The 144,179-nt window shown below is 46.5% G+C and overlaps 1 protein-coding gene across 2 annotated transcripts; it reads left to right on the top strand.

Moving 5' to 3' along the window:
- Nucleotides 1-32,396: 32,396 nt before the first annotated feature.
- LGALS4 (galectin 4) lies at nucleotides 32,397-76,574 on the top strand. 2 transcript variants are annotated; one of them, XM_069644205.1, is made up of 10 exons: nucleotides 32,397-32,548; nucleotides 49,879-49,967; nucleotides 56,459-56,663; nucleotides 57,405-57,560; nucleotides 63,421-63,474; nucleotides 66,055-66,096; nucleotides 68,477-68,506; nucleotides 69,598-69,686; nucleotides 73,961-74,126; nucleotides 75,471-76,574. In XM_069644205.1, exons 1-10 carry the CDS (start codon nucleotides 32,504-32,506, stop codon nucleotides 75,615-75,617), a joined length of 1,023 nt encoding a protein of 340 aa, XP_069500306.1. In that variant the 5' UTR covers nucleotides 32,397-32,503; the 3' UTR covers nucleotides 75,618-76,574. The 2 variants fall into 2 exon arrangements, with proteins under 2 accessions (XP_069500306.1, XP_069500305.1); XM_069644204.1 differs by having other exon boundaries at nucleotides 32,403-32,548; nucleotides 63,424-63,474.
- Nucleotides 76,575-144,179: the final 67,605 nt, after the last annotated feature.

Here is a 144,179-nt window from a genome sequence, read left to right as displayed (position 1 = left end):
TGCTAACCCTACCACTCAGGGAGCCAACCCGAAGTGGCGATAGGTTTTGTGATGATTTTTCCCAGGTGACATGAGTAGCACGTCATACTACAGTAAAAACGGCCTGCGAGCCCACTAACGACGAGAGCGTCTCCCCAGATGCATACGGGCTGAGAACAATCCCTGCCATTATCCTAATAAACAGCAGTAATTACTTTGCTCTTGTGTGTGCCTCATACTCCTTTTGGGACGTGGGAAGAGTTGGGGCCTCCTGAGTACCCGGAGGTCTGCGGACGGCTCTGCCGGCCCCCGGGAAATCACCCCGACACATGAGCCCAATATTCCTCATACAACTTGAAAACACAAGGCTCACTCTTGTCTGCAACACTCTGTACATTAAGTTATTCAATGAATCTTCTTATGCATTAACAAGCTTCCAGGATGTAACTAGAACACAGAGATAATATCGCACAGGAATCGCCATTATGTTTAGCTTCAGGTAGATCATTTTCAAGGATGAGTGGACGGGCAATCTCAGAAGTCTCTTCAGCATCGTTGACTCAAATTTAGTCAGCTCAGATGGAGTCCCACTAGCCCAAACCACTACACCATACAGAGCAATAGGCAACATTTTTCCTATGGAATAAGTCCCACTCCTGTGAGCAAAAGAACCAATGGTATCTGACAAAGTTTTGTCTTGGTGCGTTCTAAATGTATGGCACCACGTTATTTCGAGTCCAGGTTAATACCGAAATATTTATAGTCTGAGACTACCTTGATTGCTCTCCCATCCATGTGCCAATTCATTCTTTGTACCTTCTTGTTAGTCGGACTAAAGATCATGATTTCTGTTTTCAAAATGTTCACGCTAAGTGAATTTGCTTTGGAATATGTTTTCAATAAGCTTAGCGAAGATTGTAACCCTTCAGGAGTAAGATCAAGGAGCACTAGGTCAACAGCATTGCCCATCCATTGAATAGGGATATCTCCTAGTTCAGGAGGAATAGTGGAGGGGTTAATGATGGCATCTTCAAAGTCTGATAGAGGTTTGTTTGTTTGTTTCTTTCTTTCTTTATTTGTAACGCGCGCCGGACCTGAAGGTATCAGGGCGTGAAGATAAGAATACTTTAGGCTTACAAGTTGCAAGGTTACACAATCACAAAAAACGTACAGATCAATTACAAAAACGTGCAGATCAATGACAATATAGCAGGTAATACATTTACATAGTAGATAGATACAGTGAAAAGGTCGGTTTGGCTATTGGGCAGTTGGTTGGTAGGCTCACCTATGGCTCGTTTTCTTTGAGCCACTTGATGCAGTTTGATCTGAAGTGTGGGTATGTTTGGTCAAGTCTTAAGGTCGGCGGGAGGGAGTTCCACAATTGAGCAGCTTTGACCGGGAAGCTGTTCCCTCCAATTGTAGTCATTTTGAAAGGGGGAACTGCGAGGCAGTTCATATAGGCAGTTCTCATGGGTCTAGATGTGATTCTTCTTTTGAACCTCTCTGAGAGGTAGCTGGGTGCTAAATTGTTGAGACATTTGAATGTTAGGGATGCCGTTTTAACTTTAATTTTGTTTGTCGTGGATAGCCAATTAGATTCTCTGCTGATTATTGAGATACGTTCTCTTTTGGAGATTCCTAGTGCCGCTCTAAGGGCGTGTTTTGCAGTATTTTGATTTTTTGCCTGATGTATTTATTCGCACCTAGATAGATAACGTTGCAATAATCCAGTTTGGACAGCACAAGTGCTCGTGCCAGTGTGGTGCAACTAGTTGTAGCGAGGTGGGGTTTAGCTGACTGGATTAATTTACAAGTGTAGGCTGTGGATGAGGCCATAGCATTCACTTGTTTTGCTAGAGTTAAACTGGCATTGAGGTAAAAACCTAGTGTTTTTACCTCCTTGGCAACTTTGAATATGTGGCCGTCTATGACAAAGGTTGTGTAATCTTGACTGAGTTTCTTGATATTGTGTGTAGACCCCAGTATGATGAGTTCCGTTTTGTCATCATTCAGGCATAGACCATGACGGGCCATCCATGCCTGGATGATGAGGTATATCTTGTTCACCAAGGCCAAATCCTGTTTGTAATCCCCAGAAAGTAGGATGAGAATCTGGGTGTCATCTGCATAGTTAGTGTAGGTGACGGCCAGATGGTCTAAATCATAAACAGGGGCTTAGTAAAAATGTTATACATGGTGGGGGAGACGCAAGATCCCTGGGGCACACTGCATGTGATGGGCACAGGGTCGGCAGCTGCTGAGGTGGAGAAGACCCTCATTGTTCTCTCACTTAAGAATGGTTTAATCCAAGCTATGGCTTGTGGCGAGAAGTGAGCTGCTGATTTTAGATGGTTGCAGAGCACATTGTGATCCACCAGGTTGAATGCTGCTGAGAGATCCAAGAGGAGGAGTAAGGCAGTTCTTCCTTGGTCTGTCAGCTCGTCGACCTGGGCTTTGAGATCGATAAGTGCTTTTTCAGTACCGTGTTGTGGTCTGAATCCAGATTGCCTAGTGTCTAGGAGATGGTGCATCTCCAAGAATATTTGGATCTGTGAATAGGCCACTCTATCTAGAATCTTTAGTAGAAAGGGCACTGTAGTGTTGGGCCTGTAGTTTGTTGATATCGCCGGGTCTAGTGTTTGCTTCTTAAGGAGCGTCAGGACCCAAGATTCCTTATGGTTACTTGGTATAGTGCCTGAAGAGAATGAAGAGTTGATACATTAGTAATGAATGGGGATAGGTCTCTGGTAGCGTCTCAGGCAGTTATCGCCTCGTCAATTTGATGCTTTCAGAGATAGGCTTATTTGTTCGACTTCCAGTATGGAGACTTTAGTGAAGTTAAAGTTATGTTCTGGTTTGGCATTGGTAGGTGAGTTGTTAGTTTGGATGGTTGTCGCGGGTATGTTTAGTTTTTTCTTGTCAATTTTGATTTGGATTGTGGCAATTTTGTCGCTTAGGGCCTTCTGGATGTTAGAGCACCATGTTTTATTTTTGTCACAGTTATTTGGGACTGGGATAGGGTTCTCTAGTTCCTTCAGGATTGTGAAAAGCTCCTTAGTTCCTGATTTGGCTTGCATTATTCTGTTGTCAAAACTTTCTTTTTTGGCTCGCTTTATTTCTGTTTTGTATTTTGTGGAGATGTTAATAAAGGAGGCTTTATTCATTTATGATGGAAGTAGTGTGCATGTGGATTCTCACTTGTGTTTTTCTTTCCTTAGTGTTTTTAGATAAGGGGTAAAGCAGGCATTTAAGTGTGCTCTAAGTTTGCTATTTCTTAGTTTGAATGGGGCAATAGTGTCCAGGGCATTGGTCATGACAGTGTTAAATTCGTTGACTAGAGATATGGGATCCAGTGAGTCCAGCAGCGAGTTTAGGGTTGGGAGAATTGGTGGTAATAGGCTGTCTGTTATATATTTATTTTGTTCCTTGTTAGCGTAGGGGGTGCTAAAGTATTATTTTGAGGTTGAAAGATTTTTACATCTACAGTAAAGGATATGAGGGCATGGTCTGTCCAGGCTTGTGGGTAGACGCAGGTTTTGGTAGTGTTACAATTGTGGTCAGCTACCCAGTCAAGTGTCCGGCCTTTCTCATAGGTCGGCTGTGTCACTTTTGGGTGAAGCCCAGCTCTGACAGGACATTGGTGATATTTGATGCTTGTACTTCTTTTTGATCGTTAAAGCCTAGGTTCATATCGCCTAGTAAGAGGGCTTGTGAGGAGTTTTTCAGGTTATCTGAAAGGATAGTGGAGATGTCCTCCTCGAAAGTCCCAATGGATCCTCGTGGTCTATAGATGAGGTGTAAATTGATTGTTTGTGAGTTAGCTGTTAGGAGCTTGACAGTTAGGGACTCACAGGATTTTGTGTGAATAGGTGTTTCTAAATTATAGATTTGTTTTGGCGATGATGGCTAGGCCTCCTCCGCGGGAGTTAGTTCTGTCTTCCCTGAGAATGGTGTAATTGGTCGGTACCGCAAGCATCAAGGCTGGGCCAGCCGCTTGTTGTAGCCATGTTTCAGTAATGGCTAGATAGTCAAAATTGCCTGACTGAATAATGTCGGCAATTTCTGTAGCATGGGCCATTAATGACCTGGCATTAATAAGTGATCCTGTAAGGGTAGGGCTGGGTGTAGGTAATGTTGCGGTGGCAGGTCTGTTTTGTTTGGCTGGCTTAGTTTGTGATTTATGATCATTATCTCTAGTAGTTGTGATTAGTAGAGTTATTCAGCGAGGAGCGGTTTAGTTTTGTAGTGTCATTCTGAGGACTTCTGGTAAAGGCATTGAGGTGCCTGGCTAGCGGTTTGTGGATTTTAGGTAGTCTCGCACGTAGTTTGGAATTCCTTTGTATGAGGTTGCAAGGAATGTTGGTTATAATGGGATTAGGATATGGTGTTTTTCCTGGGGTGGGCATATCCAGTCTGGAAATGCAGTTGGCGCTTTTAGTAGTAGTCATTTCTTGAAGGGATGGGCTCATAGATGACATTATAGGCCTAAGAGCAGTCAGCTAACGGAGCATGGTGAGCATTATAAACTGGTACTGTGTAAATATCTCAGAACCGATTGGTGATGCTAGGTAGGATAAGACAATAGGAGGTCAAGCTAAATAGGGCGTACACATGGCATTTGCATAGCATAGCATTGATAAGAATAACATGGGTTAGGTATGGTGCTGTTGGAGAATCTCTAAATCACAGGCATAGTACACTTGAAATAGCCTTAATATTCGTTCTACCAAGAATGTGATTAAAAAAAAGTGACAGGCTTGCAATATTGGGCACTCGAATACATGTGCAGTCAATGTGGATCATGGTCAGCAATAGCATTTGTAAGTGATTCATGTGTAATCAGACATTTGTATTACAATAGTGAAAAAATGTTGGTACTGTTAATGGGCAAGGCAGACAATACTAGTTGCTAATGGGATACAGGTACTCTCCCATACCAAGCATGGGCTAAAACAATAGCCAGGACATAACAGGTGTACTCATTTGGCAAAGGAAGGCAGTTTGTACAGTCTTTGGTAATGGCTGCCTTGGGAGGATGTGATCTGCAGCTTCAGGACAGGAATGTTATAGTTTGTATGAGAGTCTAGTAGGGGGTTTGAGCGTGCTCACCTGACAGTAATTCCATGTCTAAGAATTACAGCAGCATAATGGCACCTGGCCCCTGTGGCACTCTGTCAGCTGCATCAGCATAGGCCTTCTTTCCTAGGCCGGCTAGTAGCCTGCCGACTATTGGGTAAAAGTAATAACAAATGCGGCAGCCAATCCAATGCAAGGGGGGCCAGGCACACAGTACTACAAGATCAGGCAAAAGTTCAAATCTGGGCGGCAGCCATCTTGGAAGCTTGAACAGCATAGAAGGTTGAACAGCATAGGGGCTAAAATGCACCCTTCCTTCACCCCTTCCAGGTAGGAAGCCAGCTAGTCAAGCCGCCTAGTTGGTCGAGGCGAACTTTGACTCTAATCTGCTCATTTAAGGAGATGATAATTTTTAACAGGCCAACGGAGATACTTCAAGAGTGCAGCTTCCACCATAGCCTGCCCCTATACACAGTGTCAAAGGCAGCGCTAAAGTCAATGAATGCCACATAAACAGCAGTTTTACGAATTAGTCAGGCCTGTTGGACAATAGACGCCAAGGCTAGGCCATTAGTGGTGGTATTTAGGCCCATCCGAAACCCTATTTGGTTATACGGAATGATGTTTTTTACTGTCAGCCCAGGCTTCTAACTCTTCCGGCAGGACCCTGGCAAAAGTCTTGGCCGGGTCATCCAACATAGTCAACAGTCGATAGTTGCCAGGGTCCATATGGCTCCCTTTTCTATGCACAGGGACAATGATGCTGTCCCACCAAGATGATGGAATGGTCTGGGTTACACTAATCCAATGGAAAGGCCAGTGTAAAGCAGTAGCCCAGGTTTCTGAGTCATTTATTAGTAGTTGCTTACGAATACCATCAGGGCCAGGGGCTCGAGATGATTTACTGGCCAGAATATGTGTGTGTATGTCAATAATACTTTTCGAAAATAGCCAGTCCACAGTGATGTTGCCCGCCTGTATGGGTGGAGTTTTACCCCCGCCCCAAGAGATGATTCAACATAGTTATTGCAGCCCTCTTCCGGAACTCCATTAAGGTGTCTCACCATAGGTTTGTTACCATTAGTGATTTCCCAATAAAGAATAGTGTTATTAGTTTAAGATGCGTGTACCAAATCCCACCATTGAGCACATTGGACCTGGAACTTGTGCCATTTAAGCCATTTACAATAACGACTTTTAATGGCCTTGGCCCTAATGGCATAGCTGGTAGGATGAGATTCGACAATTGCCAATCTGCGGAGATCTTTGCGCACAGCCCTGTCAATTCCCCATCATAACTTATTCTCCCAAACCTCTCGCTCTGCCACGTGATCCCTCACACTGCCAGGTCACAACTCACACTTCCCAGTCCCTGCCCCACTGCCAACCATTCTCCCAACTCACACCTTATGCTCCACAGTTCCTCCTGCAGCCTACAGTCCTTCATTCTTTCTCGATCTTGCTGCATCTTGCATCCTTTCTCCCATTCTATCACACTCTTTCCCCATCCTTACTCCCAATCTGCAGCTCGCTGCCTCTTTCCGGCCAACCGGTGCCTCTCTGCTTTGTGGCCCACCAATTCCCCTCTGGTCCGCTGCTCCCTCTGGTTTCTGGTTTCACCACCCCACATCTGGCCTATTGCTCCCTCTAAACTCTCTTGCCCACTGCCTCCCTGCTCTCCCTCTGCTTTCTTTCCCATAAATTCCCATTTGGCCCATTTCTCCCCCACGCTCTTCATTCCACCTCACATTGTGACAATTTTTATATTTTTAAAAACATGTATATTTTGGGCCAGTTCTTCAGAAAAAGGACCATCTAAAATGAGACCAGAGGATGAGCTGTTTTAGATGCACCATTTTTGGAAATGTGCAGGTCACCTTATTCTCAAAGGAGACCTGCGCATTTCCAGGGGGTTGAGCTGTAGCACAGATAATGTGCTGGCCAGTCACAATGAATACATCAGTGTCGGGAGCGCTCTCCTGCCACTAATGTTCTATAGGCTCCCAGTACCCAAGTAGAGACGTTATTGGACTAGAACAATATTCGATATGTATGCATCCTTTTAGGACCTGTTTTTAATGATTTCCTCTCTTTGAACCGAGGCATGATCTATTGGAATTGGTATTTATTTATTTTTTTGTATTTTTTCGTTTGGGAAATATTTTTTTAATTTGATTCTTAGTGTCTGTATATGTGGTGCACATTGATTTGTTTGAGAAATGATGTGATATTGATCAAATTCATTGTATGTTACACAATTTTAGAACACCATTTGTATTACTAGCATTCATTTATGATGATAAGACATTAAATTATATTTTGGTTACTCCGGCCTAACTCTTTCATTTGAGCTCTGATTAGATTAATTGATTAGCTACATTGTGCAGCAATTTACTTATATATTTAAAATAATTGTACTGCTCACTCCATTTTGTCCCCCCTACACCTGTTTTTGTCATTTGAGTTAAGGCATAGTGCATGGCACTAGTTATGATCATTCAATTTGATATCACACAAGTGTCAGCTCCTATAAAACAAGTTCAGATGTGGAATTCAGATGTGTATTCTGACAGGATGGGTTGAGCCTGTCAAATGTCAGTCCAGGAACATGAGTGACAATTCCTCCTCTTTACTCTCTTTGTGAGGGCAGGTAACACCCTCCACCAGGAACAGCCACACAGCAGGCAGCTGCCCTGAGCCCAGGCATCAAAGAAGCACTCTAATTCAGAGGGAGTAGCCTCACACCAGGGTGCTGTATATCTAAAAAGCGTTGATTCTATTGAGAAGAGCAGGGCAGAGTTAGTGTAGCCAGAGGGAGATCTGTACACGTTTGGGATATGTCTACCATCTTTTTTCTCTCTGGCTCTTTTTCTCTTTCCTGTTCCCTCCTCTTCCTGTAGCACAGAGCACTTTGAGTGTGATGCCTGAAGGGATATCACACCACTTCATTGAATCATCCTTTGAGCTCCCATCCTGAAAGAAGATTTCATTGGACTCTGCTGGGAAAGCAGTCATTTCCATTGTCCTCCGATTGTGAAAGCAGATGTCCAAGGCAGAGGTGAGCTCTGTCCCCTAACCATCCCCATCCCTCGCATGGCAAGCAGCGCTTACAGTCAAAAGTAAACACTTCCTGGCATGCGAGCATGCGTGCATGCCAGGCAGTTTTTACACTTTGCACTGCAGCGTGCAAATGTGAAGGGCAAACACAGCGTACATGCTTTCCATTGCACAACAAGATAATGGGTTTGAGTAACCATGATATAAATGTGAAATAATCAAACCCTGCCAGAAAGTAAAAATGGTGGACAGTTCAGCAGCCTATGTTTTAGGATACGCTGTATATGTATAACGTACAAAATATTGGAATGTGAAGCCGTAGAGTAGCCTTAAAGAGACACTTCCACTTGAGAGAGGAGTCAGAGGTCTTCCTGATGCAAACTTTGCAGGGTCAGAGTGACCGGTTTCAAGTTATGCAACTTTAAGTTAGTCTGGGGCCCAACCTTTTTTTGTCTTGGTATTTTAGTGGTTCCTATCCCACAAGTGTGCACTGGAAACCTCAAATTTGGCCTTTTAGAGCAAGTACAAATCATGATTCCTATATCCATGGGGTTGCCATCTAAAACGTCTTCATATGGGCACTGTTACCCAAAACCAGGCATCTGCCAGTTTAAAGCAAGCAAGCCCTGGATTGTTACCAGTTGAAATCCAGATCAAAGTACTCAACTGACAATTTTTCCCATGCCCGGGACTATCAGTTCCCTCATTAGTCTAGAGCATGCATGTCCTATGTATGTGAATCTAAGGTCATGTCTGTAGCTCTTGTTCTCTATGTAATAACCATTGATCATTATTGCATCATGGTATATTTACTTACGTGCGTCTTTGCTACTGTAGCACATCACTGGCTTGTAAAGTAAAGACATGTTACAAGATACCACGCTGCCTTGCAGGGCTGCACAAATAGGGAGGTCCTAACAGTAGCCTGCCCATGCGCACCAGCCATCTTCTTCTGGCCGCCCTCACAGGATACCTATTATGCCAGCAGCCATTCAACACTGCCCACTACCCACTACCCATTTTTAAGAAACAAAGAGACCTCTACATATCGTAGCTGCCACACAGGGTACTCAGAGTTCTGTTTGTGTTTGCCACATCCGTGTGTGTGTGATGCAGTAAGATAAAATGGTGCTGAGTCCTACCAGGATATCTCCAGAGTTCCCTGTGAGTTATCTGATGAAGTAAACATGTGTTCATCCTAGGACTTGCCACATATACCCCAGCAGGTTATCCTTGCTTCGAGAACGCATCCAGAGAGCACAGACTCCTGCAGAGCACCACCCACTAACACCAGATAACTTACACAGAACTCTGACCCTGATGACACCCAGATTCAGTATCTCTGTTCGGAGTAATACCCGGACGAACTCAGTGTTCTGTAATTGATAACATACATATTCATTGAAAACTTTGCCCAGGGCCATATTTACCCACACCTAGTCCTCTGCTATTGATCATTTAAAAATACATTGTAGGTTTTAGGTATGGATAAAGCGTGCTTCATCTGTCTGAGTAAAAGCTAATGCAAAAGAGAAGATAGCAATGGGTTCATTTGTGTCCATTCTACAAAAACTCACAACCAGCGTTAAGCGGAGTGGTGTATGAGTGGTGCTGTCTGCGGCTGGAGACTCTTTGTGAGGCTGGTTTCTATGTCTATTGCTGAGGGGGGGAGCAATTCTACAAAAACTCACAACCACGGTGGAGCGGAGTGGTGTATGAGTGGTGCTGTCTGTGGCTGTCTGCGCGTTCTGTGCCCCTCAGTTGGCAGCTCCCTCTTATTTCCATGGAACCGGCCGGACAAAGGATTCGAAGGCATGTGCGTTTGTTTGCAAGGGACAAGTCCTCCCTGGACGACCAGGTGAGCGGAAACACTGGGGGGGCGGAGACCATGCCTACGGCCCGATTTGGACATGGTGGGGGAGGGGGAGGAATCTCCAATGGAGCATAGGGCAAACATTTCTGCCAGGACGACGGGAGAGGAAGAGGGAGGCGAAGGTGGAATTCTACCAGCCCTTGAAGCCCTTAAAGCTCCCCCCAGTCAGCTGCCCCCGGCTCCATTGCTTTTGGGTCACCCCATAACCCCGAGAGGGGCTCCAAACACGCAAATGGCTCTACAAAGAGGAATCCATTAAACTCTCCCCTTCTATTTGCGCCCCAGCAATTGACGACAGCAATGGTGCCTCAGACTTGTTTGAAACTTAGCTCCCAACCTCCTGCTGAGATAGCAGACCTGCTACAGGATGTACAAAATGCAGAATCAGGAATCTACGGTGAAATTGAAGAATAACTGACCTCAGAAGCTGTGCAAGCTTCTATACCAGCACTCGTCATTGCACAAGATCTTCCCCCTCCCCCTCCATTTGCTTGGTGCAAAACCAAACGCCCAAGATTTCCCCGACTGCTTCCGACAAAGGAGGGCTATTGGAGGTCAATGAAAGGTTATCAGATCATTTCTTCAATGACCCCCGGGACCGACTTCGCCTTGAGAACGAAATTCTCCTAGAACCGCTGGCTGCCTCACCTGAGGTACCCAGGAGTGGAGCTACTACACTGCTCCTATTAGGGGCCGAGGCCCGATCCTGCTGCCAGGGGGGGAGCAAGTGCAATGGAAATGAGCGGGTGCTAATATCTACCTCAAAGGTGCCCAAAAAAGAATGTAGGTAGAGGACATCAGAAGCCACTCTAGATCAAGAAGTATGGTGGCCGCTCAGCCACCCAAAACAATTGTTATACCAGGGGCTGAGCTGAATTCAGAGAATGTATGTCTAATCAAGGACATTGCCTCAATACCTCTGCTAATAGAAAAAAGTCAACAATGTGTTAAAACCACAGGTCCACTGTAGCTACTATCAACACGGAGGCTTATCAGCCAGCTCCGATGCCGGAGCCATCCAGGGAGCCGGGAATTATGCTTAATAGTGAGAATGCCCAGGTGGGCAGCACCCGCAATGCTTCACTTGAATTGGACTCTGACTCTCCCTCATCGTCAGACCAATGACACTACCCTCGTAATATGGCAAATGGAAAAACAAATTCCCCAAAAAAGAAAGTGAGAAAAGTGGGACCCAACAATAATGCTGACCAAAATAATGTTCAAACGCAATGCATTGACCATCACACTCGCCCCATTTATGAAGCTCTATGAAGCAATCAAGGAGAATTACAAAGACCAAGCTACTCTACTGGCCATGACACACTAGAGATTGATCCATATTGAAACTTCTGTAAACACACTGGAAAGCGGCTGGGCAGAGAGGGAGCATCTGAAAACCTATTGCAAAAACTGCTGTGTGACCATATGGCAGAAGTGGGGGCAAACATAAAACTGCAGCTCGAAGCAGCAAGGGAGAGTTTGAAATGGGGAAAAGACCCTCCTAGGAAACAGATGAAGGGGTCGTCAAAAGAAACACAAACATTAACCTGTGAGTCCATTCAAACCACTCCAGATATTTCAACGGCTCACATGGGCAATATGTTGGAGAGTAACAACAGTCTACACATTGACGGGGATGGAGAGATGACTACTCATGTGGATACCCCGGCCCTTTGCGAAATGCCCAGGGGGATACCTTTGAATCCGTCGTTGGGTTGGGACTAGGGTGACTAATATAATACATTCTCTACCAGAAGTGGAGGAAATTGTGATCGCCACAATGACGGACAGGGATGAGGCTGAAATGCCTGACTTGATGTTGAACAAAGGAAACTGAGTAGAAGGGAAGAACTACGAGATCTTCTTCTCAAAAGAAAAAGCTGCGGGCTAAGGCCAAAGAAACCTCAATCCAAGTCCAACATCAGAAAACATTTAAAGATATGCCAGCTAAGAAATTTGCTAAATCGAATGGTGCTCGTGGCTTCATCAGAAATCTGAGATATCCTGGGGAGGAGTATGACCAGGTAACACTGGAAACGTTACCAAGAAAGAAAACAATAGCAGACCAATCAAGTAATGAGACAGACCAAACAATGCAAATATTATCTCTCCATGAAGTTGCAAGTATAATTCTAAACGCCTCTGATCAAGGTGAAAGAGCGGTGGAAATTGATCAAGAGCTTCTAAATTTATCAGTCTATGAGGTGGAAGACGACACTATGATGTCCCAACCGGCGATTACTGTATCGTCCAGAGGAGTGGCCTTAGAGTTTTCTCAATTGCCACTCGAAGCTGGAAAGGCCACACAACCCAAGCTAATACAAAAGAATGAGTCTGTTGAGCGCTTTATAACTTTGGAGGAGAAATTGAACTATTGTCAGAGAGAGTGGGCATCCGCGGGAAAATCACTCTTTCCCCCAACCCACCCGTCAGTTACATAAGAGACCCAGCATGTGGTCTTAGGATTCGGAGAAACACCTTCCAAGACGCTGTGCTGAGCTAGAGAGGAGACCAACCACGAATATATGGTAATCCCAGAGGGCCCAACATACCGTCACCGGGAAATCCTCCAGAGCAAAGATGCTGTCCTAGAAAGCGAGGCCACAAATAAGGGACAAAAAAAGAGTGGGCTCCCCAACGCATATAGATATCGAGCCTCCCTTGATAGGGGCAAGGAACCACAAGGGTTATATCTGGAGAGAATGTTGCCAGTTAATGACGATCTGAGGATGAACTGCACTAACATTCTGAAACTTCATCACATACCAGCTCTCACGACAATTGAATGAAGTGATATAAGAACAGTGGAATTTCCTATTCCTCTAAAATATGATTTTATTTGTTTACAGATCGAGTCTAAACTGATTTGCAGCTTGTTGATTGATTCACTGAACACTTGTGGCCTTTGGGTTTTGATAAAAGTGATCATTTACCATCCTGTGACAGAACAGAAAACTGTCCGGGAGCCTGTAATAAACCATCTAGCCCTGGTAGAGAAGGCCGGGGAAACATTCTGGGTGTAACAAATGGGAGCGGGGTGAGGTTCCCAGCGAGCTTAGTAGCTCCTAATTGTAAGGAGCTTATACGAATAGAAAAAAGTCCCATTCGTATCACATACAATGTGCAGCAAGACTCAGAAAGATCAATAATGATGCAAAAATATCCGAGAGTATCCACATTCATGGATGAAAGCTGGGGATTGTTGACGGTACTTTAAATGCTAACCAAAACTGCTACAGTGAGGAGCCCCTCGTAAGAGATCAGCTAGTGTTCGGGTCTTGGAACAAGAGAGCCTTCAGTCACTTATTCAGCAAGAATGGAAACAATCTGCAGAAATATGACATTGTATGGCCTTCAGGAGACATGGCTTTCGGTTGCCCCAGGGATTGAGGGTTTTAATCTGTTAATAAATCCAGCGCCAAGGGGAGAGAAAGGAAGACACTCATATGGCCACATTATTGTGATTAAAAGGGATTTGGGAATCAAAATTAGGGCTTCATCAAACCCAAACCCGTGTATACAACTCACAACATTGGAATGACCAAACGGGAGGTTCAATTCCCCCAGCATTATGATCCTCACAAATATTTATTGGAATCTTCAGGCGAGGAAAGAAAAGTGTTTTGTTGAGATGGTTATGAAGGAATTAGATGATTGTTAAAGTGTGGAGATCCGATTATAATAATTTGTGGGGATTTTAACATAAGTTGTTTGAACTTATCGAAGAAATGGGCAATTCCTCATACAATACCTTGCCAGTGGAGGAAATCAAGGGCCGAGGTTTGGATGAAAGAAATGACAGAACGGAATCTCCATATGTTAAACAGGCCTACCCGGGGGATATCCCGGGAGCTCCAATTTGGGGCAGAGGCACCCTTCGCTCGACCATTGACTTCTTCTTTGCTTCAGCCAGTGTTGTGCCCCTGGTTGAAAGATTGGAGGTAATTAGCACGAGGCATAGCGACCATTAATTAGTTGAGATCTCACAGTTTTTTGTGAAGTGTAAGGTGGGAAACCAGTGACAAACCGAAATACAAGTAGCCGCAGGAAGAAATCATCTGCGCCTAAAGTGACGTAATGTGGCCTCATTGTGTGGGTGCTATGCCGCTCCTTTATACATTAAATCTATGGGCTGTAACTACGCACCCCTCTTGAGAGATTATTGGAAGTCTAGGGGGGGAGAGGGCAAATCCCATTTGAAACCCAAAAACAAGTACAATGAAGTAGTGGTGGTAAGTAAACACGAGCTAATAAGGGATATCAAACAGCTTCAGCGTGAAAGCAAACCAGATAATGGGCCTCATTATGGGTCTGGTGGTAACCCTGCAGGTGCTACCGGCTGGTTGTCGCTAGAAACGTACAAAATTAATGGCGCCTGACTACCTATTGCCACTGGGCTATTCCAAGTCCAGCGGCCGGGAAGTCAGGTGCCGGTAATTTTGGTAGTCCCCATTCCCATACAGTCCCATAGCACTCTATGGGAATGGAGACACAGGAGCACCGGCATTGTTGCTAATGGTGCCGGTACTCCAGTGAAAAACAAAGCTTACCAGCACCATTATTTCCGGACTGGCACACTTCTAATGAGGCCCTATGTGTCCCTAATAAGAAATCGCAGGCAAAAATATAAGAACTGGTTGAGGTCCCATAAAGTGATTATGGAGCAAAATGACGCAGAAAGGATGCTCGGAGCACTCTCAAATAAAGATTAACGGGGCTTGTAGTTACTTCTAAATGAAATAAATGCCCCCCAGAAGGCTCTCTTAGTTAGTGCTGTAACTGAGGATGCGTGGGAACTTTTATTTGGGGCTTTGTATGAGAACTCATCAAATCAGGCGCATTGCGCCATCACAACACAAATAAAAGGAGCATTGGACTTAAATATAGCTAAGGATGAAATCATTGATTTGATTAAAAAGGTCAGAATCTTTAGGGCCCCTGGGCCTGACGGCCTGTCAAACGTTATGCTCAAGTTGGTCTCCGAAGAATGGGGGGAGTTCTGCATGAAGCTCTTTAAGTTGATCACAGCTCAGAGAGAGATTCCAGACTCCTGGAGAAAATCAGTAGTAATTCCGATCTTCAAGAAGGGCTCTCGGGCTGATTCCAAGAACTATCGCCCGATTGCCCTTCTTGATGCTTTGGGCAAAATGTTTGTGTCTTTGCTCCTGTCTAGATTGAAGAGATGGGTCGCTGACTCGGGCCAATTTGACACGAGACAAGCTGGATGTGTGAAGGGGGTGGGATGCAGCTTGGATCTATTGAGCGTCCTCAAGGCAAGAGCCTTGAAGGAGGGCCTTGAAGGAGGGCAGGACAATATACATTGCCTTTGTTGATTTTTGCGCAGGCGTTCGACAGTGTAGATTGAAACCTATTAATAGCTCAATGGAAATGCCTTTTGGACATCTTATCCCCTATTATGGCCTTGTATACGGATACTTCAATCCAGGCTAAACTAAATTGCGAGAGACTTCTCTCAAAAAAAAATAGACACCAGGGGAAACCTAAAGCAAGGTTGTCCTTTAGCCCCAGAACTGTTGAATTTGTTTATCTCCGACATCAAAGCTGTATTGAGCGAGGAAAGATCCTTTCCACTGCAGCTAAACGGTGATGCACTAGGGTTGATGTTGTATGCCGATGATTTGATCGTGTTGGATAAGACCCAGATTGGTCTGCCACGCAAACTGAATTCATTATGCAATCACGTGCAGACCAACGGTCTAAAGATCAATGCCTCAAAATCGTCCATTCTCGTCCTCCAGGGTGCAAGAGGGAAAAAAAAGAAAAATAACTTTACCTGGCGCTTGGCTAATGAAGAGATCCGCCAAATAACCAATGTGAGATACTTGGATATTGATATCAATCCAAGTATCTGCGATGAGCAAATATTGGCTGATTTGAAATCAAAAGTGAAGATTTTAAGAGCTCAAGGCAGGGTTATTCATAAATAATTCGGCAAGTTCTCCCTGACTCCAACTCTTAACTTTCATAAGCAAAAGGTTTGCCCAGTATGGACATACGGTGCTGAAGCGTCATTATGCATGCCCTGGGAGATCTGGACGCAGCTAGAGGGCTCCTTCTGGAGAAATATTTTACATCTCTCTCGGGGCGTACTGATATGTATCATTAGGCACGAGCTGGGCCTTCTTTCTCTGTACGCAGTTGTTGTGTGGAATTCTCTAGCTTTGTATCGAAAGCTGATTATTGGAAATTCCCCGGCACAGTTTGACATCCTTAGAGGAAAGGTAGGTTCAAGGATGGACTGGGCTTTGGACTTGTGGTCACGGCGATGCGCCGATATCCTGCAAAATGCAGGCGTATCGGAAGACATGCTAAGGGACAACCCAAAGGCAGCAAAATAAAATGTGGCAGGGTGACTGGATAAGGACCCAATCGGAAAAAAACTAAATTTGGTCTATACTCCTGCCTCGCAGCAGAAACTAAAGCATTAAACATGGTCCCGAATTACCTGACCTAATTTGCAAGTCCAACTCACCGTAACCTCTTCCTGAGATTTAGATTCAACTTGTTTCATACTAAAGTAATCCTTAACGCCGGCAAACAGGTTGGGGGAGACAACCTGGTATACCGCTTGTGCAGGGGGGAGGGGGGCTAAAGAAACGCTGAAGCATGTGACACTACTCTGTCCCTTTGTTGAAGATCTGAGGACAAATTATCTGGGTTCATTTGTGAATGCTTTCCAAACAAGAAATGCTGAGGATTGGTGTTTGGAATTGTGTCAGGGGCAGAATTTGCGATTAATATTTGCCTTAACAAAATTTCTGGGAGAGATCTTTAAATTGCACCTGTGGACTAAAGATAAGTATGGACTTGAATGCGAAGACACCTTCCAAAGAGTAGAGGGTTCGCGACCATAATGGTTGCTGTATATAGGGCCTACAAATGCCTATTAGGTTAATGTTGGTGAATCACATTTTACTGAGGTGGTTATTACCCGCTATACAAAAAATGTGAAATGTTTGACATTTTTTCGAAATGTGTAATTTTCCCTTCTTGGTCACTGGTTCAAGATTATTTTAATTTGACTGTTTCCTCAATGTATAATAACTGTATTGAATTTTAACCCCTTTTTTTATATGCCAAGGTGGCAAAGGTTTGAAATAAACCAGGTGCCGAAATTAAAACAAAAAACAAAAAACAAAAAAAAGAAATGCGTGTCCATGACTGAAAGGACAGATCATGGATGATGTTGGCAGAAGTGGTCAGTGATGTGTAACCGGTTAGTGCTACCCGGTGGTAGAGAATGCCAGTGGGAGGCAGAGTCATGGCAGGGGGGGCACTAATTCATCCCTCCTTGCTCTGTATTTTAAGAGCACTGACATGTGATACCCAAAGGAACATCAGGTTGGAATGTTTATCCCGCATGAAAGGGGAACCTTATAGCTCGCTTTCTGTCCCTAGATATGAGAGATAAAAAAGGAAAGACACTCTCGCTCTGTGACTCACAAAATATTTTTGCAAGAATAGTTCAGATATGAAAATGTCGGCTCGCTATATCTTTTAAATAAGAACAATGAAGGAACGGCTTCCACGCCGAGACGACGCGATGGCATCTCTGGGTTGATAAGCGGTACAAACATACACTGCTTTGAATGTGTTGAACATTTGAAGGTCTACTCTGCATGGAGAACTGATCTGTCTGCACATGAAACACATCTTGGCAAGATGTGTGTATTTAACACATGTGTTGCTAATCCAAAGATTCCAGTCATGGTCCTGTGCTGAATGTGCCCTGTTAATGCGCTTCATGGCTACAGGTTTAAAGCAAGGCACTTCCTCCGCTTTTAGCATTACATTATGAAATTAGAGTCTCTGTTTATATTAGCGAAATAGCAAATCCTTGAGTAATGTAAACACGTGCTGCATTTGCTTGGTTAAGTATCATTTATTTTGTGCATTCTTTATGCATTTATGGAATTATTCAAATCAAGTTTGATTGACTAATTGGTTAATTTACACCCCTCTATTATAGGAATAGGTGAAAGCCTAATTTTGCTTTTTAGTAATAGATAAGTCAATTGCGCACGGAGGAAGAGGCTAGACTGTTAATAGTCAAGTGGGCAATCCTTGTTTACGCTAGCAATGTACATCCTGGCCAAAACGTCAACAATGATTGTTTCCTTTATAAGCCCATTCTAATTTGGGTGTGTAGGTGCTCTACTGATCAGATCATGGGCGGTTTCTTGCATCTAATCCTGAGGTGCGCACTCGCCACCTCAGTGGGCCGATGATTCAAAATGGCGCTGGTTGCCCAGAGGGGGACATGGAAGAAACTCCGTTCTCCAGCTGCACTTGTGGGAGAACCTAAGGGAATTTGGTTGAAGCCACGAAGAGGAGGGACATGGCATGGTTTTGTATGCGCTGCAGTGATCTGACACTGGAACTTTTTCTCCCAACACAGAGAGAGTGGAGAGATCTAAGGGGGGGACACTGAAGAAAGTGACATCAACATCGGAAGGATGGGGAGGTAATGCCTCCCTGGTTCCTGATTGCACTTCCTGGGGCTTCTTTGCTTGCCAGAAGTAACTGAAGCATCCTGTCAGCCTTGAGTGGTGAGTGTTTTAAGCACCCATACCTGGGGTCAGTCTAGTGATGATTTAACCGCTCAAGTCCTCTCTTGCTATGCCTTGACTGATTCTCCTGGTACTGTTGATCACGATTCTTGCTAAAGACAATTAGGGGAAAACACAAGAGAAATACTTTCCTTGAGGCCAGGCTGTCATTAGTCTGAGAGGAGTTTGGGGGGGGGCCAAATAGGGTCATCCACAAGGGATGAAAATGTTCTTTCCATTGAGTCCTCAATGCTGGACACTCTTTGTCAACTGCAGAGGTCTTCCCGCTATACAGAGGCCAGAGTTGCCATGATGGAGACAAAGCTTGAATTTACTACCACCAAAATTGATTCTGATGGTGAGGTCTGCATAGCTTCTAACAAGATTGACAGCATTGCTCCATTGAGGGGACAGTGATAGCCGAATTGGGAGCACTAAGCATAGAGAAGTGATACTGAAAGTGGTGGGTAAAAGAAATGAGTTGCCATTTCATGGTAAAGCATCACCTCCTTCACATAGCTGGGCAGAGAAACTCCCCGGCAGAGGCAGGAATTACAGGACATCACAGGGGATATGCTGGAGGTTCTACGTTATTTCTACGTTATTTCGTTCTACGTTATTTCTAAATAAAAACGGCGATGAAAAAACACGCGATGAAAAATACTGCGGTGAAATGCGTGTATACCATGCTGGAATGGGGAGTCGAAGCATCTATCTGAATCCGAGCAAGTTTGCCAGTGATTCATGGTGGGAAGCCTACATGTGTTTCTCAAGTGGAGGCATCTCGTACCTTTTTAAGACAGAGCTTAGGTTCAAAGGGCACCTAGAGATTTGTTGTGTGTCAATATGAAGATTGGTTGTTTCTTAAAGGTTTAGCTCTCATGCATTGCAGGGATATAGGTGCGGGGGCGCTTCGTGTTGACAATGCCCTCCTCACTGAGTGTGGAAGATAGTATGAAAAATAATGTTCCTATGTCTGAGATGAGTTAGAAGCAAACAAGTTGAGATATAGGCATATTATTATAGTTTTATTCAACGACATCATGGTTTTGAGAAGTACATTGTGTTGTGTCTTCATTTGTTGGGTAAACAGATGCAAAAATGAAATCCTGTGGGCTATGAGTCTGCATTGTAGTTTTTTTCTATTTGTATTCTTGTCCCTATGTTTTTGGGGAACTTGAATTACATTTGTTAATATTTTTATACTTACTATGGTCTTGAACTGAATAGGCAAGTGTGCATGATGTTTTCGTCACTTAAACTCTTAAATGCACACTTGTGCATTTAAAAAAATGCTTTGCTTTGTACTTCTAGTGGCAATTATCTTCATAAATATATTGGTGGATGGGGAAAGGGAATCCAGCGATCGATCGATTAGGTTTCCTCTACTTGTTCATCCATGGGTTACTTTGGTTTTAGGATATAACATTTTAGTGGGTGTCGTTTTTTTTATAGAGCTTAGCCATTCCATTTGGTAGGTTTCAAATGAACATCCCATGACTACTGGCTCACCTATCCTGACAACACACATTTGCGTATATCCTTCCTCTTACTGTGCCATATTTGTGATGGCCATACACATTTTTGCTTGGTTGTAGGCTTAAGGGTCCTAGAAGTGGTTATAATAAGAACAGAATGCTAGGATGATATTCAAGTGCACTATTTCTTACATTGGGACATGTTTCTTGCTCTAATATATTATTTGTAATGGTCATAATTTAGCACGACAAGCATTTAACCATGCATACATGTAAAATAAATATGTGGGAGCATTCTTAATGTGTCCTTTTTTATGTGTGCGAAGAGGCACCATATTGCATGTGTAAATCCTTGTTGTTTTATTGATAGAAATGTTTAGAGATGTTTGATGACATTTAATGCTGCTAATTTGAAAATGGCTCCTAGATGTTCTGTGGGTAGATCCACAACACCTCTGCTGATTAGGCAGACGAGTGGGGTGTTCTCTTTCCATAAAGCACAGGGATCTATCTGTCTGTGGAGCTTTACATTGGGTATGCACAATTATATGCTACGCAACCTGTCACAGCCCCAGGGGGGGCGTCTTAATATCTTTGGGGTGGGGGGTAGGCTGTAGAATGCAGGGTATGATCACACCATGCGAAGATAAATGTTTGACAATGTTTACGTGTTGTTTCATTTCTTGACAACATATGAATTCACAATCACTTCAGATGTACTAACACACCTATATGCATAATCACTCGAGATGTGTAAAAAATGTCTTTTCCTGTGCCTGAGATGACATACGTTGTTGTTTTAAACATTTGTTTTTTTGAGAAATTAATATAGTATTTTTATGTTTTGAAAACAATTCAATTCCCCTTTATTCTTTGAAAGAGCTAATTAACATATCTTTCTTTAGCTCCACTGCCCACCATATGAGGCTATCAGAGCGTTAATGGCAAGGGTAGCATTTGACTCCACTTTCCTTCCTACAATTTTGACCTAACCCTCTGGAGTCAAGCCCCCTTATACAAAAAAGAGGGTTCCCTGCCCGTATTTTACACATGGACATGGGAGGAGGACATAGTGTTGCTTGTGCACCATAACAGTGTGCATACTACCTTCTTAGGAGCACCAGAACAGAGGTCATACTCTGTGCCCACTCAATCTTTGGTCTCCACCGAGGATACAAAATAAACATTGGCACATTGGCACTGCTAGTGAAAGCAAAAGACCTATTGAGAAAGGCTGGTACTTTTGAAGGTAAGGTATAGCTGCCATTCTGGACGTGCCAACTATGCTGTCCAGACAAGTGGTCGACTGTAAATTGGTCGAAAGACAAATGGTCGACGTAATTTGGTCGAAAAACCAAATGGTCGAATTATTTTTTTATTTATATATGTCTTTTTTTGGTTTTCGTTTAGGGAAAAAAGGGTTTTTTAGAAAAAAAAGGGGGTTGGGGGGACCCCCCCCCCAAAAGAAAGGGGTGAAAATAAAAAATAAAAAAAATTCAACCATTTGGCTTTCGACCAAATTGGTTTGACCATTTGTCCAGTCGACCAAATTTTTTCGACCAAATGTCTGGCAACCGCCAACTATAGCATCCCTATTGATGGGTGCTAATGCCTTGTTTACAATAGAGCAGTAGAAGTCTATTCAAAATGTTGAAGCTTGCTGACAAGTGCTCTGGTTACATTTAATATGTATAGCAGCGCTGTCCGGAGGTGTTGTGCTGTCTTAATGAAGGCAAAATCGCCTGCTGGAAGTGCAGGTGTGCTCTATTAAAAGCTTTGCTATTCCAGCACAGCACTCCAGAGAGCCTGTCAGACAATATAGACGTCTATATGTAAGCAATAAGAACGAAAGAGATAGCAGCCCAGCTGAAAATGGTGACAACCGTCTCCTTAAAAAGATATACTAGCCATGCTAAGAGGTGTCAGTACTGTCACTCTAAGGGAATTTCAACTCAGGTTGGAAGTGTGAGGCTAAATCATTTTAGCTTGGCTTCTAGCACGTGACCTGCAGAGCAGGAGTTACACCATCCCCGCCTCCTCCCTGAACACTATGTCACTGGCATCCCATTCTAGGACCTGCAGTTTAACCATTCAACTCTGCAGTGGGTGTTTCAATTGGCCGAGCCATGTGTCTGAATAGGCTAGCACCTCTAGAAGAGCTGTATGGCTAGGGCAATGCCAGCCCCGTGCAATGCCTGCTCAGCTTATAACCTGCCCCATGCCCTCATCTAAATATACTATCATATATGCAAATAAGATCTATAAACTGGTGGGTACCTCTTAAAGGTCAATATCAGTCACTTATCAGGCATGGGAAAGGGAGGTTAATGAAAGGTGCCAGGTTAAGAGCACTATGAATTAGAATTTCTCATCACAATGCAAAGTTCTCACAATGCCCACCCGTGCCCGTCAGACCTGCTCAAGGGGATAAGAAGTAGTGTGGACGTTATGCCCATTTCACCCTTTTCCTTTTTGTTAAGACTGCCAATAGCTGCGGTGCTGTGCCATCAAAAGTAGAGTGGTTTTGATTAGTGTAGATGCTGTCTATTAAGATACAAATGAACTGTGAGATATAATGGTACTCCTGCATTAAAGGTATGTACGTCCATTTAGGCCATCTTTAAACCTGCTTGCCATCTTGCCCACCCAATATAATGTGCTACAGAACATTATAACTAAGAAGCTCTAATTCCACCTGGACACCTTTCGGCCACTTCATCTCACCCGTGCCAGTTTCAGGCCCGCGCACAGGACGCAGACAAATATGCTCAATGAATAGGATGGTATACATATGTCTACCAACTTGGGGGATAAGTACCTGCCATGACTCCTCCACCACTACCCTGGCTTTGGGTACTGTAATGGATTGTATGGCACAGCACACTCCAGCCAGGGACTCTTTCCACTGACACTGAAGGTGGCGCACTAAAACACGGCTTTTTATTTTTATATGAACCCTGTATTCTTGGCTTGAATAGGCACCCAACCTGTCTCACACCCACCTTCACAAACACCTTGTGTCGCAATGGACCATGAACCAGGCCGGTGTGTAACAAAGAAATATTTCTTTTTAGAATTCAAATGAAAAATCAGAGCAAAACAAATTTTAGGGCAGCAATCACCAGTGTGGTGACAATATAATGCTAAATGTTATAACACAATCAATTCAACTTTCTGACATCATCTACATAAACCTTAAATAGAAATGGATGCAAAATCACTTTTTTCACATTCATAGATGGCACATGTGTTATGCACTCCCTCTGCAACACTCCCCCCAAAAACCTGCTAACTATATTCTGTGTGAATGGAAAGCAGTGGCAAGGAGTCAGCAAGAAGAAGGAAAAATCGCTTGTTAAATTCGACCCACCACCCAAAAATGGGAGGCCAAAACGAAAAATGAAAACCTTCAAAATGAACAAACTGGCATACTCGGATTTCACTGGTTACCTAAGGATTAGTTAAACTTGCGGTAGGATAGCTTGGACAGAAATCCGTATGGCTGCACTAAAGAGACAAGGAAGCTGACTGGCTACTGAGCAGGGCACTAAAGCAACGTGAACACATGTGAGAAAATGGATTTTGGGGTTGAAAATAATGCAACAAAAATCACATGCAGCAGAATTGCAATTTCTTATTTCACACAGGCTTTAAACTGGCAAACAGCTAAGAAAATGGGCTTAGCAATCAAAAAATCAGAAATCGGTTTTGGGATGGGAAACAAAGACACAGAACCGATGGGATACTGAGGGGAAGGGATGACTCTTATGGGATGATGATATGGGTTTTATTATGGGAAATGCAAATCGGATTTTTAAAGGAAAGCAAAATACATATGGCAAAATCGGTTTTGTTAGCACAATTATTAGTTCTACTGAAACCATATGTTAAGGCTATCATTAGTAAAAACACTCGACAAAATTATTACTTTCGAAGTGCAATAATAACATGAATTTTCAATGGGGAATTAAGTAATTTATTCCAAATGATACTAGGGACTTACACAGGTAACTGAAGGAAATAGAAAGAAATATGCTAACAAATATAGACTAAACAGATTCTCCTAGGGAAGGGTGAACAGAGGATACTGGCAATTGGGAAATGACTAGGGTTTTAAAGGAATTTTAATAGGATTTGAACAAGAAGCAAGGTAAAAGTGTGGGATAAGCTGTTTATGGGTACTGGATGATGTGATACTTACAAGGTACACTTGAGATGGGCATCTTTTCTTTCAAGTACTTTGGGTGTTTTGGTTTGAAGCAGAATTCTTTTGCTTTTCATGGACTTTACTGATGAAACAATGAAGTTCTGGGAGGGATGGCCTTATTTGATGGTGTTCAACATAAAATACACTGACAGGGCTGTGTTTTAATAGAACAAAACTGTGTGATGTTTGAAATGAAACTAGCACCAGTGCGATGCCACTTTAAATGTAGCTCATTTTCCTGTGCAGCCTTCAATGTTTAAATGACAGAACAGCAATCTAGAGCCATTCTGAATTTGAGTGGTTTTCTCTGGATTCACGTGAATGACAACACAAAGCAGCTATTCTTGGGGTGGCTGTGTTCAACTCTCGCCCCATATGTGCTCAGCAGACCAATGCACAGCCATTTTTGGGTGACGGCTAAAATGCATTTTTTGTTGTAGGGGGTTCTGCCTTAGGCCTTACATGTACCCCATAGTACAATAGACTACACATCATGTTTTGCCATATTTTGGATGGCACAGGTGACCCTTCAGAATTTGTCATTTTGCTGGTTTAGTTCCTTCTTACATGCTAGAATGTTAGGGCTCAGTCTTGGGGTTCTCCAGGGTCAGCAGACTCCCCCCATCCCCCGGAGCCTCTTACTTTCTAGGAATAATGTATTATTCCAACATTTATCAAGTAAAGACTTGGCAAATAGTCCTTTGGGGACCGCACCCCTTTACAATGGAACAGGTTGCCTGTTGAGCCGAGATCAGCCATTTGTTTTTAAGGTAAAGTCTTCAACATCTCATATTCAGAGACACATTTTAGACTTCTCCTACTCTGTTAAATTGTCATCATTCTTTCACTGGGACTGGTCTGGTGGATTGGATGATGCCTGGTGCCTTTAGATGCTTCATTCCATAATGAGCGCCGACTTATAAATGTAGCCACTCTCTCACTATTTAGGGGAAGTGCAAGTCAATAATATGAAGCCACTGTTAACCAACATGGAATGCTATCTTTTTAAAATTGTGTTATGGTTCATTTATTTACATAAAGTGTTTCCTATACAGATACATAAAAAGAAAAATGTAAACAGCTTAAATTCATTAAATTATACAATTACGCATTAATTACATATAATTCTCTTTGTGACAATATTTTCCAAACAACGAATAATGCTCCAAGAGCCATAAAATAATACATACAAATGTTGTCACAGCAATTGTCAACAAAGTATTTTCTCCTCCCAAGATGCGAGGCCATAAATGACCATCTGTATCAAACATCCAGTTATTAATAAAGCGGGAGAGGAACATTGCTCTTTTTAGCTGTAGACCCAGCAGGTGGTTATCATTTTTACTACTTCCACATGTTGGGAGTGAGTCCAGTCATAATCACATAAAAAAAGAGACACCATTTTTTATTAGGAAATGTCATTAAATATGGCAAGATGGTAGCACAGGGTTTCTCGAGGTACATAGTGTGTCTGTATAATTTATGTTTTTTTCCAGCCTAGATAGTCTCAATTCAGTCTTTCCATCGTAACCTAGCTTTTTATCTGTCTGGGATTTTCCGCATTTTACCCATTGATTCAACGCATTGCAGGACCCCTTAATCATACTGTACCTCATTACGACCCTGGCGGTAGGGGGTTAACAGGGCCAGTAGAGCTGCCGGCCCTGTTAGCCCCCTTCCGCCTCATTACGAGGTCTCCTCGCGGGATCCGCTAAGGACGCCTGGTAAAACCAGGCGTCCTTAGCGGGTCCCGCGATCAGACCAGGATGCAAACAACGGGCCCGTCATTAACGGGCCCGTTGTTTGCATCCTCCCCATTCCCATTGTGCCCTATGGGGGCTCAATTGGGAATGGGGATGTACCGGGTCCGGTTTCCCTGAATGGGGAACCACCGGGCCCTCCAAGGTTGGAATGGCCCGGTATTTCCCCATTCAGGGAACCCGGACCCGGTTCCCGGTATGGGGGTAGCTATGCAAGCCGCAAATAGCGGCATGGCTACCTCTATGGTCGTAATGAGGCCCACAGTCTTGCAATGTGCAGAATAATTAATTTGGAGGAGAAGACATTATTTTTGCAAATAGTGATGAAGATTTATCCTCAATGTAAAACTCTAACGTGGCCAAGCCTAATGCGAAACAGACCACCGACATAGGGATGGACATAGGTAGGTGCAGAGCCTTTTCTGGGCCCGGGGACTACACTATCTTCAACTTTATCTTACTAAGTACTCTCCCTCTAGACCACTGTGCTCCTCTGGCTTCAACTCTCCGTGTGTAAAAGGTTTTGCTAAACAGAGGGCAGGGGGTTGTGCGCTTTCCTCAGCTGGCTCCCTCCTATGAAACAGCCTCCCACTCCCTCTGCCCCTTGAGCAGGATCTTCTTAAATTCCAAAAGCTCCTTAAGACTCTCCTCTTTACCTCCTCCTTCCATTCTTCTCTCGCCTGCTAATCCCACAGTTGCTGTGATTGGTGTCCTGTGCCCTTCTGCATCCTTGGGCCCTGACCACCCGCACCCAATCGGCCCTGCTCCAGTCTATCCTCTGCACTTGCGCTTACCCTGTCGCCCTGGAGGCTGGCACTTACACCCCTCACGGCTCCAGGCTGTGTAGCACTCAACATTTCTAGCCCTTCTTCTGTGGCTCACCTATGAGCTCAGACTCCCCAGCACTTACACCCCCCCACCCTCTCCCTTGCTGCACTTGCACGTTCTGAATACTCACAATTTATAGTAGGTTCGTCCTCTTTTCCTTTTCCCTGCACTGCTCTTAATTATTGTGTTTTTATGTATTTCAATGTATTTCCCACTCCTGTTCCCTCCTTTGCCTGTGGGCGCTTTCAAACAGTATTTTCTTACTGTATAAGCACCTAACAAGCAAACAACAAACATAAACAATAAACATTTCCGCTAGACCACCTTCAATTTTTAACCATTGGGTATCGCAGCTACATGATTCCACACCATAGCCTTTGCAGGGAACTATCTTAGCAAAGGAAGCAACGAGAATTGACAATGTTATCAGGTTTACGGAGGCCTTCATACTTCTTTTATTGATGTGACTACTGATGGTCACCTCTAGATATATTAGTGAAGACACGACTTCCAACTAATGGGAGTCCAGGAACCACTTAAAATTCAACTTCTTTCTCCCATACTCCAGAGTCAAGATTTTAGTTTTCTGGAAATAAACTTCCAGATCTAATTCTTTCAGGTAAGATAGTTTGTAATCCCACCGGAGTGGGATCTAATTGATAATGTTGTGTGCATACACCAAGTGTTGTATTGTAGTGTGACCTTTCGGGAGGAAACACGCGTCCCTCTGCCTGCCTCCTTCCCACCTCAAAGACGTAGATATTAAATAACGCTGCCACAAAGACACAACCCTGTCTTAAACCACTAACAGTGGGGATCCCACTCGACATTTCACCCCTCATGTTGAGTTGCACTTTCACTTGGGTGTCTGAATGTAGCTATTGGATGACAGAAATCAGAGACGTCGGACAACCTAATATTTCTAGTGTCTTCCAGAGTTGATCATGGGTGACTTTGTCAAATGCTTGCATCAAGTCAATTGAAGCTAAATATCATGGCCTCTTTTTCTCCTTTGCTTCTTGTTGAAGACAGGATATGACAAAACTATTAAGGGACGTCTCCAGACCTTTCCTGAAACCGGATTCGGAAAGGTCTACACTTCCTGGTATCCCGAGCCAATTCTCCAAATTTATTAAAATGAGCATAAGAAAAATCTTGCTGGAAGTGTCCAGCAAAAATATAGGCGGGTAGTTACTTTGCATGTCAATATTTCTCTTTTTAAAATTTGGCACTAGGTGAGAAACTTTCCAGGATGCCAGGGTGAATTGATTTGTAATAATACTGGAAAAAGGCAAAACAAAATAGCGGCCCACATATGGGATTGTCTGTAAACGTTACCATTGCCAACCTGCCTGGGCAGGGAGCCCTCGAAGGATTGACTCTGCAGATAGCATGTTAAATATCCTCTTTCTTAAACTCAATGTCCCATTTTATTCCTGAATTACTGGAGGAGAGCATGGATCTATCAAGCTCTGGCGAAGAATACATGTCTTCAAGATATGCTTTCCTTGCATGTTCCTCAATGGAGTTACTCTGAGCATAGCCTTGCCACACATACCTCTGTCATGTATTTGGTCCCAAAAAGATTTTCCTCCTTAGCACAGAGAATTTGCAAAAAAGTTTGCGCGTCTCTTTGCGCCAATATCTGCTTAAGCGAAGATAACCATTTGTGGTAGTCCCTTCTTAGTTGTATTTGCTGTTCAAGGGCATCCCAGCAATAGATTTTCCTACGCAGTCTCAACCTAAATCTTAGCGCCCGTTTTCTGACGTGAGCTTCATCATATCTATGCAAACGCAAATGTCTAATATAAGGAGAAGCTTTTTTGTATTCATCAAAATTTCTTTGGTCAATACATTTATAATTTCTTCTAATTGCATAGGTTTATACAGTAAAAAAACACCTTTGTCCCAGATTTTATGCTCTCTTTTAATAGGCCGATTATCCCGCCTATAGTCACTCCCAGCATTTTGTTAGAAGTACAAAGGCCTATTCTTTTTTCCTTAGCGGTATTAAAGCTTGAGTTTTGAATAGGTGAGGAAACGATTGTGCCTTCCTGCGTGTCCCGGCCAGAGACTATATCTATCTGTTCGTCCGAGAATGGAGGCAGGGCGCTTAGATTCAAAATGCTCAGGACATCCTTTTCAGAAGTTGGCAAATTCATGTGATATTTAATGGAGACTTTGTTCTCCGCAGTCAGTTTCATCTTTTCTGCTTTTGCTAGTTCCATAGGTGCACAACCAACCGGTTTATTAGTCTCCCTTTTAAGATGTACATTCTTAGGCAATTCTTTCAGATCTCTCATTGGCTTCCCAAAGAGAGGCTTTCATTTTGCACCAAAGATGTCCTCGGTCCCCCGTTTTTCGGGTTGGAACGTTCTTCATATTTCATACTTGCATCATATCTCTGTATCAGAGTTAAGGGCTGGTACTGCACACCTGGATGTCTGGATAGAATTAGACTCCCCTTCTTTGTTAGGTGTAGTTCCTACTGTACTAGAAAAGTCCAGAATGAGTGGAGGGCATGAGAGCAACTCAAGGGGGATCTTCCTCTATACATGCTTCGCAGTTTGGCACCCTCAAGAGAATTCACCTGGCCATTTATTTCATGCAGAATACCTTGTTAGTCCTTAAACACATTGGCCCTCATTACGACCCAGGCGGTAAGGGGTTTACGCCGGCGTAAACTTCGCCGACCCTTACCGCCTGAGTACGAGTTCCCGTAGCGCCATGGTGATTTTAACGCCTGGTTTTTGCAGGCGTTAAAATCCATGGCGCTAAGGGACCTTGGGCCTCATTACGACCCAGGCGGTAAGGGGTTTACGGCAGCGTTAACAGCGCCGACCCTTACCGCCTGATTACGAGGTCCCCTAGCGCCATGGTGCTTTTAACACCTGCTTTTAGCAGGTGTTAAAATCCATGGCGCTAAGGGACCATGGAGTTAATTACGCCACCGTAATTTACGGTGGCGTAATTAACGCCTTCCCCACTCCCATTATGCCCTATGGGGCAAAAATGGGAATGGGGAAGGGTAAATGGGGATTGGGGACTTACCGCCCCGCCAAGGTCGGAATGGGGCGGTAAGTCCGCCAACCACCATGGCGTAAACGTAGTTTACGCCATGGTGGTAAAGTCACAGCCCAGGCGGTAACTTACCGCCTGGGTCGTAATGAGGCCCCTTGTTGTTAATTACGCCACCGTAATTTACGGTGGCGTAATTAACGCCTTCCCCACTCCCATTATGCCCTATGGGGCAAAAATGGGAATGGGGAAGGGTAAAATGGGGATTGGGGACTTACCGCCCCGCCAAGGTCGGAATGGGGCGGTAAGTCCGCCAACCACCATGGCGGAGTTGGCAACTTAGCGCCATGGACCATGGTGCTAATAGCGCCATGGTCCTCCGCCAAGGTCCTAATGAGGGCCATTGTTTACATTTTTATACAGTTTTACTAATGAGTTAAGGACAAAGTGAAGCGCTGATATAGAGGAGAGCCCACCCCTTCCATATTATCTTAGGGATTCAGAAGGTGCGGGGAGAATTGTCGCATCAGAGTCGGCTCATACGAAAAGGCAGAGGCTTCCATAAACTGGGTGTCATCCGTGCTTGCTAAAGATCCAAGGGGTGCTACCTAGATGGCCCTCTAAGATCACCTGCGTGCTTTGCAGGGGTGGGGCCACCTCTCCTACGTTCGCAGATCCCACATTGGAATGTCCACTGCTGGTGCGGTCGATGCCGCTTGTCGCATAAAGGACCTTCAGACTTACATCCATCATACTCCGACGAACCCGCAATTCCGGGTGGATTTGCTTCGGGAATTTGCCTCGTCGTCAATGGGAATTCTGACATTTTACTTTGCATCTTGGTTTTCACCCCAGAAACTCCTGGCAGGCCTGTAGTCGCCTCTGCTGCATCTGGCCCGGCTTCGGCTACTGGCGACGCTATTGCTGGGCTTTACTGCGGGCACTGGGATGGCCAGGCATCTCATGTATTATTATTTATTTATTTATATAGTCATGAGACTTTTTACAAATTGTTATATAACATAACACTCTAACACATATTCATAGACAATGCCACGCATATACGACAATATCAAATACTAGAGATAAGATCTCTAAATTGCATTAGTTAATTTGCTTTTACACTTAAAGGACATCGCAATTAAAAATAATGTATCTAAAATAAAATAACCCTAATAGTTATCAGTGCACAAGTCGGTGCTTTAAAAAATCTGTAAAACAGGCAATCCCGTTAGACCATTAACTTACAGTTAGAGCATTAACATACCATCTTCTGGTAAATGTGCATGAATACAGCGTGCAAATTCACAATATGAAGACATTGACCTGGCCCCTGGAGCAAAACAAGCCGTCTAAAAGGGGTCTCTCATGTAAGGGACTTTTGCTACGTAGTTGGTACATTGACATATCTGATCCCCCTGCACCAGCTGCCAGTAACGGCACTCTTCGTGTCCCCCGAATGCTGTTTCAAAGCAAAGCAAGTAACACTGCATTTGAAAATAAAGCAGCCCTGTTGATTGGCTTCGGCAGTGTCCCAGTGAATATATCGCCACACTGGTGAGAGCTGGAAGGCTATCTTTGCTCGGCTGGGAGTCTAACCTGTGGCCCACAAGTTAAACACATGTGTTGCAGCAGGTACATTACCCATCCAAGGTGTCATCCAGGAAAGTAAACATAGATGTCTGCGGTAGGTGCGTTAACCAAATGAGCTACCTGTCCCAAGCCACTACTACTGCTTGGAGGCTTGTGGTACTGGGCAAGTGCCCGTTACATATGAAACCTACCTCATGCCTGGCTGTGAAAGGCAGACAGGACTGGGGCAGTGTCTCCCACTTGTAAGGGCAAGGTGAGAAAGGTCAGGCAGTAGGACAATGCGCATCATACTTGTCCAGCGGTGCAGGAGAGTCCAGGCGCTAAGCCCAGCCACTGCTTGGCCTCGCTGCTGAGACTGCTCACAAGTGGTGGCAGTCTGCCAATACAGCGCCTCTGAGAAATGAAGGCACTGCCCCATTAAGTAGTATGACAGTCCAGATGAGAAATGCTGGTACTGCGCTATGCAAAAGAAATGCAGCTGTTCTGAAAAGCCTGGGCACTGCTGACATATTAAAAACATCATAGCATGTTGAGAAGAACCAGCAGTGCCCTGGTAAAAAAAAAAAAAAAAAAAAAAACAGGCGTGTTGCAAATGTGGGTACTGGGCAACTAAAATGATAGGAGCCGTGTAGGAATCGCATGTGATGTGATATAAAATGTATAGGTTCCCTGCCAAGAAGAGATAGAAGCACCTTGCACCCTCTGCCAACGTGCATTATAAAAGTGAGAGTTCAGATTTCACAGGCTGGCCTTTCCCCGTGAAACCAGCGGCTACAGTGGCAGCCCCAGTCCCAGGCCACCGCAACCTGCTGTGATGGAGTGTGACAAAGTGGCGCGCTGAAGTCTGAACTTCCCATCGGCCCCGGGAAGGGCGCGAAGGGGGTGTGTTTGGATCGCAGCATCAGGCGTGAGCTGAAAGCGGTCAAGAGTGGGAAGGCCGAAGAGAAGGCGCCCCACCTCCGCGGGGGTATATAAGAAGGCCGGCATTGCCTGGCAGCCTCTCCCTGCTGCAGACCCAGCCTCGCCCCGCTGCCGAAAGACGCCGAGGTCACAAAGCCGAGATGACTTACATGCCAGCCCCAGGGTACCAGCCCGTCTACAACCCGGTGAGTGCCAGGGCAGCCGGTCTTGCACCGGCTGCCACCCCATCTCCCTCCTTGCTGCCCTCCCGCGCCATCCTTTCCAAGGGTTTCCAGCCAATCACCAGTAGCCAGCGCCCTTTAACCGAAATGATTATTAATATCAACATTCTTAAATGTAATAGTAAAATGCACGAAGTGCTCCCTGCTTCCAAGCTTTGTCCAGCGCTGTGTATCCGAGAAAACTAAAACACTCCCGCAAACGGCAAGTCCATTTAATGTAGATTATAGATTTCCCTGCGAGTTCGTAAGATAACTTTGCAAGTTCAGCTTGAAGTGCCCATCGTTTTAATATTGCATAGATGTCTGCCGCACTCATAACGTCAGGATGAGTGTATCAGTGTTGTGTACTAATCACACCAAACTGATTTCCTGTGCCGTCGCGGTGTTGCACTAGTCCCGTGTGATTTGCGGCGCATTGAAGCTGCCATAGAAAGCGCCAGGCCGAGCCAGCTTGCTGTGTGTATTTAACCTCAGAAATGGCGAGTGTTTTCCACATGCGAGGAGTTGAGGGCGAAATGTACATAGTTGAGGCTACTTCAGTAACAGTGGTCGAAGTGAGCGGGAACGGTCGGAAGCGGAGTTCCACTTTTTTACTGTTAACAGTTCCTCTGCCTTTTGCAACCATTTTCGCTGTCCCTGAACTGTTCTTTGTGAAGTAAAGCACACTTCTCAACTTTACCACCAAATAGCAGTTGCAGCTAAATTGATAGTTGTTTCAAGGCACTTGTCTGTCAACCAGCATGGCTGCGACCCCCCTCCTGCCTACCCCGTCCCCCACTAGGATCACAATACCACATCTTTTTTGGGTGCACCTGTACCACGGTTCAGTAACGACTATAAAGAGAGACTTAAGTTTATGTTATTGCAAATCCATGGACACAGTTATCCAGGGTCAGGCTAGGCATTGGAATTGTCTCGGGCACCAATGAAAAAAGTGTCCCACCCTTGCAAATGGCAACTCGTTCCTTTTGGGACAGACTGTTTGAGTTGTAGGGGGAGTTTTGGATAAACTATGATGGAAATTGTGCATTTTAAAGAATATTTATTGAGCCACAGTGGTCAAAGCCACTAGCCGCATAGCGAAGTAACTCATCAAGCTGGCCCACATTGGGCAAAAAAGTTGCCCAGTTTCACCTTCAAAAAGTGGCCCACATCAGCTTTTTGTGCTTTTGGTTCGCCCATGGCCCTATTGAACTATGGGCCAGTACGAACTGGCAGTTCACTTAAAAATAAGAGAGTGTGACACAGTGACGCAACAAACCCTACATTTCAAGTGGTTTTGGGCTAACCCTTCAAACTTTGGGAAAGGAACTAACTTCAGAGGGTTCCATGTGTTAAAATCACGGCAAAAATGGCTGTGAACACAAAATATCGTGGCAAAAATGCTGTGGTTTTGACGCTGCAATCCATGTAAAGGATGCAGGTACACCCCCACGGCCCCCGGACCCATTATACCATTTATGGGATGGAGGACACCCCCGCAACCCCCACTCCCTTTAAATGGTGTAATGGGGTACACCTTTAACGGGTCAAACCACAGCATTTTTTCTGCGATTTTACAGGTGATATTTTTGCCGCGATTTTATCACTGCATACCCTTCAGAGTGGGTGGGGCGGGGGCACACTTATTTGTGTGGGGGGCATCTAATGTCTTTACCCATTTTAATGAAACTATTCTAGTGCAGCCTCGATGTTACAAGCAGTTAACTCTCTCCTTTAAGTCTGAAAGCACCCACTTGAGGACTGCTGTGAGAATGAGCTGCCTCCTGTCTTCTCTCTACCCTTCCAATCAGTCCCCTGGCATGCAGATACTAAACCCACATCACGATTTCAATTGCTAAAAATGAAATGCAACACGAAGCCAGGCGCCGTTTAACATCTGCGTCCTGTTCTGTCACGGATCTGTATGTCGGCCAGGGCGAGTCAACATAGCCCACGATTTCAGGGGCGGTCGGGGCAGGGGGGGGTATGGGGAGGTTGAAGCCTGGTCAGCTCAATGGCTTGAGCCACTGGTGTGAAAGGTGCTGGAGGGTGCCATCATGAAACATTCATCAGTTCCCAGCTCAGTGGCACACATATGGTGTGCCCGCATTACTAATGCAGCGCCATCAGTGATGCGTACTACTAACCTGCCCTAAATCCTTTGCAGGGCCCGGTAGCCCGGCAAGGCCTGCAGCAGTAGCTCAACGCCACCACTTAGGTTTAGATGTTTGGCTAAACCCGCTGAAAAGTCCTTTGTTTTCAATAGACAAACCACTGCCGACGAAGTGAAATCGGTGACATTTGCATCAAATCTTGCTTTATGGGCAGAGAAATGTTTTGGTCCTGATTCAATTCTTTTTCAGCGAATTGCAGTTTCATGCCTGACATTTCATTTTTGGGAGCTTTGACTAACATTTCAGCCAAACAGGGGCTCATAACATTTTTCAGTCTCCTAATTGACAGATAATGTAGGCAAAACGGCCCACAAAACTACATTTCCGGTGAGAAAATGCCTGAAGTGTCGTCTTTCACCCCGTGGGCAAAATTGGTGAAGTGGACGAATTCCAACGAGAATTCGCCAATCTCCCTGCAGAGCAAATGTCGTCCATTTCACCTACACGTGCTCTCGAAATGACAAAGGAAGCTGAATGCGGACGAGCTCCCCTAATCCGCACAGACCCACTGCTGCAAACCGGGCACCAGCATACTGAAAAGGGCACCGCCTCTTAGAACAAGCAGCCCTCCCTTGCCCCAACAAGCTCCCCAAACGCCACGTCTTTCTCCCTATTTAATCTTGAAGAAATATATGGAGAAATGATGCCGTTTCAGTGCTCAACACCATTTTACTGTCTATTCCAGAGGCATTCAAACTGTTTTATGTTGAACCCCTCCTTGAGTTTAAATATTTCTGTGGAACCCCCTCCTCGAGTAAAACAAAGTGTTGCTGGCCTCCCACATGCCCTATAAGCTTATATTTTCTGTAGAAAGCAGTCACTGTACTCCCCTTTTGACGGGCCTTCGCCCCCCCCTCATCAATTTGGCCCTCTAGAGGGGCAGTCCCACAGTTTGAAGACCACTGATCTATACCGTGAAAATGTAGCCTAGAATATTGATGATATTACGGAATAAGAAATGAAAATTTGATGCAATTGAGAGCAGTTTGTCCAAAGTAAGGGGGTTGAGGGGGGAGGGGACCACAGGCTTCTGTTGAATTGCGGAACGTACCACAAATAAACTCCCGAGACCGCTCCCGAGCGTCCAGTAACCGCCCCCCCTCCACCCCATCAAGAGACCCCAAAACAGGGAACACAGCAAAAATTAAGTTGCAGAAAACAGAGTTTACACCGGCATACCATACTATAATATAACAGCTTTTCAAAGGTCACCCTGTTGGCAAAAAACTAAAATCGAATGGCAAAATATTGGGCAAGGAAATGATCAGCACTGCTTCATAGCGTAAACTTCACGCTATTACTTATGCAGCTGTGCATTTTTGAAAGTGTACATTATGGGGAGGAGATATATCTGTGTGTCCGGGGCGCAAGTCGAAGCACGGTGGTAGCACCAGATGAAACAGGGTCCTGTTGCCGGGGAGATGAGCGAATGATCCGGGTGTGCTTGTGGACTCTTCTCCTGTGTTAAACCTTGTGCTGCAGGGCACAGACACTGACAGTTGCAGGGCAGCTCAGTAGATGTGTTCTCCCCTACTCGTCATTAGGGTCAGTCTAGTGGGCGAGGCGAGACATTCTTCCAGAAGGTGCAATGTTGCAGGGCTTCCATCTTGGCTAGCTCCAGTGGGTTGAGGGAAGAGAGCCAGCCTGTGGTGGTCCCTGAAGGTGTTCCCTACAGCCATGACCAGGACAGGGACTTGCTTGCTGTCAGGAAGGCTGTTGGCAGGTTGCACGCTGAGTCGGGGCCTCCTCATGGTCCGCCTTCAGGTTGGCGTGTTCCTCTCTGCTACGCCACTCGCCCCTGTGGAGGAGACTCTCCACTTTCCAGGGGTATTGTGGTCTGAAATGAGCGGGGGTAGACATAGGCACCTTTACGATGGATGCCAGTCAGCCAACATTCTGGCAGTCACCAAATATGCCGGAGTTGTCACGTTCCCCTTTTGTGCTCTTCTTCACAGGCTTTCTCTCAGGTGTGAATTTAGGAGGAAAATGAAAACAAGGGGTGTATTAGTAACCTCTGCGCCTACCTTAAACGAGTGAATTGGCATTGTATTGTATTTCAAGTGTGTAGACCAGCTTCTGGATCAGCCCGGTGTGGTGGCTATCAAACCAACGTCACTATTTCCTATGCGGACCACGCGGCTGTACTGCGATAAGTTTGCAGAAAATGAATTGGTATTAACTCGCACTTAGTTTCTTCAAAAACCTCGATTTATATAACTAGTGCTTGAGAACCCGATCTATGTTGGCGCACTAGTACATGGTCAACCTTAGCATCATGGCCTAGTCATGAAAAGCCGGCACACGGAATCTGTGCCAGTGGTAGTGTTTCGCCCCAAACGAGGCCTTTTCACGGCTAATGTTTCCAAAAGGGAGTCGCGTATCCAAAGAACGTTCATATATGTGCCAGTTCTAATCACATGTGTCAAACTAAAAGGGAGAAAGAAAAAGGAAGAGAAAAAGAACAAAGTTATAAAAGCAAATTTGAATCCCAAATGTCATCATGTCTACTGCTGTAATCATTACATTCAAGATTCAGCCCCAATGTGCTGTCTCTCTGCACACTCCATATACATTGGTATACACAGCATATTGGAAACGTTTCTACACTATCGGCAATAAAGTACCTAATGGCGGATCTCCCATATGTTGTCCTTTCACTTCATGTATTGGCCTCTCAATGTATGCCCCAATGCGGTCTATCATAATAAATGCGCCTCACAAATCCCAATATCTTAATGGAAATGGCCATTCCCAGATAGCAAACAATGTGGTGAGTACTGCTACTGGCTCTTCAGACTGATCGATGGTATTCGATATCTCTCGGTGCCGATTCAGGAGGCTTGCATCCCAGACCCCATCCCATAGCCCTTGGTCTGGGAAGCAGCCATTCGCCATAACCATGAATGGCGGCATCCATATTCCCCGCACACACTCATAGGGCCAATGGCAGCCTTTGCTCTCAGAACAGCACTACACACAAGGGTTCCCAGCAGAGGCACCAACAGGTGCAGCATGATAACCAACGAAGCTCACACCGTCAGCCGCGCAGGGACGCGCAGGGGAAACAGGGGATTTGGTGTCAAGGGGCAACACGTTATCCATGTCTCATCCGTGGACTCATCAGGGAACAAGCCAGGTAGAGCGGTTGGAACAGTCACACATACAGAGGGACCTTGCCTCAGAGTGACAGGAAGGGTTTTGATCCACACTTTGATTGACATTTTTATTGGATGATAGTGTGAGAAGAACTTGGCTACACATTTCTATAGAGGGAATACGATTTGTCCACAGCTGTTCCTGCGTTGCGCGCCCTTTCAGACGAGCCCGGCTCCGGATCGAATTGGTACTCTTTGTGTATGTCAGTTATGTTTATTTTGCCATCCATGGGCTGGACCGTCCATGTCTTCCTTCCTTAGAACCTTTGTAACTGAGGAAGCCGCACGGTCCTTGGCGGTGGCGTGGGGGACATCTGAAGCAGACGATGCAGCGTTACCCCACCACACAGGTTCCATATAATTCACGGCAGGTGAGACTGAGGTGCTGATGGCAATTGTTCACCTCCAATGTCAACTTCCCTGGCTCACTCACCCTTGCACCACATGCACCTTTTTCTAGCTGAAAGAGGTGGGCGTGGCACCTTTAACTAGGTATAGAAGCCACACATTGATCTCTAGGGCCGGCGAAGAAGGCATGATCCCGCCTTTTGACATTAGTTCGACATATGAGGTCAGCAGAGATTGCATTGGACAGAGGCACTCTCTTTCCAAGACCCTCAAAGACCATAATATCCTAGCAGTCACCAAAGTCACTATAAGCTGGAGATCATATTTTCCCAGCTTCAAAATGTCCAAGTGGGAGGAGTGAAGCGGCATTACCCTCACTCACTGTGCCCTAGGGAATAGGGCATCATGGGCAGGACTGAAATGCCCGGTTTACCACTGGGGACCTTCCTGGGCTTTACAGTTGTGTTTTTAACTGGTGGGCACGAGGGACTCCATACATCAAATGGCTGAGGCAAGAGGAATCCATTTTGACTAGAATTATGGCCGCTGTTTGTAATTCCCAACTATTCCAACACAATACAGAAGTTCAGAACTTATGCCAACGGAGACTTCGCCACTGGAAGCATGGCGGTCTCAGCTCCCACAATGCCCCCCGGTAACAGTCCCCACGCCAGCCCATCCGTCTTCTTTCAAACATAAAATAAGTGGACTGCCAAGACTTCACCAAAGAGCGGGAACGGCCAGAGCTTGAGCGATGTTGCCATGGAGCACGGCAACTCACCAAATACATGAATTAAAATGTAGACATCCCAACGATCAGGGCCTGGTCTTCATTAGAGTGCATTTATCCCATTTGCCATAAAATGGTTGACTGCAGTTGGAGCGGAAAGTCCTCTGCAAAGCTTCCTTGGCACTGCGGGCTGGGGGAGGGGGGGTTTGGGAGGGGCATGCATTGTGTGGAGAGCTAAAGGTCCTGAGCTGCTCACTAGCGCTACTGCCAATAATAAAACGGATCAAAGTTCAAAATGACGTTAATTACCCCCACATAAATGGGTGGCAGAACTATGTGTCAGCAATCAGGCGCAATCATAGACATGCTATTGTTAATGCCTTGCAATGCTGTCAGAATCCAGATTGGGTGTTAATTAATTGAATTTTTATGGTGCATGGTACCCAAAAAGGCAAGTAATTAATATTAACACACTTTTTTTAATGGAAAGGCGTAGGGGACGTAGGTGAAAGGTTTACGGGCGGGGAAAAACAGAGTTATTGGGTGACTACCCTGCCACCCTATAAAGGCAAGTGTGGAATGCGAGGAATAACTGAATTATGGAACCGGAAGCAGTGGTGGAAATGGAAAACATTTATTGGGGGAACTGTCACCTCTTTGGAGGGGTGGGGCTTTGTGCAGCAGGAGGCAGGGCCAAGGGGCGCGGCCCCCGGCCAGGTTGCATAACATAGCATCTCTTCATAGAAGCCAATCCTAGCAATTTGTAGAAAAGCAAAGAGCATTATGGGAATATAATGGCCACAATTTTAAATGTTGAACATGTCTTGTAGTGATTGAGTAAGAAGCCTTTGTTAAGTGAATAATGGACGCTTCTGTTTTGATTGGTCACAATATTCACCCTAATAAAGAGATGTGTGTAGATTGCAGGACATATATACTGGTTTGGACAGCTGCTGCACTGGATGTGAGGATTTGGCAGTTTCTGCCGGCCATGCTGAGTCTTCTAAGCAGGTTGCTTCAGAAGACTCGGTAGCAGCCCTCTGCCGAGTCCTCTGAAAGCAGTCTGCTCGTGGACCTGGGAGAGTCATGTGGTGATCCTTGGGTCTGGGGAACAGAGCATGTCTCTAAGCAGGCTGCTTTCAGAAGACTAGGTAGCAGCCCTCTGCCGAGTCCTCTGAAAGCAGTCTGCTCGTGGACCTGGGAGAGTCATGTGGTGATCCTTGGGTCTGGGGAACAGAGCATGTCTCTAAGCAGGCTGCTTTCAGAAGACTAGGTAGCAGCCCTCTGCCGAGTCCTCTGAAAGCAGTCTGCTCGTGGACCTGGGAGAGTCATGTGGTGATCCTTGGGTCTGGGGAACAGAGCATGTCTCTAAGCAGGCTGCTTTCAGAAGACTAGGTAGCAGCCCTCTGCCGAGTCCTCTGAAAGCAGTCTGCTCGTGGACCTGGGAGAGTCATGTGGTGATCCTTGGGTCTGGGGAACAGAGCATGTCTCTAAGCAGGCTGCTTTCAGAAGACTAGGTAGCAGCCCTCTGCCGAGTCCTCTGAAAGCAGTCTGCTCGTGGACCTGGGAGAGTCATGTGGTGATCCTTGGGTCTGGGGAACAGAGCATGTCTCTAAGCAGGCTGCTTTCAGAAGACTAGGTAGCAGCCCTCTGCCGAGTCCTCTGAAAGCAGTCTGCTCGTGGACCTGGGAGAGTCATGTGGTGATCCTTGGGTCTGGGGAACAGAGCATGTCTCTAAGCAGGCTGCTTTCAGAAGACTAGGTAGCAGCCCTCTGCCGAGTCCTCTGAAAGCAGTCTGCTCGTGGACCTGGGAGAGTCATGTGGTGATCCTTGGGTCTGGGGAACAGAGCATGTCTCTAAGCAGGCTGCTTTCAGAAGACTAGGTAGCAGCCCTCTGCCGAGTCCTCTGAAAGCAGTCTGCTCGTGGACCTGGGAGAGTCATGTGGTGATCCTTGGGTCTGGGGAACAGAGCATGTCTCTAAGCAGGTTGCTTCAGAAGACTAGGTAGCAGCCCTCTGCCGAGTCCTCTGAAAGCAGTCTGCTCGTGGACCTGGGAGAGTCATGTGGTGATCCTTGGGTCTGGGGAACAGAGCATGTCTCTAAGCAGGCTGCTTTCAGAAGACTAGGTAGCAGCCCTCTGCCGAGTCCTCTGAAAGCAGTCTGCTCGTGGACCTGGGAGAGTCATGTGGTGATCCTTGGGTCTGGGGAACAGAGCATGTCTCTAAGCAGGTTGCTTCAGAAGACTAGGTAGCAGCCCTCTGCCGAGTCCTCTGAAAGCAGTCTGCTCGTGGACCTGGGAGAGTCATGTGGTGATCCTTGGGTCTGGGGAACAGAGCATGTCTCTAAGCAGGCTGCTTTCAGAAGACTAGGTAGCAGCCCTCTGCCGAGTCCTCTGAAAGCAGTCTGCTCGTGGACCTGGGAGAGTCATGTGGTGATCCTTGGGTCTGGGGAACAGAGCATGTCTCTAAGCAGGTTGCTTCAGAAGACTAGGTAGCAGCCCTCTGCCGAGTCCTCTGAAAGCAGTCTGCTCGTGGACCTGGGAGAGTCATGTGGTGATCCTTGGGTCTGGGGAACAGAGCATGTCTCTAAGCAGGCTGCTTTCAGAAGACTAGGTAGCAGCCCTCTGCCGAGTCCTCTGAAAGCAGTCTGCTCGTGGACCTGGGAGAGTCATGTGGTGATCCTTGGGTCTGGGGAACAGAGCATGTCTCTAAGCAGGTTGCTTCAGAAGACTAGGTAGCAGCCCTCTGCCGAGTCCTCTGAAAGCAGTCTGCTCGTGGACCTGGGAGAGTCATGTGGTGATCCTTGGGTCTGGGGAACAGAGCATGTCTCTAAGCAGGCTGCTTTCAGAAGACTAGGTAGCAGCCCTCTGCCGAGTCCTCTGAAAGCAGTCTGCTCGTGGACCTGGGAGAGTCATGTGGTGATCCTTGGGTCTGGGGAACAGAGCATGTCTCTAAGCAGGTTGCTTCAGAAGACTAGGTAGCAGCCCTCTGCCGAGTCCTCTGAAAGCAGTCTGCTCGTGGACCTGGGAGAGTCATGTGGTGATCCTTGGGTCTGGGGAACAGAGCATGTCTCTAAGCAGGCTGCTTTCAGAAGACTAGGTAGCAGCCCTCTGCCGAGTCCTCTGAAAGCAGTCTGCTCGTGGACCTGGGAGAGTCATGTGGTGATCCTTGGGTCTGGGGAACAGAGCATGTCTCTAAGCAGGCTGCTTTCAGAAGACTAGGTAGCAGCCCTCTGCCGAGTCCTCTGAAAGCAGTCTGCTCGTGGACCTGGGAGAGTCATGTGGTGATCCTTGGGTCTGGGGAACAGAGCATGTCTCTAAGCAGGTTGCTTCAGAAGACTAGGTAGCAGCCCTCTGCCGAGTCCTCTGAAAGCAGTCTGCTCGTGGACCTGGGAGAGTCATGTGGTGATCCTTGGGTCTGGGGAACAGAGCATGTCTCTAAGCAGGCTGCTTTCAGAAGACTAGGTAGCAGCCCTCTGCCGAGTCCTCTGAAAGCAGTCTGCTCGTGGACCTGGGAGAGTCATGTGGTGATCCTTGGGTCTGGGGAACAGAGCATGTCTCTAAGCAGGTTGCTTCAGAAGACTAGGTAGCAGCCCTCTGCCGAGTCCTCTGAAAGCAGTCTGCTCGTGGACCTGGGAGAGTCATGTGGTGATCCTTGGGTCTGGGGAACAGAGCATGTCTCTAAGCAGGCTGCTTTCAGAAGACTAGGTAGCAGCCCTCTGCCGAGTCCTCTGAAAGCAGTCTGCTCGTGGACCTGGGAGAGTCATGTGGTGATCCTTGGGTCTGGGGAACAGAGCATGTCTCTAAGCAGGCTGCTTTCAGAAGACTAGGTAGCAGCCCTCTGCCGAGTCCTCTGAAAGCAGTCTGCTCGTGGACCTGGGAGAGTCATGTGGTGATCCTTGGGTCTGGGGAACAGAGCATGTCTCTAAGCAGGCTGCTTTCAGAAGACTAGGTAGCAGCCCTCTGCCGAGTCCTCTGAAAGCAGTCTGCTCGTGGACCTGGGAGAGTCATGTGGTGATCCTTGGGTCTGGGGAACAGAGCATGTCTCTAAGCAGGCTGCTTTCAGAAGACTAGGTAGCAGCCCTCTGCCGAGTCCTCTGAAAGCAGTCTGCTCGTGGACCTGGGAGAGTCATGTGGTGATCCTTGGGTCTGGGGAACAGAGCATGTCTCTAAGCAGGCTGCTTTCAGAAGACTAGGTAGCAGCCCTCTGCCGAGTCCTCTGAAAGCAGTCTGCTCGTGGACCTGGGAGAGTCATGTGGTGATCCTTGGGTCTGGGGAACAGAGCATGTCTCTAAGCAGGCTGCTTTCAGAAGACTAGGTAGCAGCCCTCTGCCGAGTCCTCTGAAAGCAGTCTGCTCGTGGACCTGGGAGAGTCATGTGGTGATCCTTGGGTCTGGGGAACAGAGCATGTCTCTAAGCAGGCTGCTTTCAGAAGACTAGGTAGCAGCCCTCTGCCGAGTCCTCTGAAAGCAGTCTGCTCGTGGACCTGGGAGAGTCATGTGGTGATCCTTGGGTCTGGGGAACAGAGCATGTCTCTAAGCAGGCTGCTTTCAGAAGACTAGGTAGCAGCCCTCTGCCGAGTCCTCTGAAAGCAGTCTGCTCGTGGACCTGGGAGAGTCATGTGGTGATCCTTGGGTCTGGGGAACAGAGCATGTCTCTAAGCAGGCTGCTTTCAGAAGACTAGGTAGCAGCCCTCTGCCGAGTCCTCTGAAAGCAGTCTGCTCGTGGACCTGGGAGAGTCATGTGGTGATCCTTGGGTCTGGGGAACAGAGCATGTCTCTAAGCAGGCTGCTTTCAGAAGACTAGGTAGCAGCCCTCTGCCGAGTCCTCTGAAAGCAGTCTGCTCGTGGACCTGGGAGAGTCATGTGGTGATCCTTGGGTCTGGGGAACAGAGCATGTCTCTAAGCAGGCTGCTTTCAGAAGACTAGGTAGCAGCCCTCTGCCGAGTCCTCTGAAAGCAGTCTGCTCGTGGACCTGGGAGAGTCATGTGGTGATCCTTGGGTCTGGGGAACAGAGCATGTTTTGCCATCTTGTTCCAGCCCATTCTCTGCAGTCGATAAACTGTTGGTCGGAAAAGGGGGGCTGTCTGGTGTCCCACATGGAGCCATTGGGTTGCCTAAAGTGTTTTCACCTGAGTTGGCCCATTCAATAATGCCTTTCTATTGGTTTCTTAATGTGGCCTTGTTCAATAACGAGATCCCGAAAACACAAAACATGTAACGACGTGGGCCACTTCCCACATTAAGCAAACACATGATGATGAGGGTCTATATAGTATATAATAACCACCAGGGCTTCAAAGCAAGGAATGTTTAGCTTCTCCACAGACACGCATGCATTGGAAAGAGCCGGGATTGGAGCGATTCAATCTCCCACCGCAGAGGAGTCTAGCAGCACTGTTCGCACCTGTGTCAGTCAATTCAACTATAGAGGGAAATTACGCTATCCTAAATCATTTCATCCTGAAAGAGGGAGGCATGAGAGCGCTTCCGGTCGTTGGAAAACACTTTGTTCTTTCTAACTTCCCTGATCGCTTGATTTTGCCGGGCACAAAGGGATCCATCCCAGAAACATCCTCAGTCAGTCCTATCAAAGATTCCATTCCAACACAGATCCCAGGGACTTATCCCACTGCTTCTTCTAACCTGTGGATGCTCTTCCAAAACATGCGCAAACATGGCCATTACATACGCTTAAGAGTTTGCGCCCACATCATGCCTGAATCCAGGTGTTAATCCCTGTCATTAAAGCCAGCAGGACGACACATGCATCTGTTTACCAATGCAGCACATTGCATCTCTGTCGCATGCATTGACATCCAGTGTGTTTCTGGCTGAAAGCAATTGCACAATAAGAAGCTAGTGCCGGGCACCCTAATGGTATTGTATGGACACATTATCAGAGGCAAAGGGGCCCATCCATTCTCACTGTCTAATGCTGTTCCTTCAAAATCTACTGCATGGCCTGGTAAGAGGTGTTAAAGAAACCCTGGCGAGGTGCTTTGGAGGCTGAGGTTTGATTAACAAAGGCATTGTAGCCTTTAGATCCTTCATATTCCCACTTCTTTGGAATGATGCCAACTGGTGGTTCCACCTGTACGCCGTCTCTAAACATGGAAGAAACCTGCATGCCTACCCATGGGTGGTTCACGATTGAGTAGTGTTCCCAGAAGCAATGTGTTTCATGCTGCACCAGTGAGCGTTGGGCACTCTTACGATTCAATATTTGGCATCCGTGTTGGGGCTGGAGGCCTTGCTTCCTCTTGTGGTCTTCTGCTTTGGCAGATGCTTTGTTCTCCTGATAATATAATGTCACAATGGTTTGTCCTCAAGGGAGGCATGTTTTGAAGGTGGTAGTTTAGGAGGAGAGCCCTCAGAGGCTGAATTATATGATCAGGATGAGAACCTGCACACAGACCTCTAATGCCTGTGGTTTAGAGGGATAGGTTTGTTACCACAGGGGTCGCCTGAGCAAATGCAAAAAACACGGTACATATCCGAAGCAGTGATGGGCGTTGTTCTCAAGTGCTGTAGATTATTAATAGATGAGAGGGACCCAGTGTGTGAGATTGCGGTTAGCGAGGACTAGTGGAACGGCCAGAAGAGGGTAACTTCAGTGTTGTCCTTACTCTTGGATGTTCAGGAAACCATTACTGATCTAGCTTAGTGAGGATAAGCCCCCAGGGTTGATGGAAATGACAAGGTTGATAGGCTGAGTCTCTACTGCTGGACGACCTACGTAAATGTGGTGTCGCCCTCATGTCACCAGTACCGAGGTTGGGCAGTCGGAGCTCTGCAGAACCCATGCACTTGTAGTTGACAAGCTTACTCATCGTCCAGCCATGTCTGTTCCTAGGGATTACAGTACCAGTTTACTTTGGTATGCCAATCTAGGTGAAGGCATGTGCCATGTTTAACGCAAATAGGTAGTGCCCAAAACAAAATGCGTCTAATTGACAAGTACATATAGACTGATGCTGTGCGCATTGTTAAAGGTATACCTAGACGCAGGGGCGTTGCTAGGGGGGGGGGGCTAAAGGGGCTATAGCCCCTGATCTTTTGGTTCTAGCCCCGGATAGAATCTCAGGAGCTACAGCCAAAAGACTAGCTAGCCCCTGGTCCCAACAGTTCCGACATCAGTTTAGCCCCGGGTCTTTTCCAGACCTAGCAACGCTAGACGCAAGCATATCTCCTCTGGTAGACAATCGTCACACTGGCTCCCCATCTCTGTTCGGATTCTCTTCAAGACGGCCTCTCTGGTAAACAAATGCCTTTATGGCAAAGCACCGGCTTACCTAAAAGCACGCATCTCCTTGTATGAACCAAATCGTTCCCTTCGTTCTGCTAACCTTGGACTAATCAACAGCTTTCAGTTCAAAAGGACCAAAGGTCCAGCTAGGGCCTTTCCGGTCCTGGCAGCACAGATATGCAACGCATTGGCAAACACCCTATGTATGGACAAAAATGAAAGGCCTTTTGCTTAACTCTGAAACCCGCCCGTTTACTCAGAATCCTAACTTTCAAAAATAACATCTTGGTTGTTTAATTATGAAGGTCCCAGCTTAGTCATGTTATACATGTTCCCATATCTGTATTTCTGTGCCTGCGGGTCCCCAGCGCGTTATAAGTAGATAAATAAAATACATGAATACAAATAATATTGCATAGTTTATAACAACATAAAGACTTTTTATAACATTGTGGAGCGTTACATAAAAAAAGCATCCCTTATCGTTTCGACCAGCAATTGTTTTCTAGATTGTCCTGATTAAGAGATCTGACACACTCCCATACCTGTCTGAAACAATGTCAATATGTTTGTAGTGTAGATTACTCAGAATTAGGTTTACTATTTTGTAACTGAATATGCAATAAACATTAAGGGCTCAAATCATGGAATTATTTTCGCTGTAAATCGGGACATTGAGCACCAAACCGTGCGCGCACCTCAGTTTTTCGATTAATGGAATCGTCTGTGCGGGAATTTTTGATACTGTGCAGGGACTTTGGGCAGGCTCAGCACGTCTCAGTGAGTGGCTGAGTGCCTTGCGCGAAACACCTTGCGGAGTGGGGGCGCGGCCTGTGCATAGAAAAGGGTTGGGGGAAGAACAAGGGAAAGTGTGCGCGTTATGAGTAGTGATCCACAGGCAGTCCATCGCACGCCCACTATTGCGTGAAATGATACATATTCATGGATCGTACCGCGCAACCTCTCAGCAGGGAAATGGCCACGCAATGCACTCGAACTATCTGACACCCGAAGGCAGGCATACAGACACTTGCACATCGGAATCTCTGTGCGGAGGTAAGATTGGGCAAGAGATTTAGGGGTGTGATCTCACGTTCAGGGTTCCGATCTCACTTGGGGGTGGGGTCGTAAGCAGTGTAGCGGGGTGCAAGAACTGTTTATGGGGGTTTGCACGCAAGTGTACCGGAAAATGACGATTTTTATGATACGAGATATGAATGTTGAGATGGTGCTGGGAATAGTTACAGGGGACCCCATGCACCCCTGCCGGGGTGCTGGCCTGGTTGGGGAGGTACGCAGGCTTTTTTTCAGGGGTGCATTGCTACATGTGTGAGAAGGAAATACAAATAATATAGCATAGATTTTAACAACATAAAGACTTTTTATAACATTGTGGAGCATTACTTCAAAAAGGCACATCTTGTCGTTTCGACCAACGATTGTATTCTAGATTGTCCTGATTAAGATCTGACAAACTACCATACCTGTCTGAAACAATGTCAACATGTTTGTAGTGTAGATTACTCAGAATTAGGTTTACTATTTTGCAACTGAATATGCAATAAACATTAAGGGCCCGATTCATGGAATTATTTGCGCAGTAATTCGGGACATTGAGCACCAAATCGTGCATGCATCTCAGTTTGTCGATTCATGGAATGGTCTGCGTGGGACTTTTTCGTACTGTATGGGGACTCCCGGCCGGCTCGGCACGTGTCTGCGAGCGGCCGAGTGCTTTGCGCGAGACACCTCGCAGTGTGTGGGCGTGGCCTGTGGATAGACCAGAGTTGAGGGTAGAACATGCAAAATGGGGAAGAACAAGGGAAAATGTGGGCGTTATGAGGGACGACCACAGGCAGTCCATCGCGCGCCCACTATTGTGTGGAATGATACGTATTCATGGTTCCAACCGCGCAACCTCTCAGCAGGGAAATGTCCATGCAATGCACTCGAACTATCCACCACACAAAGGCAGGCATACAGACAGACACTTGCGCATAGGAATCTCTGTGACGAGGTAAGATCGGGTGACAGATTTAGGGGTGCGTTCTCGCACGCATGTGTACCGGAAAATGACAATTTTTACTATATGAGATATGCATTTTGAGGGGGGGCTGGGAATAGTTATGGAGGACCCCATGCAGGCTGTTTTTCAGGGGTGCATTGCTACGTGCATCATGAGTGTGTAGCAATGTGGGCGTGGCGTGGGCGTTCCGGCCGTAACTTGCGCCTGTGGTTACTTTGATTGGACAATTCCATGAATACGCATGGCGTGTAGATTTTTTTATGCACATCGGGCCATGCAGGTTCATTTTCGGCACGCAGGCTTTGCGGGATCTATGCACACTTTCCCATGAATTGGGCCCTAAGAGCATAAAAACATCAGTTACCGTGCTACACTACATTGATGTATTGTTTTAGGTATTTAGAAAGTAATCATGCTCACCCTCTCCTTTTCCATCTTCTATCTCTGGAAGTCTTATATTTCACATATACAATAATTATATCCCAACCCTCCTCCTATGTTACTTTGTTCTTAGAAGCTGGACAATCAAGATAAAACTTCTGACTATAGTGACTCTGGTACTCACAGCATGTTAGGACCCTCATAAGGCAACACCGAATTTTGACCTTTTCCAGGAATGGTATGTTATGGCAAGAGGCATCTCAGCGAAGTACTGAGGCCAGGCACAAGGTCTATGGCAAGGCCCACTGTGCAGTCTCGGCTTTGGCTTCAATTGTAAATAGATGGCTTTTATAACAGCACCGAGATTAAGGCAGAAGGAACATAGGCGGGGAAAGGTAGATACATGGAAAAGACATCTGTGCTTAGAGGAAAGGACCGGTAACCGGGCATCCACCTCTCAGGAGAAGCATCCAAATAAGCTGGATGCGTGGCAAGGGTGAACATGGATACCGAGTTCACAGTGTGGGCGGGTATTTATTATACAACTCAGTCTCTTTTTTTCTTCTTAAAATACATGTATTTCTGCTGTTATTTACTATTGAATAGGGTCACAACATTAGTAGCCTTGTGTTATTGCCAAGGGCACACATGCTGAGTTGTCAGAAACTCTCGGCTGAACCCTTGTCCGTCATTGATCTCATGGTTGTTGAGGCTATAATCGCTAGACTGCCCCATTGCATGAGGACGATCACGCGTAAAACTAACCTGCAGACGTTGTAACTGGTCCTGTTTACTGAGAACTCTTCCCCTGGATTGCAAGTGCCTTGCCGACCACCTGGAGATGCCCTCACAGCAGCCAGAGCGCATCTCAAACAAAACCAGATCCTTTCACACAACACAATATTCCAGCCCCACAGTTGTTGAACACATGTCTGAGATGTGCCCGGGCAGTAACACAGGACCAGTTCACATAGAGCAACGTGGGCTGTAACATAGACCGCACCGGATCTATATTGGTCTTTAGTATATGCGTCCATCTATTTCATCAAACTCCATGGAAATAGCATACATGGGCGGCTTGTTCATGTAGTAGCATGTTCTGCTCCTCTCCAGCAGACACCACTGGTCATAGGAGTTACAATGAAATAGTGCATGGGCTGAGAATATCTTGTAGATATGGCAAATGCTGTTTTCACATTGGTTGTGTTGCGCAATGGCTTTGTGTAACCATGCGTTTTTCTTTTCATTTTAGCCTATACCTTTCTCTAACCCCATCTATGGCGGCCTTCAGGCAGGGATGTCCGTCTACATCCAGGGCACAATTCCCCATCACATTAACAGGTAATTTACAGGTATTCTTCTCCTTGGTGTACACGCTGCTTGTTGGGACAGACTTATTGGAGAGTTCTGAAGAGCCATCATGAAAGATGGCTGTACCATTGGTGAGTTCGGAAGATGTGCCGTCCCACTGTCAACATCAAAGTCTGAAGATCTCTTCACAGTAACTCTGCTCACCCATCATGGATACCTGGAGGAGCTCTCTGGTGGCTGTATGTGGTGTTTCTCTGGGCCGGAATCTCTAGAGGTCCACTAGCCAGATGTGCCCTCCTGGTTATTGCATATCCGCTGTTTTTGTTTTAGGTGAAACATCCCTCTCTGTAATGTATTTGTTATACTCACATAGAACCGTTAGTATACTCGTGCCTCATGCTGTTGATGGTGGTTTGTGACCTCACCCACCTTCTGGAAATATCTGTCTCTACTTCAAACTTGAAACTGCCCATGGAGCTATCCTATGAGGCCAGGTAACTCCGCTTTTGCATTTATTGATGTGCTTTCCCACGCAATGGCCCTCATTATAAGTTTGCCGGCCCAGAAAAAAGTGCGTAGTAACAACTGCAAGTCTGCCGATAGGGGCAGTGAACTACCGGCAAACCTGACCTGCCAATAGTTCAGGCCCCTAGCGGCAGAGGTTTCACTGACGCACTGGCACTTTTACTAATGGTGCTGGTGCTTCAGTGTTGCCATTCCCGTGGAGTCCTGTGGGACTCCACGGGAAAAGAAACTTACCGGCCCTCTGCCGCCTGTAATGTACCGGTATTACTGGGATATCGGGCAGTGGAAATGGGAAGGCGAGGTTGCCGATAGGCCGCTGGCAGCTCTGGCGGCCTTCCGGCAACCTTGTAATGAGGGCCAATGGTTCTGTCCCGTTTTCTTCTCTAGCTGATACAGGCGCAGTTTCACCAGCCATGTTTGTGTTACAAACACAGTGGGCCTCATTCTGAGGTGGGCGCAAAGGGATACCGGGAACCGGTAATGACACTGGTGCCGGTAATCCCTTTTCGCCCTATTCCGAGGTCCCTTAGCGGGTCCCTCCCTTAACACCTGGTTTTACCAGGTGTTATGGACGGGACCCGTTAAGGGATACCGGGGTCAATAACGGTACCGCAATTTGCGGTACCGTTATTGACGCCTTCCCATTGAGCACTATGAGGGCTCAAATGGGAATGGGGAATGGCTTTTACAATCGGGATTTACCGGGCTGGCCAAGGTCGGACTGGACCGGTAAGTCCCCATTGAACGAGGGCGGACACAGTCCCGTTTTTGGTGCTAGCCATGGCGCCAATAGCGCCATGACTAGCACTAACCTCGTAATGAGGCCCAGTGTCAGAGCTATTGCCAGAGAGTTGAATTCTGAGTTGTGTAATCACAGGCTCGAATTCCAGTTGGACAAACTTGTACTTCTAATCTTCAGTGATCAATAAAATGATCACATTGAAACTAGTTATTGATGTACCTCTATTGTGGAACAGGTGTGACTGCAAGTCTTTCCCACGGATCAACTATATTGTGTTATATGTGTATTCGAGGACACCTAAATCAAAGACCAAACCAGTCTATGGCTGATTCAGGAAAGGGAATCCAGGAAAGGGAATACATTATTATTTATTTATTAATAAAAACCACAAGGAAAGCAATGCTTTTTTGGCATAAAAACACATACAGAATCTACCATTGATAACAGAGCGGAGGACATGGGTCCTTTGCAACGGGGTATGGAAACATAAACCAGGGCCGAGGACAGAATGACATGGGAACAGGATGGTGGAGGATGTGCTTTATTAAGGATAGATAGGTGACGGAAAAGTGATGTAGGGTTGTCCATGAAGGGAAGGGAGAGTGAAAAACAGGGTAATGCAGTAGCATCGAGTGCTAGGAAACAGGTTCTTCAGAAAGGTGGAGAGCTTTGAGGTTGGATTTAAATAGTGATAGAGTTGGAGTAGAACTTAGATGGAGGGTAAGAGCATTCCAGAGTAGGGAAGCGAGTAGACAGAGGGAGCAGAAACGAGAGGGAGCACAAGGGGCTCCAGTGGAGGCAAGGAGGTGAGCTGAGGATGATCTTAACGAGCAAGGAGGAGCAGATAGGTAGGGTGGGGCGAGTCTATGTATAGTTTTGAAGATGATGAGAAGAAGGTTATACTTAGATGTTTTTTCATAGATAGCCAGCCAGCCAATCCGGTGATGGGCAGAGAAGGTAAAGGTAAAGCGATAAAGGTTGAAAGTGTGTGGACCGCGAATGTGAAGACTTTGTGTTGAGGTGAAAAAGCGTAGTTGGGAAGGCCTTAGAGGAAACTGTCACAATAGTCAGATCTAGAACGGAATACGGAGGACATTAGCTCTTTAGCATTATTGAAAGGAAGGCAATGACAGATGTTTCTGATATTGAGGAGGTTGGGTCTGGCTGCAGAGGCAGATTTGGAGATGGAGAGTGAGACGTTGTTTTATGGGTTGAAGATTACACCAAGATTATGAGCGGAAGGAGAGTAAGGAAACTATTAAGGAGAGAAGAAGAGGAGGAGAGAAAGAGATCGTCTGTTTGGCTAGGAAGAAAAGAACTTCAGTCTTAGTGGCGTTGAACATGAGTAAGTGAGATGCCATCCAATATTTGATAGAGGAGAGACAGTTTGAAATATTTGACAAGAGCTAGTTGGATAAGGAGTAAAAGGAGAAGAAGATATGAGAGTCATCAGCAAAGAGTTGATAGGAGAAGCCATAAGAGGAGACCAGGGTGCCAAGAGCTGAAGTATAGAGAGTGAAGAGAAGTGGACGAAGGACAGACCTGTGGGGAACTCCAACAATAAGGAGGTGAGGTGAGAGGTAAGGCTGTTCCAAGACACCTGAAAGAGTCTGGGGGCAAGGTGTGACGCAAACCAGGCTAGGTTCTTATCTCTGATGCCATGGAGAGATAATCTAGGGAGAAGGTTAGAATGGTCGACAGTATCGAAGGGAGCAGAGAGGTCGGGAAGAATAAGAATAGATGAAAGGTTTGCATGCTGAGCGGAAGAGATGAAGTTGCTGGCATTGAGGAGAGCTGTCTCTGTAGAATGCACATGTCGGAATCCAAATAGAAGGGGGTACAGGAGGTCGTAAGTATCAAGGAAGTCAGTGCGCCAACTGAATGCTACTCACTCTAGGATTTTAAAATATTGCAGTAGAAGAGAGACTGGGCGAAAGTTGGCAGGAGAGGTAGGATCTAGACCAGATTTGGAGAGGGATGACAGTAGCGGTCTTATAGGATGAGGGAAAAGTGGCATTGTCAAGAGAGGAGTTGAGAAAAGTAAAATCTGCAGCAACACTGGGAGCTATGTGCTTCACAATGTGCAGGGACAGTGGGTGGATCACTGGGGGCACAGCAAGGGTCAGCCTTGAGGAGTCTGGCAAAATCTCATCAGGGTTGGTGGAGGCAAAGGAAGACATAGTTGTGGGAGAAGAGGGTAGGCTTTGTGGAGAAAAGTGAGCAGGCAGAGAGGATAAAGGTAATTAGCGAGGGGGTTTTGAATGGTAGAAATGTTTGACGCAAAGTAGAGAGCAAGATCATTTGCAGAAAGAGTAGAGGAGATGGCTTTTGGAGGTGAGAGAGTCGAGTTCAGAGATTTCAGGAGGCACCTAAATTAGGAGGATTGAGACGAAATGACCGAGAGATCGAAGTCACGTTTGGCAGACTCAAGAGTAGAGGAACAGTTTTGAAGAGCAATGAGATACAGTTGGAGATCCGAGGAGTGTCTTGACCTTCGCCCAGTTCAAAACATTTTCTGCATTGTTGTTTTCAGGGTACAGATGGGAGATGTAATCCAGGGCCACGGTGGGGAGGATTTAGGAATGAGTGTAGTAAGAGGGTAGGGAGAGGAAAAGGGAGCAGAAAGGGCAATGTTAAAGTTAGTGAAAGCTTCTTTAGTGGATGGAAAGCTGAGTTCAGTGTAGGAGAAGAGAGATTGGTGTAGGTCAGAGAGGTAGTCGGGGAGTTTGGAGGAGGGAAACCTGCATTTAGTAATATTTGTAGAAGATGGAGAGAGTTAGGAAGATGCAAAACAAAAAGGTTTAGAAATATTCTTAAACCTCTGGCAATTGCTCTGGGCAACCCTACAGGCCATCGTTCTTCACCTTCCAAGCTATTACAGAAAGGGGAAAAACATATGCAAATTAGGCTTGGTCCCACCCTCAAAGGGGCAGTCCAGCCTGAACTGCTATGTCACATCCATTCTGCACAAGACCACAAGTAACCCCTGACATGTTCCTGCCTCATTGGGTGTCATCAGTGAGGAGTAGCTTGGGTCTCTAGGCCCACCAGCCACGGGTCCCATGCCTGGGCAAGCAGAGGACCCACGTCTGGGAATACTCGTCCCACTCAAGGGGACAATGCAAAACAAAGAGGTGATGGCTGGAAGGTTTAGAATTACCCTTTAACCTCTGGAAATTGCTCTGGGCAACCCTCCAGACCATCATTATTCGGCTGCCAAGCCATTACAGAAAGGGAAAAGACCATTTTCAAATCAGGCATGGTCCCACCCCCAAAGGGGCATTCCAGCCTGAACTGCTAGGTCACATCCCCTCTGCACAAGACCACAAGTAATCCCGGACAAGTTTCGGCCTCTTTGGGTGTCATCAGTAAGGAGTAGCTTGGGTCTCTAGGCCTAGCAGGCACAGGACTCACGTCTGGGCATAACCGTCCCACTCGGGGTGACAATGCAAAAAAAAGAGGTGATGGCTAGAATGTGTAGCAAGAGTGAGGAAGAAGCAGGAGTGGATATTGAGGCATAGAATGATCAGAGGGAGAAGGTGCAGTGGAGATATTAGAGGCAGAGAGTTGAGAGGAGATGATGATTTGTTCAATGGAGTTTTCATTTGAATGGGTGGGCAGAGAGTGGACGGACAGAAGAGAGTGAGTGGTTAAGTAAAAGTTATTTAAAGTCAGTGGATACAGCAGCAGAGAGAGCGGTGAGGTTGAAGTGACCAATGACAATGAGGTGGTGATCAGGAGGGAGAGAGCCAATTAGTTTGGAGATGTGGTCTAAGAATTGACCTACCGGGCCAGGTAGCGGGCAGAGAGAGATAATATGTATGCCATAGGGGGCAGTGATTGTGGAGAGCGTATATTCGAATGAGGTAGAATTAGCAGGATATAGGGGAGGAGGGGAGATAGGAAATTTGGAGGATGAAAACAATTCTACACCACCCTCTGGTTGAAGAGTCAGAGGGAGGGACCCAGGTTTCAGTAAGGGTAATGGGGTCAAGAGAATGAGAATGAGAAACGAAGAAGTCAGAGGTAAAGGAGGTTTTATTATGCAGACAGACTGTGCATTCCAAAGAGCAATAGAAAGAGGGTGAGATGTAGAAGCATAGCGAAGTTGAGTCTGAGAAATGGAGAGTTGCTGGTGGTAGATGAGGAGAGAGGATCTGTAAGGAAAGTTAGGTTTGGAGTAGGTTTTGTGAATAGAAAGTAGTGGAGCGAGAAGAAAGGTGACATCGGGGAGAAGTCACCCTTAACTGGGACACCAGTGGCTGGACACCACTATGGCGTTCAGAAGAGATGACACACGCTCTTGTCACCAGATTGTCTAATCTATCAGTGTTTAGTCTCTCTGATATTGTCCATGGTGTTACTGGGAAGAGGCCATTTCTTCCTGATTGGGGTTTCCAGAGGATCCTCTTGTGGCCTTCAGCTGGAAATGCTGTTGATCCAAGAGGGCCACAGATGTGATATCACCAGTCCAAGATGGCCACTGGCAGTAAAGTTAAGCCAAAAACCAGAAGGGAACAGTTGTTGGTCTCACTGATATTGTTCTTGGTGTTGCTGGGATGGGGCAATTTCTTCCTGATTGGTGTTCCCAGAGGAGCCTCTTGTAGCCTTCAGCTAGGGATCGGGTTGACCCATATCTAAAAAAACGAGTTGATCTACTTTCCTGGTGCTTGACACTCTATGTAAATACCACTAAGTACTCCTTTACTTCTACTTTCTACATAAGTTTATTTATTTACTTTAAATACTGATGGCAATTCACCTTAGGGCGACATGTGTTTCGTACTATGTGCTTCATCAAGGATACATATTTGTTGGTGTTTTGTGTCTGCGTAGACTCTATCTCTTAGTCTGCCATTGTACCAAAATAGTGGGCTACCACATGTGCCACACTAATGAGAATTAAAATGATTGTTCAAGCTGAATAAAGAAACTCATATTGAACTACAAATAGAATGTTCTTGACATGGAGTGGTGTCTGCCAGTAAACAAGATCAAACCCTTTTCCATTCATGCATACCACATATGGTGTACATATCATTGCCATATGTTAATATCACATATCCATATTGAAATCTGCACACCCATTACATCTGTGCAGTGTAATATACCGGCCTCTCTAGTGTAAGATGCTGTACATGTCGCTACTCACTAGCCATGCCTATATATTTATGGGGTAAATTTGCATTGACATGGGGACTGTTTGATTTTCATAGAGCAGTCCACGTTTAACCCTTCACCCTTATTCTGTCAGGTTTCATGTGAATTTTGCCTGCGGGTCATACGATGGCGCAGATATCGCCTTCCACTTCAATCCACGATTCGACGGCTGGGACAAAATCGTGTTCAACAGCTTCGAGGGCGGGTCCTGGTGTTCGGAAGAGAAGAAGCACCATATGCCTTTTAGCAAGGGGGAGCACTTTGAGCTGGTTTTCATTATTAACAATGATTTCTACCAGGTAAGACTCTGTCCATCGAGGATATGCCCTTTTGTGTCTTGTTATCTGTACAAGTGACGGTTATCCGAATATGCAGATGAGCAGTTGGGGGTCGAAGGATTATTGGAGGCGGCTGAGTTGATGGGAGGTGATGTGATCTAAGTTGCAGTGATGGAGTCAGAAGACCTGTTTGATCCTGGAATTAAATGCTGTATATAAAAAACCGGGTATTTTTTTATTTGCATTTACTTTGGAGCACATGAATGACTACCCACAGGGAGGGCATGCCACTTAGCCTCATAGCAATCGACTGAAACACAAATGGAGGACTGTGCTAAACCAAGGCTAGCTGTTTGCTACTACAAGGCGGTGCAAGCTCCATGTATCTTTGCATTAAATGACCTTGTAACTCCTTGTTAGATTATGTCAGCTCCCTGTCTGTACCCATGGTGAAGATACCCATTAAGAAATGGGGTAACTTTCCCTATCGATACCCGCATGTCTCCAAATTAAGATCCTAGAATTAAGCTCTTCAAAATCAAGGCCACCTGCATGCCACTCTAGCCATGAATGACAACTCAAAAATGTTTAACCAGTCCCACTGAATGTTCTCTATTACCAAAAAACTTTTCCAGCCCAGATGGTCGGGGTACCTTTGCCCCCTTTAGGGAGCGTCGCCGATTTTACAGCCAGCACAAACCTCACTACTCAATTCATAGATTTTACAGCTTGGTCCAGCTCAGCATATCTCTCTTTTCACAGGTGAACGTGAATGGAGCACCTTTCTACGAGTTCCGGCACAGGATCCCACTTGAGCGTGTGGAGTGCCTACAGGTTGAAGGAGATGTCTCCATCCAGTCCATCAACTTCATCGGGGGAGGTGGAGGGTTTGGAGGCAACATGGGCGGAATTGGCGGGGTAAGTGATTGCAAGAGGAGACTGGGTAGATGGGGGGCGGGGTGTGGGGCAAAGATGAGAAGGGGATGAGTGAATTGAAGGGGGTAACGAAAGAAAGAGGTGTGTGATGTAGAGCGCCTCATGGTAGAAGTGCAACGTTAACCCGGCTAAGAGACGGGGGCATGTTAAGTGAGATGTCTTTGGGCAAAGTGGTGGGAAGAATGGGTTATGCAGAGACACCAGGGATACATTTAGTGAAGGCCAGGTAAGTGATGTGAGGTTGTCTCGGGAGGATAGCTCAGTGGCAACACTCTCGCCTTGGAAGCAAGACGACGCTTCGATTCCCTGGTCCACGCATTATAAATAACCAATTACAATTACAAACTAGACGTGATGTGACTGAAGAGTGAATGATGAATGTGTTGAATGATTGTGTTCCATGCTTGTTAACACATACAGCGGACCAGTCCATTCCTCAAAAGCACACCTTTTTACTTGCCCAAATGCTTGTTTGCTGCCAAGGTCTTTCAGCAGGTTGAACTAGAAAATGACCTAATCAATCCCCCTCCATTGAGTGGGGTTGTCTAATAGCAATAATGTCCTCCCTCTCGTCATTAGCAGGTGGTAAGATCATTTGGCCCTTGTTAAAGGCCCTAGCTTGTGTCAGGGCTATTCACTTGGGCTGAGGTCGGTTACCAAATGGTAATCCCCCTCGGGATGCAGCATTATAGCTTAAGTTCATTTCCGTATCCGGTCATATTTTCCTCTAGAAAATTACTGAAATTCAAAAATATCAATTCAATAACACTGTCAGTGTCGAAGCTTTCTCCCCATAAAGAAAATGTGTTAGGAGGCGTGTTTTAGGTCTGGAGGGGGGTGTTGGTGAATTAAATACCTGGGAAGGGAAGCAGGATGAGGAAGAGGGGTCATGGGAGATCTCCCTGTGTCCATCAGAAGAGGAGAAGGGGACAGAAAATGAATGATGTTGAATATTGATGCTCTGTTCATGTTACCCTAGAAATAATGCATGAATAACTACCTAAGGAGAGGGGGCCATGCTAGGTGGAGAGCCCTTCTTTGGATAACCTTACACAGGCCCTACAGCCGGCCGAGAGGAGGACGGACAGGGTGGTCTTTATATAGAGCCACGTGGATTCCAGTCAGCAACGTTCCGTCTGAATGAAAGGCATTTCTTAAGCATTGACCAAGCATGCAAACTGCTTCAAAACTGCCTTATGTGGTTACTTACTAAGCCCTAACAAGGCGGTGTAGGGAGTGAAAACTGTAAATTAGCTAAACAGTCAGTGAACATTTTCTAAGCAGTTTACTCAATGCTTGTAGAAGAGAAATGTGCATCGCTGTCTGCTATTTAATCATTCCAACCTCTTGATAAGTGCTTTAGAAATGTTAGCAAGTATTTCTCTTTGTTCCTTTATGACGAAGACACGCTTTTGTGGGGGTGACACGGGTTTGGTGTTAGTTCGACTTGACTCACCCATGTCTGTACCGAGTGATTGTAATTGCACACCTTCCCTTTGTGAACCCCATAGCGTTGTTGTTAGTATCTCCTCACCCCCTCTACTCACTCTACTCACAATCATTGCACCTTCCTTTTGCCTTCTGGGGTCCCTGGTCTGAGCCACTTATTCCTCCCCACCCAGCTTGTCGAGGGACTCGCTCTCAGAAGCCCCGTCACTTGAAAATCCCTGCTGGCGCAAATGCCGGAGCAATTCTGTGGCGGAGAAAACGCAAGTTGCATTCCGCCACCTCCTCTCTGCTCTTGGAATGATTTGAAATGGAGCGTGAACTTAATGGAAGGCGCTAAAGCCTTGCTTATGGTTTTTACGCCTTCCATCAACGGTACGAAACTCCCCGTCCCGTGCGTTTCAATGTTTGAGGGTTTTCGTTTTTCTGATTTTTGAACACCGGCTTGTTTCCCTAATAGTTCTAAAATTCACAATAATGGTAGCCAGCAGCATGCGCATGCATGATGGTAGAGCTCACAACAGTTTGAAATAAATTCAGCAGGTAGCCAGTCTGATAGCACAGCGAGTGCTTTGACATGCGTGCAGAGCCTGCTGATGCAGGTTCGAATCTCGTCGGGGCCAAACTCAGCCTTTCATCCTTCCGAGCTCGATAAATGAGCACCACACACCGTGGGTAATAATATGCAGCGCTCAGATACCTGAGGGTTCGTAGCGCTATATAATGCATTATTATTATTAGGTGTTTGCAGTACTTTTGTCACCTGGAAAGGTACCTGGCTTCCACTCATGGGGCGTAATTTTATGGGGGGGGCAAGGGTGTTTGTCCCCCCAATTATGTGGCACCTTATTTTGTCCCATTCCTTTGGAAGGGGCATCTTTTATTTAGATGTCATGTCTCCCCCAACATTTTCAGCAAAGTTACTCCACTGCTCCCACTAAACACATGGAAAGAAACGCAATGCTGTACACGATTTTCAATTTGCTTAACGTTTTTTTTTTTTTATTGTCACAGTTTACATTCACATTCTCATTCCATTATCATGTTATACGTAAATTGCTCCGGTGCAGTGCGGTGACACACGTTTGATCATAAATTGTCCTTTGCATTTGTGTACACTGCAAATGTACACTGCAATTGAAAGCACTCTGCGAGGCATAATTAAACCGAATCCTGGCACAATTCTAGACACATATATCAAAACTGCATTTAAATTATCTATAAAGTTTCATCCATCCTAACCAACGCAATCAAATGTTTCCTAGCAAACAACACCGGTATTTCCTTCAATCGTTCATATGGAGATGTAAACGGTATGCCCCACCCCAAAACAAGCGGGTTTTAGTATCATTCTAAGGCAGTGGTATTCAAACTGTGGGTCACGACCCCCTAGGGGTCCGCGGGTGCATCCCAGGGGGGCCTGAGAGCTCAGCATGAAAAAAGATTTTTTTTTTTTTTAGATTGGAAGAAATGGGCAGGGGTGGCCCACATGGGCGGGCTGAAGCATAAAACTGTCTCAGGCAACAATGAAAAAGTGGCCCACAGTTGTAAATGGATATTCATTCCTTTAGTCACAGACTGGGCCTCATTACTACTATGGCGGACCAGTAACAACGGTGCTGGTAAGCTACCGGCACCGTTGCTACCGTTCCGCCATAGTAAGAGTTGTGCTCGTGGGTGCTTGACAGCCCCCGCCAGGTCTGACCTCAGCTCGTCGGATGCACCAGCACCGTTATTAACGGTGCCGGTGCATCCGAGCTCCCCCTTCCCATTTGAGCCATATGGGGCTCAAATGGGAATGGGGATCTACCGGCACCTTCGAAAGGGCAATTATCATGTCCGCCTAACTCGGCATGACCTAGTAATTGCCCATTCGCGGGTGCCAGACCCGGATGCAACTCCAGTGGCAGCCGTGCCGGTTTTACCGGCACAGCTACCGCCAGAGTAGTTATGAAGCCCACTGTTTCAATAGTACCCAAAGGGGTGCTTTGTGTTAAAATGTAAGTAAATTGTGATATATTCAGCAACAATGGTCAACATTACTAACTGCATAGTGGCCCCTCACCCATTATGGAGGAGCTAAGGAGCCAGCCCAGTGAAACAGTGAGCACTCCCTCAGCTGCTTTATCCAGCTAATGGAGTGCTCCTGGGCTGGCTGAACTGTCAAAGGGAAACACTGTTTCCCTTTGACAGTTCAGTTTAGTTCCCCAGCCGCACATGCTCACTGAGCCATGCAAGTGCTGGGGCGTTTTGCTTCGCCAGCATTGCATAGCTCATTGGAAATGCTGGCTGGGGCACTGCATGTCTGTATGTCCGAGGGGGAGCTCCTGCGCCTCCTCGCACATACGGACAGAGCAGCTGGAGCAGCACCCACACACAGGCCAATGCAGAAGGTACGTTTATGTTCATTGTTTTTATTTAAACATGTGTATGGATGCGTTATGAGTGAGTGTATGGTGATGGATGCTCATGTGAATGATAGAGTGATTGCTGTATGAATGTGCAGCGCCTTGCATATACACATAATCATGTTCATTGTGTTAGGACCAGTGGGGCCCAGGGGACAGGGATGGTATCTTTTTACCGGACATCTATCATTCAAAACCCGCTGCCTTGTCCACAAGGCTTTCTGGGGCCTCGGTCCAAAATACCTTCAGCTATTCCTCCGCAAATACCTCCCCTCTCGAGCTCTTCACTCCTCTACCTCCAACTCCCTCAGGGTCAGTCGTTTATCAAAGAAACGAGCTGGGGGTAGATCTCCGTCTTCGGTTGGGGCCTCCCTCTGGAACAGCGCCCTGCCACTCTAAAACTTGAGGAGAACCATCTTTCTTCCTGCACTTATCAGACCTACCCTGTCTTCTGCCTTAAACGTAGCACTTGCAAATTGCTGGCTGCACTACCACTGATTGTTGCCTTTATTATTTATTTATTGTTATTTATCTGTTTCTCCTCTGCTTCGCACTTTCCACTTCTCCCCCTTCCATGCACTTTTCCCCTCACACTTGCGCGTTCTCAATGTCACTGGGCCTAGTAAGATCGCTGTTTTATTCTCCTCTGTTCCCCTCCCTTGCCTGCCCCCCTTGAGCGCGATAGAAATAAAATATCAATGCCTGCCCCCTGGACTCCCAGCAACAATTGCAAACTGTTTGGCTATTTACCCATTTTTTGTTAAAAGTATGCTCTACAATGCAACATTTTAACCTATTATTTAAAAAAAAATTCACAGGGGGAAACCCCCCCGAACCTCCCCTTAATGCCCCTCCACTTAAAAAAGATTCACCAGCCGCCACTGGCCCTCAGACTGTGTTGGGAACGGGATGGGGGAACCGAGGGACTATGGTGGGAGCACAATGGGCGGGAACCATGGGATAGTGATGGGAGCAGAGTGGGGAGAGCCCTGGGTGTGTGATGGGGTGGGGAGAGACCAGCGACTGGGTAGGAGTGGGATGAGGGAGCCCAGCGACTTTGATGGGAGCAGGTGACGGCGCGCAATATATACTGTCCATTTGGCATTTCTGGGGGGTCCCGACCTGCCCAAATTTTGCTCAGGGGGGCCCTGGCCAAAAAAGTTTGAAGACCACTGTTCTAAGGTGTAGAATGCCACGCCCATAAGTCAGTTAGGGGTTCCACCCACCCTGCCTGACAGTGCGCGGTCCCCTGCCTGTAGTGCAGTAGCACACGGGCTGGAGGAGAGCCCGTTGGATCTGGCACTGCAAGGACAACACAAATAACAGCTCTACTTTTGTTGGCTGAGGTTCTGGCTATTAGGGAAAAACAGCCGCCCACACCGTCTCCGAGCCTCTCTTCCATTGCAAATGAAATAGTTGAAAGGCCCTGACGCTATCCTGACGTTCCCCTGACGCTACTGCTGGCAGTGAGGGTGGGGGCTACGGAGGCTCCGAGGGACCATCTTCAAGTGCATTGCCAGTGTTGACCTTATATGAACATACACGAGTATGTCTGGGTCTCAGCCCAAAGTATCTCTTTCCATTTACCTATGGAAGGCCGGGCCCTGGCTGAGAGGCAGGGGGCTGCAGAAGCCCCTCTCCTCGGTTCTAGGTCCTCGGTTCTAGGCCAGTCCCTCCTACCTCCCAGCGGCCCCCCTGGAGGCCAAACTGTGATGCAAGTAGAGTAGAGTGGCCAAGGAGCCTCGCCCAAAGTGCCTGCTTACCCATCTAGTGAACCATGCAGCCCACTTGGACTAAGGGAGGGGGGCGCTGGCGAGGAATTATTCTGAGGAAACATGTTCTGGATGCAGAATTGTGCCTGTGTGTATGGGGGGGGGTTGGGGGCTATTCTCTGGCCGCAGCTTTACTGAACAGAGAGGTGTGTGGGAAGCAAGTATCCGATGTGCAGTGTGATGCAGTGTTTGCATATCCTCTCTTTGTTTTGGCAGCAGGGGATGATGCAGCCTTCGTACAACCCAGGAGGGATGCCTGGAGGCATGCAGGTAAGTACCAGGGGAGGAACACATGTGTTGGGCCCTTCCTTCCTTCCTTCCTTCCTTCCTTCCTTCCTTCCTTCCTTCCTTCCTTCCTTCCTTCCTTCCTTCCTTCCTTCCTTCCTTCCTTCCTTCCTTCCTTCCTTCCTTCCTTCCTTCCTTCCTTCCTTCCTTCCTTCCTTCCTTCCTTCCTTCCTTCCTTCCTTCCTTCCTTCCTTCCTTCCTTCCTTCCTCCCTCCCTCCCTCCCTCCCTCCCTCCCTCCCTCCCTCCCTCCCTCCCTCCCTCCCTCCCTCCCTCCCTCCCTCCCTCCCTCCCTCCCTCCCTCCCTCCCTCCCTCCCTCCCTCCCTTCCTTCCTTCCTTCCTTCCTTCCTTCCTTCCTTCCTTCCTTCCTTCCTTCCTTCCTTCCTTCCTTCCTTCCTTCCTTCCTTCCTTCCTTCCTTCCTTCCTTCCTTTTCTTTTCCCCTCTTCTGAGGAAACTCCCTGGTACTTCTCTTTTGCACATTCTGACCTCTTTCTCTCCCCTTTTCTTTATTATTCCTCTTTTCCCCATCACTTTAAGATGCGTCTTTTTCGTTTTGTGCACATTTCTGTGAGTTTTTCATTTGTACCAATGTGTGCATATTGTTCGGTGAGACGGTCTTGCATTGAGATGGTCGAGCATTTAGGTGATTGCACTGAAATGGGTTCCAGTAAAATGGGTTTGGTCAAAAGGGGGATGCAAACATATCTGCAAGTAAATGGCCTATTTGCACCTGGGTTCATGCCCCCAAACCTTGAAGTAACAATAACAAGAGGGATATATAATTGGGCCACAGGACTGAAAGGCGGGCCGTCGCAGTCTGTTAAGGCCCTGCTCTCAGTCCTCTCCAAAGACCATCCTGCTGAGTCGTTAAGTCATAACAAATGCAGCAGATATCAGGGATGCCGCCACCAGAAAATAAATACCCCAAACCACCAACAGCAAAGATGGCCGGGGGTGTCTTTAAGAGCCCCTCGCCTGTGACAAATTGCTACTCAAGCCAGTAACTGCTTTGTAGATACAATTCAAGTTACAGTAACAATGTTGCTTTCGTGACAGAAATGAGCACATCCTTGATGTACTGTATCCCCTATTTGCCCTCCCCACCAACCCCCCGCCCAATCAGCTTCATTGAATGCCAGTCAATAACTACATGGTCAATAATCAGAAATTTGGTACTGTATTTGTCTACTATCATTTTTTTCTATAAGACCAGAAGAATGAAGAGGTTTTTCCTGTAACTTTTAACGAGATAGTCTTATATTATAATTTACATTAACCATACATAATGGTACTACGCACGCCCTCAACCGCGTATTTACATTTTCAACAGTACCTTCAAATGTACACAATTGATTTATTGCACTATCAAGCTTTTCTTTTTACTGCGTTCTTCAATTTGGCCAACGAAGGAACTCACTTTTTTCAAAAAATGCACTACTTATAATTCCTTGCTGTAAAATGAAATGCATTTTCTTTTTTTCTTACTCAATTCTGTTAGAGACACTGTTCAATAATCACTCGCTCTGCAGTGCTATTGACTTTGCGAGGGACCAACAACGTCTACACAGTCAATTAAGAAGTATTATTGACTATGTTAAGGTTATGTAAACCGAGCTGGTCCAAGAGCAGCCTAATAGGCAGAATGCATCATAGCAGACACACCCGCACCTCTAATAGAGGTAGACAGTTTGCAGTAAGGAGATCGCAGCTATGAAATATGACCTATAACATTAGTGCATGACGTTAGGACTTCCGGAAGAAGTTTCCATAAACCCATCTCTAATGGGAAAAAACCATGAGGCGTTCCTCTGTTCCTCTCTCCCTCCCGCCCTCCCTCTCTGTCCCTCTCTCCCCCTCTTTCCCTCTCTCTCTGTCTATCTCTCCCTCCCTCTCCCTCCCTCCCTCTCTCTCCATCTCCCTCCCCCTCTCTGCCTCTCCCTCCCTCTCTCCCTCTCCCTCCCTCTCTCTTTCTCTCTCTCCCCCTCCCTTCCTCCCTCTCTCCCCCCCTCTCTCCTTCTACCTCCCTTTCTCTCTCCCTCCCTCTCTCCCCGCTCTCTCCCTCTCTCCTTCTCTCTCTCCTTCTCTCTCCCTCCCTCTCTCCCACCCTCTCTCTCGTGCACTCTCTTTCTCTCTCTCTCTCTCCCTCCCTCTCCCTCCCTCTCTCTCCCTCTCTCTTTCTCTCTCTCCCCCTCCCTTCCTCCCTCTCTCTCTCCCTCCCCCCTCTCTCTCCTTCTACCTCCCTTTCTCTCTCCCTCCCTCTCTCCCCGCTCTCTCCCTCTCTCTCTCCTTCTCTCTCCCTCCCTCTCTCCCACCCTCTCTCTCTCGTGCTCTCTCTCTCTCTCTCTCTCTCTCCCCGTCTCTCTCCCCGTCTCTCTCTCTCCCTGGTAACCATAGAACAGCCACATGTGTAGTACAAGAGCAGCTGCACACAAACAATTCCAAAGCAATCGTATAAAGGACCGGATGCGTATGCTCTAGATGGGGAGAATGGAGGCTGAGGGGCCAGGTAAGGGATCTACGGTGCAGTTTTTTTTAAATGTAATAATATATTGTTTTGTTTCCTAGGGAGGCATGAACATGCCCGGATTCCAACCTGGAAACCTGCCCGTAAGTATTGCCTCACACACTGCAATCCTGAACTGCAAGCCACTGTGCCAGGGAATGGCTGAGACACAGCACTGGTGCTGTCCAGTGTGGTAAACACCACAAGCCAGACCGGGCCACTCCCTTAGCATAGAGATCTAACCTCCTCCATATTATATATAGACCATAGCGACACTAAGTAGTAGTAGCACGGGTAGTATAGCTCAGTGGCAACGCGCTCGCCTTGGAAGCAAGACGACGCATCCCGGGGCCGCGCTTAGAAACCTCTTCGGTATTAAGCACGTTATAAATAACCAATTATGATAATAATTACAATAATATCAATAATTACAATAATACAATAATAAGTGCTGACCCCCTGGGGTACACTTTACTCACGCTGCACCAAGAACTGGCTCATAGTGCATGCAACTACGTAAATCTCACACCAGATGCATGCCGCTGCCTCCTCACATTCTGCCAGGTATTGTCCGAGCGATCACCAGCCATTACCTACTGGCATTACGCAGAGTGCTGGTTGCAGGCGCATGCAGCTGGTCCCACTATGCGGCATACCAACCCACTGCGCACATGCCGAGGATACTCAGATTGCAAGAAGTACTGATCCCCTAGAGTAGGCCGCTACTAACATTACTCCACATGCCTACCATACGCATAGCCCACAACTTGCATTACACTACGGGACACACTAAGCACATATTGATCACTGCTTCGCTGCCACACACCTCATGCCACAGCCAATTATCATGCACAAAAAACATGAGCTCTGAATTCAGATATAGCTAAAATTGTATGAAACATGTATGTCAATATGACATGTTATGTGAAGTAAAATAATTGGCGTTGGTTTATAACAATATTTTCATGCATAATGTGGGTAGTTACTAGCCCTGTTCATCCGCATTTCGTTTTGTAATTTGATTAAATTTTCTGCATGTTCTTCTTTGAGGAAGCCCCAGCATTGCCCTAGTCTACATTTAGACTCCATAGGACATTTGCTCCCCACCGTCTCCCTTCGCCAGGCCCTGTGATGTGTCTGCACCTTATGCCCACTTCCCCGGTGCCCTGTAGGACTTCCCTGTATTGTTCTTTATGATGTGAACTGCACTTTCTGGTGGGAGGAAGCCAATTTTGGGGGGCAAATGTAAATTAAGGAGCACCATCTGGGCACCTACAGCATCCTTGACCCAGCAACTTACAAAAGCAAAGGTCAATCGAGACACTTTGAGGTTCTCTTGGCTCTTCTTTTAAGTAGGACCGTTTTTGGGATAGTTTCTTTTCGGTATACAGTCTTTATAACAAAACTTTTATGTAGGCATGCACATATAATGAAACTTTTATAACGAAAAATATAAGGAAATTGTATGTGGGGGTGGGGTAAAGGGTTAAATCTTGTGGTGACACGTTGGGGTGTTTTTTTTTGGGGGGGGGAGGGAGCGGTGAAACGGGGGTTAGGCCCCCCCCAAAAAATCATTATGTTTTTTTCATTGTAACATTTCCGGTACATGTGTATTCTACATAAAATGTGTCATTATAAAGACATATAACCTTTCTTTTCCTGGTCTTCCCAAGGCAACTGTGTCTTTTCTGTGGAGCCCATTTTTAAACAGAAACTTGAATGTTACTCGACAAAGGGGCAACATATGTGCTCTACGGTGGGCAGCGGCCTGCTCTACTGTGATACCACTAGGTTACGCTATGTTCTGTTGATCTTTAGTGTGCATCGCTGCCATTTGCATGCTCTCCAGGTGTTCTACGTGGCAAACCTATGACTGTGAACCAAGGTCCCTGGATGGTTTACTCAGGACACATATGGGAGTGGCGGAATGATCAATGCTTTGGAAGGTTTTTAAAAAAATGCTTTGTTTCATGTTTATATCACTAGAATTTCTATGAACCTATGATCCCAACCCCAGCATTTTATTTTTATGAGGTCTCATTTTTATAGATGTATTAGACATTTTTGTAAAGGACGCCGGCACACTTGGGGGTTTAAACCTCTTCAGTAATCTCACTTTTGTAAAAAAAGAAAATACATATCTATATTTTCTTAATTTAATGTTTAGGGTGTCTTAGGCATTAGGTTAATGGGAAGGTTACTACAGGCATACAATAACATCACAACATTTAGGGAATACCAATAAACAGCATGCAAGTCTACAAAACAATACAAGCACACATCCAAATGCATGGAACTATAAAGTCCAATTTAAATACAAATGGATGGTGCCTTGGCTTACTGAGAATGACCACTGCATGGCAAGGAAGAGGGGGCGGGCAGGGGTGTTTTGCTCAGCTTGATGTGTGCAGTGGACGCGCCTGCGGAGCCTTCTGAAATAGATTGCAGGGTTCCGTGATCAGCTGTTTTTCTTTCTTCTTGCAGATGATGGGAGGACCTGCTACTTACAATCCGGTAAGATCGCCCGCGCGCGCGCGCGCGTGTTTGTGTCCGGCCCAATTTACAAACCCTTACTTTATGCACATGGTTCTCTGAGTAAAAGGAAGCCCATGATGCCTCAGAGAGAAGCGAGTGGGGCCACATGGTGTCGTGTTATCGACTTGTGCCACACCAGGAGCCCTTCACCACTTCTGTCACCAACGCCAACTGTGTTCTATCACTATCTGATTGTGTATGAATTACCTGGCCTGCGACTGTGCTTTATTTACTGTTGGTATCGATGCCATTCTGAATCAATGATGGTTGCTTTTATGGAATACTTACCAATTCTGAAAAGCGCCCAGATGAGTCTGGGGGCTTCCTGTAACCCCTACATCTTGAGGCATCCGGGGATCCTACTTGGACTCCAGCTTTTCCCTGTCTTCCCACCATCTTCCCATCAAATGTTACTGCCATTTATGCCTTGAAGCCCTTTTGATGTTGTGTTCCTTTGCTACAAACAACCACGCTTCCGCTAATTCTAGAACTTTCTCGAAGATACTAGAAATTGCCATCACTGGAAAATGCTTGTCACCACGAGATGTCTTCTTTTCCTTCTTTCTAGATGAGCATTCCTTTCGATCCACTGCTTACCATTACACGTGCACTCCTACTTATACTATAATTTCCCCTCTACCTCAAACCCATTGTGTCTACATAATTTAATTGATCCCAGCGCCCCTTTCATCTTCATGCTTTTCATTCCCCTTCACCCGTGCCTATTTTCGTTTCTCCTCCACAGACTATGGTCTGGTATTGCCCGGGTGGTTGACCAATGCGCTGAATGTGTCTCCTTCCTTCAGCATCCATACAGGCATTACTAGCAGATCCCTGAATGTGGCACCCCCATTCAGGATCCACCCAGGCATTACTAGCAGAACCCTGAATGTGTCTCCTCCCCTTTAGGATCCATTTATCCGTTACTAGAGGCGCCTTGAGTGGGTCCCTTCTCTCAACATCTCCTTAGATATTGCACGCACTGAGCCTTACAAGTGCCTCGCATCCTCCACAGCCACTCTTGGTATCGCTTTGAGTGCGTCTCTTGACTGTTTGTTACTCTCTTGCAGGCAGTCCCATACAGGAGCAACATTCTTGGAGGAATGACCGCCAAGCGGACTGTTGTGGTGCGAGGGTTTATTCCTCAGGGTGCTAACAGGTACCGTAAATACCAGTCTTCTGCACTCCCAAGACCTCAGACTTTGGTATCAGACCATCCGTCCATTCTCCAGGAAGAATTACCAGATGATATGCCAATATGTGCCCTTGCCAAAATATAAGACATACACAAATCCAAATAGGGCATTCTATATAGTATGTTATGACAAAGAACTGATCCTTCAGGAGGTCTTGTGGCTAAACATTTCATCTTTTAAATGCATATTCTCTTTAGAAAAATAATGGAATGAATGATGAAGCCTGTTATAGGGACATAGTGGGTAAAAGGTGGAGCAACCTGTCTGGCAAGCACACCATAGGCTACTGGGATCCCATGGAGTCTCACCCTGGATAAACGAGTGTGGCTCTAACATGAATGTCTAATGGGCCAAGCATGTGAGAAAGTAATGTAACTGGGCATACTTTAATGTGCTTCTACCCGTGGTGATAGGGCAAACCTCAGGCATCCCCTCCATAGATACCTTAATTCCACCCCGTGGGGATAAAAAAAAAGTCCCTTGATGCACTAATCAAACAGAGATCACAGAGCCTAAACAAACACCAGGACAAAACATACCTGTGTTCTCAGGTGAAGGGTTATATTAAAAGCATGGGGCCAGAGTAACAGTAAAAAGCAATAGTGAGATCGGATAACGCATGTCATGACATTTCTAAAAGGGGGTCCCTTTACCTTCCTCCCCTGAAATGGACAATTTCCCCACCTGCACTCCTGACTCACACGATGGATGTCACAAAAGGGTGGAAAGATGAAGCAGTCACTAGAATAAGTTTGGAAAAGGCATTCGCAGTCTGCTAACAAAAACACTCTGCCAAAGAAAAACGAGTAAAGGGGCCCCAGAGAAACCGGTGCCCGCCTTGCAGTGTTGCTGGGCATTGTCATCACGTGGTGCAGCAACAGTGTGAGGCTGAGCATTTGTTTCAGGAAACGTTCCTGCTTTGGACAGCCTTATGAAGGCAACAATGGACTGGGATGCACGTGTTCTGGGTATGAATAACTATGTAGTCCTGAGGTGCCTGCCTTGAATGAAACCTGCACGCTTCATGTCAGAAGTGTTGACCAAAGTCTGGTATTTGACATATCTTTCGTCTGCAAATTAGAAGTCTGAGATGGAGATCGCAAGTTTGGTAGCTGTCCAGCCTCATCTGCCACATCTGCAAGGGGTCAGGAGTGTCATTTGGCCTACTCTTTCCAGAGGCACTTGTCCTAGTTCCGGCTTTGGACCTCTTGGTTTGAGCATCACGGGTTGCAACGCTGGGCAGGGCTGCTTTCGGTTCTTGCCTATCAGGCCTGACTGTGACTCGTCCCTCCCAGCCACAGCACCTCAGTGGGAGGAAGGATCAGCAACTACTTATTAGGATGGCGGTCAATAGCCTCAGACTAGTGAGTGCTAGAGATCTTGGCTTCGAGCCATGCATGCAATGGAGTTCAAGAGCAGCCTCCCTGCATGACACTGGCTGGCAGTAGGGTGCCAACAAGAAACCCATCTCGTACAGTTTGAAGGAGGAGGAGCAGATATTAAAGAAAGGATATCATCGAGATGGTGCCCAGAAAAGACCCGGAGAGGAACTTTTCTCAGTGCGGACTGGGCCGGGGTGGAATCTTTAGTTGGAACTGTAACTCAGCCAATCAAGTGCTGGTGATCCGTGTGAGTTTCCCTCAATGAGTACTCAAACGCAACGCTCATTCGGGGACCTCGACCGCTGCAGAGAAGTGGAGCAGTGAGCGGATTGTTGCACCCCTCTCCCCACCAGCTGAGGCCACAATGTTCCTTTACCGGGCACTCAAGCATCCTGGCATGTTCGGGCAATGACAGCCTGACTGGAGTTCTGGGGCATTGGCTGTGCCACCCCCACCTGCGACCTATACACATCTGCACCGTGGCTTAGAGTAAAGCACCTGGGACGCTCTAGCAGCACAGATGAGACTGATTAATGGGGAGAAATAGATCTCATAGGGGCCCACCTCTGATGGGTCTCGCTGGCTCAGGTAATGCTGGATCGGAAGAGGGGGATAAACCCACGTTCACCTTCCTCCCAGCCTCGACCCGTCCTCCCGTCCTCCCCTTCCACCCAACAATCCCAACACTGTGTCCTGCAGCAGTAACCAATGCTATCCAAAGAAGGGGGGAGGAAGAGAACCATATGCAGGCTTTGGGGGTGATCCAAAGGGATATCTCGGTAGAGGAAATCGGTGCAAGCATGAGCACACTGCCTTTGGAATAGTGGAACAATGCACACTTTTTACACATTGTCCTCCCAATACAGTGGAGCTTGGAAGTCGGAGGTAACTCCATGTCACGTGTTTACATTTTAACAGAGGAAGCCCTCGAGCATCACAACTCCACAGCTTTCACCTGGCAGTGCCCTGCACAGCTCATGGATGCTGTTATATTTCGGTAACTGTTGTGAACGAGGACACACACCTTGTATTTTCCAGTTGTGCGCTGGAGAAATTCCTCTTTGGTGTTAAAGAATTCTCGTTCTTCCCCAGTGCATCGGTTTCTAAATCTGTCAAGAAACAAATACATTTCCCTGAGAGGTGAGGGGGTCGCGGGGGTGGGGCGGGGGGAACGAGTACCACCCAAAAATGATTGCTCTAAGGCAGTAATACTCTTCTGACGTTTACACCAGTTGTTCAACACAAAACAGTGTAATGAAAAATACATTCAATTTTATTCACAAATCTAAAATGACTGCAAAAGTACCAATTTAAAGCATTTTTGTCATAAAGTAGAACATTCACCTGTGCAGAATGTTAGATCAGAGTTATCTTGCAACGCCTTCTGGAGATTTTATTTACTCATTCATTCATAAATACTTGCACCCTCCATATACTTCTTTCATTCTAACACATAACAAACACCTACGGACACAAATGAGTAAATGAAGAAATAAATGGAAAGGAACAAATTCAACGAATCATCAATTATTTAGATAATTTCATCATGGCTTTATTTCAGCAACCTTAACAGATATTGCAAATAATAATCATATACTTACGGCCAACCGGTTTCGTCAGGTGTTCTATTGCCTTATTTCTAGATTTCAGCTTCATCAGGGCAAATCATAAAACGAAGTGCTAAATTAGTGACATATTTCTGAGTACATGCCCAGTTTTCCAAACCAGGGGGCATACGGCACCGCGTCAGCGAAGTGTGGGTGGAGTGAATATATGCACGAGCAGCTTTCAGTTTCCGCCACTTGTAATTATTTCTAGGGGATTCAGTCAATTTCCCACTGGACTCCTGTATGCCTTTGCAAATCATGAGACCCTAAGGAACAATCAGACCCAATGCAAGTATGCTGCAGAATCCCACTATGCATCGTGGGGTCCACCCAAAAAACGAATTTTGCCATTTTTAAACCAAGTGAATGCATAGACATCGATAAGTGAGGCCTTCCACCTCTCCTATTCTGGGGGCCACATGCTGGCAGATGCTTGTTTCGACATGGAAAGATATGTATTACAATCCAAAAATAAGTCAACCAGGCCAATGTGGATTGTTTGCAATCACACGTAATTCATGCAGGTAGCCCAGTCCTTCAACGGCATCCTTACTGGAGGCGAAGGGCAAAAGGGTAGGAGAAATCATAAAAAGGGAAGTAAAGATTATTGAGTAGCCGGATAAGTACATTTCACTCCCACATAAGTAGGCCAATATCTTGAATGAGAAATCAAACGTGTTAAAAGGCTCCAGGTAGCAAGGCTGTCTTGGCGTGGTCTTCCCATCCTGAAAATGGTCGATACATCACAAAAAGGAGAAACAAAGCTTTGTCTTATATGCTAGTCTTGTATCTCCTCTTAACACCAACAGGGTAACCACAATGCAAATATGGTCCCAAAGTATTACCTCACCCTACTGTGCCCATTTCCGTGCCCATACCTGCAGTTTCTATGATCATGTTAAGAACGGCCGGTCTCATTAAACCACAATTCTGGTTGTATAGGCATGTCTCGTTTTAATACTGAAAATCAACACTGGACTCATTTATTCGGAAGGCGGCTGATCATATGCAAAACCATTCTCGACCCAGCCTCCAAAAGAGCCACCCTCGTGTTACCACTCTACAAAATTCCCAAAATAAAAAATACAAGTAAATGAGTGTCTTCCGCACCAGAGCACAATGTTGGTCAATGTAGGGCTTGCACTTCATCTCATCATATCTAGGAAAGGCAGTTCTGAAGTCCATGTGTAGCATTAACTCTTCAGCAACCCTTTCTCTGTGTATCTCACAAATGTATGCATTTTGCAGGTTCCATGTCAACTTCATGGTGGGGGGCTCCAGGGAAATCGCCCTACACATCAACCCCCGAATAAATGAGAATTGCGTGGTGAGGAACAGTTTCCTGAATGGAGGCTGGGGCAACGAGGAGCGAGAGTGTTCATATAACCCTTTCTCGGCTGGCCAGTACTTTGACGTGAGTATGAAATGTCTTAACTCTTAAGAAAAGAGAACAGAAAACTCTGGCAGGACCTGCGCATAGCACCTGGGAAAGAGTATGCGTTGTGTGTGGGGGGGGGAAGTCAAAGGGCAGTCGAGCTGGTAAAAGGAAGTGGGATTTCAGGACATCTCCCCTTGTAGAGAACACTGCTGACTCAACTCTGAAAATCCTTAGTCAGAAGATGGCAGAGCAGAATGAAGATCTCACACTGACATCTGCTGGCCAGCACTGGGAGTACAAAAGCGGTACCAATACTGTGGAATGGGATGCAAAGTACTAGCGCCCTCTGCTGCTGAAGTCCAGCACAGCAGCTGGGTTTGTCAGAGATCAGAGAGGTATCTTCTTCTCTTGGCTGTAAATGGATAGCCCAGGAATGAATGAAGGATAACTGGTGGGCATTAGGGTTAAAGGCATAGAAGTAGATGAAGGAAACCGATGAGTGGAAGAAAGGAAGGAAGCCTTGAAGGGAAGGTCCGCTATGGTAGTAACATCAATGATATCTGGCGCCTCCTAAGTAATGTAGAAATAGGTGTTGCTATTAGCCACCTTGATGCTCTTCTTCCCTGCAGCCTTCAGTCAGTGGGGAGGACCCTCTCGGACGCTCAGGTTGGAGAGGGAAATGATGGAGGACAATGCACACCCTGTCGCTTGGTCCCTGTTAGACAGGAGATAGACCGTAATGATGTACCGAATCACTTATATATCGAAATATATACCTTGCAAACCTGAATATAAAATTTTTAAAATCTTTTTTAAAAAATGTAAAAACTTTTTGGGCGCCCCCTCAAACCCATGTTTCTGACCCCTGAAAAACCCATCCCGACCATTTCCCAAATCAAATGAACCCCTTTACCCCACCATAAATATATTCGATATAAGGGTGTTCAAGGTATATGTTTAGATGTATACGTCATTCGGTATATCATTTTCGATATAAAGACTTTACACCGAGAATGCCATACCTCTTCTTTTGAAATAAGAATCACAGAGCTTGAAAGGGAATATTGAATATACTTCTGCAAGATCTTAGGATGGGAGAAGTATTTTATCCTCTTATGTTCAAAGGATAAAAGGGTGTGGAAGTGATCATTTCCTTCGGGCTCCAGCGATGGATGCTTAGGAAGAGGGGCGCATGAGGTTCTTCCTTCAGGGGATGAGCAGTGCAGAACTGGTTCAAGATTTATGGGGTCAGAAGCTCATGGTACTTGTGCTCATCATAAAGGCTGCTACTAACCAGAGCTAATGCTGTAGCCTTGCGAGGTCCAGTGAAAGGAGTTTTGCTTTGAAGATACATTTTCCTGATATCTTTCCTTTCCTCAGATCTCTGTGCGTTGTGGAAACTATCGCTTCAAAGTCTACGTGAACGGGCAGCACCTCTTCAATTTCGACCATCGCTACAGGGAGTTCCAGCGAATCGACACCATAGAGATCGAGGGGGATGTCGTCCTCTCTTATGTCCAGTTCTGAGCTATTTCACTCTTACCTCAGCACACAGTCATACTTTTCTCTACAGCGTGCAGGAATCAGAGTGCACGAGGCGTCTGCGTGGACTTGTCTTGATCTTACATTTCATGTCTGAAGAAGCTCTAAAATGTGGAGTTCTGCTTCTTGTGATTCAACATCCCATGAAGGTTGGACCTCAAGAAAGACATTTGCTAACCTCTCTCGATCGACAGGACTCCAATTTTCAGAATGTCTGTGGCTGCTACAGGATAAATAGACCTTTCCCTTGTCTAGTCTTTCTTTCATTTCTCCCTTTTCTGGAACATGTGAGCCTGTTGAAGCCACTCTCTCCTGGGCCTTGGGGTCTTCAATTGGAAAGTGGAATTTTACACTTTGGAGATAAGTTTGGGGGTTAACAGTAGCTTTGACAAGATATTTTAGGCTATTTGCAAACGATTGGTTGTAAAATACTGTTGGAGGTCAGCAAAATGTATGTGGAGCACTGATTGTAATGGGAGGCAACATTTCCAGCTCTAGCCAATCACTCCTCCATCATCTGCCCGTCCTTCACTGCTCCAAGAGTTCTGTCATTCACACCTCAGCTTTGCTACTCACCTCTTCATTAATGTAGCTTTAAATATTGTTCAAATCCCCTACACGATTGATAGATTGGTCGAACACAGTCAAGAAGATTGGAACCTTTAAGGGGGCAGTATGGAATCCAGGGTGCAATGGTTCTGTGATTTCAATTTTGTGTTTGTGACAGCCACTGTCTCTCTGTTCTCTTTTTTCCTGCACTCTCTCACTTCACCCCATAAACTCCCTTCTTCTCCAATCCATGGTAGACCTAAGCAGCACCCCGTAGCTGATGATGTCATCTTGTCAGGCCGTGCAATGCCTTTCACTGTTCTAATGTTACTGAAATGCTAACAGAGACGCTGGGTGGCAGTCCAATGAAAATAAATGTTCTATTTAAAGTGACATTCGGCATTTGTTTGTTTGTTTATTTATTTATAATGCGCTCCTCACCTGAAGGTATCTGGGTGCGACAAGATTATGCAGTTTCTTTATATACAGTACATGGAAATTACAGGTAAGCATGGTATTTACAGTACATGAAGATTACAAGTAGAGCATAGTATAATACAAAATGTGAAAAGTGAAGTTGCAGGGCGATGAAATTGCATTCAGATGTCATTTGAGACCAGGCAGGTTTTTATGTTTTTCCAAAGCTTGGGAAAGTTTGGTCTTTTCGTGGGTGCAAAGGAAGTGAATTCCAGTATAAGGCGGCTTGGGCCGGGAAGCTATTCCCCCTGCTCTTTTCAGGTTAAATCTGGGCATCGTTATACACCAGGTATTAGAGAGCATTGATTTTTTTCTCTTTTTTGATTTCTAGGGGAGCTATGGATTCGATAGCTCGGTTGAGCACATTGGCATAGGTGTTGACCAGAGAGATGGAGTCGTTGCTAAATGGAGGTTTAAGTTCAAGGATATTGAGTAGTAGTGCAAGGTTGATTTTGGTTCGTTTTTTTGTGCTTCTGACTTTGGCGGGTTAGCCGTACAAGGGTAATTTGTGATTAGGAGAGGTGGGAATGGTAAATTGGATGAGGTGATGGCCTGTCCATGGGAGGGCTGAGATTTTGGTGATGAACGATGCGCAGTTGTGATCTGCGATCCAATCTAAGGTTCATCCTTTGCAATGAGTAGGTGCAGTGATTTTATGTGCGAACTCCATATGGGTAAGTTCTTTGGCTAGGGAGGTGGCAGCTTTATCCTTGGGGTCAAGCAAGCCTATGTTAAGGTCACAGAGTAGGATAGTTTTAGTAGAACTTTTTAGATTATTCCCTAAGATTTGGAGGAGGTGTTTTTGGTAGTCTGGTGGTGAGCCAGGTGGCCTGTAAGTGATTAGGAAATGTATGGTGCAATTGGGGGAAATGGAGAGTTTGGCAATGAGGAGGTCAGCATTGTTTTCCCATTGTTGGCTGCCTAGTCTGATGGAGAGGGTGTCTTTGAAGATGAGGGCTACACCTCCACCTTTGGATGTTTTGCGATCCTGTCTCAGAATAGCATAACCTTGAGGGAGGGCAAGGGAAAGGAATGGGCCTGATGTTTCATGCAGCCAAGTTTCAGAGATTGCTGTTAGGTCAAGTTTGAGAGCAATGAGGAGGTCGTTGATCTCCAGTGCATGTGCTGGGAGGGACCGGTGTTGAAAAGCAGACAGTTCAGTTCTGTGTGGGGTAGGATAGGAGATGGAGGTCTCAGAATTAAGGTCAGCTACCCAATCAAGAGTGCTACCTTTCTTGTCGGTAGGTTGATTGACTCTTTGCATAAGGCCTAGTTCGGTTAAGACGTTGGATAATGCCTTAGCTTGTATGCCATTGGGGTCATGAAAACCCAGACTGAAATCACCTAGCAGCAACATTTGCAATGAGGGCTTGGTATTGTCTGGGAGTAATGTCATGACGTCTTCTTCGAAGGACCCAATAGGGCCAGAGGGTCTGTAGATTAAGTGAATGGTTAAGTACCAGTCTTGGACATGGGAAGTTTAACTGTAAGTAGTTCGCAGGACTTAATGTTGGGCAAGGGGATTACTCTGAGCCCTAGGCTAGACTTAGTGATAATGGCAATGCCACCACTTTTTGTTATTATTGTAGGTGTGGAAACCTGGGTTTGTGCAGAAATAACGAACCTGACTTGCAATCATGAAACAATGTACTCTCCTTTTTAAGCAATCCTCACTCCATCCTCCCATAGGTACTTCCATCCTTCGCTTATCCTATCATTCACCAGTTGTACCCAATCCCTTCTAAACATCATAGTGCAGCCCCCCATCTCCGGACCCTGTTTGCCTATAGACTGTACTCGTCCTGTGCCATCTTTCTAACCTCTCTCCACTCTTCACCTGCCCCATTTGTTGTATCTCTTCATTCCCTGCTCTCCTTATCATCCTATCCCCATGACCTGCCACCATAGCTCGTAGTCCATTCTGCCCATCTCCTGTCCCTCTATTCCTGTCCCATCCTGCCAAACCCTACCACATCCCACCCAGCCCTGCTCGTATCCGTCCCACCTCTGTTTGCATCCCTCATGGCTCTCGCAGCGGTCGTGTGGCACTACCAACAGGAGACGTGCAAAGTCTCCTTTGAGGTCATGGATGGAGGAAACTGAATTTGGTTGTTGTTATGAGTGCAAATAAAAGAAAGTAAAGCCAATAAACAGGAGACTAGCTACACATTTCATAGAAATATCAATAAACTACACCATTACGCACCAGTAACCAGTTCATGGGCCTCATTACACGGTAGGTGGTAAGGGTTTACCGGTACCGGTAAGGGCACCGGTACCGGAAAACCCTTACCACCTTACTACGAGGTCCCTTTGCGGGACCCGACCTTAACGGTTGGTGTAGACCAGCCGTTAAATGTGGGACCCGCAAAGGGACCTTGGTGCTAATTATGGTACCGCAATTTGCAGTACCGTAATTAACCCCTTCTCCATTCCCATTGAGCCCTATGGGGCAAAAATGGGAATGGGGAAGGGCCATGGAGAAAGGGGGAATTACCGCCCCGCCAACCTTGGAATGTGGTGGTAATTCCCCTTTCCTCCATGGTGGTACCGGTATGGTACCGGCGGCAACCATGGTGCTAATAGCACCATGGTTTACCGCATTCCGTGTAATGAGGCCCCATGTGTGTAAAAGATGTCAAAAGCTAGCATGGGCGCAGTAAAAACTATTTGCAGCTGGAATTTTCATAAAGACAAAATGAGGACCAGGCTCTAAAATAGAAATTCGTTTGACAGCCATGCGCGTGTGCCTCTATTAGGTTACAAGCCTGTCTCTGATGCCCCCACTGTCTATACGCAGGGCCGTGCACCCTTGCCAAGCATGCAACGCACCTTTCTCTAGAGAGGACAGGTCCTCCTTTGCCACATAAGTGCCAATCATCCTCCTTCACTGGCTGCATCCCAATTGTTGCCCACACCGTCAATGCCATAAAAGGCATGTACCTCCTCTGCATCCAAATGTAAACAATGCCAACACAAAGCCATCCCGATGTTCCCCTGTTAAATTGCCCATGGGGGTGGTCTTTGGCTCCCAGGGAGAAGAGGACCATCCTTCGTGACTCCCAGGAGGTCGTTGCTTCCCGCCCAGACCTACAAGCTCTGACAGTCCAGCACTGCTGTCTCACCCCAATTAAATCCTTTGTTTCACTAGAGTGCTACCTATCTTACTGAGAAGCGGGAATGAGTTGGCAATACGCGTTTTATGGAGCAGGGTTCAAAACTGAAGGGGGCTGGGAGCTATTTAGCTCCTGCATGTAGCCTAGAACCCTGGCCTTGTTAGCAAATCCACGTGGCGCCGAATGATGCCCCTTCTGTGGGTGAACCTTCAATTTCCCTTGCACTTCTTACACACCATACATTCTAATGCTCCCATGGCCACATAGCTGCCTGCAAATGTAGGCATAAGTGCACAGTGGCTCCTCCTTAACTAAACCGCGCACTCTAATTCTTTAGCATAATGTGTTCACCCTACCTCTGTTGTGGGGAGCTGTGAGGTATGAGGGGCGCTGTTTCAAACAGGGAAATACGTGAGCGTAAAGCATGCTCCAATGTTACTTTGTTCTCCGTGCTGCACCCCAACCGTCACCGGACCAGAACACTAAATCGTGCACACACTTATTAGCTAAAAACAAACCAATATCATTCCGCTTGGAGGGTTCAATTCCCCAGCTGTAGGGGATGTCTATAGTCACGCGCTGAAAGGAAAACGCTGTGGCTACATCAAGTGTCAACAAGGAAGTAAACAATGAATTGCGTCAAAGCACGCACGTTGGCGTTAGAACTTCTGCATAAGGATTGCAGAACTTTTTTATTTATTTTTAATAAAAGAAGACAAACCACTAAATGGACAAGTGCAAAACACGAGGCCGGGAAAACAGTTACCTGCAATAAACCAATGCTATAAATACCTGCGTTCAAATTCAGGAAGAAACACAGCGCTCAGAAACCCCCGTTGCCAGAAACCATAAAGCACTTCCTCTTCATGAAGACCTGAGGGGGCACTTTGATTTAGAGCTGACCTCTTCTCAGGTGAGTGCCTGCCTAGAAAACGGGTCACCTTACCCTTCTTCTCTGCTCCCATCTGCCTTCTATCTCCAACATAGCCCTGCCCCCCCACCCCAGCGCCATCATCCAGCTATCCTTACCATACCAAAGCCCCCCCATCCCGATCCAGCCACCGCACAGCTTGGGCTCGGCCGGCTTTGGGCCCCTGGAGCCAGGCCAACCCCCAGGCTCGGCCCTGGCTCTTCCCCACCCCAGTGATCCCTGGCTCTCCCAGCCCTACGTTAAGTAACGCACGGGCCAGACTGATCACAGAGGAACCGATCGAAAATAAAGTAATGTTCATGTAGTTTCTAAGAACAATGAGCTCGTTGGAGGCGTCATCCATACACCCCTCTTTTCAGCAAGCCCAGGGGTCACAGTATACGTCACATCGTCCACGTTTGTTCCCTGTTCTTGATATAGAACACAAAGTGCTGCATCTGTAAAACTGTATCTTCCCCCGTTCACCCTGCTGCCTTCTCTTTCCAGTATGTTTGCTGTCTGTTTCCTTGTTTTGTCTCCCCATTTCTCTACTCATATCTCCATACTAGTTACTCATTACAGATGTGCATTATATTAATCCAGGTTTAATTAGCAATATCTCCAATTTCTACTTCATTCTTGTTCAACTTCACACATCAGACAAATTCAGTGTTTATATATCTTGGATACAGCTAATATCCTCCCATGTTAAAAACTGTTATCTCTGTTTCATTCTGTATGGTTACCAGTTCTACTCAAAATCTGTAATGTGCTAACACATGTAATTATATCGTTATCTTGAACAATAAAAATTATTAAAATAAAAAAAAAAAAGCCTTATACAAGTGAGCCCTGCTCGTGGCCAGTTGCCGCAAATAAACTATTAGCCAGCGGACCATGCATCCTTTGTCTAAAAGATGGCGGCCTCTGTGAGATTGAACAAATAAACATTATTGTGCTCGCACAATTTTACCATCTGGGTGGGGCTCGAATCCCCATCCCTAAGGGTGCCAGCCACATGCACCAACTGATTGTGCCACAGAGACCAAAAACATACTTCAACCTTCACATAGGTAATTATTCTCCAGGCCGAGCCCCTCTATTTCTAAATGGGGTCAGCCCTGCTTGGCTTCGCTACGCGGACAGGGCGAGGCCCTTCAGGCCGGGCGGCCAAGCATACTAGCTGAGAGGAAATCAACCAAACCATGCCAACCCGTGGGGTCTCCATTCCACAGTGAGCTTCTAAGTGAGACAACACACACACACAATCGAATAACTTCTATCATTGCCTTATTAGATCATGTGCACTGTTCCTAATTAAATCCCTTGCTAATGCCCCCATACGTGAAGCAGTGGTACCACATTTGCATGACCCGAACAATCTATATTGACCCTTCCACATCTGGACAATGTCCCATTCAGTAACATTAACTTTGCCCTAACACAACTCGCCAGACGGCAAACGTGCCACACATTTTTCCTGCTAAAACCAGGGTCGGATTGGGGGGGTCGGGCATTCGGACCTCGCCCGAATGACATTACACAACAGTGTGAGGCGGTATTTTTTTTAACAGCATGTGGGCAGGTATTTTGATGGTGCATGAACTGTACGCATACTAAACATGCTCTAGATAATGCCACAGTTGCACTAAAATGAAATCAGTTACTGCATTGTAGCTTCTATTCTCAGCACCAGTGATTGGTGAATACTTCCTTTCTTATGGCCCTACCTGCAGATGCAGCTCATTAATATGCATGCACATGGGTAAAAAGCAGTAGGCACATGTGGGTGCCTTGTGTGTGGAATGCTCAGGCCAGCCTCCAGATTTTTGAAAAAGTCAACTGTGCTGCGTGTCCTTTGGGTGAGTCTTTCTGGAATCAAGAGCAGGGAGAGAAAACATTATTATTATTAGATTTTTTACGGAACACGGACCTAGCTTTGGGAAGCAACTGAGCAATTCATAGTGCCTCATTACAAGTCCGGTAGTAACCCTGCTGGTGCTACCGGCGGATTTCTGCCAAGCTCGCAAGATGTACCGGCACCTGGCTTGCCGGTAACACCGGAAGATTACAACCTCGGCATTCCGGGAAGTCAGGCGCCGGAAAATTGTAAATCCCCATTCCCATTTGAGTCCTATTGGACTCAATGGGAATGGGGACCACGGAAGTACTAGCACCTTTAATAACGGTGCCTCCGTGAAACTCTGCCCCCAGAGTCGTACTGTGCCGGTCCGGTAACAATGGTGCCAGTAGGCTTACCGGCACTGTTGTTGCCAGACTGGCACAGTCCTAATGAGGCCCATAATCACAAGGGGAAGAACGTAGTGAGGCAAGCTGAGAAAAAAGGAGTGAGTGCTAACAAGGGAGGGTGGGCAATTGGCAGCATGGGGGAAAGGAGTGGGGAGCAGATCACTTAGTCTCAGGTAGGGTAGGGAATGCAGGGTGTGTGGTCCTAGGCGTCATGGAGGAGCCATTCCTTAAAGACTGAACTGTAGAAGTGATGGGGTAAGTCTGATGTTGAGAGGGAGGAGGTTCCAGAGTCTTGGAGTGTGGACAGAGAAGGTCTGACTCCTGGTTTTTGACAGCAATCAGTGGATCAGGGTCCTGCACTGCATGCCACAGGAGTGGCACGAGGTCCATGAGAGCACACGGAGTGCAGAAGAGGAGGTCAGACAGGGCAGAGAAGAAACAGCTGCGCAGAGGCAGGTTCAGGCCTTGGGTTATTCATAAGTGGTGCTATCATCACATTGAAGTCTATTCGTACTTTCCAAGAAAGCCATGTAAAAAAGTAATCTGAACAATCGTGGGCTTATTTTCAGACTTTAAACAGGATGCGTTCCTTTCCAAGTAACAGGAAAAGTTTGGGCGAGCTGATAAAAGGAATTCAAAGCGATCCTTCAGGCCAAATTAAAATGGCTTTTTTTTATCAGAAAGGAGAAATTATTATTGTGCATGAAGACCAGGGCCCGAGTTTCACCTGATAAAACACTTGGGGATTCATGTCTACTAAAACCTTACCCTCAGATCCTTTTACTTTGCGAGACAAGGACTGTGCCTCATGCTGAGCTCCACACAAAATAAGAAAAGTGTAATTCCGTGGTTGAGACATTTTTCTTATTTGGTCCATGTATACATGCCAACAGGCACCATTCCATGTTGGGGATGCAAGTCCAGTATTTGTTTTTGCTTTTCATTCTGGGACTTGTAGACTGGATTTCCCCCATTATAATCTCAGGACAACAGGACCTAGAATGTATTGTATGTCTATATTTTGTAGCTATATTTGGATACAGACTACAGAGCAAACAAGAAAAGTGTCCTTTCCTCACAGAATGACACTTTTTAAAAAAATGGTTTTATTGGTTTATAAAAACCTTTAAAAAGACAGGGTAATAGAACAAAACCACAAAGACACTCCACTTTCTCAACGTCAAGTGCCATGGCTTCCCTCATGGCCGTTAAGTGTCCTGGCAGAAACGGAACTAGTCACTCAGCGCATTGTTTGTTAGCTCTTTGTAAGAGGGGTGCTGTTTGACTAGTCAAGTTTTTAGGTCTTTCAGAAAAGTTACTAGTCCGATCATAAGTTTACGATCTAACCCCTCGAACATGAGTTTCCACCAGTCATCAGCACAATAAGTTTGTCGCACCCAGAAGATAGGGCCAAGTAGGCGAGTTCGTAGGCTTCGTAACTTTGGACAAAAAATAATCAGATGTTTAAGAGACTCTAACGATTGATCGCAAAAGCAGCAAATTACATTTTCATTTTCCCTTTTGTTCCAAGTTCTGATGCGGTCTTTGGTGAAAAAGAGGTTGAGTCTGAATTGTATAAAAAGCAATCTCGAATTTTGGTCTGGCGATTGTAGTAGATATGGATGCAGTTCGTCATAGGCTCTTGCTTCAAGAGGAACGTCTTTCATTAGACGGGAACATAATCGTTGTGCACAGGTTTGTTGCCAATCTGCTCTCCATAGCTTTTGTTTAGCCTTCTCAGGATTGTCCAACAAAGTGGTAACCAGAATGTCATTCTCCTCAAGAACTTCAAGACATAGTTTTCCCCACATGGAAAAGACTGTGTAGTCCAGATCTTTATTCGGATTGTGTAGAATTTTGAACTGTGGTGCCGGAGTTGTTCTTACAGTCTTCCTGTAAAGATTTAGTAAATTCCAGCACACTCTGGCGTGGATGGATATCAGTCCAAGTTCATACCTTAAATTCGAGGTTGGACATCCTTTGGGAAGATGTAAGGCTCTAGTCCAGAAGCTGTTCTCCAAAGTGCTCCACAAATCATGTGAGCAGCCAAACATGTTTTCCGCTCCATAGATAAGAGCTGGAATGGCTTTTTGGCAGTAAAAAGCTACTTTTGACTTTATGGAGAATGTTCCCAATTTTTTCTAAATGATAGCAGCTTGACATGCTAGCTGTCGACATTTCCTTTTTGTTGCTTTGACCCAAGATGCGTTGTTTATGCTAGAGCTTATCAGCGTGCCTAAATATTTGATATTAGAAGATGTTCTTAGACTTGTTTTTTCAAGATGCCAGACTTTTTTTTTACATTCACGTTTTTGAGTTGTCAAATTACGAAGGGTCAATATTTCGCATTTCTGTATGTTGATTCGCAGACCATTCCTGATGATGTATGTTTCAAGTGTGTCAAGCTTTCGTTGAAGCCCAACGGGTGTAGCATCTAGAAGAATCAAGTCGTCCGCATAGGTAAGCCAGCTAACGTGCAACCTATGTATCTTAGGAGGAAAAGCGGCCACGTAGTTAAATATTTCTCCAATGTCCGAAATAAACAGGTTGAAAATGATGGCTGCCAAAGGGCAGCCCTGTTTCATGCCTTTAATTATTGCAGATGACAATGTCCCGCCCGATCTAATCTAATTTTGATGTTCGTGTTGTAGTGAAGTTCCTTGATGGCTTCAAATAGGCTTGGTCCAAGCTTTCAGTTTGTTCCACAGGATTTCACGATCTACGCTCTTTAAGGCGTGGGAGAAGTCTATTGCTGCTATGTAGAATTTAGTATTTGTTCTAATAGATTACATTTTCATTAGATTCAGCAGGAGTGTATTAAGACCACATCCCACACCTTTCACAAAGCCTGCTTGCCGAAGGTCTATATGATTGTTTTCGATTGACCATTTAAGCAGCATGTGTTGTAGTTCACTAGTGTAGATTTTTCCCAGAACATCAAGAAGGGCAATGGGTCGGTAGTCTTTTGGATTAGACCGATTGCCTTTTTTAAAAATGGGGACAATAATGGCACTTTTCCACGCCATTGTAGTAGCACATTTGGTAATAATTCTGTCGAATAGCGTCAAACAAAAGTCTGCCCATGCATCTGGATTTAACTTGATGGTATAGTTAGTGAGCCCATCGGGTCCCGGGGCTCTTGATGTATGGGATTTGTTGATTGATTTCATGTCCGCTCTCTCGAATTTTAGATCCCAGTAATCCAGTTCAGGATCGTTCTAGTAATTATCACCTTCGTTTTTTCTAAACATTTCTGTGTAATATTTCACCCAGGATTCTTCAGAAATGGTTGAAGATTGTAACACGTCTTGTGGTACTGATATGTTGTGAATGAGGCTCCAAACCTCAGAGGAGTTTTTGTTTTTAAGCTTCGTCAGCATTTCCTCCGAGTCGTTCTGTAGTAGAACTGAATTGTGTGCCTTACTCCAGCTTTTGTATTTCTGGAAGGCCTGTTTCTTCTTTGCATGCTAATAACCAGGGTCCTCATGAGATAACTTTCTTATCTCGCGGCACAGCAGACGTTTTCGCTGTAGAACTTGGATGTCAAACTTGTGTTTATGACAAAACTTCGACTGTTTGAGGCCCTGTTTGTGTTCGGAGAATTGAGCCAAAAGATGACACTTTTCCCATTTTACATTTACCTCAGAATTGGGCCCTTTGTGTAGTTAAGGTCTTTGCGAATACACACATGAACGCTTTTTAGGACACATTCTGGTTTGAAAACTCTGCGGTGTGGGGGGAGAGTCCATAATGTTTGGCTCAGGCCTGTGCTCTGTTTTGAAATACAATTACAATTGCTTTTATGTGGAGTCTGCTTTTTTGCAGTTAATGACACCAGGCACACATGCCAAGATTTAAATGCCTTAATTTCACAATGCGTGACATCACAGAGAGCTTTTGTTGCATCCGGCAGTGTGCTTTTCGGGCGTGGGTCCGCAGAGACTATAACCCATGGTACACGCTTTAATCAGTCAATTGCCCAGAATCATTTTAAAAAAAGGAGAAAAAACCTCTGTAGTCAGGAATTGAAGGAAAACAAGTTTTATTCCACCCTATCTATATTATTCCTAGCGGTTAATCCTACAGTGCCAGAGCCTGAATGTGGTGTAGAGATACCAGAATAAAAGGTGTACATCTTTTATTAGGGTGTCTCTGTGTTAGATTCCGACTCTTTCACTGTAGAAGTAACTGCTACCAAATAATATGGTGGAATAAAACTTGTATTCAAAGAATAGGTAGAGATTTGCAATTGGCTGCCCAAACAATGCAACTACAGTCAGCGGGGCAATACCACAAAACATGTACCTAGTAGGTTAAAGTCAGGCCACTAAACATGTTAAATTGTGAAGTCTGATACACATGGAAAGGGAGTACCAGCATATTTGTTTCAGTACATAGGAAATTCTATTCTGAGGAGCCACTTCTAGAGATTATTTCAGATGTTATTAATTGTATGACATAGATGTGTTCATTGGGAGCTGCATTTACAATGGGCCTCATTACGAGTCTGGCCGTAACCCTGCCGGTACTACCGGTGGATTGCTGCTGGGCTCACCAAATTTTACTGGAGCTTGACTTCCCGGTGCCAGCGGGAGATGACAAGTCCGGCGGCCCAGGAAGTCAGGCGCCGGTTAAATTAAGTCCCCATTCCCATAGAGTCCGATATGGCAGTGGGGACTCGGAAGCGCCGGCACCATTGTGAACGTGGCGCTTCTTTGAGCAGTCTGCCTACTATGGCCGCTGCGTCCGGCAGAGTCATAACTGTTGGGCATAGTGACCCTGGCAGGCAGTTTCCTCGTTTGCTGATGCTGAAACTAGGATGCCGGTGAGCTTACCGGCACCTTGTTTGTGGACCGGCAAACTTGTAATGAGGCCCAATGTCATGGACCCAGTAGGACACACATGAGGTGGCATAGACATATGGCATCAATCGTCATCTTAACAGGAACTGTGTTTTGCCTACGACAGGCACAGTCTGTCAATGTGTCACTTTGCAATGTAATTATGCTTTTTATATTTGTGTTTTAGAAATGTTCAGTGTTCTCTTGAACCCCAAAAGTTTGGCCTCTTTGGGTGTAGATTCTAAAGTTATTAGGTTTGATTTGCCTTTTTTATCCGTTCATATTTTTGGGGAGGCACAACTATCACGCATATGCGCAATATTAACTGCAGATGTGGCATAACAAAGACAGTTGTAATATGCATGCATGTGGGGCTCTCTGTATTGATCGCACTGCTCATTGCACGCGCAATATCCGTGCATTTGAAGCACGGGGTGGAAGCGGATATTAACCATTAATATTAACCGGTGCTTTCTTTCCCCAATGTTCACTCCTTATGAGCTTTATACGCAATAAGCACAGATGTGTACGGCGCATCCATCTTCCAACACGGAGTCGTAACACGCCGCAATGTTCAGATGCCGCCACTTTTTGTTTTGCTGTGGGTCACTTTTCTTTGACTGCCGGCCTTATTTCTTTTGCCAGTCTGACCTAAAACACATTCAAGGAGCTACATATTCAGGAACTTAAAACCATGAAAGGGTAAACCGTGGTTTTTACTTCCATAACGTTTGCCCACCTCAGGAGTCGAACCGCGTTCGTCAGGTTCGCAGGTCGGACCCTTCAGCATTGAACCAAAGAACTGGCATCATTCCTTTTGCTATTGGCAACATTAGCCACTATCCCGCCTTTGTAGTTACCTGCGCGAGCCTGCGCGCAGGGCCTGCAACTACCCAGCAAACTGTTCGACTCCGCAGGACCCGAACACGTATGCAGGGTATGCACATAACGTATACATATTTCCGCCTGGTACGGTCATCAAAGCCGGGCCGTGCACTTAGAAAGCAAAGAACTCACCCGCGAGCTACTGCAGCACGACAGTGAGCCATCGCCTGCTACAAAACCCATCTAAACTATTTCCCCCCCTACGTTCCATGTGCTCTGCACACCACACCCTACCATTCTCTGAATTCAGTGGCTATGCAACGGCTGCACACCTGGTGATTGGGTGTATGCTGAAGCCGACCTGCCTACGTTTGAACATCAAAAAGCCTGAGCTTTTGGCGGCCTGTGGTGCAGCACTTATAAGTTGTATACGCTCTGCCCTCACCACACTTCTAAGTCACACACAAACGCGCGCCCGCATGCACGCACACACACACTCGCACGCGCCAAATGAGCATTCAGTATTAGGAGTCTGAAAAAAGAACACAACCATAGCAACTTAACACTAGCATCCCCAATTCATTTTGAGCTTTCCCTTTCTTTTTTTCATAATGGTTCTATCTATATTTGGGAGACTGGCTCCTTAGATGCCGCTGTCTCCAGAAAGCAGCTTCCCAAATACAAATGTTACTGTAGCTTCTATTCAGCCTGGGGTTGTCAGTAGTCTTCCATGATGAACACTAGCCTGCGCCGTATCTAGATAGGATTGTGAACGTTAGCATGTGAGAACACTAGCCTGCGCTGTATCTAGATAGGATTGTGAACGTTAGAATCTGCCACACTTAGAATTGAGAACACTAGCCTGCGCCGTATCTAGATAGGATTGTGAACGTTAGAATCTGCCACACTTAGAATTGAGAACACTAGCCTGCGCCATAGCTAGATAGGATTGTGAATGTTAGCACGTGAGAACACTAGCCTGCGCCGTATCTAGATAGGATTGTGAACGTTAGCATGTGAGAACACTAGCCTGCCCCGTATATACATAGGATTGTGAACGTTAGAATCTGCCACACTTAAAAATTGAGAACACTAGCCTGCGCTGTATCTAGATAGGATTGTGAACGTTAGAATCTGCCACACTTAGAATTGAGAACACTAGCCTGCGCCATAGCTAGATAGGATTGTGAATGTTAGCACGTGAGAACACTAGCCTGCCCCGTATCTAGATAGGATTGTGAATGCTAGCCTCTGCCACACTTAGAATTGAGTAAACTAGCCTGTGCCATATATAGATAGGATTGTGAACGTTAGCTTCTGACACACTTAAATGGAACTTGAATGTTAACATCTGCCACACTTAGAATTGAGAACATTATCCTGCGCCGTATCTAGATAGGATTGTGAATGTTAGCATGTGAATACGATTGTGAACATTAGCATCTGCCACACTTAGATGGAACTTGAATGTTAGCATCTGCCGCACTTAGAATTGAGAACATTAGCCTGCGCCGTATCTAGATAGGATTGTGAATGTTAGCATGTGCCACACTTAGACGGAACTATGTAGGTCAGCAAGTGCTACACTTAGACAGAATTGTGAATGTCAGCACGTTAAGTGTCATATAACCCACTAACCAATATAAGCTCAAACTCTCTGCATACTTATATCACTGAAAAAACTCACACAACTATCTTTCGCACAACAAGCTGCACACACTTCACCACACCGCAAAAACACATAAGCCGCACCAACAGCACATGCGGACTGACACCGATCCAATACTCGCACCAAAGCTCAGCACCCGGTGTCCACTGAGTTGAAGCTGCCAACAGTACCCCACTCCTCTCACTATCCTACTCCCTCTTCACCTTACTAACCCTTCCCACCTTCTTGTTTACAGATCCGCCAGAGCGCCTGGGGATCAATTCTGTTGATGACGGTGCGCTATTTAAATACCATTAACATAACATAACATAATTAAAACCAATTATCAGGGAGGCCACCAGGGGGCGCACTGATAATTGGAGTCTCAGCGAGATCCTCCTGTGCTGCAGTGCTGTTAAATGGTTTGAGCTCCCACTTATACCGACCACCCAGCCCTAAAACCAGAACACGCGTGGATGCGAACCCCACTGCCCCCGGAGCAGAAAGAACAGGCGAAATGGGTCCCGTATTATGTGTGTACAGCCAGAGGCCTGACGTAGTAAATTGAAAGTGAGGAACCCCCTTCTGGACCCGTGGGGAGGAGGGACATGGCCCGCGGGCACGTCTGCGACACGGCCACTAACCCGGAGGAGTAGAGACGCCGCCCTGGGGAGTGAGGTGAGGTGAGTCGGTGCCCCCCTCTCCTCCCTGATTAACATGTGAGGCAGACCATATAGGCGGACCACGCCAGCAGAGAATGCAGGGACCGACCCGCTGGGGGAGGGGGAGGACCCCCAGTAAAGACTGCAGCAGGGCCTCCTGGAGAGTGATTCAAGCACAGAGGGGGCCCGAGAAGACACCACAGCCCCCCCGGTGAGTCCAAAAGGAGCTGATCTGCTGGGGGAAGGGAAGGACCCCATAAAGGACTGTAGCAGGACTCCTGGGTGAGTGCCCCAACCACACAGGGGGACCATAAAGACTTTGGTGGGCCCTGTGGTGACCTGAGCAAAGAGGCGTAGAGCAGGGGGAGAAGGGGTTTATGAGCCCATACACGCCCCGGTGGAAACACCACCCTAGGAGAAAGGGGGTGCTGGTGTAGGCCCTGAAGCAGGAAGGGGAGCAGTGGGCGAGTCAACGCTACTGACTCCCAGAGTGGGGATGATCCCACGAGAGGGCCCACAACACAGACTCCTTCAAAGAGGATCCCCCAGGTGTAGAGGTGCAGGCCTAGTGGATTGAGGGCGGTCCCTTCCCCGGCTGAGAAGGTAATAGTCGGCACCCGAGTGGGGGGCAGGAAGGACCCAGAAGCTAAAAGGTACAGGAGTGACACAGTGCTCCCTTAAAAAATACCCCACATGGGGGGTAAGAAACACTGTGGCAACCTGAAGCAGCCCACTGGTAGACGTTCCCCCTAGTAGAGGTACTGTACTTGCGATTGGAGATGGAAGAGGTCTCCCGAAATCTGGACAAGGAGGGGTGGGATGCCATTTCTGGGGCTTGGGCCCACCTACCGTGCCACGGATAGAAGCAACACACTTTGACGTGAGGGTATTTTCAAGGGAAAGACACCCAGAGGGCACCAGCCACCATCTCACGTGGTGTACGGGTGGAGAGAGTCCAAAGGGAGACCCATACTGGACAGCAGGTGTAGGTGCGTCAAGGCAAAACTGAAGTTGGCCACCTACACGTACACATCGACTCACCCTGGACTTGAACCAACATGGACATTGCCCCAGAGGAATCCGCAGCCACCAAAAAAGATGTTGCAGCACTGATGGAAGAAATCAGGAACTTGAGGGCAGACATCGGGAGTAGGGTTGATAAAATGAGCCAGAGAATAGACACTTGGAGGAGAGGCTGGAGGAAGTCGAGCACAACCAAACCTCCCTTGACACCCTAGAGATTCAAATGGAAATGCAGATGTCGGAAATGGAGCGCCGGGAGGAAGAGGTCAGAATGAAAATGGATGATTTGAAAAACTGCAGAAAGCGGAATAACCTACGGCTTTTTGGAATCCCAGATAGGAAGGGTGAGACAGAGCCTTATCTGAAGAGAACTCTACACGAAATCACGAAATTGGTTTTTGAGGACGACACCATTGATGAAGCTAAGATAGAGAAAATTCACAAAGCGGGTGGGGCGATAGGAGGCCCGAAGTCGGTCCTAGCCCGGTTTCGTAACTATTCCGACAAAATGAAAATCCTAGAGAAAGCGAAACAGAAGGGTTTGATCATGTACGGCACGTCCAGAGTAATCATTTTTCACGATTTATCCTCCTTGACCCTAACGAAGAGGAGGTGTGCGCGCCCCTGATGAAGTGGCTCAATGAGAGGGGAGTGAGGTACAGAACAGAATTTACATTCTCCATCGCATTTGAACTAGATGGGCACAAACATAGGCTGACGACGGAGGAGATCATTCGTAGGGCCATGAGTGAGCTGCTCGGAGGAACCGACACCTCGAACAACCAGGGTGAAAAGTTGGATGGCAATAGACAATGACTCATTAAGGGTCCCAGAAGGAGATGGATGCCAGTTTCCAGGAAATACAGGAAGCTGAACACATCGCCCATGGCAGATACCTGACTCATAGTGGAAACACAGCCGGGAGAAGATGTACGAATGATGTCATCTCATATGTAACCTAAGATAGCGGTGTGGGACCAGGTAGACCCCTGTTGGGTTATGTTCTTGTGGTTTGTTTGAAAGAAGACTCGGTGGGCTGCGGAGGCTGCCGGCAGCCTGGAAAGTTGCAGTTCAGTTCTGTTGGTGGGAATGGGGGTCAATGGTAATGAGGTGCTGACGGCACGGGGCCAGAGGGGAATCGGTCCCAGCTGGAGGTCTGATCTCAACCTGGTGATGTCAACCCGGAGGAGTCAGGTGCCCTTGTGGGTCATTGGGGGATGTGGGGTGGGAACCGGGGTGGGGCAAGATACGTGTCTTTTCGAAGTTGTGGTTTTCGGTTGTCCGGAGGTGGAGTTATGGGCATAACCCGCCCGGAGAGTGAACGGGATATATGTGTGGGGGGATAGTAGGATAGCTGTAGTTTCAGATGCACTGGGGGATGTTCACCCGATGGTGGGAACATTGAATGTGAAAGTGATGAACTCACCCATGAAAAGGTCCCTGGTGGCTGGGGAGTTTTGTAGAACTGGCCTTGATGTAATATTCCTCTAGGAGACTAAATGCGCTAGAGAAGAGGAACAGAGGGTCCCAGGCGTGGTGCTGGGGCAGGAATATTGGTGTTCTGGGCGAGGAAAGCGGGGTTGGGAATTCTCATTGGGAAAGGGCTTTGAATGGAGGTTTCTAAGGTATGGGCTGATGAGGAAGGTAGGGGCCCTTCCGGTTGCTGGTACTATAAAAAAAAGTGGGGTTCACATTCACCACACTCTACTTCCCAAACCAGGGTCAGCTGAGGTTTTTGATGAAAACTCTCCTAAAGATAATGCTGGAAGCCTCAGACCACATAATATTGGGGGCAGTTTCAACATGTGGGCTGATGTCAAGCTTGATAGGCAAGTGAGGGGTAAAGGGACACAGGAACTACCTAAAATGGGGTGCGGAAAGGTCCTGGAAATATTGGCGGTCTATCGGCTCCAGGACATATGGCGTTACCAAACAAAAAAAGTTACACCTTTTAATGGGCCCCACATGGCACCTTCACCAGAATAGATTATATGTATATCTCAAGAGGTCTGTGGGAGGAAACATTGGGCTCAGAGATCTCCCTGATCACTTGGTCAGACCACGACATGCTAACAGTGGACTTGAACCGGCTCCCTCTGGTACCTAGAGGGTCCAAATGGAGATGCAATGCATCACTTTAGAAAGATCTGGTGTTCCACCCAGAATTGATTACAGGAATTGGGGAATATTTAAAAATAAATAACGCGGAAGAGGTCTTGAGGAGGGTGGTGTGGGAGGTGCGGAAGACGACATGGAGGGGGATCCTGATCAGGGAAGGGGCAAGGAAAAAAAGGGAGCAGACATTGATCGAAAACAGGCTGAGGTCGGAGATCGCCCAACTCGACAAGAGGGCTCGGGACGCCACCGAGGGGCGGAAGGACATGGTTCTGGAGGCGAGCGGGAAAAGGGAAGAGCTTAGGCTTCTGGGGGAAGGTCAGATAATCAGGAAACTGCAGTTCTTGAAACAAAAGTTTTATAGAAAGGAGATAAGGCGGATTCACTATTGGCTGCCAGGTTGAGGGGACAACGTGCCGAAAGGTGGGTGGATGCCATAGAAGGGTTTGAAAAAACACAGGACTCGGGGGTGGACGGGACTCAAGAAGTCGGAGGCTAACCCAGAGATGGGAGATATAGCGACTTACCTGGTGGGAACTCGGATGCCTAGGCTTTCCCTGGAGGAGGCCGCTGCACTACAGGCTCCAATTATTGCTGAGAAAATGAAGAGGGCAGTGGCACGATTACCATAAGGACGGGCCCCAGGGGAAGATGGTTTCTCAGCTGGCTTTTACAAGTCCTTCATCACCCCCTTCTCCCGTTCATGGTAGAACTATTCAATGAAATCCTGGGGACAGGAGAAGCATCAGAATCCTCCTCTCATGGGCTAATAACTGTGATACACAAGGAGGGTAGGGAACCCCGACTATGTGGATCTTATTACCACATCTCTCGTCTGAATATTGATGCTAAGATTTACACATGAGTTCTGGCAGCGAGACTTGAGGCATACTGCCCCAATTGATCCACCCGGACCAAGTGGGCTTCATAAAGGGATGACAGGGGGCGGACACAATGAGGAAAACCTTACACCTGATTCATGAGGCGCAGGGAATGGCGGGGGAGCCTGCCCTTCTCTCTGTGGATGCAGAGAAGGCTTTTGATAGGGTGGACTGGGGCTTCCTAAGGGAAGTCCTTGGTAAGGTAGGTTTAGGTACTAGTATCAGGAGGGGCATAATGGCACTCTACACATCCCCCAGGGCATGTGTGGCAGATACTGGTGGTTACTCCCACTGGTTTGCCCTAAGTAGGGCTCCAAAACAGGGTTGTCCCCATCCCTGACCCTATTTGCGCTCTCCATGGAGCCCCTAGCTCAGAGAATCAGAGAGGAGCCCTGAGTAGAAGGACTCACGGTGGGAGCGGTGGATTACAAAGTTGCATTATAGGCAGATGATGTGCTTTTGCACACAAGGAACCTCCTAGCCACTATACCCAGGGTAATCAACTTGATTGAACAGTATGTAGATCTCTCTTCCGGCTTTAAGATTAACAGGACTAAGTCGGTCCTTTTCCCTCTGAGTAGGGACAGGGACGGAGATATAATTAGATTTGCCCCACTGGGGTTACTGGTTAACCTGGGCACACTGAGATACCTGGGGATTAACCTCACAAGAGATGTGGGAGACTTATTTGATGCCAACATTCCCTCACTCCTGTCCGGGTTTCGGGCTGACTGGTAAGGTGGGGAAAACTGACCATATCATGACTTGGACTCCTCAATGCCCTGAAGATGATGTGCTTTCCAAGGTTCCTGTATGTGTTCCAGATGCTTCTGATCCAGGTCCCAGAGGCCTTCTTCTGGGAGATAAAGGAGGCCATGTTGAAATTTTTGTGGCAAGGGAAAAAAGCGAGAATTGCCTTTGAGGTTTTCACCTTACTGAAAGAAAGGGGCGGGGTGGAGCTCCCAAATGTGAAACTGTGCTACAAACCAACACAGTTAAGGGTCTTCTGCCACAGTGGGGGAATGGCTGTGGGAACCAAGAGCTAAACTCCCCTGCAAAATTCGGGACCACCTGATTCTGGGAACTATATGGGAGAATTGGCGACACGGCACGGAAATGCAAGGAGTAACGACATGGCCCTCACCCCCTGAGTCACCTGTGGGCGCTTGGTGTTTGAGAAACGATTCCGAACCCTGAAATATTTCAAACATGGTTTGAGGCAAGTCTTGAAAGGGTCGGCCAACTTTGGAGGGGGGGCACCTTTATTACTATTACGCATCTGGAGGGGGAACTTGGCATAGCTACTCTTTCGGTCTTTTCATACCTTCAGTTAAAGCGGGTGCTCACGTGGGAAAAATGGAGGGACAGGATACAGAGAGACCTTACTCCTTTGAGAAGCTCCTGGATAAAAGAACGGAAATGAAGGGCCTGATTTCAGCTATGTATGGTGAACTGGTGGTTGCAGGGAACAGGACCATGGAGAAGTTGAGATGAAGATGGTAAAGTGACATGGAGAGGAAAATAGACCCAGTGCTTTGGTTGAGACTGTTCAAGGAAGTTGAGGGAGAACTGAACAGGTTGACAAGGTTGGCAGCGCCCCTGCTGCTTGCAGCGCAAGCCTACCTAGTTATGAAATGGAAGGTGCCCGAACTCCATGTAAGAGGGACTGGATCAATGTGGCCTTAAATATATGCATCATGGAAAGAATAACTGTGGGGCTCCACAGAAGGGCAGTGCCGCATGAGAACATCTGGTGTGAATTTGTGGCGAAATACTTGAAAAAGTGAAAGAAGAAGATGTTGGCCACAAAGGCTTCTTATAGGAAGGACAATACTGTGTCACCTAGGAGGTAAACAGAGGAGAACCTCACCACCAGGGGCCATGCCCAGTCTGACAGCATCCCATGAAGGGGAAAACCTCTCATGAGGAGGCCAAGGACATCAGTGGAATAGGCATTGTTTATTATGTCTCCCTAAGTTAATGAAGACACCGTTGGTGGGAGGGAGGGGGATAGGAATGGGGGTAGGGGGAGAAAAGTACTGATATAGCAATGGAGGCAAGGGGTGAAAGCGGAAGCCTTAGGGCAGGGTGGGCCGGTGACTGCCAGGGGTGCCATTAGCCCCCCAGTGCCCCCAGTCTTTCAAGGGCTCCCCTGAGCTGCCGTAATGGGAGAAGGTATGGCAGGCACTCCTAGTGTACATCAATTGTCAGAATTACCAGCCCCGGAATTAGCGGTGCCAGTAATTCTGGCATTTTTTGGCCTGTGGGGGCAAGCTCTTGGCTGGAGGTAAATCAGTGCCCCCCCCCCACCGGCAAACTTGTGTTTTGCTGGTGCGGTAAAAGTGCTGTTCCCGATTTACCAGCACTTTACCTGCACCTTTAGAGCACCAGCAAAATTGTAATGACCCCCTATATCTTTATTATCACTTGGATAGATGTTGGAGATTTAGACTTTCCCCAAAATCACTCCAGTGTCTGTTGACTATGTGGGAATGAATTAAATTATTAATTAGTGCTAGGGATCTACTTCTGTATGCCCACCCCATTGATAATGGGAATATATTAAATCAAACAGATCCCCACCAAAGTTTTGTCTTATGTGCTTACTTTAAATCACTCTGGGTTTATAATCAGGAAAACTCACCAGGCCTCTTGGTCATCTCATGCGAAGCATTGGGACCTGGTTAGACTGCGTCTCCAGGCTCAGTTATGGATGGCTTCCAGCATCAATTCCTCTGTTTGCCTCTCATGGTCTCTGGTTATGGATGGCCCAGCTCTTTCCTGGTTTCCTCCAGATTTTTGTCTCATCCACCTCCTTCTGTCTCCCTTGCAATTTGGTTCTCCCCCTTTCCCATTGTGCATCTACTTTTAAAAACTCCTGATCATACCCCAAAATCTCTAAATTATGAGGTGGCAGCTGTGACAAATCCCAGGATGTTGGTACTGATTTCATACGGGAAGCCCCTTCCCATGAGCCAATGGAGGTGAGGCTGCTACCCGATAGTCCCCATAGGGGTGGTACTCAGCGGGTTGATCTCATGGGAGGAGAAGCCCCCTATGGGACGAGTGATGACTTCTGTGGGAGAACGTGGTATCAACTTAACACCCCCACCTCGCCTTCAACCCCATTCTCTTCACCCCTATCCTCCCTTCACATATACTTCTCTAGTATGCAAGAAGTAGAATGGACTGAGATGTGGAAGAATAGGGATGAATATCATGATCCAAAACCAGAAAGGACTGAGACAAGGAAGAGGTGTGGATCCGCTTGGATCACTCAGAGGAATTTACCGGAACATTCTAGCATCCAACTGCAGCCCTTGATAGGAATTGACATAAAAACTGACAACGGACTTACCCAGATGTCAGATGCTCCGGAGAGGAACTGCGAGAGGGACTGATGCTCAAAGACAGAGGCAGCAGGAGCAGACCCAAACACAGAGATGCTGAAGAGGTGGTTTCCACCAGACCCACTGAGAAAACCAGGAGGCTGGCTGCAGGAAGCTCCAGCAGCACAGCACTGCAGGGACATGCGGTCTGGAGAGAAGGAAGATGCAGAAGTGGGTCTGAAGCCACAGAGTCACTGCGGCAAGCTAAGGAGATCCCCAGAGTGCCAGTGAAGCAGAGAATGAGTAATGGAAGCCTGCAACCAACCAGCAGGCTGCAGCCAAGACCCTAAAGGTACATGACTGGCTGAGCCTATGTTTGGGGGTCCACAGAGGGTGCAGGCAGCCCCGAGAAGCACAGTGAATGGAACTCTAACAATATATGGTAACAAGGGGAATAGGATCTGGGACCCCTACTAGAAAAGGACATACCAAGTAGAAATCTGTGGGAGAGATACATATGAAGACAGTACTGTGAGAAACCTGAGGGTATTCTCACTTCTACTCCCTTGGGATCTCCTACACATTTGGCCAGGGAAGGACCATCTCTCATGGATCCCGGCCCTGGAGTTGGAGAAGCGAGTAAGGATCACCTGAGTGGAGGGTCCTTACGCACTGGGAGGGAGATATACTCAGGTGAGATGAGATATTCCCCATTTCCCTTCCAAGAAGAACCATCAATTCCAAATACAGTAATGGTGTATTGCTATACATGTCCCCTTGGCCAAGAAAAGGGAATGAGATGTAATTCACCTAGACGTATCAGAAGGAGAGCAAAAAGGGTTAAATATCCATTGGACGGGACATGTTATCCCCCTTTGCCTAATGACAGCCCGCCCAATCATTGTCCAACCTTTATGGGATAGTGCAAACCAACTTCCCTTATTTTGTCTCAGTCATGCCACTCCAGTACTAAGACAAGGAAGAGGCAACTAGGAGTCATACACACTAACATGCAATTACACCACTCTAATACTGAGATGAGTAAGAAACAATTAGGAGGCATACACACTAACATGCATCTACACCAGTCTAGTACTGAGATGAAGAAGAGAGCCTCAAAGGAATACACTATCAAGATCAGGCATGACTCACTAATAAGCCTAGCTATGGTCAGGCAATTGAAAGAGAGAATTCACACCTGCAGCTCATTCAGAAACCACAGGTGTCTAAAAGCTGGGTAACGAAAAGGAGAGGGAGAGAAGGGCGAGACACTGCTGGGAGCCGTTGCGTGCAGAGCGGCTGTGTAACATTGGTTGGAATACCAGAGTCAGCAAGAGTTCGCGATCTAAACCGGGATGGTGCGAGAACAGGAGTTTTCTGGAGCAACTGCACGGCAAAGAAAGGCGACATGCTGAAGGGACAGTCTTCAACTAAAGAAGCAGAGTGCTCGTGCTTGCGTGGCACCTTAAAAGCACAGGAGTGTCTCGGGGGCAGAGGAAAGAACCCTGGAGACAACCAATTTGAAGCAAGTCCAGCACGGTGTGCGGAAAGCCTGCAATGGAAGCCAGTGAGTTTCATAAGTCTGGAAACCTGGTGTGAAACTGACCGCGAGCAGTATGAGCCATTCTTCAATCATTGTGAATGTATACACTGTAGCAGAGTGGTCGCGTGTGTCTGAATGGAACAGAACACATTCTCGAATGTCTCTGTTTGAGCTGTTCATTGAAATTAACCATTATATAAACTGTTAAAGGCACCATGCACTTTGAAGAAGGAGAAGTTTTGCATGGATCCGCTCTGGGAAAGCAACATTTCAATGGTGAAAGTCTTTATTACTCAACTTTATAAAATACTTAAACCTCTTCAAACCTTAAATTGAATCAAAACAAAGCAGATGACTTTTTCCTAAATATCTGAGTGAAAAAAAGGTGGGGATGGGATCCCCAATGAACACAGTGAAGGCGATAAAGCCAACTCCAACTATAATTGAAGTACTACAGGCAAGGAGTACTTCCATTGTGATCTGTCCTGTGCTTGCAGTGCAAACTATTTTGAACTCTGGGAAGAGAACCCCAATGCTTTTGTTAGGAGCAGCCCCGGGTCATGATTTAAACTATTTTCTATTTCCTATTTCCTTTTTCCATGGTTTTCTACAAGTAAATAGACCAACACTCCCCTTGGCCATTGAAACCGCCCAAAATTATTCTGATGCTAACATATATCTTTACCCCTTACATAAATCTAAGCACAAAAGAGAAAGTAAAGGCCCTCCTAAATCCCCTTTTATCTCTAAAGAGAAAATTGAGTTCCCATATCAGCTTCGAGATTCATATAGTGGGGAGAAATCCAGAACAGAGAAGAAACCCTGTTGACGAGGAGAGGTAATTACTGACGGGCCCATTGGTCAGCACTCACCCTCGAAAACTTGTAATACAAGATAGCTGCACCGTGTGAGGACAGGGTGCAGGACTTAGATACTCCAGCACAAATCAATACTAGGGACTCAGTAAATTGGCAAAGGGAAGTCCGTTTAATGATACATACATCAGTTTATGGAAATCAGCAGCATCGCGAACACCTGTCTCGCCCCGACTTCCTCGAACTTCAGTACAACAGCCTCTTTTATTGGCAAACTTCGTCATCAATGACATACACTTCTATAAAAAATCATCATGCAATATAATTGGTTGGGAAAGGTAACTTAAGTATAGGTGTTATATCTGTATATGAAAATAGGGCATACAGATTGGATAACTCTTATCGGGTGGGCGTCTATGCTCATCCCTCTACACCACACGTGATTGACGTCTCTACAAGTACGACATCTCATTGGTTACAATGTCTATAGGACCCTAGATTACATGGTCCCTTGTGATTGGGAGAGTTACACCCCTAAACATAAATCTCCACTTTTAATTAGCAGCATGCAGAATAGACACCCTGATGCATGGTGCCCAAAGATTCACCCTGCCTCCCTTCCATCAATCAGTGGTTTAGGGCTATGTGTCAATTAGTTGGCTGGGTATGGCCTCGGATCTGTAGTCTCTTATCAGGAAAGGTTATGGCACCCTCTGGTTCTGAATGACATCAGGCGGTGGTACATCTTCGTGCCTGTCTGGTCACGTGTTGGTCCACTGTGAATCTGCTTCAGTTCTCAGTCTTTTCATGCATTTGATTCTGTGCTCGCTTGGCCACCTGCATGGGCCTCTCTTATCTTGACCTTCATGGGCGGGCTGGCGTGCTCTGAAGTTGGAGCCTCGTGAGCTCATGGTCACCTCCCTTTCTCTGGTTGACCTTGATTTCCCCAGCATGAGCCATCCTTTGTTAAGTTTCGATCCCGCTCTTTTCCTCAGCTTGGACCTAGATGTGAAACTCAGCCAGTTGGGTCTGGGCCACCTGGGCTTTCTTCTGCTCAAAAAAAATGGAGTCGCACGTGAACATTGTGCTGTATTGAGGTAGACATATATAGTTGGCGCACGCCGCTCTATTCTTCTACTTAAGCATTGCAGGCGGTGTCGATTACTTAGCATCTTGCGTTTCTAGTTTATTTACATATGTTCAATAAGGCGGTTGCTTCCGTCTTGTCTCATGGCACCATTCTCATACGTTTTCACAGTGTCTCTGCCCTTCGTCCATTACAAGTCTCCTCGCAATTCTCGATACTGCCATGCATAGCTTTCAGTAGCCACTTCTGGTTGTTCTCGGGGCTGCCTAGGCCCGTAGTCTATTTCCATTGGCCTTCCATTAAGGCCTTAAGGGTCTCCTCGTGGACAGTCTGTAAATACTCATCGTTTTGTAACAATGGCAGGTACGGTTGTCTGATTGGGTACTGTGCTGCGCAGGGTTGCCTGGTTATGGGCATTTCAACAGGTATTGATCTTCTAATGTACACAGGGCAGCGGCCCATTGCCGCCCTTTGTTGGCTCAGCTGTTCCTCGTACGTCACATACCACGGCGAGTACCTTACTGGCAACTCGCACTGGGGGGCAGGGGTGCAGGTCATATCTGGGACCTCCTCTACACTCCCCCCTCTGGTCGGTATCATCGACCACTCCTACTTCCTCTTTTATATTCAGTTTCTTTGATTCCTCAGCTTCTTGCTCATCGTCTCCTGGGTTTACACAAGAAGGCGTGAAAGTATGCAATTTTGGTGTCCATATCTTTATCACCCCTTTCAAGCTTCCTGCTGTTTTCACATGCTCATCTTTGTTCCAGGTCATCAACTGGCATTGTCCATTTGGACTGCAGTAAATCAATTTGCCTTCATACCTTCTTCGTTTCTTGGGATAAGTGAATTTTGTTCCCTGTGGTGCAAATTCACTGGCCTTCACGAAGTCCTTTATTTCCTCATCTGTCAGGTCTCTGGGCTTCCAGCCTGGTTCGACGTCGACCATAATTTTCATCCAAAGGGCCTTCTTTGCAGTTTTCTGGCACTGTGTGATGATTATCTTGATAACACAGAATCCTAGCAGCACCATTGCTAGCAAAGCTCCCAGGAACTTGAATATATTTACCATCCATTGCGGGACCCATGATAATAGGTTCCCAAATCAGCTGTCATCATCTACTTCATCTATTTCCTCAGTCATCTGGTTTTTCAGGGTCGTTAACATGCTTATGGCCTCTGTGAGGGTTCCATTTTCTTCGTCGTGCGATGGTATAAATGTGCAACATGAGTCTCCGATTTTTGCACAAACGCCTCCATCCATTGCTGTGATCATGTCAAGCACATATCTGTTCTGGAAGGTCCTCAGTCTAACCGCTCTCAGCTCTTCTTTGATCACATTGAATCCTTTTATTGTGGTGTTGATTGTCTGCAGTAACTCCCATCTGGTTATCTGCAACCATTTAGCATTCACTCCAATTTGGATGTGTGGCAGGAGCATCATGGTGAATACTGTTGAAGTGAGGCTGAACAGCCTGTGTTGGTATGGAATCGCATAGAATGCTTCTTCTGATTTGCCAGAAAAGTAGTTTTCTCTCTTCATTCTGGATATCAGTTCTGCGGATCTCCTCCTTCTCAGATGAGCATCTGCTTTCGGGAAGCTGTCCAGATTCAGATTGTTTTTTGGAATCACCAGTGCGGGGACATGGACAGTGACCAATGTACACATGCCCCCTCAATTTCTTGGCAGTCTTATGGACGCTTTGGATCCACACGGCCAATAGCGGTCCATCAGGACTGCAGTTCCTTGTGCCATTCCTGGTGCCTCATATATTCGTCCACAGTTTTGATTTTCCCCCATTTTCCTTGTACCATTATTTCTGAAGCACAGTTTCGGGTTCTCCAACGGTACTATTTTTAGGGGTCCTCGTCTGTCTTCGACCCATGTTAACAGCTTTGCCAATTTTGGCCATAGAGTTTTACATAACCTGTGTGAATTTTCTACTGCTTCCTTGCAGGCTCCAAGCACCATCCAAGCTCGGCAGATTACTACTCCTTCTTCCCATCCGTCTGGGGAAACCACTGACCCCCAGATCTGCATTTGGCCTCTGTTCTTCCAGATTTGAGCCTCTTCTGCAGGTTTTCCTTGGACGTTCAGTCTTGGGTTTATTTCCCATCTAATTCCTGATCCTTTGACTTCAGGGTTTTCATATCTAATAACGTGATTCTTGGTGTGGGCCCTGTTTCTTGTTTTGATGTCCTGGACAAAACCATCTTCATCTGGGAAGTCTTTTTCATTGGTCCATATCAGTGAGGCGTCTCTTCCCATAAACTGCCCTCTGGTGTTGCACATTGCTACGTGTGACATGCAGTGTGCCGTGGGGACATCAACTTCTACTGCAACAAAGATTATGGACTTGCCCATGCAATATGGCAGGAGTGCACAGATGAAACATTCTCCTTCTGATTGCCTTCGTCCAACTTCCTTCATGTGCTGGTACCATACGTTGTTTCCAAGATGGGCTGTGCTGTCCAGGTAGTCGTTTAGTTCAGTGTCCGTTTCATATGGGCTTCTCTTGATTCTTAACGTTTTTCTGTAGTTGGCAAACACTATGGGCCTCATTACACGGATGGCGGAGAACCATGGCGCTACTAGCGCCATGGTTCATGCCGGTAAAATACCGGCACCGCCTTGGCTGAAAGGGGAATTACCACCCCATTCCAAGGTTGGCGGGGCGGTAATTCCCCCTTCCACCATTGCCCTTCCCCATTCCCATTTTTGCCCCATAGGGCTCGATGGGAATGGGGAAGGCGCTAATTATGGTACCGCAAATTGCGGTACCGTAATTAGCTCCCTGGGTCCCTTTGCGGGTTGGTTTTTAACGCCTGCAAAAAGCAGGTGTTAAATCCCCCAACCCGCAAAGGGACCTCGTAGTAAGGTGGTAAGGATTTACCGGTACCGGTAAATCCTTACCGCCATCCGTGTAATGAGGCCCTTAGTCTTTGAATGCGTCTGTATTGCTCTTTCGTTCAGGCGGTCTCACGGGCGTTATCCTTGGTGGGGCAGGTCTCACTTCCTGCACTGTCATAGTAGAGGAAGGTCTTGTATATTTATTTTCTTTCCCTCGTACACCCTGTTGTAGAACTCTTCCCACCACCATTGGCTCGTTATCTTCCCAACACGTGGTGGCATTGTAGGCCTGTTGCTTATCTCTGGCGTTGGAGCAGACATGCTCGTTATTACAGGTTCTGTGGTTTTCTTGCTCAACTCCTCATGTAGTTTCTTTGCTCTACGTAGGAGCGGGAACACATACTTGGCTACCGCATGCGTTTTCTCAGTGATTTCTTTTGCGGCTTCCTCCGTTTCATTGAGTGATTGTGCTATCTCACTTCGGTCCGGTTTCTCACTTTGCTCCCTTTCAGTTAGTTTGGCCTGCGGTTTTTTAGCCATTGACACTTGCCCTTGTTTGTGTGCACTCAGTGTATGGGTGCGTGCCGTGGACAGTGCTATGTTATCATTCATTCCGTGCTGACCCTGTCTCTGGCCTTTCTCACCATTCATTACTTCAAGTGTGTACGTGTTGCTACTAATTACATTCAACTGTAAATCGTTTGTTTTATCATCAGTTTTTCTTGGAACAGGGATGATAATATAAGGTCTGGGTGCTTTTGTGGGCCCCAGAGGTTCATTACTTGGTGGAAGCACGGACATTGGGATGCTTCGTGCACCAATAAGAAAGGCAGTTCTGACAGTTAGAGACAAAAATACTACAACAATCACTATGCATATACATATGATGGCCTTGAAAGACATCTTACAGCATCTCCTTCCAGGAAACCGTGGGCGCCCCTCCACCGGTGGCACAACTAAATTACTGTTTTGGGCCCCCATCTCGAACAAGTCCATAGTCAACAGTTTATTTATTTTCTTATCTTGATTTTCGTTACTTAAAAGTTCAGCAAACATTAAAATGGCAGGTGCAGTTTAATGTCCCCCCTCTTGCGAGTGATGACAGAAGTCTCTATTTATGGAGTACAGATCCTTTGCTAAACTATGGAAAAAGGTTAGACTACCGTTTTTAACACATCACATTATTCCTGCATTTGTGTATACAAGGCATTTCCAGAGCCCCTTCCCAATTCGTCTTGGCCCTGAGGACATGCAGGAATTTGTTCGCAGTGACACCATAAAAGGATGGCTTTGCTGCGCATCACGCATAGATAAACCATTACAAAAATAAAAATAACAGTGAATATATGAGAAGGTAGGAAAAAATAAGAAAAAGGTTGAAAAAAGTAAACATGGCAGTGAAGTTCGTTGCTCTGCTCCTTTCGCTTGATTCTTCGAGGTCGAGTTGCTGCAAAGTCTCTCTCCCCCCCATTTACTCCATTGCGGGATGATGATGAAAAACAGAGAAAAATAAGAAAAATAGGAGAAGAAGTTCAGGATGTAGTTATCCCCTTTCTATTCGTTCTACGTTGGAAGCATGAAGAACTGTGTCTTTGTTTCCTTGCTTGCTCTGCCCCCGGCTGGGGCTTCTAAAGGGTTTTATCTTGGATCTCTCCTTTCTAAGGCTCTTCTCAGCAGCAGATGTCCATGATTGCTTCTCAGCTGTGATGCAATAGCTCTCAGGAGTCTGTTGAGTTGTGCATTTTTTGCTGGATCACAGAGAAACGTGGGCACGTCGACAGTGATGGGTCTACCCACTAGCTCTGGAAAGTTCTTGATGAGGTGAAAGAAGACTGTGAAGGCAATTCTGCTATCTTCAGGTGATAATGACATTTGCTCTGATTCTCTGTCTCTTAGGTCACCGGTCTTATTTGCAGTGTGATCAGTCCTTGCCTTCTCGGTCGGTCCTTCGCCGACTAATTTCACTGGAATTCTCTCAGAAACTCCCTCTGAAAGCTGGACAGTTCCATTTGTAGCTGTATGCAATAGAAGAGTGTTCCTATCTTTCTCGTGTTGGCAGGGTCTCTGAGGAAGGTGAGGGCGTCAACCACGGCAGGTCTCCCTACCATTTCCGGAAAGTCATTTACTAAGCCGAAGAGGATGTTGTGGCTTATTAGGCTGTCCTCAGGGGACAGGGACATTTATTTGTTTTGCAGAGTCTCAATCACAAGGTCTTTTGCTGTCGTGAACAGTTTTTTTGCTTATCTCCCCAATCTGTCCCACGGCGGAAAGTCTCACTGGAACCTCCTGAGGTATTCTTGCTGAAAGTTAGATAGCTCCACCTGGAGCATGATTCCATGGAGAAGGGTTTTCATGTGTGGGAAATTGACTGGGTCTCTGAGAAACGTTGCAACGTCAACGTCAGCAGGTCTTCCCACCATTTCTGGATAGTCTGCAACCAGACTAATTAGAACATTGTGGGCTAGCTGCATGTCTGCGGGGGACAGTGGCATTTGCTTAGCCTTGCTGGGTCCGATCACACGCCACGCTTTTGCTTTGAGCAGTCTTTGCACTTGCCTGCTGCGTGGATGGCTACCACAGTGTTCAGTTTATTCCATATTTGGTTTAGAAAATTATTGTTTCGGGGATCTCTGATGAACATCAGTGTATCTGTGGTCCTCCTGACAAGTTCTGGGCACTCCTCAATGATTCGAAAGAATAACGTGTAGGTCACTTCGTCAATGACTGCTTGAGGCGGGAGCATTGGTCTTTGAGTCACTGTGCTCAGGCAACTCGGCAAAGACCTCTGCAATGACAGTCAATAGTTGCCTGATTACCTTCTTATTTTGTGGATCTTGGATGAATTCTGTGACACTTGTTTCTCTCCCTACGAGTGATGGATAAGTCAATGTCACTAATTGGAAGTAGGTGAGTACATCCCACTTAAGGCTTCTGCTGGGGTGTACCATACGTTCGTGAACAAAGCCTTTATGCTGGGTCCTTCAGGATAACAGTTTCAGTTCTCAGGAATATCCGGTTCTGTTGCTTACCAGACTCTTTGAGTTCTTTGTCCACTACTCTGTGGCTCTACGTGTTTAAGTTACCAGTGTCACTGCAGGTTCAAAGTATGCAACCTTTTCCTTTGCCCTGCGACTTCAGCTGCACATTGCGTTTGTCTGAAAAGTCTTGTATCTCATTCAGTGCTTAGAGAAAAGTTCAATGTATAGCCACAGTTTTCACAGCGAGCTCTTCAGTTTGTCTTTTCTGCTTGTGCGTCCTTCTTCCTCACCCTAGACCTTGTCTGCATGTGCTGTGGTCCTTCCCCGTTGTCTGTAGCTTCCACGGTGGATGCAGTAGGAGCGCCTTCTCCTATAAAGGGATTGACGTCATTCAGGAAGATCCAGGCTCTTCTTCCTTGGAGCTTGACAGCGGACGGGGTGCAGTCCTCTACGATCAAAGGGCCATTAAATCGAGGTTCATCCCATTTCTTCCTCGTAAAGTTCTTCACTAGAACTCTGTCCCCCGGGAAGACACGGGGTGCGCTTAGGCTGAGAGTTGCGCCTGCATCAACATTGTCTGTTGTGGTTTGTGCTGTGCTGTCCCCTTTCCGCCGTCGCTGCAGCTGGCCTGAAATGACAGATGTACTAGAGGTAAGACAGTCAAGGTAATTCTTCATTTCTGCTCCCAGAACCTCCCTAGCGGGCTGGGCAACACATCTAGCTCTATCTTGGGGGGTAAGAGGGGTTCTCATCCTTCTACCAGTGATAATCTCGGGCCTGGCTGGTTCCGAAGCGCATATAATGCCAGTGGTAGGCAGTGCAGCCATCCTTTCTTTAATGTGAGCTTCATTTTGGCTATCCTCTCTTTCAACAGGCCGTTGAACCGTTCACATATGCCATTTCCTTCTGGGTGATACGCCGACGAGAACTTGTGCTTTATACCAAGCAACAAGCTAATCTGCTCAAATACTGAGTTTACGAAATGGGGCCTGTTGTCTGACCTCATAACCTCACACACCCCCCACCTGGGGAAAACCTCCCTCACCAGGAACTTTGCAGCACAGGCAGCGTCAGGGTGTGTACAGGGCCCCGCTTCTATCCATCTAGAGAATAGACACACCATGACAATTAAATACCTGTACCCATTACAAACCTGAATCATATCGACATAGTCGATATGCAGGTGCTGGAAAGGCCCTTCAGGTCTGGGAATGATTCCTCTCATCACTTTCAATGTGTGCCCAGAGGTGAATTGTTGGCAAATTATGCAATTGACCATAAAGAATGAAACATGCTCTGCTATGCCACTAGTTCTGCAGCCTGTGTCGAATAGTGGGATGGTATTCGTGCACTGACAAGTACTTGGAACTCTCCATTTGCCATGTGTTTGATCACGGCCACGCCTGTGTACCTTTGCCCGTCTTCTTGGTCAATTCTCGATGACCCGTCAATGAAGACGACTTCTCCGCTTGGCAGAGCATTCTCTCTTATTCTGGGGATTTCATCATAAAACTCTTCATAATTGGCAGTGTCATGCACAGGTTCTCCCTCTGTGACCTGCTCAGCAATAAACATAGCAGGGTTCACAGTTTTGCATCGCACTATTTTGATCGATGGATTTGAGATAATCACCTCATCTGTGGATGCTCTCTGTGACGACAATGTGCCCTTTGGCTTCTCCAATAATGCAAATAATGAGTGCTCAACATATAATGTCATGGAGCATCCCATCACAATGGATGATGCTCTCTCGATGGCAAACGCGGCGGCTGCTAAATTTTGCTCGCATGGGAAGTGGCCCCTCATGACCGGGTCCAAGCTCCCACTGTAATATGCTAGGGGCTTGTACCTCAGCAATTGTCGCTGATCACTGCTGTCATAAAATTGCCATCGGTATGAGAGAAGAGATAGCATTACTCTGCATAATTGGGGATCCCGAGAACTGGGGCCTTACAAATTGCCCCCTTTAGTTCTGCAAACCCCTTTTCCATTTCTTCAGTCCACTCAATTTTTCCCTCTGTTGCCTGGGCTTTTTTTAAGGCCTGGAGCAAGGGCTTGGTGTATGAGCTGTAATCGAAGACCCATGCTCTGACATAATTGCATAGGCCTAAGAAGCTCTGCATTTATTTTATCGTGAGCGGCTTAGCCATGTTCATGATAGCTTCAGCCCTCTCTGGTGTTACCTTTTTCCCTTTATGTGATATTAGTTGCCTTATGTATACCACCTCCTGTTGGCAGTATTGCAACTTGTCCTTGTCCACCTTGTATCCCTTCTCAACTAATATGGTCAATAGCTGAACAGAGTCGTGTCGGCATTGCTTTTCAGTGGCGCTGCAGATCAGAATGTCATCTACATACTGCAAAACAACACTGTCTACCGCAATGTTACTTAGGTCCATTTGCAGGACCCGGTTAAAAATGGACAGAGATTCACAATACCCCTGTGGCGCCTGGTACTTTTCAGGCCCATTTGTCTGAAAGTAAATGACGTCAGGTCTTGTGAATCACGGTGCAATGGGATCGAGAAAAATGCATTCTTCAAATCGATCACCATGAAATATTTTGCCTCCGTGGGTATGTTGCACAAAATAGTGGATGGATTAGGGACTAGAGGGAACTCGGCTTCTACTATGTCGTTCAATGCTCGTAAATCCTGGATTAAACGCCAAGACCCTCCCTTCGATTTCTTGACAGGATAGATCACAGTGTTACAAGGTGATTCTGACGTTACCAGAATGCCCTGCTCCATCATGGCAGAGATTGTCTTTGCAATCCCCTCGTCCGCTTCTCTGGACATGGGGTATTGTCACGCTCTTGGTAGAATCGCTCCAGGCTTGAGTTAAATCTTCACCTCTCCTGCCCCCTTCAGGAGCCCTACGTCATAAGGCCCTTTTGTCCATACTGTGACTGGCACCTGGGCCATGTCCTCCGCAAAGTATTCCGGTCGTGCCATCACTAGCATCATTCGCTGTGGCACTTCTCGTTTGATCATTTTGACCCAGAATATGAGACTTCCACCTGTGTCTCCTCTAAGTCAGGGTGCTCTTCGAACAGATCATCATCTGTGACGTCAGTCACTCGATACCCTTCTTCAATGGCGATAACTGTGCACCATTGCCTTCCTTCATCATCGTATCCTTCTACTAAAACCACCTTCCCCTTTACTGCGGCAAACTGTATTACCAAAGGAAATATTTGTCCCTCTTCTTCATGCATGGTTATCCTTGGTCTAAAAAGAACCTCGTCAGGGGTTCTCATGGTTTTGCCTGCGAAGCCCGGCCATTCCGCCATGAGCACTCGCACGCCATATTCGAAGACCTCCGGCTCCAGCGGTAAAGCTCTCATAGCTGTACGTCCCGAGTATGCTCTGATCATTTCGCATATGTTGGAATAGTGCATTCCTGGCGTGGAGCACACTATGCCATCCTCAGTGAATGTGATTGACATATTCAGCTTTGTCATTAGATCTCGACCCATAATGTTTAATGGGGACTGACGTGAGTACAGTAAAGGCAAACTCATTTCATGCTCTCCCACGGAGACCGGGAGAGCGTCTGTGAAGTGAACTCTACTATGCGCTCCAGTGAAACTCTGCATGTCTATTGCCTCGCCGGACAAGGAAAACTTGCCTTCTCTTATGCACGAACGCGTCGCGCCAGTGTCAACTAAGAAGGAATATCCTTTTCCTCCTATGGTGACATTTACCCTTGGTTCCCTATTAGGGTCTGGTGTCACCGATAGGATAGACCACATCCGAGTTTCCTGTGAGCTGTCCTATTTTATGTATAGGTTCGGCACACTATAAGTTTGCAGACACCCCCATTGTTCATCCCTTGTGGTACCGGCGGCAGTGCCTGCTGGGGTTGCCCCTGTTGCAAGTTCCCCAAGTTCGAGGGTTGAAACCCTTGCTGTGCACCTTGCTGCAAGCCAGCTGCCTGCTGCTGCACGGTATAGTTTTGTGCATTGCCCTGTTGTCGGGTAGCCGGTTGATTTACCGTGCCTGCCCCCATCCCTTGATTGTTCTGCCACATGCCTTGGCTTCTGCACATGCGTACCAGATGTCCTGTCACTCCACACAGCCAACACACTGGTGGTGGTCAGGCCATCTATCCATCTGGCATAGCTGGACTGCCCATTGGTGCACTCTGGATACCACTTGGAACATTTTGAAAACCTCCTTGGGTACCTCTACAGCCTCCCTGATTACTCTGCCATCCTCTTCCTCCAAATCCCCTTCCTCTCGGATAATATCCTGCATTACCCTGATTGTTCTGCAGCGGGTTAGTGGCACATTGCGCACTCGAATCGGCTGGGCTTGTTAGCATAGCTCTCTCGAGGGCATACTTCGTGACCTTCCTTTGCACCAGCTTCGCCTCTTCTCCCTTACGCGTTGCCTCTTTCTTTCAATTCTTTTCTTGCAACAGCCTACAATAATGGGCAATTGTCACCTGGATTTCGGCCCATGGTTTAGCTTCTATTCCTACCAATTTTTTTTGTTGTTTTTGCACCGGTTCTGGTAACCCTTGGCACAGTATATGATAGAATACAGAGATAGATTTTGTCCAAGACTCATGCGTTTCAAGCACCCACGCATCTTGAACATTCTGGATATAAAGCAACGGATCCTCTGACTCTTTCATCTTCCGAGTCATAATGGCTCCCATGTCTGATGTGTCAGGGTATAGCGTTCGCAGCGCTTTCCACACTGCGGCTCTACAATTATTAAATGGCGCTCCGTCATGAGAGGTGTTAGTTATGGTTACCCTAGGGTCGCATGCCTTCTTCCACACATCGTCTGCTCTTTCTCCGAGTACAGCAATTAGGAGACCCTTGATGTCCCCTATGGCTAGCGTGACTCCCCCCGTCATTTTTTCTAGCTCATGTATCCACTTCCCGGCTCCCGATGTCAACATTGGAAGCTTATTCTTTAAATTTTCCGGGTCCATGTGTGGCCATGGAATATATTGCGGTCTTACTCCCCCTTTCTCTAGCAGTGGGAATTGGAATGCGCAATAATCCTTTCCCTTTTCTTTACCTCCTCAGTCTCTTGCTGGGGTGGCGTTCCCGCCTTGCTTTCTACCTGGAAGCGCCCTTAACATATCTGTATGGGCAGGTGCCGATGCCCGCCTCTGACCGTGGGGTGTTTCTTTATGTCTTCTGGACTGTCCAGCGGACTTCAAGGTCCTACTTACGGACTCACCAGCCTCTGACCATTGTACCCCTCGGTTCCCTGGGAGCCGCCTTTCGCGCTGTCTCCCTTCGTCATACATTGCTTCTTCCGCGTCCCCATCGGAGTCAGACTCCGAATACTCCAAGTTTGCACCACTTCCTGCATCATCTTCGTTCTGCCTATCTTCTAGTCTATCTAGGGAACGTCCCCTACTCTCACTACTTTGGGTGACATCCTCAGTGTCATATAACTAAGTGCTCTCTAAGCGCTCATCTTCCCTTCCCTCTTGGGAGATTCGTTCCAGTCCCAGTTCATCATATATTTTATCAATCGCTTCCCCGATGCTTCTGGTTTCAAAGTCATCATCAATAATTGTCCTGCTTGTACCTGGTACTGCATCACTTGCTGGAAAGAACTCTTCTATGTCTTCCCAGTCTACAACAGGATTGGGTTTTTTCACTTCCCATTGTAAATATTCTAAGTCTCGCGCCCTTTGTCTATGTTTTCGTTTTATTTTCTCATCTGTTTCCTTGCGTTTCCTTGCATCCTCTCTAATCTTATCTACTTCCCGCATCCTTTCGTCTCTACGTTCCTTTGCCTTTCTAATCTCTTCCTTCCTTTCATGCACCCTATGTTCTTCCTCTAACTTCAACTTATTCAGTCTGTATTTTTCGTAGGCTGCATACTGGGTGCGACTGAGCAGTATTTCTTGCTCTTCGCGATAAAGTTGTTCTCGCCTCAGCCTGTCCTTCTTTCTATTTCTTTCATCCCTTGTCTCCCTATCCTTTTCCCTTCTCTGCTTTTTGTCCGGCCTTCCTCTTGGCGTTGCATCATCACTCCCCTTTCCACATAACTTTAACAATATCTGTCCTCCCATCCATTCGTCCTTTGCGAATGTCATCTCATCACTCTCTCTCCACTTCTTTCCCTCTCTCTCCTTATTGAGAGGTGCACGATTCTGTACCTGATCCTTTCGTCCATCTCCGTGCCTCTCCTTGGCCCTCGGGATGGCGGGGGCTGGAACGGTTTCCTGCTCCTTCTCATTAGTTTCGTCACTACTGCATGCAGGTGACTCATACGCGGGGTTGCTATACCCCGTCGCTGCTTTGAGCTCCCGTAGCGGGTAAAGACCCTCTGACCTGCTTCCGTCAATGACTGGTTCCAGCGGGGCCGGTGGCGCAGTAGGCGTCTCACCCCCCTCTGTACATATGTTTAATATCCAGTCTGCAGGTGGTTCTTCTTCCTTTGTTTGTTCAAACATCTTCCATAACTCGAGAACGGCAAGGCGTTTCTCGAGTTTCTTCCCGCTACATGTGGCATGTAGGAACATGGTCATGTGCTGTAAAACAGCCTTAGACAATGGCCCATTCTGGGGCCACGGCATAAACATTTTATTTGCGGTGCCCTTAACCCACTCCTGGCTGTATTTCTTCAGCTTTGCTGCATGTTTTGGCAATTGCTTACAGAGATGCATAAGCGGGGTGACCTCCTCCATCTTTTCACTTCAATACCCACAATGTTTACACAATAACTTAAGTCTCTCCACCAATGTGAGCGAGCACCACAACCGCAAGCTCCAATCCACTTTTTCCTGCCAAAATGTATACCATCAATTTACTCAACAGAAACCATCAATTTACTGGCGATCCCCTTTCAGTTACAGAATCGCAAAAACCAAAATGCATTTCACTCAAGCATCAACACATTTTTCGCATCAATACATTTATTGCACTTTCACATATAGCAAGACACTTATAACAGACGCTTGACAGACTGGACAGACACCAGCTGGTCAACATATACCTGCCTTCTAATTATTACCCCATCATGGGATTTGAACTACCCCTTTATGACGTCTTTAAATGTCATCGTAGCCTAGCGTCCCCCTCTCTGTGGGCTCTGGGTTCAAGTTCCTTCTGACCACTCTTTAAAGCGCAGGAACAAGGCGAATTAAAAGTTTTCTCTTGGGTGCCCCCCTGGTATTCCTTACTGTTTTTAATCCCGGGTGCCCCCCGGTATTCTTTTACGTTTTTACCTTTACCAGGTGCCCCCCTGGTATTCTACCGTTTTTAATCTCGGGTGCCCCCCCGGGATACTTTTACGTGTTTACCTTTCCCAGGTGCCCCCTGGTATTCTATTACGTTTTATTTCAGGTGCCCCCTGGAATCCTATTATATTTGTCTTCCTTTTATACTTGAGTCATTAATCCACTATATATATACCGTCTTCTCTACCTCTAACTAATTTATCTTTCTCCGCCACCCTCTGTTACCTTTCCCCCACTTGCTTTAATGCCTATGAGTCATTTGCCAAGGTAACGAGTTTCGTTGTTTCACGCACCAATCGTCTCTTTTCCTCTCTGGATCTCCGGGATCACCGCCCCTTCCTCTTCCCGCTTTATGGTTTTCGTCCGATCCGCTTCCCGTGGGAATGAAAAGGGTTATGCTTGGAAAAGCGGGTTCCTTCAGACCCACTGCAGATTTTTTGGGAGTATATACGCTATCACTGTCCACGGGAAGCTTCTCGGCCTACTCAGCCGGAATAGCGAAAGGACTTGCGATGTAACCGAAGATCCAGAGTTACTTTGTGCCGTCGGTTTAAAGGCGTCTTGTGACTATATTAATCGATTATCAATAATCGATGGCCGAAACCATCCTCACGGTACCAAGTGTTGACGAGGAGAGGTAATTACTGATGGGCCCATTGGTCAGCACTCACCATCGAAAAACTGTGATACAAGATAGCTGCACCGTGTGAGGACAGGGTGCAGGACTTACATACTCCAGCACAAATCAATACTAGGGACTCAGTAAGTTGGCAAAGGGAATCTGTTTAATGATACATACATCAGCTTATGGAAATCAGCAGCATCGCGAACACCTGTCTCGCCCCGACTTCCTCGAACTTCAGTACAACAGCCTCTTTTATGGGCAAACTTCGTCATCAATGACGTACACTTCTATAAAAAATCATCATACAATACAATTGGTTGGGAAAGGTAACTTAAGTATAGGTGTTATATCTGTATATGTAAATAAGGCATACGGATTGGATAACTCTTATCGGGTGGGCGTCTATGCCCATCCCTCTACACCACACGTGATTAACGTCACTACAAGTACGACGTCTCAATGGTTACAATGTCTATAGGACCCTAGATTACATGGTCCATTGTGATTGGGCGAGTTACACCCCTAAACATAAATCTCCACTTTTAATTAGCAACATGCAGAATAGACACTCTGGTGCCTGGTGTCCCGAGATTCACCCTACCTCCCTCCCATCAATCAGTGGTTTAGGGCTATGTGTCAATTAGTTGGCTGGTTATGGCCTCGGATCTGTAGTCTCTTATCAGGAAAAGTTATGGCAGCCTCTGGTTCTAAATGACATCAGGCGGTGGTACATCTTCGCGCCTGTCTGGTCACGTGTTGGTCCACCGTGAATCTGCTTCAGTTCTCAGTCTTTTCGTGCATTTGATTCTGTGCTCGCTTGGCCACCTGCATGGGCCTCTCTTATCTTGACCTTCACGGGCGGGCTGGCGTGCTCTGAAGTTGGAGCTCGTGAGCTCATGCTCACCTCCCCTTCTCTGGTTGACCTCGATTTCCCCGGCATGAGCCATCCTTTGTTAAGTTTCGATCCCGCTCTTTTCCTCAGCTTGGACCTAGATGTGAAACTCAGCCAGTTGGGCCTGGGCCGCCTGGGCTTTCTTCTGCTGAAACAAAATGGAGTTGCACGTGAACATTGTGCTGTATTGAGGTAGACATATATAGTTGGCGCATGCCGCTCTATTCTTCTACTTAAGCATTGCAGGCGGTGTCGATTACTTAGCATCTTGCATTTCTAGCTTATTTACATACGTTCAATAAGGCGGTTGCTTCCGTCTTGTCTCATGGCACCATTCTCATATGTTTTCACAGTGTCTCTCCCCTTCGTCCATTACAATTCTCCTCGCAATTGTCGATACTGTCATGCATAGCTTTCAGTAGCCACTTCTGGTTGTTCTCGGGGCTGCCTAGGCCCTTAGTCTATTCCCATTGGCCTTCCATTAAGGCCTTCGGGGTCTCCTCGTGGACAGTCTGTAAATACTTGTCGTTTCATACCAATGGCAGGTACAGTTGTCTGATTGGGTACCGTGCTGCCCAGGGTTGCCTGGTTGTGGGCATTTCAACAGGTATTGATCTTCCAATGTACACAGGACAGTGGCCCATTGCCGCCCTTTGTTGGTTCAGCTGTTCCTCGTACGTCACATACCACGGCAAGTACCTTACTGGCAACTCGCACTGGGGGGCAGGGGTGCAGGTCATATCTGGGACCTCCTCTACAACCCGAACCCAACCCCAAGAAGAATTGAAGAGAGAAGTGTAGAGTAGCAGACATACATACCCGCAGGAGATCCTACCTCCCTACCTCCCCTGTATTGGAGCTATGAGACTGTGCCCTGTCTACTTTCTTTTTTAGTTATTTTATTGGTCACTTATTAGGCATGTATGCAATTAGCAAGCCTGTTTCAAAGTGCCCACAGGGAAAACAGGGTGGAGACAGGGCAGGTAGACAATGAATTATAGGAAGGATGAATAATTGCATTAATAGTACAAACAAATATTGAGAATAGAGGGAAGGGGAGATGAACCTACTATGCCTTGTGAGTGTTCAGAGCATGTTCTAACATCAGCTGTTGTATCAATACCGCAGCGAGTGTATGGAAGACAGTATTCATTAAGATGACCATATCTAATGTACCATCGAGTTGATTACAGCCTACAGGAGGAACTCCATGAAGGAATATGAGAAAGAGTTGAGAAAATGAACTAATGACGTCATATAACAGTGTGCACAACGTCCTGAAATACAGAATGAAAATGATGTATGGATCCTACAGGAGAAAGGACGAAGTAAGAATCAAGTGAACCTTAAAGTGTAAAAGAAGAACATTACACTGTAAAACGTGCTGCAGGAAACCAAAGTATAAGGAATGTATATACTCTTAAACGCAAGATAGATCAAGCCATTGTATAGGCTTACAACAAGTAGTGAATAGAATGCAGGTGGAGCCGACCATTGTACAGACACTGGACATTGGTATCATGAAATAATAAGCCAAAGAATCATGACAAAAGAATGAAAGGTTGTGTTGTAGTAGAATAGCATGTTAGTGGAGCTATGTTGGTAGGCTGCCTGGCCTAAAGTTAAGAACTGAGAAATAGAGGTCAGCCATCTGCTCTGAAGATGAACATGTGTGCGGAGGATGAATCCTCTCACGTTAAGGTGCAAGAAAGAACATAAAGGATGCCAAGCCTTCATTCATTTGAAGCATTTAAAAGCTTGCAGAATTAACAAAATCGTGGTCACTAGTCACGTGAGTCGAGGATGGAAATAGGACTTGAACTTGGAATTCCAGACATGATAGCGAGTCCCCTCAGTCCCGTTGCATTCCCAGGACAAGAATACTCTGCAAGGCCAAGTACAAAGAGAATTTCATTGCGGAAGGCATGGGTGATGAGAGATGTTTGACTAATTGGGTGGCAGGGCAGCCTCATGTCCTATTTACTTTTACCTCAGTCTTGTCTTACATGCTGCTAATTGAACCGAATGCTCCAGACATGGCACAAACATGCCAAACCAATTGTATTAGTCCGTATAATGAAGGACCTTATAGCTTGAGAAACCACTGAAACACTGTGTAACTGATTTTTCTTAAAATGACACGTTTGAAGAGGTAGTCATGAGTTGTCCACCTGATATCGGACAGCCAATAACAAACCAAGCTCCTATATGACTGTATATCTAGATGTGTCCCTTAACCAATCCCAACCCTTGATAGGTTTTTCTCTATTGCAACGTAGCATGACATCGTTTTTATGCATGAAGAAGTATATAATTGTATTTTGTGGAAATCACGGACAGAATGAATGTACGTCCATTGATGTTCATTGTAAACTCCCTGTTTTAGATCATTGCTAATAAAACAGCAATTTGTCATGTTCTTGAGTTTGTGCAGTTATTTGGATTCAGAATTATTCTGGTGTAATCCCATCCAATACAGATGTATGTTCCAAGGGCCATAAGCTCATGTGGTAGCGGTGCGGATGGTTTCAGAATTTCAGACTATAGGACATCCTCTGCAATTAGCTGGAAGATCGTGGAGTTTCCTGTGGAAAGCGGCTGATGGAAATGAAACTTGCAAGAAGAATCGAGAAAGTGGGCAGGTCCCTCTTTGAAGAAATCACTGCTCAGTTTTCATGGACGCTCCACGGACGGCAAGCGAAGTGGTCGGATTGGAGGAGGAGTCGATACCGAAGGCCTCGAGTCAATTAAACGGATGTAAGTAGACTAGGGGAAATGGCAATATAAAGGGGCGGGATTGTGATATTTTATGAAAATAGGGGGGTAATGGGAAATTTTGTGTGGCTAAAGGAACTACTAGGTAATCCTATTTCGAGGGAGATAGAAGGCATTTCAAATTCCAGTTGGAATATTAAGAGAGAGCATACACATGGTCAGGACTGTGGAAGGTGATGTCTTAAACTCTGTACAGGGTAATATAATTGGAGGCGAGGAAAGAATACCTCTTACTATAAATGATTATAGGGAAAAGAGAAGGTGATTGTAGTGAAAAGGGGAACCCGCACTTCCCTGGTTGCCAGCCCTTAGTGCAATAAAATCACTCCTAATCACCCTCCCACACAAGTAAGAATCTATGCGAAGCACAGTGAACTCAGTCTGGAAGAAAGCCAATCACACAGAAACTTTGATGCTTGCATTTATTACTACAGTGTCTCCAATGAGAATTAAGCAGCATTTTTACAATAATAGGGGAATGAAAGTGCAAACTGAATAATACCAATTATCAGTCACAGATGAATATGCAATTATTAATCTTACGCTCCTAGGAATCGTGGATGGAGATACGATTGAATCACACCCAGGACCCACACCACTCAATGTGCCCGCCACCCCTCGGGAAGGGGGGGACTGGCCCCCAAAGGCCTGCACCACAGTGGGTATGTGATGCTAGGAGTCTCGGCCCTCTAGTGCACGTCTGGTAATCGAGGCGCTGTTTCTCTCTGTGCGCGCGTCTCATGAACAGCCCAGGAAGAGTCCCTCCCTATTATGACATAATAGCTTTTCGAGAATCTTCTGGGCCCAACCTTTATGCGGCAAAGCATGTTTACGCCTGGAAAGTTACAACTAGAAACAGCCAGTCTTGGCTCCCAGGCTCTGTGTACATTGTTTTGGGAAGGCCTTACATTTCTGTGTTACTAGTGAACCTGACTCGCAGAGCGAAGAAGAGCAAGGCTGTGCAAGGCTGTGCCTGGCTCCTAAAGGCTGCACAGAGCCTCTTGCAAAACTAGATGTTTATATCTTCAAGAAGGGCCTTCGCAGTTAACCCCTTACAAGCATGCGGGCTCACCCAGTTCTAGAGGCCTGGCTGGTTTAGCATTTTCTTCCACGCTTCTAAGCTCTAAATACACGCAAGATAGCCCAGTGGGTTAATGCAAGTGCAGGTTACTGCAAGCGCCTAGAGGCTTTTCATGACAGTGATCACAGGGGTTGTTAATGTGTATTGTGTTGTTATTTTGATTATTAGTTGATGTATGAAGTTCTGAAAAGTGATAAATTGTTAAAGTTGAAAGTGAAGTAGGTTTGAGTTAAGTTTAGTAAACGATTGACGCCAGTCAAGACAGATAGGTTGTTGAGACCAAAGAGGATTGAGCAGCAATTGATGGTGCTTGCTCATATTTATTGTTTTGAGATTAAAAGTGTTGAGCATTAAGCCTTGAGATAAGTAGTCATTTATTAAATATAAACAAGGCAACGACTTGGTAAGTATCGACCTTTGTAAAACATTACCACAACATGCTCCCAAGCTCAAACAGTACAGTGCAGAATGGGTAAAGGGCACAATTGATAAAATGTTCATGCCATGGCCGCAATGGGGATCATTATCAAAGGCAGTATTACGACACATGATCACATATGTGCACGCTGCATACACAGGAAAGAAATTAAAGAAAAAACAGGCAGTTTTAGAACTTTGGAAAATGTGCCAAGAGGAGAAAGAGGACCCGTTACTGGAGGAGTGGGTGCTTAATCAGCATAAAGGGGCGGGCATTGAGCCCTTGGTTCCTCTTACTCTGCCCAAAACTAAGAACGTAGATGCAGAGGAGACAGGATTTTATCCGTTGAAAGAATTAAAAGCAGCAGTGGGGCATAGTAACCCGACATATGCACCCCCCGCTTATAGTAGCGATGACCGTCCAGAAGAGAGTAAGAAGAAGGAAGACGAGTCTAAGTTCATACGAGATCAAGAGGAACGAGGTGAGAGATCGAATATATCAACAGCTATAGACAGAGAAATTATAGATGGAAAGGAGAAAAGGATAGGGCCGATGAGGTAACGCTTGTACAGAACGGATGGATGAGAGGACAGTTATTACTCAAGTTAGATGGGAAAAGCATCGAGGAGGTTAGGCAAAGGGAAGACAAAGACGAGCAAGAAAAGAAGGATAGGGAATGAGAAAAATGGTTGAGGGAGGATGAGCAAGGAAGGAAAAGCAGCGAACGACGCAAAAAGTTATACAGAGAAGAACAAGAGAAAGACGGAAAGTGGGCAGAGGAACAAAGGAGGTATGGCAGTCGGAAGAAAAAAACAGAAGAAAGGGATAGGTGAGAAAGATAGAGGAAGAAGAGGCACATCGAGTGAAGGAAAAAAGATTACAGAGAAGAAGAACAAAGAGAAGAAGAATGAAGAAAAGAAATAATAATGGAAGCACGAAAGCAAGAAGAAGAGAGGGCAAGAAGAGACGCAAGAGAGCGAAGGAAAGTGTAAGAAGGAATAGAAGGCAGCGAGGTCTTGACACTAGTTTAATTCTTAAAGAATGAATGAGACCGAGCAATGAAATACAGGGACGATGGGACACGATAAGCAAAGTTTTCCCAATGAGAGAAATGGCTCAAGAAATACCTAAAGTAGCACAAGAAGAGGAAAGATATGATGCAGAAAGTATTGGACAGAGGAATGAAAAGATATATCAGCAAATGAGGCAGAACAGCGAGTATGTGACTCAAGGGAGCGGTAGACAATCCCCAATACCAAAACCATGGGATGAGGAGGAAAGTATATTTAGTGATGAACGTAGAACACTGTCTTTGAGTGGTTGTAGGTCAAAGGATCGAATGGTCAAAGGGTCGACACCAAAGGACCGAAAACAAAAGGATCGAAAACATATATATATTTTTTTTTGGGGTGGGGGTGTTCCCTCCAACCCCCGTTTTTTTGTGGTAAAAACCACTTTTTTCCAATAAATGAAAACCCCAAAAAATAATGTAATTTAAAAAAAAATTCGATCCTTTTGTTTTCGGTCCTTTGGTGTCGATCCTTTGACCGGACAGCCTTTGAGTGCATTCAATTTAAATAGAGAAGAGGGGGATGATAGTCATATCAGTTGGGGTACAGCAATGTCAGATGAATAAAGGGAGTCAGGTCATGAGATAGAAGGGGAGCATACATGCGTCCCTTTGGGAAGTCAACATCTGGATAAGGAGGTAAGAGGGTCAGATCTGGAACACCCTAAGGAAAGAACACCAGATCCTACACCATATCCTGAACTTCCCCAAAGATGATCGTGCCGTGCGAGAGGAGAATCTCTACCTTATGCCAGTAGGTTAAGGTCATTATCAACATGAAGACGGATAGGGACGATTACCCCTGCATTGGATAAATGAATAATGGGATCCAGTTATGGGATGGTGTTCTTACAGTTCCCCTTGCCAGAGAAGGGGGGCAAGACGGCAAGATATTCCATGGCCTCAGATGGGTAAGGATAAATAAAAATGCAAGTTACCTAGTTTGACATCAGGGCTGGAAAATGGATCTATGAATTAGAAAAAATGACAGGGGGAAATAAGTTGGCCATAGGAGACATAAAAGGTCTATCGGCAGCTATTCTTGGAGAGTTAGCGGACGATATTTGTAGACGAGCGGGATAGGATAACACAAAATACAGAGCATGATGGAGCACCATTTAATAATTGCATTGTGGATGTTTCGAGGGCTCTCAGGGTACAGTATCCTGATATGTCAGGTATGGGTGCAATTATGACACGACAAATGAAGGAAGATGAATAACCTATTGCTTATATTCAGGGTATTCAAGAGAGATGGCAGCTTGAGACACCTGAACTGTGGGAAAAACAGTGGCACTATTCTATCATATTTTGTGTCAGGGATTGCCAGATGCAGTACAGAGACACATGAAAAAACAAGTCAGAATGAAAGTGAAGCCCTGGCCTGAGATACAGGTGACTATTGTGCATCAGTGCCTATTATTACAAGACAAGAATAGAAAGAAAGAGGAGAAAAGAAAGGTTGAGGAAGCCAAGTTAATTCAGAACAATGTTTCAACATTTGCTATAGAAGGGACGGTATTGACAAGTGGAGAAGGAGTAGGAACGCAGGACATAACGGGTGCATTGCAGATAAATAATGTACACCCAGTGGATCAAAGTGGGTATGGGTTTTGGCCACGAGGAAGAGGTGGAGGATTTGGAGGAAGAGGAGGTGGGTTGAAATGCCCATGGCTGAACTCAGAATACTCAGGGAGGACATAATGGTGGATTTGCCAGAGGGCCACCCTCAGTGTGGAATTGTGGGATAACAGCATGCAACATAACTCACAAAATTCAAGAAGGCGGACAGCTCATCCACCACCATACAGTTCACAAACACAGGAGGGCTATGCCCATGATCACACAGTCTCGAGAGGATAGCTCCGGGGCAACGTGCTCACCTTGGAAGCAAGACAACACAGAGCAACACAGGTTCGATCCCCGGGTCCACGCTTAGAAACCTCTGGGTATTAAGCGCGTTATAAATAACCTATCATATCCTATCAGACACAGGCTCCACAGGCACAGCAGCAGGGTCAGTGCACTCACCACAAGGGCAATTGCAATAAGCACCTATTCAGACACAACAGAATGCAAACACAGGGCACATACTAACACCTAGGATAGGGGGTGTCACTGTGGTAGGAGGGAATCATTTTATAGGGATGAATTTGTATCCTCAATAGGACAGCTCACAGGTTGACTTGATGTGTTCAGTACTATCAGTTACACCAGATCCCCAAGAGGAACCAAGGATCGATGTGATGATAGGAGGCAAATATTTTTCTTTTCTTGTAGACACTGGGGCGACTCACTCTTGTATAAGGGAGGGAAACTACCCAATGTCAGGCATTGCCATGAATGCTCATGGGTTTTCTGGAGCTACACATTTTGTTCCTTTTACTGATAAATTACCTGTTTCTATAGGGGAATGTAGCATGTCTGTCCCCTTGTTATATTTGCAATAAACACCAGTTAACATTTTGGGTAGAGATTTGATAATGAAACTTAACATGACAATTTCATTCACTGATCAAGGAATGGTGTGCTCGACTCAAGGAATACACTATATAAATGTAGGAGATTTTAAACTGGCATTTTCATGAAAAGTGTCTCTAAGAGGAGTTCCGGTAGTTACGGAAGTCTTCATTTATGGAGTGAGCATTTTATTGACATGGCTACCTGGATTAGTAGGGAACATTGTGAGGATACCTGAGGAATTATTACTTAGACCACAAGTACCTTTGGATGAAGAAGAAGGACAGACTATTCCTATAGAATTGGAAGCAGCTATAGTACGAGGGGAAATAGCAATGCTTGAAGGAGTGGATGACGAAGGCAGAGCATGGAGGACAGTGATAGCTCTTGAGGAGGGATACAAATTGACTGTTATAACGGATGAAGATATGTTCGGAGATGAATGTATAGATGATGAGGTAGTGTTTTTTATAAGCATTGCATATTGGATAAAGATTGAGAAAAGGGAAATCACCCAGTGCATGGCACTAATGCGGCAAAGACCAGCATTTTTTCAGGAAGACGTAGAAAAGGTGCCAAGTGTCCTTTGGGCTATGGGTCCATATGACGTTGGACTATTGAAAGGAATAGGTGACTGTGATGCTGGAAATGCATCGGAGGGACAGGGCCTCCGTATCCTTGTCCTTTATGGCTTTTTATCGTGTGTTCTGTCGTGTTTTCCGTGCAGGAGTTCATGTGGGACTCTTGGCGGTGCAGCTCTCTCTCTTTTGGTTTGGTGAACAGACCAATGGGATACCCTTATGGCACCCATGGGTAGGGGTGCAACCCTGTGCCCCTAGTGTATGTTTTTGGGCACCTGTGTGTGACCCACAGAGTACGGTACGGGTGGGTGGCAGCTCCATGCTGAAATGACTGGTGCCCTGAGCGTCCTACATTTTGGGATGCCCAGGCCCTGTCATTGGAATCGGTAGATTCCGGATGGAGACAAAATGGCCCCCAAGGCCTCTTGCCTTCCATCACCTGTTACCTTGATCTTTCCGAAGTCCCGGGAAGCCCTGCCTCTGTCCCTTCCCCCTGACTGGCTGTTGGGTGGAAGTTCCATATATGGTAGTGTGGGGAAGTGACGACCAGACTGGCTGGAGCCTTCTCAACGACCATATGTTGTGGGTACGCCTGTGGGTGGGACTTGGGTGAATGGAGTGTGTGACGAATATGCATTCTATGTTGTGGCTGTCTAGTATCTGGTGGTTGACACAATGGTTGAGACAGCCCTGCCCGAAACCGGTATGAATGCAGCTTGGAGTGTTGAATGGCTCGGTACTTGTCCCAATACACATAACTTGTTGTGAGTGTCTGGAGAGAAGTGAATGGCCTGAATGCCCCGTGTGCCTGATTGGCTGCCTGCCTGCATGACCGTAGTCATGATTGGATGCTTGAGTGTGACCCTGCGGAATGAATGGGAGATCAACAGTATATCTGGGGACCTCTCACTGCTAGGAATCGTGTTCAGAAGCTGAAGTCCACTACGACGAGTAACTGGAGTAACTGAAGCTTGATCTTGAAACCCTGCTGGACGAGAAGAATTGCTGTTGCTCTCCTTCGCAATCTGAAAGCTGCTGTGCTTCAAGAACTGACCCAGAGAGGACCTGGTAAGGTGCCCTCTTCCCGAGCTACGAGGGACCATCGTGCACAGCGGATCTTTGCCTAAACTCCCTGGTAGACAGACCTTTGACAGGCTGCCGACCCGATACGGGGATTGCTGCGGAACTCCAAGGAGAAGCGTCTGGACTGTTGTCCACCACTGTCGACGACCGCCGTCGCCGACTAGAGCTGCCGTGCTCCCGTTGCCTGAGAACTTCATTGATCCAAGGACGCTCTTGTCCGCATCGTCGCTGCTGTATCCTGCCGGAGAAGGCCTGACCGTCGACGCGCCGAGGAGCATCCACCAGTGGGTTTCCTGCCACCCAAAGACCATAGAGACGCCGATGACTTGACGCCTTGCTGGGCCACAGTTCTTCAGCTCTTTGCGGTCCAGAACTATTGACACAGAGGTGCCCCGCACGCCTCTTCCTGGCAGGACGTTCATGCTTCCCCGTCAACGAGCACTGCTAGGAACAACGCAGCCACTTCACCGTCGTAGCTCAACCTGTTCTCCGTCGTACGTTTGATGACCCGTGACTCCTGCCTGAAAGGGAGGACACTCAAGAAAGGCCGTCGATTCCCCGACGTGGAGCGCTACAACGCCAGGTACTTTGGGGTTGCAGAACTATTGGAAAGTCTAGTGTGAACAATATACGGACTGGGCTTGTATCTTTCTTCTACAGGTTGCTCTGGTGGGGGGATCGCCACACAGAACTGTGTCTAGGTAACGGGGCCAGTATTCTGCCAATTGCTCAACCATCTTGCTTTCCTTCCTCTCTCTACTGCTGGTTTCCTCTTTATTTTGATCTGTGTGTCATTCTGACCGTATGCACTTTAATGAGATCTACTAACGTTAGTGGTACCACTTTAGAATTGTATATAGTTACCATTGTTGACTTTCGGAGTACAAAGTGAGTTATCATGATCGTGTATATGACCTTGAATATTAATTATATAAAGACTGTGTTTTAACCGATACAGTGTGTGGATATTCCTTTGTGGGTGCTTGGGGACTACACTGTACTTAAGAACCAGCCTGCTTCACCTCCCGAGAAGCTAGGCCTTGATTGCTCGTCCTTTGCTACCGCAATAGAGAATCTTGACAGGGGTCTCTGTGCCTCCCCTCTACCATATAGAGAGCAGAAGTGCAGACCCCCCCTCCAGTCTTTACACTGACGTTAAATTAAAACTCAAGATAGGACCAATTCTACCCCGTGCAAAACAGTACCCCATGTCTTGAGAATCTGATGAAGGCATATTTGAGACTATTTCAGCGTTGATGAAACAGGAAATTCTAGTGCCATTGGAGTCCCCGTGTAATACTGCGGTGTGTGTCCAATTAAAAAATATAAAGGAGGGTCATGGAGATTAATCCAGGACTTACGCCCTCTTAATCAGATTGCAGAAGCAGAGTTTCCATTTGTTCTGAATCCTGCAACAATATTTCGTAGCATCCCAGTTGAAGCTAAGTACTTCACGGTGATCGTTTTGAATACAATAGTTTTTCTCGACAGGATCTGTGAGCTGACACTCTGGATGATACTGAATAAGGAACTTAGAAACAGTACTCACGAGGACCGGAAAGGCCACTTGAATGTCAGAAAACCCACGAACCCAGTTGATCAAACAGGGACCCAGAAGGCTATAACAGCAATGGGTGGAGGAAAACTAAATACATAAGACCCAAGCCAAGGGGCAAGTAGGATTTGTGATTATAGAATAGTGAAGAAAACAAAAGGCATTCACACAGGGACTAGTTACAACAGCACCCCACACCTAATAATCAATGGGAAATAAATGCAGAAGTGCAATGGAAAACATGGAATGGATCCCAATAGAAAGTAAGGATCAGGAGCAGGGAAAATGATATCACAAAAGGAAACCTTTCCCACCCATCCAAGGAGAAAAGGCAGGAAGCTAAATACATAAAGGGAAAGACTAATGCATCAAGTTTTTCAGTAGCAAAGGACAGCATCAAAGAAACAGAGAACACAGGCAAATTGGGCAGCATCAAAGGGTAAAGCACAGAGAAAGGCTGCCTGCAGACAGAGGAAGACAGAAAGGGAAATCCAAAAAGCAGAAATCAATAAAGCACATAAATCCGAAATCCAGGACAGAGGAACAAGAAACAGGAACTAGGAACTAGGCACAAAAGCTAGGAACAAGGAACAAGGAACCAGTCACAACAGGAACACTGCAACAATGACCAGCGCTGGACTGAAGCAAACTGAGGCTTTTAAAGCTGCTTAACGAGCACACCCCTCAGGTGTGCCACCTGCTGCACCTGCAGCCAAAGGTGTTGCCTATCCTCCACCCAACCTTGTCCTGCAAGGGAGGAGGTGAAGCAGTGAGCCAGGCATTCTGGGAAGCATAGTCATTAGATTAAAGTAGCATGCTGGCTGACAAAAACCTGGAATGGATCCGGAAGGGAAGTAACTTGGAAAATAAGGTTTTAGCGCTCCCAATTCATCACAGCACTGTAGCATAAGGTTCGGAGGAAATGTCCAGTAGGGAATAAACCCCAAAACATGCCCCCAAGTGACGGGAACGGGAGCGAAGGGAGCGAGCCGTGACAGTATACGCCCTCCCACGGCCGACTCCAGGCGACCGTCACCCGCACAAAACATCTTCCTTCCATGACAGGAGCGCTTTGTCTTCGGAGGTGGCACTGACGGAAACGATGACCCGCGGGCAAAAGCAGAGGGACTGGAATGAATACAATTAGGCCGCAGTCTAGAAGAGCCATAGGCAGGTTTTCGGTGAGGAAGAGACTCATGGGTCGAAGAAAGGCATAAAGGACTTGCAGGACCCGAAGCAGAGTTGGAAGGTCCAGGAAGCTCAGATACTGGGAGCGAACACTCATACATCATTGAGGAGGGAGGCAGGCTGGTGCAACATGCTTTAGACAATGGTAGATGCTCTGGTAGCCTCCCTGCCGAGAGCGGACACACAGGAGGTGACAAAATAGCAGGTTTCAGGAAATGTTCATGTTCAGAAAAAGAAGATGGCGGCCGAGGTAGAGGTTCGGATCTTCTCCCGTCATCCATCTGGGTAAAGGCCTGTGGTTGAGGGTGACCAAGGTTCGACTGCATCTGTTCCACGCCTTGGGGGCCTGGAAGTCCAATGGGTTGTACGAGGCTGGCACTCCTGGTGTCAGTCATGTAGCCACCTTGTTGCACGTGGGATACAACCGCAGGGACGTTTGGCATACCGATAGGAGTGATAGACGCAGTACTTGGTACATCAGGCACACTCGCAGCTGGAGCAATAACAGGCACATCTTGAACTGCAGCAGTCATACCCTTCCTTTGGCTACTTGCACCCGACTGGTGCTGCAGCTGAGGGGCCGTGCCCGTCCCCTCCCTCAGGCTCATGTGGGATCCGGCAACAAGAAAGCTGTCAAGCGGCTGATCCAAACCAGCCCCCAAATGCGAACCGTCCAGCCCGCTATCCTGGTCGGCTACTTGTTCGGTGACTGGGCCATGGCGGATGGTATCCGTCTCCCTCTCGTAACACTCCAGGCAAATCCAACGGCCTCGCATGTAAGGCCCTCCCGAGTCGTGATCCAGCTTGATGTTTCTGAAGAGAGAGCTGGCAGAAGTCTCAGACTCAGATGTTGCATATTCGGGAGGCGCTGATGCTACAGTCAAGCAGTTGGGAGAATCAACTTGTGTAAAAGGCAGGCATTCTGGTGATCCCCCTGAAGCATAAGAAGGGCAGGCTGGACGTTCATCCGTAATAAATGGTTGGGATTCAGGAGGTAACTGTGAAGTAGAAGAATATGCAACTTGATCAGACAGAGTAGACAGGTGCACCTCCGATATTGGCAGCGAGGTCTCTCATGAACTGAAGCCAAACTAGCAGTAGGCTCTGGGACTGAAGACATGCACTCAGGATGTGCTACCGGAGGCTCCATGGCTGAAGGATAATCCGCTGGATGAGTCACTGTAGCCGAAAACAGGCATGCCAGAGGAAATACTGAGGCTGAGGGCATGCAAGCTGGAGCCGTCTCGTTAGCTGAAGACAAACTTGTCAAGGTCTTTGGCTCTGACCACGTACATGGTGAAGGCTCTTGAGTGACTGGCAGACATAGCAATTGTTCATTGATTGAAGACACGTGCGTCAACGATGACTGCAGAGCCGTGGACTGGATAATCGAAGAGTCAATGGTTGTAGGAGGACAGACTGAAGTCCCAGAAGTCGACAGACACATTTGTGGCTCAGGAATGGAAAGCACCTTTAGGGCGGTTGACTCCTTGGCACCAGTAACCAAAGACTGAGCTGTACCCATGCCGTCCCTCTCCTTAGTGGATGACACAGAGTCTCTTCCTTTGTAGAAGTCAAAATCAACCAGAGGAATCACCATAGTAAAGTCTCTGTTAATCAGGATTTTGTCAAATGTCCATTCCTCTGTCTTCGCTTCTGAAAGTGGCATATTAACAATCAACAGTTCAGGAATCGCCTGCAGGGTCTTTGGTTCAGTATACTGTGGAATGAGTCCATCAAAACAAGAATTCTGTACGGTCTTTGACTGTTCGTTGTGACAAAAATTGGCAGAAGGAGGAGCGAACACAGAGGTAGCATCGTTTTCCACATCAGCTTGAATGTCTACTTCGGTCTCAGCAGCTAGATCAAGGGCAGAACCTAAGCCTACAGTAGTGACTGATTCTGTGTATGCCACCATTGTGGATTGTGTCTGGAAATCAGAAGCATGTATGTGTTCAAGCTCAGAATTATGACAAACTGCTACACAGGAAATCTTAGGTAAACGAGTGGCTTGTAAATCTTCAGCTAACAGCAATTCCTGACAAACGGTAGAACAATTGTCAGAACCTGTGCCCTGAATAAGTGCTGTGCTAGAAAAAGGACTTTCACTCCCAATAGATTTTACATATTGACAAGTATCATGACCTACAAAAATCTCCGCACTCAGGGACTGAACAGTATTCACTTCATCAACGGATAAAGTTTGAGGTGTATTCAGAAAAGACTGTAAGGTTTTATTCTCCTCTTGTAAAGTAATGTATTCTTGTTTTAACTCCTCAAGTTCAGCTTTTAGCATGCCCCGCCTTAACTGTACATCCCTATCAGTAGGCACAGGGGAAGGCATGGTGGCATCAGGGCTGGATCCTGCCCTAGCCATCCGGATGTGCAATGATTGTACATTGTCATTTACTGCTTGCAGGTTTTGTGATCTATACTCTCTCTTACCGACTTGGTCTGTGTTTCCCTTAAGCAGACTATTGACATCAGACCTCTTGGCATTAGGGACTACAGTAAGTACTTGTGCAGAGGAGTAAGCTGTAGATTGAGGGCTGAAAACAGAAGATATGCAAGGAACCCCTCCATTCTTTATGTTTGAATCATGAAACTGTTCAGTCTGAGATAAAGCACAACCGGAATCATGGGGTTCAACAACAGAGGTACTCGGTTGTAATAAATCTAGCAGTGTGTTGTTTTCCGCTGCTAAGGCTTGTGCGGACATAGAATCTGAATCAAAATTAAAGACAGGACTAGGATCAGGCAATGTACGATGGGCCATCCTGTGGGAGAAATACTTTGCACGTAAATACCCATTCATGACAAGGAGTTCATTTAAGTTAGGATCAGTGATTTGATTGTCACAGGTAAACGTAAGGGAAGCTTTCTGTACAAACTTGTTAGTGGCCTTGCTGCCTTTTTTTCTTAAACTGGCCATATTCAAACGGGAATAACGGCTGATCTTTCTGTTAAGAAAGGAAGAAGGCAATGAATATGGCAAGGGAAATGTGCACGGAATCGCACAGTGAACAACTTTGAATCTAACAACGTGCATACAATACCCAAGACTTGTGTATACTAAAACCCAGGAGTGCAAATAGAGTGAAACAATAATACCAATATATGAAAAGGGATGTGGGGTAAGCACTTAGAACCTCCTTATGACTGAAAGGAAAGTCGGCAAACTCCTTACCCACTATGCTATTACAGATACTGACAGCGCGTGGCCCACGTAGAGGGCAAGCAAGGACAGGATCTGTGAGCTGACACTCTGGATGATACTGAATAAGGAACTTAGAAACAGTACTCACGAGGACCGGAAAGACCACTTGAATGTCAGTAAACCCACAAACCCAGTTGATCAAACAGGGACCCAGAAGGCTATAACAGCAATGGGTGGAGGAAAACTAAATACATAAGACCCAAGTCAAGGGGCAAGTAGGATTTGTGATTATAGAATAGTCAGGAAAACAAAAGGCATTCACACAGGGACTAGTTACAACAGCACCCCACACCTAATAATCAATGGGAAATAAATGCAGAAGTGCAAGGGAAAACATGGAATGGATCCCAATAGAAAGTAAGGATCAGGAGCAGGAAAAATGATATCACAAAAGGAAACCTTTTCCACCCATCCAAGGAGAAAAGGCAGGAAGCTAAATATATAAAGGGAAAGACTAATACATCAAGTTTTTCAGTAGCAAAGGACAGCATCAAAGAAACAGAGAACACAGGCAAATTGGGCAGCATCAAAGGGTAAAGCACAGAGAAAGGCTGCCTGCAGACAGAGGAAGACAGAAAGGGAAATCCAGAAAGCAGAAATCAATTAAGCACATAAATCCGAAATCCAGGGCAGAGGAACAAGAAACAGGAACTAGGAACTAGGCACAAAAGCTAGGAACAAGGAACAATGGACCAGTCACAACAGGAACACTGCAACAATGACCAACGCTGGACTGAAGCAAACTGAGGCTTTTAAAGCTGCTTAACGAGCACACCACTCAGGTGTGCCACCTGCTGCACCTGCAGCCACAGGTGTTGCCTATCCTCCACCCAACCTTGTCCTGCAAGGGAGGAGGTGGAGCAGTGAGCCAGGCATTCTGGGAAGCATAGTCATTAGATTAAAGTAGCATGCTGGCTGACAAAAACCTGGAATGGATCCGGAAGGGAAGTAACTTGGAAAATAAGGTTTTAGCGCTCCCAATTCATCACAGCACTGTAGCATAAGGTTCGGAGGAAATGTCCAGTAGGGAATAAACCCCAAAACATGCCCCCAAGTGACGGGAACGGGAGCGAAGGGAGCGAGCCGTGACAGTATACGCCCTCCCACGGCCGACTCCAGGCGACCGTCACCCGCACAAAACATCTTCCTTCCATGACAGGAGCGCTTTGTCTTCGGAGGTGGCACTGACGGAAACGATGACCCGCGGGCAAAAGCAGAGGGACTGGAATGAATACAATCAGGCCGCAGTCTAGAAGAGCCATAGGCAGGTTTTCGGTGAGGAAGAGACTCATGGGTCGAAGAAAGGCATAAAGGACTTGCAGGACCCGAAGCAGAGTTGGAAGGTCCAGGAAGCTCAGATACTGGGAGCGAACACTCATACATCATTGAGGAGGGAGGCAGGCTGGTGCAACATGCTTTAGACAATGGTAGATGCTCTGGTAGCCTCCCTGCCGAGAGCGGACACACAGGAGGTGACAAAATAGCAGGTTTCAGGAAATGTTCATGTTCAGAAAAAGAAGATGGCGGCCGAGGTAGAGGTTCGGATCTTCTCCCGTCATCCATCTGGGTAAAGGCCTGTGGTTGAGGGTGACCAAGGTTCGACTGCATCTGTTCCACGCCTTGGGGGCCTGGAAGTCCAATGGGTTGTACGAGGCTGGCACTCCTGGTGTCAGTCATGTAGCCACCTTGTTGCACGTGGGATACAATCGCAGGGACGTTTGGCATACCGATAGGAGTGATAGACGCAGTACTTGGTACATCAGGCACACTCGCAGCTGGAGCAATAACAGGCACATCTTGAACTGCAGCAGTCATACCCTTCCTTTGGCTACTTGCACCCGACTGGTGCTGCAGCTGAGGGGCCGTGCCCGTCCCCTCCCTCAGGCTCATGTGGGATCCGGCAACAAGAAAGCTGTCAAGCGGCTGATCCAAACCAGCCCCCAAATGCGAACCGTCCAGCCCGCTATCCTGGTCGGCTACTTGTTCGGTGACTGGGCCATGGCGGATGGTATCCGTCTCCCTCTCGTAACACTCCAGGCAAATCCAACGGCCTCGCATGTAAGGCCCTCCCGAGTCGTGATCCAGCTTGATGTTTCTGAAGAGAGAGCTGGCAGAAGTCTCAGACTCAGATGTTGCATATTCGGGAGGCGCTGATGCTACAGTCAAGCAGTTGGGAGAATCAACTTGTGTAAAAGGCAGGCATTCTGGTGATCCCCCTGAAGCATAAGAAGGGCAGGCTGGACGTTCATCCGTAATAAAGGGTTGGGATTCAGGAGGTAACTGTGAAGTAGAAGAATATGCAACTTGATCAGACAGAGTAGACAGGTGCACCTCCGATATTGGCAGCGAGGTCTCTCATGAACTGAAGCCAAACTAGCAGTAGGCTCTGGGACTGAAGACATGCACTCAGGATGTGCTACCGGAGGCTCCATGGCTGAAGGATAATCCGCTGGATGAGTCACTGTAGCCGAAAACAGGCATGCCAGAGGAAATACTGAGGCTGAGGGCATGCAAGCTGGAGCCGTCTCGTTAGCTGAAGACAAACTTGTCAAGGTCTTTGCCTCTGACCACGTACATGGTGAAGGCTCTTGAGTGACTGGCAGACATAGCAATTGTTCATTGATTGAAGACACGTGCGTCAACGATGACTGCAGAGCCATGGACTGGATAATCGAAGAGTCAATGGTTGTAGGAGGACAGACTGAAGTCCCAGAAGTCGACAGACACATTTGTGGCTCAGGAATGGAAAGCACCTTTAGGGCGGTTGACTCCTTGGCACCAGTAACCAAAGACTGAGCTGTACCCATGCCGTCCCTCTCCTTAGTGGATGACACAGAGTCTCTTCCTTTGTAGAAGTCAAAATCAACCAGAGGAATCACCATAGTAAAGTCTCTGTTAATCAGGATTTTGTCAAATGTCCATTCCTCTGTCTTCGCTTCTGAAAGTGGCATATTAACAATCAACAGTTCAGGAATCGCCTGCAGGGTCTTTGGTTCAGTATACTGTGGAATGAGTCCATCAAAACAAGAATTCTGTACGGTCTTTGACTGTTCGTTGTGACAAAAATTGGCAGAAGGAGGAGCGAACACAGAGGTAGTATCGTTTTCCACATCAGCTTGAATGTCTACTTCAGTCTCAGCAGCTAGATCAAGGGCAGAACCTAAGCCTACAGTAGTGACTGATTCTGTGTATGCCACCATTGTGGATTGTGTCTGGAAATCAGAAGCATGTATGTGTTCAAGCTCAGAATTATGACAAACTGCTACACAGGAAATCTTAGGTAAAGGAGTGGCTTGTAAATCTTCAGCTAACAGCAATTCCTGACAAACGGTAGAACAATTGTCAGAACCTGTGCCCTGAATAAGTGCTGTGCTAGAAAAAGGACTTTCACTCCCAATAGATTTTACATATTGACAAGTATCATGACCTACAAAAATCTCCGCACTCAGGGACTGAACAGTATTCACTTCATCAACGGATAAAGTTTGAGGTGTATTCAGAAAAGACTGTAAGGTTTTATTCTCCTCTTGTAAAGTAATGTATTCTTGTTTTAACTCCTCAAGTTCAGCTTTTAGCATGCCCCGCCTTAACTGTACATCCCTATCAGTAGGCACAGGGGAAGGCATGGTGGCATCAGGGCTGGATCCTGCCCTAGCCATCCGGATGTGCAATGATTGTACATTGTCATTTACTGCTTGCAGGTTTTGTGATCTATACTCTCTCTTACCGACTTGGTCTGTGTTTCCCTTAAGCAGACTATTGACATCAGACCTCTTGGCATTAGGGACTACAGTAAGTACTTGTGCAGAGGAGTAAGCTGTAGATTGAGGGCTGAAAACAGAAGATATGCAAGGAACCCCTCCATTCTTTATGTTTGAATCATGAAACTGTTCAGTCTGAGATAAAGCACAACCGGAATCATGGGGTTCAACAACAGAGGTACTCGGTTGTAATAAATCTAGCAGTGTGTTGTTTTCCGCTGCTAAGGCTTGTGCGGACATAGAATCTGGATCAAAATTAAAGACAGGACTAGGATCAGGCAATGTACGATGGGCCATCCTGTGGGAGAAATACTTTGCACGTAAATACCCATTCATGACAAGGAGTTCATTTAAGTTAGGATCAGTGATTTGATTGTCACAGGTAAACGTAAGGGAAGCTTTCTGTACAAACTTGTTAGTGGCCTTGCTGCCTTTTTTTCTTAAACTGGCCATATTCAAACGGGAATAACGGCTGATCTTTCTGTTAAGAAAGGAAGAAGGCAATGAATATGGCAAGGGAAATGTGCACGGAATCGCACAGTGAACAACTTTGAATCTAACAACGTGCATACAATACCCAAGACTTGTGTATGCTAAAACCCAGGAGTGCAAATAGAGTGAAACAATAATACCAATATATGAAAAGGGATGTGGGGTAAGCACTTAGAACCTCCTTATGACTGAAAGGAAAGTCGGCAAACTCCTTACCCACTATGCTATTACAGATACTGACAGCGCGTGGCCCACGTAGAGGGCAAGCAAGGACAGGATCTGTGAGCTGACACTCTGGATGATACTGAATAAGGAACTTAGAAATAGTACTCACGAGGACCGGAAAGACCACTTGAATGTCAGTAAACCCACGAACCCAGTTGATCAAACAGGGACCCAGAAGGCTATAACAGCAATGGGTGGAGGAAAACTAAATACATAAGACCCAAGTCAAGGGGCAAGTAGGATTTGTGATTATAGAATAGTGAGGAAAACAAAAGGCATTCACACAGGGACTAGTTACAACAGCACCCCACACCTAATAATCAATGGGAAATAAATGCAGAAGTGCAATGGAAAACATGGAATGGATCCCAATAGAAAGTAAGGATCAGGAGCAGGGAAAATGATATCACAAAAGGAAACCTTTCCCACCCATCCAAGGAGAAAAGGCAGGAAGCTAAATACATAAAGGGAAAGACTAATGCATCAAGTTTTTCAGTAGCAAAGGACAGCATCAAAGAAACAGAGAACACAGGCAAATTGGGCAGCATCAAAGGGTAAAGCACAGAGAAAGGCTGCCTGCAGACAGAGGAAGACAGAAAGGGAAATCCAAAAAGCAGAAATCAATAAAGCACATAAATCCGAAATCCAGGACAGAGGAACAAGAAACAGGAACTAGGAACTAGGCACAAAAGCTAGGAACAAGGAACAAGGAACCAGTCACAACAGGAACACTGCAACAATGACCAGCGCTGGACTGAAGCAAACTGAGGCTTTTAAAGCTGCTTAACGAGCACACCCCTCAGGTGTGCCACCTGCTGCACCTGCAGCCAAAGGTGTTGCCTATCCTCCACCCAACCTTGTCCTGCAAGGGAGGAGGTGAAGCAGTGAGCCAGGCATTCTGGGAAGCATAGTCATTAGATTAAAGTAGCATGCTGGCTGACAAAAACCTGGAATGGATCCGGAAGGGAAGTAACTTGGAAAATAAGGTTTTAGCGCTCCCAATTCATCACAGCACTGTAGCATAAGGTTCGGAGGAAATGTCCAGTAGGGAATAAACCCCAAAACATGCCCCCAAGTGACGGGAACGGGAGCGAAGGGAGCGAGCCGTGACAGTATACGCCCTCCCACGGCCGACTCCAGGCGACCGTCACCCGCACAAAACATCTTCCTTCCATGACAGGAGCGCTTTGTCTTCGGAGGTGGCACTGACGGAAACGATGACCCGCGGGCAAAAGCAGAGGGACTGGAATGAATACAATTAGGCCGCAGTCTAGAAGAGCCATAGGCAGGTTTTCGGTGAGGAAGAGACTCATGGGTCGAAGAAAGGCATAAAGGACTTGCAGGACCCGAAGCAGAGTTGGAAGGTCCAGGAAGCTCAGATACTGGGAGCGAACACTCATACATCATTGAGGAGGGAGGCAGGCTGGTGCAACATGCTTTAGACAATGGTAGATGCTCTGGTAGCCTCCCTGCCGAGAGCGGACACACAGGAGGTGACAAAATAGCAGGTTTCAGGAAATGTTCATGTTCAGAAAAAGAAGATGGCGGCCGAGGTAGAGGTTCGGATCTTCTCCCGTCATCCATCTGGGTAAAGGCCTGTGGTTGAGGGTGACCAAGGTTCGACTGCATCTGTTCCACGCCTTGGGGGCCTGGAAGTCCAATGGGTTGTACGAGGCTGGCACTCCTGGTGTCAGTCATGTAGCCACCTTGTTGCACGTGGGATACAACCGCAGGGACGTTTGGCATACCGATAGGAGTGATAGACGCAGTACTTGGTACATCAGGCACACTCGCAGCTGGAGCAATAACAGGCACATCTTGAACTGCAGCAGTCATACCCTTCCTTTGGCTACTTGCACCCGACTGGTGCTGCAGCTGAGGGGCCGTGCCCGTCCCCTCCCTCAGGCTCATGTGGGATCCGGCAACAAGAAAGCTGTCAAGCGGCTGATCCAAACCAGCCCCCAAATGCGAACCGTCCAGCCCGCTATCCTGGTCGGCTACTTGTTCGGTGACTGGGCCATGGCGGATGGTATCCGTCTCCCTCTCGTAACACTCCAGGCAAATCCAACGGCCTCGCATGTAAGGCCCTCCCGAGTCGTGATCCAGCTTGATGTTTCTGAAGAGAGAGCTGGCAGAAGTCTCAGACTCAGATGTTGCATATTCGGGAGGCGCTGATGCTACAGTCAAGCAGTTGGGAGAATCAACTTGTGTAAAAGGCAGGCATTCTGGTGATCCCCCTGAAGCATAAGAAGGGCAGGCTGGACGTTCATCCGTAATAAATGGTTGGGATTCAGGAGGTAACTGTGAAGTAGAAGAATATGCAACTTGATCAGACAGAGTAGACAGGTGCACCTCCGATATTGGCAGCGAGGTCTCTCATGAACTGAAGCCAAACTAGCAGTAGGCTCTGGGACTGAAGACATGCACTCAGGATGTGCTACCGGAGGCTCCATGGCTGAAGGATAATCCGCTGGATGAGTCACTGTAGCCGAAAACAGGCATGCCAGAGGAAATACTGAGGCTGAGGGCATGCAAGCTGGAGCCGTCTCGTTAGCTGAAGACAAACTTGTCAAGGTCTTTGGCTCTGACCACGTACATGGTGAAGGCTCTTGAGTGACTGGCAGACATAGCAATTGTTCATTGATTGAAGACACGTGCGTCAACGATGACTGCAGAGCCGTGGACTGGATAATCGAAGAGTCAATGGTTGTAGGAGGACAGACTGAAGTCCCAGAAGTCGACAGACACATTTGTGGCTCAGGAATGGAAAGCACCTTTAGGGCGGTTGACTCCTTGGCACCAGTAACCAAAGACTGAGCTGTACCCATGCCGTCCCTCTCCTTAGTGGATGACACAGAGTCTCTTCCTTTGTAGAAGTCAAAATCAACCAGAGGAATCACCATAGTAAAGTCTCTGTTAATCAGGATTTTGTCAAATGTCCATTCCTCTGTCTTCGCTTCTGAAAGTGGCATATTAACAATCAACAGTTCAGGAATCGCCTGCAGGGTCTTTGGTTCAGTATACTGTGGAATGAGTCCATCAAAACAAGAATTCTGTACGGTCTTTGACTGTTCGTTGTGACAAAAATTGGCAGAAGGAGGAGCGAACACAGAGGTAGCATCGTTTTCCACATCAGCTTGAATGTCTACTTCGGTCTCAGCAGCTAGATCAAGGGCAGAACCTAAGCCTACAGTAGTGACTGATTCTGTGTATGCCACCATTGTGGATTGTGTCTGGAAATCAGAAGCATGTATGTGTTCAAGCTCAGAATTATGACAAACTGCTACACAGGAAATCTTAGGTAAACGAGTGGCTTGTAAATCTTCAGCTAACAGCAATTCCTGACAAACGGTAGAACAATTGTCAGAACCTGTGCCCTGAATAAGTGCTGTGCTAGAAAAAGGACTTTCACTCCCAATAGATTTTACATATTGACAAGTATCATGACCTACAAAAATCTCCGCACTCAGGGACTGAACAGTATTCACTTCATCAACGGATAAAGTTTGAGGTGTATTCAGAAAAGACTGTAAGGTTTTATTCTCCTCTTGTAAAGTAATGTATTCTTGTTTTAACTCCTCAAGTTCAGCTTTTAGCATGCCCCGCCTTAACTGTACATCCCTATCAGTAGGCACAGGGGAAGGCATGGTGGCATCAGGGCTGGATCCTGCCCTAGCCATCCGGATGTGCAATGATTGTACATTGTCATTTACTGCTTGCAGGTTTTGTGATCTATACTCTCTCTTACCGACTTGGTCTGTGTTTCCCTTAAGCAGACTATTGACATCAGACCTCTTGGCATTAGGGACTACAGTAAGTACTTGTGCAGAGGAGTAAGCTGTAGATTGAGGGCTGAAAACAGAAGATATGCAAGGAACCCCTCCATTCTTTATGTTTGAATCATGAAACTGTTCAGTCTGAGATAAAGCACAACCGGAATCATGGGGTTCAACAACAGAGGTACTCGGTTGTAATAAATCTAGCAGTGTGTTGTTTTCCGCTGCTAAGGCTTGTGCGGACATAGAATCTGGATCAAAATTAAAGACAGGACTAGGATCAGGCAATGTACGATGGGCCATCCTGTGGGAGAAATACTTTGCACGTAAATACCCATTCATGACAAGGAGTTCATTTAAGTTAGGATCAGTGATTTGATTGTCACAGGTAAACGTAAGGGAAGCTTTCTGTACAAACTTGTTAGTGGCCTTGCTGCCTTTTTTTCTTAAACTGGCCATATTCAAACGGGAATAACGGCTGATCTTTCTGTTAAGAAAGGAAGAAGGCAATGAATATGGCAAGGGAAATGTGCACGGAATCGCACAGTGAACAACTTTGAATCTAACAACGTGCATACAATACCCAAGACTTGTGTATACTAAAACCCAGGAGTGCAAATAGAGTGAAACAATAATACCAATATATGAAAAGGGATGTGGGGTAAGCACTTAGAACCTCCTTATGACTGAAAGGAAAGTCGGCAAACTCCTTACCCACTATGCTATTACAGATACTGACAGCGCGTGGCCCACGTAGAGGGCAAGCAAGGACAGGATCTGTGAGCTGACACTCTGGATGATACTGAATAAGGAACTTAGAAACAGTACTCACGAGGACCGGAAAGACCACTTGAATGTCAGTAAACCCACAAACCCAGTTGATCAAACAGGGACCCAGAAGGCTATAACAGCAATGGGTGGAGGAAAACTAAATACATAAGACCCAAGTCAAGGGGCAAGTAGGATTTGTGATTATAGAATAGTCAGGAAAACAAAAGGCATTCACACAGGGACTAGTTACAACAGCACCCCACACCTAATAATCAATGGGAAATAAATGCAGAAGTGCAAGGGAAAACATGGAATGGATCCCAATAGAAAGTAAGGATCAGGAGCAGGAAAAATGATATCACAAAAGGAAACCTTTTCCACCCATCCAAGGAGAAAAGGCAGGAAGCTAAATATATAAAGGGAAAGACTAATACATCAAGTTTTTCAGTAGCAAAGGACAGCATCAAAGAAACAGAGAACACAGGCAAATTGGGCAGCATCAAAGGGTAAAGCACAGAGAAAGGCTGCCTGCAGACAGAGGAAGACAGAAAGGGAAATCCAGAAAGCAGAAATCAATTAAGCACATAAATCCGAAATCCAGGGCAGAGGAACAAGAAACAGGAACTAGGAACTAGGCACAAAAGCTAGGAACAAGGAACAATGGACCAGTCACAACAGGAACACTGCAACAATGACCAACGCTGGACTGAAGCAAACTGAGGCTTTTAAAGCTGCTTAACGAGCACACCACTCAGGTGTGCCACCTGCTGCACCTGCAGCCACAGGTGTTGCCTATCCTCCACCCAACCTTGTCCTGCAAGGGAGGAGGTGGAGCAGTGAGCCAGGCATTCTGGGAAGCATAGTCATTAGATTAAAGTAGCATGCTGGCTGACAAAAACCTGGAATGGATCCGGAAGGGAAGTAACTTGGAAAATAAGGTTTTAGCGCTCCCAATTCATCACAGCACTGTAGCATAAGGTTCGGAGGAAATGTCCAGTAGGGAATAAACCCCAAAACATGCCCCCAAGTGACGGGAACGGGAGCGAAGGGAGCGAGCCGTGACAGTATACGCCCTCCCACGGCCGACTCCAGGCGACCGTCACCCGCACAAAACATCTTCCTTCCATGACAGGAGCGCTTTGTCTTCGGAGGTGGCACTGACGGAAACGATGACCCGCGGGCAAAAGCAGAGGGACTGGAATGAATACAATCAGGCCGCAGTCTAGAAGAGCCATAGGCAGGTTTTCGGTGAGGAAGAGACTCATGGGTCGAAGAAAGGCATAAAGGACTTGCAGGACCCGAAGCAGAGTTGGAAGGTCCAGGAAGCTCAGATACTGGGAGCGAACACTCATACATCATTGAGGAGGGAGGCAGGCTGGTGCAACATGCTTTAGACAATGGTAGATGCTCTGGTAGCCTCCCTGCCGAGAGCGGACACACAGGAGGTGACAAAATAGCAGGTTTCAGGAAATGTTCATGTTCAGAAAAAGAAGATGGCGGCCGAGGTAGAGGTTCGGATCTTCTCCCGTCATCCATCTGGGTAAAGGCCTGTGGTTGAGGGTGACCAAGGTTCGACTGCATCTGTTCCACGCCTTGGGGGCCTGGAAGTCCAATGGGTTGTACGAGGCTGGCACTCCTGGTGTCAGTCATGTAGCCACCTTGTTGCACGTGGGATACAATCGCAGGGACGTTTGGCATACCGATAGGAGTGATAGACGCAGTACTTGGTACATCAGGCACACTCGCAGCTGGAGCAATAACAGGCACATCTTGAACTGCAGCAGTCATACCCTTCCTTTGGCTACTTGCACCCGACTGGTGCTGCAGCTGAGGGGCCGTGCCCGTCCCCTCCCTCAGGCTCATGTGGGATCCGGCAACAAGAAAGCTGTCAAGCGGCTGATCCAAACCAGCCCCCAAATGCGAACCGTCCAGCCCGCTATCCTGGTCGGCTACTTGTTCGGTGACTGGGCCATGGCGGATGGTATCCGTCTCCCTCTCGTAACACTCCAGGCAAATCCAACGGCCTCGCATGTAAGGCCCTCCCGAGTCGTGATCCAGCTTGATGTTTCTGAAGAGAGAGCTGGCAGAAGTCTCAGACTCAGATGTTGCATATTCGGGAGGCGCTGATGCTACAGTCAAGCAGTTGGGAGAATCAACTTGTGTAAAAGGCAGGCATTCTGGTGATCCCCCTGAAGCATAAGAAGGGCAGGCTGGACGTTCATCCGTAATAAAGGGTTGGGATTCAGGAGGTAACTGTGAAGTAGAAGAATATGCAACTTGATCAGACAGAGTAGACAGGTGCACCTCCGATATTGGCAGCGAGGTCTCTCATGAACTGAAGCCAAACTAGCAGTAGGCTCTGGGACTGAAGACATGCACTCAGGATGTGCTACCGGAGGCTCCATGGCTGAAGGATAATCCGCTGGATGAGTCACTGTAGCCGAAAACAGGCATGCCAGAGGAAATACTGAGGCTGAGGGCATGCAAGCTGGAGCCGTCTCGTTAGCTGAAGACAAACTTGTCAAGGTCTTTGCCTCTGACCACGTACATGGTGAAGGCTCTTGAGTGACTGGCAGACATAGCAATTGTTCATTGATTGAAGACACGTGCGTCAACGATGACTGCAGAGCCATGGACTGGATAATCGAAGAGTCAATGGTTGTAGGAGGACAGACTGAAGTCCCAAAAGTCGACAGACACATTTGTGGCTCAGGAATGGAAAGCACCTTTAGGGCGGTTGACTCCTTGGCACCAGTAACCAAAGACTGAGCTGTACCCATGCCGTCCCTCTCCTTAGTGGATGACACAGAGTCTCTTCCTTTGTAGAAGTCAAAATCAACCAGAGGAATCACCATAGTAAAGTCTCTGTTAATCAGGATTTTGTCAAATGTCCATTCCTCTGTCTTCGCTTCTGAAAGTGGCATATTAACAATCAACAGTTCAGGAATCGCCTGCAGGGTCTTTGGTTCAGTATACTGTGGAATGAGTCCATCAAAACAAGAATTCTGTACGGTCTTTGACTGTTCGTTGTGACAAAAATTGGCAGAAGGAGGAGCGAACACAGAGGTAGTATCGTTTTCCACATCAGCTTGAATGTCTACTTCAGTCTCAGCAGCTAGATCAAGGGCAGAACCTAAGCCTACAGTAGTGACTGATTCTGTGTATGCCACCATTGTGGATTGTGTCTGGAAATCAGAAGCATGTATGTGTTCAAGCTCAGAATTATGACAAACTGCTACACAGGAAATCTTAGGTAAAGGAGTGGCTTGTAAATCTTCAGCTAACAGCAATTCCTGACAAACGGTAGAACAATTGTTAGAACCTGTGCCCTGAATAAGTGCTGTGCTAGAAAAAGGACTTTCACTCCCAATAGATTTTACATATTGACAAGTATCATGACCTACAAAAATCTCCGCACTCAGGGACTGAACAGTATTCACTTCATCAACGGATAAAGTTTG

This window comes from Ambystoma mexicanum, chromosome 2p (genome assembly GCF_040938575.1).
Source record: "Ambystoma mexicanum isolate Mex_15411 chromosome 2p, UKY_AmexF1_1, whole genome shotgun sequence".
NCBI classification, from domain to species: domain Eukaryota; kingdom Metazoa; phylum Chordata; class Amphibia; order Caudata; family Ambystomatidae; genus Ambystoma; species Ambystoma mexicanum.
The sequence above is the reverse complement of the archived record's forward strand: the minus strand, read 5'-3'. Positions and strand labels throughout refer to the sequence as shown.

Coding starts and splice junctions, on each gene's coding strand:
- LGALS4 (XM_069644205.1), top strand. CDS start 32,504: ATGACTTACATGCCAGCCCCAGGGTACCAGCCCGTCTACAACCCG. Junction 66,097..68,476: donor TCCAACCTGGAAACCTGCCC/GTAAGTATTGCC, acceptor TTCTTCTTGCAG/ATGATGGGAGGACCTGCTAC. Junction 74,127..75,470: donor CGGCTGGCCAGTACTTTGAC/GTGAGTATGAAA, acceptor TCCTTTCCTCAG/ATCTCTGTGCGTTGTGGAAA.